This window comes from Macaca thibetana, chromosome 11 (genome assembly GCF_024542745.1).
Source record: "Macaca thibetana thibetana isolate TM-01 chromosome 11, ASM2454274v1, whole genome shotgun sequence".
Classification (NCBI taxonomy): Eukaryota; Metazoa; Chordata; class Mammalia; order Primates; family Cercopithecidae; genus Macaca; species Macaca thibetana.
In genome coordinates, this window is record NC_065588.1 from 9781318 (window position 1) to 9925496 (window position 144179).

Below are 144179 nucleotides of genomic sequence, written 5' to 3' on the forward strand. Positions count from 1 at the left end.
TTAGTTTGTGGTGAGTTGTGGAGAGAGGGAAGTAAGGTTAGATCTCAGATTTGTAATGAGGCCCCTGGACTGTAAGCTTCACAAATGTTTCTGTTTGTTTGTTTGTTTTTCCATCCCACTTAGGTGGGAGAGGATGGCTAGAGTGGTCTGAATTGGATATTTCTCTTCTCCCATGTGGAAGGCTAGAGCCGACTAGAGTTGTATAATGCTTCTTCTAGGTCAGTTAGACTCTTAATAATGCCCCAGCAATTTAGGTCCTGGTTTACTATTTTCTTCTGAGGGCAGTTTCTTTCTTTTTAAGAAGAACACAGTGTACAATAAGAAAAAACAAGAAGAAGAAGAAGAACGCAGTGCTCTGGCATGTTTTAAAACTATTCCTTTCTTTCTCCACCTATTGGAAGCATGAGAGGGTTTTTCTCTAGTATTTTCTGTGAGAACCTGCTCAAGTTCCTGGAGGTAAATCTCACAAAATTGTAGGATCCTCATATGACTGGGTCCTGCTGGAGTTTTTAACTCTTAAAGTTGCCTGCACTGGGCCTCCAGCACCTCATCAATTATAGTCTGGCTTTTCCTCTCCCAACTCTGGCTCTCATGATAGTTTCTCTTCCTGAATCCCTGTATTTTCCTGTCTGCCTCTTCAAACCGGGATGCAGCCATTTGCTGTTTCTTCACTGCTCTTGCATATCCTAGAAGAGTTGTTGATTTGTCAGTCTGTTCAACTTGTTCTTGTATTTAATCTGAAGTGGCAACTTCCCAGCTCCTTATAGGCAGAACTGGAGACTGCAAGTTTTTTCTCATTATGGTTTTGACTTAAATTTTCCAGATATTAGTGAAGTTGAGCAACTTTTTATATTCTTGTTGGCCACTTACATGTTATCTTTCAAGAAATGTCTATTCAATTTCTTTGCCCATTTTTTAATCAGGCTATTTGATTTTTGCTTATGAGTTATAAGAGTTCTTTGTATATTCTGGATATTAATCTCTTATCAAATTTTAGAAATGAAAATCTTTTCTTCTATTCCACAGATTGCCTTTTCACTCGTTTTTTTAGACGGAGTCTCACTCTGTCACCCAGGTCGGATTGCAATGGTGCTATCTTGGCTCACTGCAACCTCTGCTTCCCGTGTGCAAGCGATTCTCCTGCCTCAGCCTCCCAAGTAGCTGGAATTCCAAGGACATGCCACCACACCTGGCTCATGTTTTGTATCTTTAGTAGAGATGGGGTTTCACCATGTTGGCCAGGCTGGTCTCGAACTCCTGACTTCAGGTGATCCGCCCACCTTGGCCTCCCAATGTGCTGGGATTACAGGCATGAGCCACTGCATCTGGCCTATTTTCACTCTGTTGATTGTGTCCTTTGTTGCACAAAAGTTTTTAAGATTCATGTAGTCTCATTTATCTATTTTTGCTTTTATTGCCTGTGTTTTTAGTATCATACCCAATAAATCATTGTCAAGTCCAGTGTCATGAAGCTTTCCCTATATGTTTTCTTATAGGAATTTTATAAATTTAGGTTTTATGTTTAGGTCATTAATATATTTTGATTTAATGGTGTAAAATAAAGGCCCAACTTCATTCTTTTGCATGTAGAGATCCAGTTTTTTCAATACCAGTTGTTGAAGACACTGTTTTTCCCCACTGAGTGGTCTTGGTATCCTTGTCAAGGATCATTTGACCACATGCATGAAAATTTAATTTATAGGCTGTGTATTCTATTCAATTGGTCTATTTGTCTGTTTTTATGCCAGTACCGCACTACTTTGATTATCATAGATTTGTAATATGTTTTGAAATCAGGAAAAGTCTAATGTCCTCCAACTTGGTTCTTTTTCAAAATTGTTTTGACTATTCAGAGTACTTTGATATACCAAATGAATTTCAGGATTTATTTTTTTATTTCTCCAAAAGATCCCGTAAGGATTTTGATAAGGATTGCATTGACTCTGTAGGTCACTTTGGACATTAGAACAATGTAACAATCTTAAGTTATCTAATCCGTGAACACAGGATATCTTTCATTTATTAGTATCTGCTTTAATTTCATTCAGCAACGTTTTATGGTTTTTGGTGTACAAGCTTCTCATCTCCTTGGTTAGGTTTATTCCTAAGCTTTTTATTGTTTCGAGTGAAATTGTAAATGGGTTTGTTTTCTTAATTTCCTTTTTGGATTGTTCATTATTCATGTGTAGAAATGCAACTGATTTCTGTGTGTTGGTTTTGTACCTTGTAACTTTGCTTAATTCATTTATTAGTTCTAACAGATTTTATTGTGTATGGAATCATTAGAGTTTTCTATGTATACGATTTTGTCCTCTGTAAACAGAGATTATTTACTTCTTTTCCAATATGGATGCCTTTTATTTGTTTTTCTTGCTTAATTGTTCTGGGTATAATTTTCAGTTCTATGTTGAATAGAAGTAGTAAGAGTGGGCATCTTTGCCTTGTTTCTGATACTAGAGAAAAAGCTTTTAGTCTTTTATCCTTGTGTATGATGTTATCTGTGGGCTCTTTATAAATGGTCTTAATTGTGTTCATGGAATGGCCTTCTCTTCCCATTTTATTAAGTGTTTTAACAGGAAAGAGTGTTTAATCTTGTCAAATGATATTTCTCCACTGATTGGGATAATCGTGGTTTTTGTCCTTTATTCTGTTAATGTGTTATATACGTTACATTGTTTTGTTCTTTTCTTTTTTCTCTCTCTTTCTTTCCTTCCTTCCTTCCTTCCTTCCTTTCTCTCTCTCTCTCCTTCCTTTCTTTCTCTTTCTTTCTTTCTTTTTCTTTCTTTCTTTCTTTCTTTTTCTTTCTTTCTTTTCTTTCTTTCTTTCTCTCTCTCTCTCTCTCTCTCTCTCTCTTTCTTTCTTTCTTTCTTTCTTTCTTTTTCTTTCTTTCTTTCTTTCTTTCTTTCTTTCTTTCTTTCTTTCTTTCTTTCTTTCTTTCTTTCCTTCCTTCTTTCGAGACAGGGTCTCACTCTGTCACCCAGGCTGGAGTGGAATGGTGCTATCTTGACTCACTGCAGCCTCAATCTCCTGAGCTCAAGCAATCCTCTCACCTCAGGCTCCCAAGTAACTGGGACTACAAGTATGTGCCACCACACCTGGCTAGTTTTTATATTTTTTTATAGAGGTGAGGTTTTGCTGTGTTGCCCAGGCTGGTCTCGAACTCTTGAGCTCAAGCGATCTACCCACCTCCACCTCACAAAGGGCTGGGATTACAGGCATGAGTCATTGCACCCATAGATGGATTTTCATATGCTAAACTATCCTTGCATTCCTGAGTAAATCCCATTGGTTATCATATATGATTCTCTTAATATACTATTGAATTTGGTTTGCTAGTATTTCGTTGAGGATTTTTGCATTCAAATTCATCAGAGATATTGGTCTGTAGTTTTCTTGTCTTGCAGTGTCTTTGCCTAGCTTTGGTATTAGGGCAATTTTGACCTGATATAAGGAATTTAGAAGCATTCTATCCTCTTGAATTCTATGAAGGAGTTTCAGGGAAACTGGTGTTAATTCTTTTGTAAATGTTTAGTAGAATTCTCCAGTGAAGCCACCTGGGATTTCTTTTTAGGGGGATTTTTGATTACTAATTCAATCTTCATACTAGTTATTGATCTTTTCAGATTTTTTATATCTACATGATTCAGTCTTGCTAGCTTGTATGTTTCTAGGAATTTGTACATTTCTTTTAGGTTATCCAATTTGTTGGCATGCAATTGTTCACAGTATTCTCATGATCTTTTTTTATTTCTGTGGTATCAATTGTAATATCTCTTTTTTCATTTCTGATTTTATTTATTTGCTTCTTCTCTTTTTTTAATCTAGCTAAGGGTTTATCAATTTTGTTGGTTTTTTGTCCATTATTTTTAGTTTTTATTTTGTTTATCACTGCTCTAATCTTTATTATTTCCCTTCTGCTAAATTTGAGTTTAGTTTGTTCTTATTTTTTGGTTTCCTAAGGTGCAAAGTTAGATCATTGATTGAGATATTTCTTCTTTTTTAGCTTACACACTTACAACTATAAAATTTCTTTATCATTGCTTTTGCTGCATCCCACAAGTTTTGGTATGTTGTGTTTTCAGTCTCATTTGTCCCAATGTATTTCCTAATTTCTATTGTGACTTGTTTTGTGACTCCATTGGTCATTTAAGAGTTGTTTAATTTCTAAGTATTTGTAGATTTTTCAGTTTCTCTTGTGTTAGTGATTTCTAGTTCGCTGTATGGTGATTGGAAAAGATACTTTCTATGATTTCAATGTTTTTGAATTTGTTAAGATGTGTTTTGTGACCTAACATGTGATGTATCCTGGAAAATGTTCCATGTGCACTCAAAATGAATGTATACCCTGGTGCTGTTGGTTGGAATGTTCTGTATGTGTCTATTGGGTCCAGTTGGTTTACAGTGTTGTTCAAGTCTTCTATTTCCTTATTAATGCTCTGTCTGGTTCTTCTATCAACTATTAAATGTAACTTATTGAAGTCTTCTACTACAATTGTGTTTCTGTGTTTTTCTCCTTTCAATTCTTTCAAAGCTTGATTTATATATTTAAGAGCTATTAGGTTTTGTGCATAAGTATTCATAATAGTAATATATTCATGGTGAATTGAATGTTTTTCATTATAGGATATCCTTCTTTGTCTCCTGTAAGTTTTTCATTTAAAGTCTCTTTGTTTGATATTATGTAGCCACTCTTGCTCTATTTTGGTTATTATTTGGCCAGAATCTGATTTTTTCCATTTTTTCACTTTTAGCCTATATATGTCCTGATATTAAGACTTACTTTGTAATTTTCTTAATGGCTTTTTGTTAAAAAATAAAACACTTCACAAACTTGCATGTCATCGTTGCTCAAGGGTCACACAAATCTTCTCTGTCTTGTTCCAACTTTAGTTTGTGTACTGCTGAAGCAAGCACTGTCAATTTTTTTTGCGTGTCTTCTGACTTTTTTATCTCTCATTTTCTCTGCCTTCCTTTGTATTACATTGATTTTTTGGAGTGACATACTTTTATTCTTTTTGCATGTTCTTTTTTCCTGTATTCCATAGATATTTTCTTTTTGGTCGCCATGGTAATTATGTAAAGCATCTTAAAGTTATAATAGTCTATTTTAAACTGTTAACAACTTCAATCATATACAAACATTGTACTACATTGCAGCTTTGCCCCCCCAACACTTTATGTTATTAATGTCACAAGTTACATATTTATATACTGTATACCAGTTAACATGCAATTGTACCTATTTGTTGTACAGTTTTATCAGTTAAAATCTATGCACCAAAATTAAGATAATACAGGTTACTCTACTTGCCCATGAATTTACCTTTGATTCTTCTTTTTGATCAAGTCTGCCATTGAACCTCTAATAAGCTTTTCAGTTCAGTTATTGTATTTTTCACTCCATAATTTCTATTTGGTTCTTTGTTATAGTGTTTCGTATATTTGTTAATAACCTCATTGTGTTGATGCACTATTTTTCTTATCTCCTTTGGTGGCATATCTGTCCCCTTGTTTAGTTTATTGAGTGTATTTATGACAATTTAAAAAATTCTTTGTCAAGCAGCTCTTAGATCTGTGTTGCTTTCGTTTTAGGACAGGTTTTATTTTGGTCTTTTGATTGGACCAATCTGTTTCTCTGTTTCTTTGTATGCCTTGTGAGATATAGATATAGGTATCTATATATAGATATCTATATCTGTCTATATCTATATCTATATCTGTATCTATATACACACACACACACATATACATTTTTTCTGGGTTTTGGGCTTTTGGAAAAACAACCACCTCTCTTAGCTTTACCAATCAACTCAGTTTGAGGTTCTGGGACCTTTGAAACCTTTTCTCATGTCTTACTTTTCTTGGTGTTGTCCTATAAAACTGCAACTCTAACATGCTGCTAGCCTTTGCTTTCAGTGCCTTCCACACTCTACTACCCGTCCCACCAGCACTGTGAGTCAGGGGAGACAGAAACCAGTTCCTCAGGCAGCCCTCAGACAAGCCCCAGCATGAGATGCATGGTCCACTTTTTCGTTTCCATCAGGAGAGAGAATCCCTTGTATGGGGTGGTTCCTCCCAGTTGCTTCACAATATAATGCATAAAGGTGGGACATGAATGGGCATGTCAAATGTCACAAATTTTTTCTATCCTTTTTTTGGGGGGGGAATCCTTTCTTGGTTTTATAATGGGCTGGTGCTTCAGCTTCTCTAGTAGTCTCTAGTGTTGCCACAGCAATAAGCCTGTGGGGAAGGCAGTCCCGTAATTTCCTATTCTGCTGTCTTGCTAATGTCATCCCTTCCTTTTTTCATTTTTAAGCCTAAAGTAGATTCTCTTAGCTCATGATTAACATTTGCTCACTTTTGTATCTTTACCTTCTTGCACAAAATTATCCTCTTAATCACTTCTTTTTGTGGTCACCTTCTGGCCTCCATTGTGGCTCTTCATTTTCAACAGTTACATTGTTTTTTTTTAACTGTATTTTCCTGTCCATCCCAATGCCCACTGCTAACCTGGCAAAGTTCAATGTCAAAAATAGGTAATCTAGTCAACAACTTGTCTTTATTGTTCCTTGAGCTGCTCAGTTATTACCTCTACTATTACTACATTATAAATCTTAGGATTACGTATAATCATTAATTCTTTGAATTTTTTAGGTTTCATATTATATTGTGTGTGTATGTGTGTGTGTGTGTTTTGTCAATTCTCTCTCTCTCACTATCTATATTTTCTAGTGATAAGATATTCATAAATTCTGATATGCTTTGCTGTAAAGTGTAATTTGCATAATTACATCATCAAGTGGATTCACTAGCATAAATAGAAAAAAATTATAGATCTGAATTTTCATGAGGGTTTTATATATGTGTGTGTATATATAGAGAGAGATAGAACATATATATTTATAGGCACATTATAATAATATGTAATATATATTACATATGTATATAAAATATATACACACATTAATAATTATATAACAAGGATCTGTTGTGATAGAAGAAAATTGTGCAGGTGATTGGTTGTTGCTCTGCATACTCTGTAACAAGCAAGATGATCCATCAACACGTTTCATGCCATGTATGGACAAGTGAAGACTCTTCTTTGGTTGATATTTCTAGCTAGTTTATACTTTTGCACTTTATAGGCTTTTGCAAGCATCTGTTTGAAGAGAACAGCTTACTGCAAACCAGTTATTTTTGGTACGGCCATTGTGGCTTCCTAGTAGACACAGTTATGATTCAGAACTTGAAGTTATACTTGAGTGCACTAAAACACTATCTTAATCCCCTAATTAGATCAGACTTCTAGTCACTCTATTGACCTTTCTAAGATACTCCCACCCTTTACATTTACTTGATGAATGTTTCTTTAAATGTGGTCCATGAACCACCTGAAATAATTTTTAGCACATTCTCCATTCTAGCTAACTGTACTTTGGGAAGAAAAAGGGGTTTATTGTCGCAAGAATCTGCATTATTAACAAGTTTTCAAGTTATTCTTATATATACTATAGTTTGAGATCTTTATACGCACTAAAGCTTTATATACTAAAGCTCGAGAATAATTCTATAAATATATCGAATTATTCCATGCAGATGACCCAGGATACACTTTCATAATTGTGGCAGACTCTGTGTATCCTAAAAATTTAGATAAGATGTATGGCAGAACCAAATACACTAGTACCAATAAAAAGACTGTTAGTTACCAAATAGTCAGATAGTTAAGAACATTTTAACTGACTCACTAAAGAGTGGATTGTGAAAGTCACACACACATCTCACTTCATAATTATCAGTGAGTTTTAAGAAATAAGTGTGTGCTCTCATGATAGACATATAATGAAAATTTTCTTCGATGGATAAACACTTTCTGTCTTCAGGGTTCAAACCCAGAAGACTGTTTCCATTGTCAAGTAATTTGAGCACCTGGTTTAATTCTGCTCCAATAATAGAAAGTGACTTTTAGGAAATCTCAGAGTTTGCTGTTTTTTTTTTTAACTTGTAATGTGAAAATGTCAGACTTGGAGACACTTAAAGTCTTTTTTAAAAAATTTTATTTATTTATTTATTTATTTATTTATTTATTTATTATACTTCAAGTTCTAGGGTACATGTGCACAACGTGCAGGTTTGTTACCTATGTATACATGTGGCATGTTGGTGTGCTGCACCCATCAACTCGTCACTTACATTAGGTATATCTCCTAATGCTATCCCTCCCTCATCCCCCCACCCCACGACAGGCCCCGGTGTGTGGTGGTCCCCACCCTGTGTCCAAGTGTTCTCATTTTTCAATTCCCACCTATGAGTGAGAACATGCACTATTTGGTTTTCTGCCCTTGCAATAGTTTGCTCAGAATGATGGTTTCCAGCTTCATCCATGTCCCTACTAAGGACATGAACTCATCCTTTTTTATGGCTGCATAGTATTCCATGCTGTATATGTGCCGCATTTTCCAAATCCAGTCTATCACTGATGGACATTTGGGTTGGTTCCAAGTCTTTGCTATTCTGAATAGTGCCACAATAAACATACGTGTGCATGTGACTTTATAGCAGCATGATTTATAATCCTTTGGGTGTATGCCCAGTAATGGGATGGCTGGGTCAAATGGTATTTTTAGTTCTAGATCCTTGAGGAATCACCACACTATCTTCCACAATGGTTGAACTAGTTTACAGTCCCACCAACAGTGTAAAAGCATTCCTATTTCTCCACATTGTCTCTAGCACCTGTTGTTTCCTGACTTTTTAATGATCGCCATTCTAACTGGCGTGACTTGGTATCTCATTGTGGTTTTGATTTGCATTTCTCTGATGGCCTGTGATGATGAGCATTTTTTCATGGGTCTGTTGGCTACATAAGTGTCTTCTTTTGCTAAGTGTCTGTTCATATCCTTTGCCCACTTTTGGATGGGGTTGTTTGATTTTTTCTTGTAAATTTGTTTAAGTTCTTTGTAGATTCTGGATATTAGCCCTTTGTCAGATGGGCTGTAAAAAGTTTCTCCCATTCTGTGGTTTGCCTGTTCACTCTGGTGGTAGTTTCTTTTGCTGTGCAGAAGCTCTTTAGTTTAATGAGATCCCATTTGTCAATTTTGGCTTTTGTTGCCATTGCTTTTGGTGTTTTAGTCATGAAGTCTTTGCCCATGCCTATGTCCTGAATGGTATTGCCTAGATGTTCTTCTAGGGTTTTTATGGTTTTAGGTCTAACATTTATCTAACATTTAAGTCTTTAATTCATCTTGAATTAATTTTTGTATAAGGTGTAAGGAAGAGATCTAGTTTCAGCTTTCTACATACGGCTAGCCAATTTTCCCAGCACCATTTGTTAAATAAGGAATCCTTTCCCCATTTCTTGTTTTTGTCAGGTTTGTCAAAGATCAGATGGTTGTAGATGTGTGATATTATTCCTGAGGGCTTTGTTCTGTTCCATTGGTCTATATCTCTGTTTTGGTACCAGTACCATGCAGTTTTGGTTACTGTAGCCTTATAGTATAGTTTGAAGTCAGGTAGTGTGATGTCTCCTGCTTTGTTCTTTTGTCTTAGGATTGTCTTGGTAATGAGGGTTCTTTTTTGGTTCCATATGAACTTTAGGGTGGTTTTTTCCAATTCTGTGAAGAAAGTCATTGGTAGCTTGATGGGGATGGCATTGAATCTATAAATTACCTTGGGCAGTATGGCCATTTTCATGATATTGATTCTTCCAATCCATGAGCATGGAATGCTCTTCCATTTGTTTGTGTCCTTTTTTATTTCGTTGAGCAGTGGTTTGCATTTCTCCTTGAAGAGGTCCTTCACATCCCTTGTAAGTTGGATTCCTAGGTATTTTATTCTCTTTGAAGCAATTGTGAATGGGAGTTCTCTCATGATTTGGCTCTCTGTTTATCTATTATTGGTGTAGAGGAATGCTTGTGATTTTTGCACATTGATTTTGTATCCTGAGACTTTGCTGCAGTTGCTTATCAGCTTAAAGAGATTTTGGGCTGAGATGATGGGGTTTTCTAAACATACATCTGCAAACCAGTACAATTTGACTTTCTCTTTTCTTAATCGAATACTCTTTATTTCTTTCTCCTGCCTGATTGCCCTGGCCAGAACTTCCAACACTATGTTGAATAGGAGTGGTGAGAGAGGATATCCCTGTCTTGTGCCAGTTTTCAAAGGGAATGCTTCCAGTTATTGATATTGGCTGTGGGTCTGTCATAACCAGCTCTTATTATTTTGAGTTACGGCCCATCAATACCTAGTTTATTGAGAGTTTCTAGCATGAAGGGCTGTTGAATTTTGTGAAAGGCCTTTTCTTCATCTATTGAGATAAACATGTGGTTTTTATCTTTGGTTCTGTTTATATGATGGATTACATTGATTGATTTGCATATGTTGAACCAGGCTTGCATCCCAGGGATGAAGCCCACTTGATCATGGTGAATAAGCTTTTTGATGTGCTGCTGGATTCCATTTGCCAGTATTTTATTGAGGATTTTTACATTGATATTCATCAGGTATATTGGTCTAAAATTCTCTTTTTTTGTTGTGTCTCTGCCAGGCTTTGGTATCAGGAAGATGCTGGCCTCCTAAAATGAGTTAGGGAGGATTCCCTCTTTTTCTGTTGATTGGAACAGTTTCAAAAGGAATGGTACCAGCTCCTATTTGTACCTCTGGTAGAAAGTGGCTGTGAATCTGTCTGGTCCTGGAATTTTTTTGGTAGGTAGGCTATTAATTATTGCCTCAATTTCAGAGCCTGTTATTGGTCTATTCAGGGATTCAACTTCTTCTTGATTTAGTCTTGGGAGGGTGTATGTGTTAGGGAATGTAACCATTTCTTCTACATTTTCTAGTTAATTTGTGCAGAGGTATTTATAGCATTCTGTGATGGTAGTTTGTATTTCTGTGGGCTTAGTGGTGATATCCTCTTTATCGTTTTTTATTGTGTCTATTTGATTCTTCTCTCTTTTCTTCTTTATTAGTCTTGCTAGTGGTCTATCTATTTTGTCGATCTTTTCAAAAAACCAGCTCCTTGATTCATTGATTTTTTTGAGGGGTTTTTCGTGTCTCTATCTCCAGTTCTGCTCTGATCTTAACGTTTCTTGTCCTCTGCTAACTTTTTAATGTGTTTGCTCTTGCTTCTCTGGTTCTTTCAATTGTGATGTTAGGGTGTCAATTTTAGATCTTTCCTGCTTTCTCTTGTGGGCATTTAGTGCTATAAAGTTCCCTCTACACACTGCTTTAAATGTGTCCCAGAGATTCTGGTATGTTGTGTCTTTGTTTTCATTGGTTTCCAAGAACATCTTTATTTCTGCCTTCATTTCGTTATGCACCCAGTAGTCACTCAGGAGTAGGTTGTTCAGTTTCCATGTAGTTGAGTGGTTTTGAGTAAGTTTCTTAATCCTGAGTTCTAGCTTAATTGCTCTGTGGTCTGAGAGACAGTTTGTTATGATTTCTGTTCTTTTACATTTGCTGAGGAGTACTTTACTTCCAATCACGTGGTCAATTTTGGAATAAGTGCGATGTGCTGAGCAGAATGTATATTCTGTTGATTTGGGGTGGAGAGTTCTGTAGATGTCTATTAGGTCAGCTTGGTGCAGAGCTGAGTTCAATTCCTGGATATCCCTGTTAACCTTCTGTCTCGTTGGTCTGTCTAATGTTGACAGTGGGGTGTTAAAATCTCCCATTATTATTGTATGGGAGTCTAAGTCTCTTTGCAGGTCTTTAAGCGTTTGCTTTATGAATCTGGGTGCTCCTGTACATATATATATTGGGTACATATATATTTAGGATAGTTAACTCTTCTTGTTGAATTGATCCTTTTCCATTATGTAATGGCCTTCTTTGTCTCTTTTGATCTTTGTTGGTTTAAAGTCTGTTTTATCAGAGACTAGGATTGCAAGCCCTCCTTTTTTTTGTTTTCCATTTCCTTGATATATCTTCCTCCATCCCTTTATTTTGAGCCTATGTGTGTCTCTGCACGTGAGATGGGTCTTCTGAATATAGCACACTGATGGGTCTTGATTCTTTATCCAATTTGCCAGTCTGTGTCTTTTAATTGGAGCATTCAGCCAATTTACATTTAAGGTTAATATTGTTATGTGTGAATTTGATCCTATCATTATGATGTTAGCTGGTTATTTTGCTCGTTAGTTGATGCAGTTTCTTCCTAGCATCAATGGGCTTTACAATTTGGCATGTTTTTGCAGTGGCTGGTACCGCTTGTTCCTTTCCGTGTTTAGTATTTTCTTCAGGAGCTCTTATAAGGCAGGTCTGGTGGTGACAAAACCTCTCAGCATTTGTTTGTCTGTGAAGGATTTTATGTCTCCTTCACTTATGAAGCTTAGTTTGGCCGGATATGAAATTCTGGGTTCATATGAAATTCTTTTCATTAAGAATGTTGAATATTGGCCTCCACTCTCTTCTGGCTTGTAGAGTTTCTGCCAAGAGATCTGCTGTTAGTCTGATGGGCTTCCCTTTGTGGGTAACCCAACCTTTCTTTCTTGTTGCCGTTAACATTTTTTCCTTCATTTCAGCTTTGGTGAATCAGACAGTTACATGTCTTGGAGTTGCTCTTCTCAAGGAATATCTTTGTGGCATTCTCTGTATTTCCTAAATTTGAATGTTGGCCTGCCTTGCTAGGTCAGGGAAGTTCTCCTGGATAGTGTCCTGAAGAGTGTTTTTCAACTTAGTTCCATTCTCCCTGTCACTTTCAGGTACACCAATCAGACATAGATTTGGTCTTTTCACATAGTCCCATATTTCTTGGAGGCTTTGTTCATTTCTCTTTACTCTTTTTTCTCTAAACTTCTCTTCTGGCTTCATTTCATTCATTTGATCTTCAATCACTGTTACCCTTTCTTCCACTTGATCAAATCGGCTACTGAAGCTTGTGCATGCATCGTGTAGTTCTCGTACCATGGTTTTCAGCTCCATCGGGTCATTTAATGTCTTCTTTACACTGTTTATTCTAGTTAGCCATTCGTCTAAACTTTTTTCAAGGTTTTAGCTTCTTTGAGATTGGTTCGAATATCCTCCTTTAGCTCAGAGAAGTTTCTTATTACCAATCGTCTGAAGACTTCTTCTCTCAATTCGTCAAAGTCATTCTCCATCCAGCTTTGTTCCGTTGCTTGTGAGGAGATGCATTCCTTTGGAGGAGAAGAGGCACTCTCATTTTTAGAATTTTCAGCTTTTCTGCTCTGGTTTCTCTCCATCTTTGTGGTTTTATCTACCTTTGGTCTTTGATGATAGTGATGTACAGATGGGGTTTTGGTGTGGATGTCCTTTCTGTTTGTTAGTTTTCCTTCTAACATTCAGGACCCTCAGTTGCAGGTCTATTGCAGTTTGCTCGGGGTCCACTCCAAACCTCACCAGCTGAGGCTGCAGAACAGCAGGCAAATGTTGCTGCCTAATCCTTCCTCTGGAAGCTTTGTCTCATAGGGGCACCCGGCTGTATGAGGTGTCAGTCGGCCGCTAGTGGGAGATGTCTCCCAGTTAGGCCACTTGGGGGTCAGGGACCCACTAGAGGAGGCAGTCTGTTTGTTCTCAGATCTCATGCTCCATGCTGGGAGAATCACTACTCTCTGTCAGACAGGGACATTTAAGTCTGCAGAAGTTTCTGCTGCCTTTTGTTCAGCTATGTCCTGCCCCCAGAGGTGGAGTCTACAGAGGCAGGCAGGCCTCCTTGCTCTGCAGTGGGCTCCACCCAGTTCGAGTTCCTGGCAACTTTGTTTACCTACTCAAGCCTCAGCCATGGCAAATGCCCCTCCCCCAGACTCGCTGCCACCTTGCAGTTTGATCTCAGGCTACTGTGCTAGCAGTCAGCGAGCCTCCGTGGGCATGGGAACCTCTGAGCCAAGTGCAGGATATAATCTCCTGGTGTGCCATTTGCTAAGACCGTTGGAAAAGTGCAGTATTAGGGTGGGAGTGTCCTGATTTTCCAGGTACTGTCTGTCATGGCTTCTCTTGGCTAGGAAAGGGAATTCCCTGACCCCTTGTGATTCCCAGGTGAGGCGATACCCCACCCTGCTCTGTGGACTGCATCTGCTGTCTGACAAGCCCCAGTGAGCTGAACCCAGTGCCTCAGTTGGAAATGCAGAAATCAGCTGTCTTCTGCATCACTCACGCTGGGAGCTCTAGACTGGAGCTGTTCTTATTCGGCCATCTTGGAACCTCCCCGCGACTGTCCTCCCTAATCTTTTAGTATGCAGATGGGTTCTCTACCTGGCCTGTGCCTTGTTGCCTGTTCCTTTACTCTACATATGATGACAAGAAAAGAAGATGGAGCCTCCATGTTGAACATGCCTGGCCCTCAGGTAGCTCTTTTCTATTGTCACAGTGGCTGGCATTCAACTGTACAAGCTTCCAGCTTGCTCATCTATGTCTGCATCTTGATTTCTCAGGCTGCTCTTCATTAGAAAAGATTTTTTTGGCTGCTTTTTGTTAAAATGGAAAATTCTGCCTATGATTCTGTTGTCCTTACTATCTGCCTAAATAATTTCTTTCTGGCCGGGCGCAGTGGCTCAAGCCTGTAATCCCAGCACTTTGGGAGGCTGAGACGGGTGGATCACGAGGTCAGGAGATCAAGACCATCCTGGCTAACACGGTGAAACCCCCTCTCTACTAAAAAATACAAAAAACTAGCCGGGCGAGGTGGCGGGCGCCTGTAGTCCCAGCTAATGTAGTCCCAGCTACTCGGGAAGCTGAGGCAGGAGAATGGCGTGAACCCGGGAGGCGGAGCTTGCAGTGAGCTGAGATCCGGCCACTGCACTCCAGCCTGGGCGACAGAGTGAGACTCCATCTCAATAATAATAATAATAATAATAATAACAATAATAATTTCTTTCTATGTCCTGTATCACTGGCTTTCCTCTACCTACCAAGTTGTTGTTAAAAACTGCTCTCTGAATGCTCTAAGAGACTGATTTGAGTTTTGAATAAAACTCTAGACTCCCACACAGCTGGCTCTGCATGAGTTACTCTTTCTCTATTGCAATTTCCCTGTCTTGATAAATTGGCTCTGTCTAAGCATTGGGCAAGGTGAACCTGTTGGGTGGTTACATTCTCACTGTTGTAATTTTTCAAAGGTGATTTCAGTCATGCCACCATCAGTGTAGGCCTCACCTGGGAGATTGTTAGAAATGTAGAATCCTGGACCCAGTGAATATGAATCTGCAGTTTTAAAAGATCTCCAGGTAATTCACAGATGCATTAAAGTTTTAGAACTACTGCTATAAGTGACATGGCTTCTTGATAAGTTATTTTCTGATTTTCAATCTGAAGTCCCCTGGGCTGCCTACCTGGATGTGTGGATAGGGGTTGAGGAAAGAGATGAACATTGGTGTTTCTCTTCAACAGTTTGAATTTGATGTTTGTTTGCACATTTCAATGTATTTGTATATTTTTAAAAATGGAGAAGTTATTCCCAGAGTGAAATTTTGTATTCACCTGGAAAATCCATTTCAACTATATGAGTTAATTTACCAACAGTTCCCAGAAGAGGGCGCTGCAATGCCTTTCTTTTTTTGTCCGTACCCGTGTGTACTGATGTCAGAAAGTAATTGGTAAAATGTTTAAATCCACCTTATTTCATTGGATGTACCAATACTTGTACTTGCTAAGTAGCTATTCTTTTCTTTACTTTGTAGATGAGTAGAGAGGAAGACTGAACTGTTTCCCAACTCCCAAATTCAGGCTTCTTTCAAAATCTACAGTACCACTGGGGACTGTTACACCAGGACACACAGAGGCGAAGAACTAAAGCAAAATACTGTTTGCTTCACAGTTTTGCCTAAGACTGGGCTTAATTCTTAAAAAGGTAGCTCTGCTCTTAGTTGAGCGGTCTGGCTAAACTCAAGTAGAATAAACCAATGTTTATTGTGTTGCTTTGCTAAGAGCCTTTTAGCTGCTTTCAACACAAAATGTTATCCATATTGCTTAGACTTTGCAAACGTAAATAAAATATTCTGTTATGTGTTTTGCAAGAATTTTGAGGGTGAGTTAATGTCAAGGTACCTCTGAACAATATTTTATACATGTATAGAATGAACAGGACTTCCTTGATGTTCCCCTCAACTTTACTAAACTTTAGACAGATTTCTTCCAGACTTATTGCTCCTTTACTTCTCTTTTCTTAGATTGTTTACTTTAGAAAACTTCCCGCTATAAATTCTTTCTCTTCTTATTTGAGATTTAAATTTTTCTCAAGCCTTTTATCACTTTTGCAACCCAGAAATAGCTTTCTCAAAGACCTGGGAGCCATTTCTTTGAAAAATAATCATCAAGAAAAATAGTTCCCTTATCTTCCCATCTCTGTGGGAGGGTAGTACTCTAACTTCCATATGTGCCAGTTAGCAAATACAGATGGTCTAATCATGTTGACCCACATTCCCCACTAACATTCTCCAGAACTTTTTCACTAGCATACTCCCGCCTTCGCAAACTCTCCTGTCTTTTGTTCAACAGATTTGAATACAGTCTCTCTTTCCTATTGGAACAAGCTTGACACCTATTGCAGCAATTTTGAATAAAGTCTTCTTTGCCTATTTAACTTTGTCCAATGCAATTTTTCTTTGAGAATAGCCTATTGAGATGCAAATACAGTAAGTTATTGTATTAGCTACTTGCATACTACTGGCATTCTTTATGGCTCATTATTAGAATATAATAAGTGTAATTGAGGAATATGGATATTTTCCCTGTACACCTGAAACCACTGAAAAGTAATCCTATAGACAAAGTAGCCCCTGTTCAATGTTTTCCCCTTATATCTTCCTAAAATACATTATTCTACTGTTCTTCCTACTTCAAGGACCACAGTGTCTCATTTGCTGACTTTTCCTGTGTTTTCCTCTAAATGTGAAATTAAGATTTTATTCTTGGCTCACTTCACTTCTCTATTTACACAGGTACAGACATGTAGATTAACAGATCTCATTGTCACTTCCACAGTTACCCTTCTGCAAACCTGTTCCACCTAGCAGTCAGAGTTATCTTCTAAAATATAAAAATGTAAAAGTATCTTTTCTCTGCTTGAAGTCCTTCAATAGCTCTTTATTGCAGTTAGAGAAAAAATGATACTCAAATCCTTCTCACTGTTTTACAAGGTCCAGTACAATCTAGCGTCTTTATATGCCCTCAACCTCAACCTTCACCACTCATCCTTCTTCACTTCTGCCTCCACTGCCATGTTGATCATATTAGATCCACAAGAACTTCTTTCCATTCCTAGCACATGCCAGGTTCTCCTTCCTTAGGCCCTTTGCTCCTGCTGTTCCCAAGGGAAGGAATGCTCATTCCTCAGATCTATTTTGGTTATGACAGCTGAAAGCTTTTCCCCAAAGATCTGGAACAAAACATGGATGGCTACTCTCATCACTCTTATTCAACATAGTACTAGAAGCCCAGCCCAAGCAATTAGACAAGAAGAAAAACATACAAAATAAATCTAAATTTTCTGTATTTCTAAATGTAGAAAGGAGGAAGTCAAATGTTCCTGTTTTCTGAAGACACAATCTTATATATAGAAAACTGGAAAGTCCACCAAAAACTCTCAGAAGGGATATAAGCACTTAGTAAATTTGCAAAATACAAAATTAAGACAGAAAAAATCTGTAATATTTATATACACACACAATATACTAGCTGAAAGCAAAATCAAGAAGGCAATCCCATCTGCAATAGCTACACACACAAAAAATCTAGGAATAAATTTAACCAAGGAAGTGAAAAATCTCTATGTTGTAGGAAAATCCAGGTTCTTGTCACATGACTAAGATAATTTAGGCATGAGGACACATTGTAGGGTGAGTAGGGCAGAGTTTATTGGTTGAAAAAGAAAAAAAAAAGGGAAACAGGGACTCTCAGCAAAGTGACAGTCCTGCTACGAAGTTTCCTGCTTTGCAGATTGACTCCTTTGCTACCACCCAGGAAGAGGAGAGACTAGGCTCCTCCCCCTTGTAAACAGCGCTAACGTCCCAGGGCTCCACCCCATCCTCCCAGTGCACAGGACGGCCAGAGGTTCTCAGGAGACCCTTTTTGAGGTGGCTATCTCATTCCCCACTCTGAAGTATATCTAACTGCCCTTAGAATAAGGATAAGGATAAAGGAAAAGACCAATCTTAACTGCTTCCTGCCGACGGGGGCGCTGTTTTGGGGAAAATGGCAGTCAGATCTCCCTCAAAGGCCTCTCTAAGGGTCCCTGGCAGAAGGTGCCATTGTCTGAGGCTCCAGTTGCATGACTGGAGTTTGATTGCCTGAAGGAGAGAAGAGACAAGCCAGGTTAATAGGAAACATGTATCAAAACGAAACAAGGGGGTGTGTGAAGACAGCTCAAAAATCCTGAGGCCTTTTACCAGTTTGCACAGGGAGACGGAGGGGGTGGGGGACAAAAGCTGAACTGGTAAGGAAACTTACTTTTTTGTGGGCCTGTCATGCTTCTGGGCCCCCTTCCCCTGAGCCCAATCCTAAGCCAACCAATCTAAGGTTTGGGAAATTAACTCTTCCCAGTTTGGAGGATGCATCTGAGGGGAGTGTCCCATAGTATGGAGACACAATTACTTATCATTAAAGAGAGGACAGAAGAGGAAAAAGGAAAAAAGGAAGGTGTTTTTTCAAAGGAGTCCCAGGGATTCAAGAGGCATTTGAAAGGGATACAGACTGAAGATGAATGGCTACTCATCTAGAAAGAGGGGAGTCAGTGCCTCTGATTCCTTTGTCTTCCTAGCAAATAGAGGAAGAGTGAGGTGTTCCTCTTTCTTTCCTCCATCCTTGTATCCCTGAGACTTGGTGACCATGACCAGTGGCCACGGGTGTTAAAGTGACTTTCACCTATGTTAACAGGGGGGCCTAAGAGGTGGGAGTATCCATTCTTACCCATGTATGCTCTATCTCCCCTTCTGTCAGTAGCCTTTGAATTCCCTAGACCTCATTTATGCCATGGATACTAGTCTAGCCTTTATCCACGAAACTGGAAGCTTGGCTTAATCAGCAGGAATCAGCCACACTCACCTGCATTATGCCTTTTAAATTCCGTTATCATCTGTCTCTGGATCCCTCAGACCCAGTTTTCTTTCCTAGGGCTTTGACTCAAAGCTTGGAATTGAGTTTGGGACAAAAATGTGTCTTGGAGTGGGTTGCATGGGTTCCTTATCATAAACCAAATGCTAAGGTGAAGCTGTGGAATTGGGTCTTCTTCCAACAAGGGAGAGAAAGGGATGTCTAGTGACATGCCTAGAAAACTGGTGGCTATAGTTATGCTTCCTAAGATTTGGGTGCATGGTGCTTGGCTTTGATTAGCTCCCTCGGTCTTACTCCCCCACTGCCCCCTCAAAAAATAACTACAACAACAACAAAAAAAAACCCTGGTTGATGAGCAACCTATTTATTCCCATCACCTGGCAGGATTTGCAGGATAATTGCTCAGAACTAGAATACTGATCCAGATTTCTACATGACGCATCCCGTTTGTTCTTTCTGAGCTGCACACAGAGGTCACTGGTTAGTTCACAGGAACAAGCAGGGTTAGTCTGAAAATGTAGGCAAAAACTGAAAAACAACTAATGAGTTTAGAATTTTAAGACAAATTTATGATAAATTTTGAAACATAATTACTCTCTCTCCAGTCCTTGTTTTTGTTAAAAACACAAATCACGATAGGACTGAGTTGTTTCCAAAATAGAATTTAGTCTTACACTTGGCCTGATTATTTGCATGAAGCGCAGCAAAAATAATCATTTCTACATAGGCCTTTTAGATTGGCTTTGATGGAATGCTGTTCCACAAGTAATCTCAAATAAAATATTTTAAAGCCAAACCCAGACATGGATTTGTATCTTCAAGTACCTGTGAGTTGGGTAATCTCTTGCCTTAAGGTTCCAAGATAAACTTGGAGCTCCAGGGCCTGTTAGAAAGTGACATTCTTTACTGATCATAGATTATGAACCTTGTACAGGAACTGCATAGACAAGGCTATGTGAAATCAGTTTCCCCAAGGGCCTTTTTTTTTTTCTTCCTTGAGACAGACTCTTGCTCTTGTTGCCCAGGCTGGAGTCCAATGGCGCAATCTTGGTTCACTGCAACCGCTGCCTCCCGGCTTCAAGCGATTCTCCTGCCTCAGCCTCCTGAGTAGCTAGGATTACAGGCATGCACCACCATGCATGGCAAATTTTGTATTTTTAGTGGAGATGGGGTTTCTCCATGTTTGTCAGGCTGGTCTCGAACTCCTGACCTCAGGTGATCTACCTACCTTGGCCTCCCAGAGTGCTGGGATTACAGGCGTGAGCCATCGCATCTGGCCTTCCCCAGTGGACTTTTATTGGCTCTGCAAGTTGAGCTTGACTCCTTAAAGAGAAGCATACCCATCCAATCAAAGCCTTGGTAAAACAGCCAGTTTTTTCAATTGCATCCTGTTGCAAAAGAAAATGGATTTTTATTTCACTGATGCAAACAAGTATATTGCCATAAGTTAAGAATACTCACAGATAGTTTCCAGATTCTACAGGAACCAGGCAGAGAGAAGCAAACATGGTCCAAATTTTGCTCACAGGCATATACCCTACTCAATTGTTAAAGGCTATGAATAGTTCAAAATATGTTTTCTTGACTCTAAAAAACAAAACAAGGATCAGAAATATCCAAGCAAAAGTGTAAAAGGTTGCTTCATTTTTTTGAGTTCACTCAGTTAACTCTTATTTTGCTTGATATTCATGAACATTTTAGCTCTTCATGAGTTCTGTATATTTTTCCTTTATTCCAATGTCACAATTCCCAAAGGTATCAGAAACCTGTATCTGAGAGCACTTGTAAAAGTTCTATGGCTTATTATAAACCATCTTATGAAAAAGATTAAAACAAGACAACAATTGTCTGTGAATAACAATATGTCCAGGGTAGTTACAGTTAGAAACACAGTTGACAAAGTTTGGTTATCTCTGTGGTTTACAATAACTTAACATAACAACCTTAATTATGATTGATAGCATATACTTTAGACATTAGACTTTTAAAAATTCCATACAATTTTTGAACGTATACTAGTATTATTCACCAAAATATGACCTAAAGAAGATTGACTACCATTCTGGCAATCCCATGTACCTAAACTTGTCACATAATCCTGTTTACCTTTCTTTTCTGAGCACTTCAGGGGCCCTCTGAAGTATCTGAAAAGCCAGGTATCAGGAAAGACAATTTTGAAACTGAAGTTTGATTTTAGAAAGCCTGTTAAATATATTAGAGGCTTAAAATACTTGCTGTTATGAAATAGAATTCTGGATTACCATAAGCTATTTATTTTGCTGAAATAATGACTAAGAATTTTTTTAAAAGAAAAAACCTCGTATAACCCTTTTATACAAATTTTGCTGAAGAGCAGATTAGTGCCTTAAGGATACCTTGCTCTGCTTTTATTTCAATGCTCAATTTACAGAAAAATTACATAATAATTTTTGAAGTTATTCAATATGTTCACACAGATAATTTTTTGCAAGATTAACTTTTACAATCCTTCCACCAGTTGTTTGAACTTTCAGCTTTATCTTATCTGATTTAAAACAAATCTTCAACCCTTGGCAGGAATTTACATTTTTATGATTTCTTATAAACTTTTATTAAAACACATTTCACTGTTCTTACACACCTTGCATGTAAATCTATTTCCAATAGTCTCAATTGCATGCCATAATGGTAACTTTTAGCAATTTTTAACTTTAACGTAAAACCTGGTAAGTTGTTTTGATTATGTGCTAGGTGCAGCCAAGGTTTGACTCCTTCGAGCATAATTAAGGGCGTGTTTAGTTCCATATGTCCCCAGGCCTTACCAATTGTGAAGTCAGCAAATTGAAAAGTTCTCAAAAACCAAAAAAGCAGTTTATGACCTTAAAATATTTAGCCAACCTAGTATCTGACCTGCATAATGTGGTCCACCTATTTACATTCTGATGACATCTGCTTTTTACCAATAATCGTTAAGGCTGTTTTTATTTCTCCAAGATCAAAGTTACATGAACTGAAAGGTACCACAGCTTTTTATCTTCTCTTTTATAAAATATTTGATCCAAGTGCTTGTCTTCCTTTAGACAAAATTAATTAGAACTCTTTTTTTGGTATGAACATCACACACACAACACATATATAATTACACAGACAGGTAAAAGATAATCCAGTCCCCATAAGATCTTTCATTTGCCAATCTCCTAACTGGCTTATTGGCCTCTGGGTGTTTTTAATTTATGGGGTCCATGAGAAAAACAGAGGTCTCGCCCCTCTCATGCACACATTAAAAGTGGCAAAGCAAAATGCAGAAAAAATAATTCAGTTGACCAAGAAAAACCTTTTTCCAGCAAAAAAAGGTCCAAGAAAAGGGAAACCTAAAGGCCTTTTAAATATGACCCTAACTCGGATATCCACTTTTAATTAAGCTGAGCACTCCTTAAGAAAATCCTCTTAACTCCCTTATTATCTGAATTTAGCCACACCAAGTGGCAGTATTTCTGACTTTCAAACTCTGCTAAATGCTCAGAGAAAGGAAAATCCAAGGCAGTTCGTGGAGAGAAATGGAATCAACAAATAGCAAAAGGTCACGCAGATATGAAACCAGACAAGACTCATTCCCTAAGCCAGGATTGAATCCAAGCTACACAGAGGCTACACAAAAACCTTGCCAAGTGGTTACAGGCTTTGCTCCCCAGGATGTTAAACAAGATGGAGGTCCTCAGCAAATTTGCTATGGACCATACAGAAAGATATGCAAAGCAGACCAGATTGGCTACAGCTTAAGATCAACCTCACAAATCATCTCTCACAATTAAAACTCTACAGAGAACCCTCTGCTCAGTCCTGCAGCTGCCCACTGCCCTCCTACTGTCCACCATGGCCCTGCTGCACTCCGTCCGCGTCCTCTCCGGGATCGCCCGCCACCTTCCACCTGGGCCTCGCTGCCGCGGCCTCAGCCAGAGACAGTTCCTGATGGACCCATGTAGAAATGGGACCTCCAGATATCTTTCTGGGAGTCATTGAAGACTTTAAGAGGGACAGCAATAGCAAAAAGATGAATCTGGGAGTTGATGCCTACCGGGATGATAACGGAAAACCTTATGTGCTGCCTAGCGTCCGCAAGGCAAAGGTCCAGATTACCACAAAAAGTTTGGACAGGGAATACCTGCCCACTGGGGGCCTGGCTGAATTTTGCAAGGCATCTGCTGAACTAGCCCTCGTGAGAACAGCGAAGTCTTGAAAAGTGGCCGGTTTGTCACTGGAACTGGAGCCTTAAGGATTGGAGCCAGTTTTCTGCAAAGATTTTTTAAGGTCATCTGAGAGGTCTTTCTGCCCAAACCAAGCTGGGAAAATCACACACCCGTCTTCAGGGACACTGGCATGCAGCTACAAGGTTATCAGTTTTATGACCCCAAGACTTGCGGTTTTGACTTCACAGGTGCTGTGAAGGACCTCTCAAAAATACCAGAGCAACTGTTCTTCTTCTGCATGCCTGCACCCACAATTCCACAGGAGTGGACCCACATCCAGAACAGTGGAAGGAAATGCCAACATTGGTAAAGAAGAGGAATCTCTTTGCGTTCTTTGACATGGCCTACCAAGGCTTTACCGGTGGTGATGGTGATAAGGATGCCTGGACTGTGTGCCACTTCATCAAACAGGGCATTAATGTTTGTCTCTGCTGATCATATGCCAAGAACATGGGCTTATATGGTGAGTGTGTAGGAGCCTTCACTGTGGTATGTGAAGATGAGGTGAAACCAAAAGGGTAGAGTCACAGTTGAAGATCTTGATCCGTCCCATGTATTCCAACCGTCCCCACAATGGGCCCAGATTGCTTCTACCATTCTTAACACCCCTGATTTGTGAAAACAATGGTTGCAAGAAGTGAAAGGCATGGCCGACTACATCATTAGCATGCGGACTCACCTGGTCTCCAACCTCAAGAAGGAGAGTTCCACCCACAACTGGCCACACATCACTGCCCAAATTGGCATGTTTTGTTTCACAGGGCTAAAGCCTGAACAGGTGGAGCAGCTGACCAAAGAGTTCTCCATCTATATGACAAAGGACGGCCGCATCTCTGTGGCAGGGGTCACCTCTGGCAATGTGGGCTACCTTGCTCATACCATTCACCAGGTCACCAAGTAATGTACCTGGTGCAAGGAAACAGAGATAGCCTTTCTATCTTCAGCCTCTGCTATTGGGAGCTTCACACAGAGGATGAGAGAGGTTGGATGGTGGTGAATGGATCATTTCCTTAAACCACAGTGTGTAACACTCAGCGATTGAGTGTTTATCGGAAAAGAACATGTAGTGACACAGGGCAGAGGGATCCGTGGCTGGCATCTGGAACATTGTGGCTCTAAACCAAACTCCCCACTGTCCTTTTATTTCCAACTTTTCTCAAAGAGTTTACATGTACAAGAAAGTCATCACACCAAAATCCTGTCATTTATGCCACTGCAATATTTCAGAAGCTTTAACTGAAGCGTCATACAGTGTCAGGTTCCTCATGAGAAACAGCCACATTAGAGGCTTTGAGAGAAGACCTAGTTCTGTCATGAACACTTGGCCTCATGTCTGTCCTCCCATCATGGAGCAGCCTTGTCAATAGACTGCACTGCGGAAATTACGTTTTATGAAAACCAATGAGTCTGCTGCCACTACAGCAAGGAAAATAATGCAGTTTAAATAAGAATGCTCTTTTCTCCCTTGCCATTGCCGTTCTTTTCCTTATTTACAAAGATTTTTAACTAATGCAGATTTTTATCTCATTCTACTGCTTGAATGACCATCAACCCCATCCTATTGGGATTTTTTTAAGAATAAACATAATTTTCTGCTGATGTCATACCCTCACCTTTCTCAGCAAAGAATAATGGAGAGTAGGTAACTGTACTTTATCTCAGCATCCTCTTGAATGATTGTGTAGTCTTCTCTGGTTGTGATGTTGTCTCTGCCCAGTTGTACCTCCTCTGTTGAATGTGGTTGTGCAGTCACTCGTCTCACCCCCTGAGTCCAGTGGCACGAGGTGGTACCAGGAAAGAGGATATTCTAGGCTTTGTGTGCTGCCAGCTGGGTTCAGGCTTCACCCCCTGGAAACCATGTAGACTTATTGCAGCCTAGAGATTTGTGGAACTTCGAACTTGAGGGAGATGATTTAGGGTGTCTGGCAGAAGAAACTTCTGAGCATTGAAGCAGTCAAGAGGTGACTTGCGTGCTGTTAAAATATTCAGTTTTGAAAGGGAAACAGAGGATAAAGTTTAGAAAATTTTCAGCCTGATGATGTGATGAGAAAAAAAAAAACCAAAAAGACATTTTCTGTTTCTCCATCGTGCAGGAGATAGGTGGAATACCTCCTAGCATTCCATACCACTGTATGATTACTATGGTTAAAAATAATATGTAATATAGTTTCAAAAAGCTAGGAAGAAGATATTAAATGTTTCCAACATAAAGAAATGATAAATGTTTGAGATGATAGATATGCTAATTACCCTAATAGAATTATTGTACATCATATGTATCAAAATATCACTACATACTTTATGAATATGTAGTTACTATTTATCAATTAAGAAACAAAAGGAAAAAGAAGAAAAAATAAAACTGTAACTAATCCCAAGTTTAAGTATGAAATTGGATTTCCTATATTAAATGCCTACACCCACACTGTGAATGAATTTTATTTATATTAATATGTAAGGTTGTAATGTGACAAATGAGCTTATGAGGTTGCATTTATGACAATATTCTATTCACTGAAGAGAAAGAGTACCTCAGGTATTTCTATTTACCATTAAAACTAGAACTGATTTCAAAGATCTATATTCAAGAGAACAGAGAAAGAAATTTTAAGATAATTCCTGCAAGTTGAGGTTATTTGTTTCTAAATCTTACCCAAAATAATGCAAATGATGCCTTGTTTTCAAATTTTATTTTCACAAATCATCAATAACTATTTCCAACAAGTTATCCTGCAAATTTCATAATTATTCGTTATTATTTTACAAGCAGGTAATATGGGAATTTCAGATGTTTATGCACAGTTGGACTGTAGTTGAAAAAATAACATTAAGATAACAAATTTTTAAATGCTGTACAATTTCTCATGACTCATACACACTCATGTCACAAGTGACCCACCACTGAGTCTGATGGTACCACACTTGTCTATTTCCTGTCCAACAAGGTGGATTCCCCAACTTGGTTATTAAGGAAATGTCAAGTTGCTATATGAGTGTTTAAATGCTTACTCTCAATGTCTGTGATATGGTTTGGCTGTATCCCCACCCACATCTCATCTTGAATTCTCACATGCTGTGGGAGGGACCCAGTGAAAGGTAATTGCATCATGGGGGCAGGTCTTTCCTGTGCTATTCTTGTGATAGTAAGTCTCATGAGCTTTGATGTTTACTGTAAGGGGAAATTTTCCTGCACAAGCTCTCTCTGCTTGCTGCCATCATGTAAGACGTGACTTGGGGGCAGGTCTTTCCTGTGCTATTCTTGTGATAGTAAGTCTCATGAAGTTTGATGTTTACTGTAAGGGGAAATTTTCCTGCACAAGCTCTCTCTGCTTGCTGCCATCCATGTAAGACGTGACTTGGGGGCAGGTCTTTCCTGTGCTATTCTTGTGATAGTAAGTCTCATGAGGTTTGATGTTTACTATAAGGGGAAATTTTCCTGCACAAGCTCTCTCTGCTTGCTGCCATCCATGTAAGACGTGACTTGCTCCTCCTTGCCTTCTGCCATGATTGTGAGGCTTCCCCAGCCACATAGAACTGTAAGTCCAATTAAACCCCTTTATTTGTAAATTGCCCAGTCTTGGGTATGTCTTTATCAGCAGCATGAAAACAGACTAATAAAGTCTGTGTTTACCTCACTATTGACTCGTAACACATAGTTCATGAACTGCCACTGATCCATGATACACACTTTGAGTAATACCACTCTAAGGTAAAATAAGAGATAGATGTATTGTAACTGCTATGATTGAGGAGAGAGAGACCCTCTCATATTGTTTTATAGTCAGTACCAGTTTTAAGAAAAAAACAAGAAAGTAAAACCAAAGACAGGCAGCCGGGTGCCAGGCCCAAAACCAGGCCTGGGCCTGCCTGGCCTAAACCCAGTAGTTAAAAATCAACTCATAACTTAGAAACCAATATTATTCATAGATTCCAGGCATTGTATAAAAGAACACTGTGAAACTCCCTGCCCTGTTCTGTTTCTCTCTGACCACCGGTGCATGCAGCCCCTGTCACGTACCCCCTGCTTGCTGAAATCAATCACGACGTTTTCATGTGAAATCTTTAGTGTTGTGAGCCCTCAAAAGGGACAGAAATTGTGCACTTGGTGAGCTCGGATTTTAAGGCCTTAGCTTGCGGATGCTCCCAGCTGAATAAAGCCCTTCCTTCTATAACTCGGTGTCTGAGAGGTTTTGTCTGCGGCTCGTCCTGCTACATGACGATGATGTTAGCAGAGGAACTGGGGATGTTACTATAGGCAGATCTAGAAAATTCAATAAAGGTTTTCTCATTTCAATTTTAAAAACTACATTTTTTACTGGTAGGTCCTTTTATTAACATGTCACCATCTAGCACTTCACATAATATATGACTCTTCACACAAATGTTTGCCATTTGTTTATTTAACTAGGTAATAATGAGGAGGAAAGATATGAGTAAGCATTTCTAACTGCAACAAACTTTTGCAAGTAATCGTTGTATTCAAAAGCCAAATAACTTACATTCTATGTGTGTGTCCTAAAAGAATTCTGGCTGTGTACTTATTTACATAACCTTTATTTATTGTCCTTTATATACAAAGGACAATAATGTGCGAGGTAGAACATTTCCTTTCTTCTGAGGACAGGGGAATTCTGAATGCAATTCCAGAAATTAACAGTCTTGTGCTTATGTATTAACTTTTTTTCATATATAATAGACATGAGCTTACATTTCATTTACTGTGATGATACATATGAGAAACCTAGTCAAATTTAAGGCCCTGCAATCAGATCCTTTGATGTCTGTCTTTTAGAGTTTGAAAAAATAAAGAAAAAAAAATTTAAACCACCATGATGCACTCAAACTCACTCATTTTTCACAGACACTTTTCTTTATAAGGGTTACATTAGGATAGTTATAGCTATATAGTATTATTTTTATTATCTGTATGCATACATAGCAAAATATTTGTTAAACAGCAACAAACTTAGATATTAACATCATATCTCCTTTTCCATACTTCCTCCGAGAGAGTTAAAAGGTGGAAGGACTTATTAAGGCACTACTTCTGAAATGTGATTGAGGCTGTTTCATTATCATGTAAGAAAATTCTAATCTTAATGTATCCTGTGGTGCAGAATACACACACACACACACACACACACACACACACATATATATATATAAACAAATTATAAGTTAAATTGAAGGATGATTATAGGTTTCTATGTTACAGCTAAAAACAATCATAACACTGACAAAAAGTCATCTGCTTTTTAAAAATAATACATGTCATTTTAGAATAGTTTTAGGGTTGTGGAAAAATTGAGTGGCAAGTGTAGAATTCTCATTTATCACTTCTTCCTCCTGCACAATTTCCCTTATTAGTAACATCGCCCATTAGTGTTGTGCCATTTGTCTTGGTGAACAAATATTGATAATTATAAGTAAGTCCATCGTTTAGGGTTCCTTCTTTCTGTTGTACATTCTGTGGGTTTGACAAACGTATGAGATATATCTGAAGCAGCCTCATTATCTGGGGTAAATACCAAGACCTTAGTCTCATGGCTCAAGGAGATCAAGGTCTCGGACACACACAGACAGAGTGAGTTTGGAGCAGGAGTTTAACAGGCAAAAGGAAAGAACAGGTCTCTGTTACAGAGAGGGATCGTAAGCAGATTGCCAAGTTGTAGTAAAAATGTCAGAGATTTTATAAATGGGCTCGTGAGGCGGGCCGGGAGGGAAGCTGGTGAGGAGGGGGCTTGTGAGGAGGGGATGTCTTGTCTTATCTTCCTAGGGCCCCAGGGTTTAGTTGGGAACAGGTGTGTTCTCTGTACAGAGCAGAATTTTTTATCATCTCTTATCTCATTCCGTGAGCACATAGGCCAACTCTCAGTCTGTTTCTTTGTCCTGCTTATCTGGTAGGAAAAGTTTCTGTGTCGATTCCCATACATCTTCTTGTAGCTCTAGGCATCTTGGTGCGCCTAAACAGAAAGGAATGTGCTTATTAAGGCCCACTGTTTTGCTGGGGCCTGTGGTATAAGTGTGAAGCTTGGTGATTACCCAGGAGACTCCCCGCTGTCCACCTCAGTCCTTCTGTGTCCCAGCTGTCTTTTCTGTGTTTTACTGTCTGCTCTTTCAGGTCTCTTGTTATTAGAAAAAAAGTGATTTCTTTGAACTGCATGAGGTTAGAAAGGGAGCTACTTTTGAGCTGCTTTTTGTTAAAAGGAAAGTTTTCTACCGGGGATTTGCCTTACCCTGTCTACCCAAATAATTTGTTTCTGCCTCCTATAACATATCCACCATTTCACATAGGGTAGTTTCACTGCCTAAAAAGCCCCTGTGGCCCACGATGGGAATAGGCCCTGGGTCCAGGCCTCCATTGGGTTCCCCCTAATTCCGGGGACAAGGGGATCCTCAAGACAGGGTAAGGGGTACACCAGACCCGGCCAGGCACTCCTAGCTGAAGGAGGGTCGCGTCCCTGCCAGAGGTGGAAAGAAAGTCCAGGAATCCCCTTCCTGTCTTTCTGGTTTGTCTCTGGGCTTCCTGCTCGGGTCACAAGCGCCACAACAGCGGGCGGCTGCGGTGAAACTGAAGGCGGAGGATCCAGCCGCAAGCAAATCTCCCGCGGGCGCGGGGGAGGTGGGGCCGGTGCTGGGCGCAGCCTCGCTTCCCGCCCACCCGGGGCTGCGGCGGGGACGCTTCTCTGGGGGATGTGCGGAAACTTGAGGTTTGGAGCCCGTTGGACCGGAAAGGGGCTGCGTAGGTGGGTGCAGTGTGGGCGCGAGAGAGCCTAGAAGCCTATGTAGGTGCGAATCCCGCAGCCCCAGTACTCCTCCCTCGGTGCTTCCCCGCCTTTTCTGCAGAGCCCCGCCCTGGAGTGAAGGAGGAGCCTTCTCCTGGAGCTCCGAAAAAAGCGGAAGAAGGCGGCTTCGCTTCGATTTACCCAGTGTGACCCCTCCAGGGCCTTCTCAGATGGGTGAGCATCCTCTCTGACCAGGCCATGAAAAGAAAAATCTGTCCGATGCCTCCCCACACGTCACAGGACTCTGACTTGCCTTTGTCGTCAGAGTTTGCAGAACTTTGGGGGACCTGAGAGGGGAGTGCCCCCTGGATGGGCCACGGCTGTCTGTGGCTTAAGGACTTTTGGAAAGGCGGAGAGAGGGAAACAGGGCGTCCTAGTGGCCTGCTTCAGGGCCACCCACAGGCCCTCCCCCAACCTGTCTCTGATCCGACTTGTTTTTCCAGGCTACGTTGGAAACTTGTGGATGCTGTGACCTCAACAAGACTTGACATTTTATTTGGAAGATAGGCATCTATTTGCAACTGTCCTGAACCCCTATTTTCCTCCCACCTTTCTTGGGGAAACTTGTTTTTTAAGGAGGGGTGCCACTGTTTTTGTAACATGTTGCTCCTAGCTCTTAGCTTTCCTGGTACTGTTGTAACCGTCCAATGGGTTCCCTTTGCTTGCTAGATAGAGCCGATTTATCAAGACAGGGGGATTACAGTGGAGAAAGAGAAATTAACGCAGAGCCGACTGTGCCGGACGGGAGTTTTGTTATTACTCAAATCGGTCTTTTCAAATCTGTCTCCCGGAGCAGTGCATTCCAACATTCTTTAGATGTTACAAATGTACCTTTTGGCTAAGTTACATTCTTGCTAAGTTACGATTCTTATGAACTAAGCCCAAATGTTCCATTCTTACTAACTGAGCCAAATGTTATATTCTAAAGAATGTTTACAGAACTGAAACTAAATATTTATTACCTGGTACAGTTGTGAAACTTGTTTTTTAAAATGCATCCTGTGGTTAAGTTTTACAGATCCTGAAACTGAGTAAAATTTGACCAGTAATAATGCTTTATTTATTTCTTTTTTTTTATACTTTAAGTTCTAGGGTACATGTGCACAACATGCAGGTTTGTTACATATGTATACATGTGCCATGTTGGTGTGCTGCACCCATTAACTTGTCATTTACATTAGGTATATCTCCTAATGCTATCCGTCCCCCTCCCCTTCCCCACAATAGGCCCCAGTGTGTGATGTTCCCCTTCCTGTGTCCAAGTGATCTCATTGTTCAATTCCCACCTATGAGTGAGAACATGAGGTATTTGGTTTTCTGTTCTTGCGATAGTTTGCTGAGAATGATGGTTTCCAGCTTCATTCATGTCCCTACTAAGGACATGAACTCATCCTTTTTTATGGCTGCATAGTATTCCATGGTGTATATGTGCCACATTTTCTTAATCCAGTCTGTCACTGATGGACATTTGGGTTGCTTCCAAGTCTTTGCTATTGTGAATAGTGCCACAATAAACATACGTGTGCATGTGTCTTCATAGCAGCATGATTTATAATCCTTTGGGTATATACCGAGTAATGGGATCACAGGGTCAAATGGTATTTCTAGTGCTAGATGCTTAAGGAATCGCCACACTGTCTTCCACAATGGTTAAACTAGTTTACAGTCCCACCAACAGTGTAAAAGCGTTCCTATTTCCCCACATCTTCTCCAGCACCTATTGTTTCCTGACTTTTTAATGATCACCATTCTAACTGGTGTGAGATGGTATCTCATTGTGGTTTTGATTTGCATTTCTCTGATGGCCAGTGATGATGAGCATTTTTTTCATGTGTCTGTTGGCTGTGTAAATGTCTTATTTTGAGAAGTGTCCGTTCATATCCTTTGCCCACTTTTTGATGGGGTTGTTTTTGTTTCTTTTGTTGTTGTTGTTCTTGTTTTTGTAAATTTGTTTGAGTTCTTTGTAGGTTCTGGATATTAGCCCTTTGTTGGATGAGTAGTTTGCAAAAATTTTCTCCCATTCTGTAGATTGCCTGTTCACTCTAGTGGTAGTTTCTTTTGCTGTGCAGAAGCTCTTTAGTTTAATTAGATCCCATTTGTCAATTTTGACTTTTGTTGCCATTGCTTTTGGTGTTTTAGACATGAAATCCTTGCCCATGCCTATGTCCTGAATGGTATTACCTAGGTTTTCTTCTAGGGTTTTTATGGTTTTAGGTCTAACATTTAAGTCTCTAATCCATCTTGAATTAATTTTCATATAAGAAGTAAGGAAAGGATCCAGTTTCAGCTTTCTACTTATGGCTACCCAATTTTCCCAGCACCATCTATTAAATAGGGAATCCTTTCCCCCATTTCTTCTTTTTGTCAGGTTTGTCAAAGATCAGATGGCTGTATATGTGTGGTATTATTTCTGAGGGCTCTGTTCTGTTCCATTGGTCTATATCTCTGTTTTGGTACCAGTACCATGCTGTTTTGGTTACTGTAGCCTTTTAGTATAGTTTGAAGTCAGGTAGCATGATGCCTCCAGCTTTGTTCTTTTGGCTTTGGATTGTCTTGGCAATACGGGCTCTTTTTTAGTTCCATATGAACTTTAAAGCAGTTATTTCCAATTCTGTGAAGAAAGTCATTGGTAGCTTGATGGGGATGGCATTGAATCTATAAATTACCTTGGACAGTATGGCCATTTTCATGATATTGATTCTTCCTATCCATGAGCATGATGTATTGTTCCATTTGTTTCCATCCTTTTTTATTTCGTTGAGCAGTGGTTTACATTTCTCCTTGAATAGGTCCTTCACATCCCTTGTAAGTTGGATTCCTAGGTATCTGATACTCTTTGAAGCAATTGGGAGTTCATTCATGATTTGGCTCCCTGTTTGTCTGTTATTGGTGTATAGGAATGCTTGTGATTTTTGCACATTGATTTTGTATCCTGAGACTTTGCTGAAGTTTCTTATCAGCTTAAGGAGATTTTGAGCTGAGATGATGGGGTTTTCTAAATATATAATCATGTCATCTGCAAACAGGGACAATTTGACTTCTTCTTTGCCTAACTGAATACCCTTTATTTCTTTCTCTTGCCTGATTGCCCTGGCCAGAACTTCCAACACTATGTTGAATAGGAGTGGTGAGAGAGGGCATCCCTGTCTTTTACCAGTTTTCAAAAGGAATGTTTCCAGGTTTTGCCCTTTCAGTATGATATTGACTGTTGGTTTGTCATAAATAGCTCTCATTATTTTGAGATATGTTCCATCAATACCGAATTTATTGAAAGTTTTTAGCATGAAGGGCTGTTGAATTTTGTGAAAGGCCTTTTCTGCATCTATTGAGATAATCATGTGGTTTTTGTCTTTGGTTCTGTTTATATGCTGGATTACATTTATTGATTTGCATATGTTGAAGCAGCCTTGCATCCCAGGGATGAAGCCCACCTGATCATGGTGGATAAGCTTTTTGATGTGCTGCTGGATTCCATTTGCCAGTATTTTATTGAGGATTTTTGCGTTGATGTTCATCGGGGATATTGGTCTGAAATTCTCTTTTTCTGTTGTGTCTCTGCCAGGCTTTGGTATCAGGATGATGTTGGCTTCATAAAATGAGTTAGGGAGGATTCCCTCCTTTTCTATTGATAGGAGTAGTTTCAGAAGGAATGGTACCAGCTCCTCCTTGTACCTCTGGTAGAATTCAACTGTGAATGTGTCTGGTCCTGGACTTTTTTTGGTTGGTAGGCTATTAATTATTGCCTCAATTTCAGAGCCTGCTATTGGTCTATTCAGGGATTCAACTTCTTCCTGGTTTAGTCTTGGGAGAGGATATGTGTCCAGGAATTTATCTATTTCTTCTAGGTTTTCTAGTTTATTTGTGTAGAGGTATTTATGGTATTCTCTGATGGTTGTTTGTATTTCTGTGGGGTCGGTGATGATATCCCCTTTATCATTTTTTATTGCATCTATTTGATTCTTCTCTCTTTTCTTCTTTATTAGTTTTGCTAGCGGTCTATCAATTTTGTTGATCTTTTCAAAAAAACCAGCTCCTGGATTCATTGATTTTTTTGGAGGGTTTTTTGTGTCTCTATCTCTTTCAGTTCTGCTCTGATCTTAGTTGTTTCTTGCCTTCTGTTAGCTTTTGAATGTGTTTGCTCTTGCTTCTCTAGTTCTTTTAACTGTGATGTTAGAGTGTCAATTTTAGATCTTTCCTACTTTCTCTTGTGGGCTATAAAGTTCCCTCTACACACTGCTTTAAATGTGTCCCAGAGATTCTGGTATGTTGTATCTTTGTTCTCATCAGTTTCAAAGAACATCTTTATTTCTACCTTCATTTCGTGATGTACCCAGTAGTCATTCAGGAGCAGGTTGTTCAGTTTCCATGTAGTTGAGCGGTTTTGATTGAGTTTCTTAGTCCTGATTTCTAGTTTGATTGCACTGTGGTCTGAGAGACAGTTTGCTATAATTTCTGTTCTTTTACATTTGCTGAGGAGTGCTTTATTTCCAACTATGTGGTCAGTTTTGGAATAAGTGTGATGTGATGCTGAGAAGAATGTATATTCTGTTGATTTGGGGTGGAGTGTTCTGTAGATGTCTATTAGGTCCACTTGGTGCAGAGTTGAGTTCAATTCCTGGATATCTTTATTAACTTTCTGTCTTGTTGATCTGTCTAATGTTGACAGTGGGGTGTTAAAGTCTCACATTATTATTGTATGAAAGTCTAAGTCTCTTTGTAAGTCTCTAAGGACTTGCTTTATGAATCTGGGTGCTCCTGTATTGGGTGCATATATATTTAAGATAGTTAGCTCTTCCTGTTGAATTGATCCCTTTACCATTATGTAATGGCCTTCTTTGTCTCTTTTGATCTTTGATGGTTTAAAGTCTGTTTTATCAGAGACTAGGATTGCCACCCCTGCTTTTTTTTTTTTGTTCTCCATTTGCTTGGTAGATCTTCCTCCATCCCTTTATTTTGAGCCTATATGTGTCTCTACATGTGAGGTGGGTCTCCTGAATACAGCAAACTGATGTGTCTTAACTCTTTATCCAATTTGCCAATCTGTGTCTTTTAATGGGACCATTTAGTCCATTTACATTTAAGGTTAATATTATTATGTGTGAACTTGATCCTGTCATTATGATATTAGCTGGTTATTTTGCTCGTTAGTTGATGCAGATTCTTCTTAGCATCGATGGTCTTTACATTTTGGCATGTTTTTGCAATGACTGGTACCATTTGTTCCTTTCCATGTTTAGTGCTTCCTTCAGGATCTCTTGTAGGGCAGGCCTGGTGGTGACAAAATCTCTAAGCATTTGCTTGTCTGTAAAGAATTTTATTTCTCCTTCACTTATGAAACTTAGTTTGGCTGGATATGAAATTCTGGTTTGAAAATTCTTTTCTTTAAGAATGTTGAATATTGGCCCCCACTCTCTTCTGGCTTGTAGAGTTTCTGCTGAGAGATTTGCTGTTAGTCTGATGGGCTTCCCTTTGTGGGTAACCTGACCTTTCTTTCTGGGTACCCTTAACATTTTTTTCCTTCATTTCAACTTTGGTGAATCTGACAATTATGTGTCTTGGAGTTGCTCTTCTCGAGGAGTATCTTTGTGGCGTTCTCTGTATTTCCTGAATTTGAATGTTGGTCTGCCTTGCTAGGTTGGGGAAGTTCTCCTGGATAATATCCTGCAGAGTGTTTTCCAACTTGGTTCCATTCTCCCCATTACTTTCAGGCACACCAATCAGACATAGATTTTGTCTTTTCACATAATCCCTTATTTCTTGGAGGCTTTGTTCATTTCTTTTTACTCTTTTTTCTCTAAACTTCTCTTCTTGCTGCATTTCATTCATTTGATCTTCAATCACTGATACTCTTTCTTCCAGTTGATCGAGTCAGTTACTGAAACTTTTGCATTTGTCACATAGTTTTCGTGTCATGGTTTTCATCTCTATTAGTTCTCTGCATTGGTTATTCTAGTTATCCATTCTTCCATTCTTTTTTCAAGGTTTTTAGTTTCTTTGCACTGGATATGTAGTTCCTCCTTTAGCTCTGAGAAGTTTGATCGACTGAAGCTTTCTTCTCTCAGCTCATCAAAGTCATTATCCATCCAGCTTTGTTCTGTTGCTGGCGATGAGCTGCATTCCTTTGGAGGGGGAGATGCACTCTGATTTTTTGAATTTCCAGCTTTTCTGCACTATTTTTTCCCCATCTTTGTGGTTTTATCTGCCTTTGGTCTTTGATGATGGTGACATACTGATAGCGTTTTGGTGTGGGTGTCCTTTCTGTTTGTTAGTTTTCCTTCTAACAGTCAGGACCCACAGCTGCAGGTCTGTTGGAGTTTGCTTGAGGTCCACTCCAGCCCCTGTTTGCCTGGGTATCAGCAGCAGAGGCTGCAGAAGACAGAATATTGCTGATCAGCAAGTGTTGCTGTCTGATTCTTGCTCTGAAAGCTTCATCTCAGAGGTGTACCTAGCTGTGTGAGGTGTGAGGTGTGAGGTGTCAGTCTGCACCTCAGCTGAAAATGCAGAAATCACCCATCTTCTGTGTCGCTCACACTGAGAGCTGGAGGCTGGAGCTATTCCTATTCGGCCATCCAATAATGCTTTATTTCTTTGTTCTTCTGAGAGATAATTCCTAATGTTGTTTTTCCAACTAGAAGTCTGAAGAGTATTGTGTTCAGTGTGTACTTTAAGAGTGATATGAATCTGCAGGAGTCAGGACACATTATTAGAAAGGTAGAAGAGAAGTAAGTGAGCAAGAGAGGGAAATAGAACAAGATGCATGTGGGAATATTGCTGCAGGACCTTTCCTTATTTCAGCTAAAAATGGGATTCTTTGTCCCACAGCCATGAAAATTCAGGCTCACAGATACTTTAAAGAGTGTATGAAGCAGAGTTTTATTGGGTGAAAAATGGAAAAAAGGGGGGAAACAGTTACTTTGGCAAGGCCAGAGTCCTTCCGCTGGAGTGCTTCCCACCTGGCCGTTTGGATCCCAGGTTCCACACATAAAAAAGAGGGGCCAGACTCAGGCTTCTCCCTGCTGCGAACCTTGTGAACTTCCCAAGGCTCCACCTCAGTGGGCAGGCTAGTTGGAGTTTCTCCAGGGACCCCTTCATGCCTGGCTGTCTCAGTATTAGCAGGAGGAACCAGAGATATAAAAAAGAAGAAGAGAAAGCAGGGACATTTAGAAGATGATTAAGAGAGGCAAATGGGAGATTTGGGGGAAATTTTAAGGGTTGAGTTACACATTACCCTAGTAACAACGAAAAAGAATTATGGAAGTCTTAGTATTCTGAACCTGTAAGACAATTTTGCATTAGTGTAGAACCAGAAAGAATAAAGGCTGATATTTTTATATGAGCCAAAATATCCGAACAATATTTACTGCTTAAGATCATCCAGTCTTACCCATCTTTTCCACTGTCTAGAACTGAAGCTGAAGCTTCCTGTTATTCTTGTAGATGTATATTAAATGAACGAAAGTTGGCAGGGACTTTTAAAGTATTACAATTTATATTCAGTAAAATTCACTCTTTTGGTGTAGATTTCTACAGTAAACATATATATTCATGTAACTGCCGTAAAAGTCAAGATACAGAACCATACCCGCCCACTCCAAATTCCCTCATGTCCCTTTGTAGAATGTCTCTTCCTCTGCCCCTAGCCCTTGGCAACCACTGATCTCTTTTCTGTTCTTACACTTTTGCTTTTCCAGAATGTCACATCAATGAAATCCTGCAGCTGGCAACTGTAGAATCTGACTTCATTCACTTAACAATAATACATTTTCAAGTCATCTGTATTATAGTATGTATCATTTGTCAAAGAAAAACAAGATAGGGAGAAACTTTATTCAAAAGGACTGTTGCAATAGGAATAACACTGATTTCAAAAATATGTTAGTGGGCTGGCGCCGTGGCTCACACCTGTAATCCCAGCAATTTGGGAGGCCGAGGTGGGTGGATCACGAGGTCAGGAGATTGAGACCATTCTGGCTAACATGGTGAAACCCCGTCTCTACTAAACAAAATACAAAAAATTAGCCGGGCATGGTGGTGGGCATCTGTGGTCCCAGGTACTCAGGAGGCTGAGGCAGGAGAATGGCGTGAACCCGGGAGGTGGAAGCTTGCAGTGAACCGAGATCATGTCTCTGCACTCCAGCATGGGCTACAGAGACTCTGTCTCAAACAAAACAAAGCGAAACCAAAAAAAGCCCCCCAAAAAAACAAAAAACAGCAACAACAACAAAAAACTTAGTGGTGTAGGAGAGAGCAAGGGGCAAAGTGTAGGCATTTCAACAGGAAATGGTGCAATGTGGGCAGGTTAAGGCAGGATGTTTTTTGCAAGTCTGTGCTTTGGGGCCTTTAGGCAAACTTGCAGGCAAACACATGTAGGGCTTGTGAGGAGGAGAAAAACCGGACAAAAGTTTGGCCAGCTAACACACAGTAAGAAATTGACAATTGTGAATGTATGATCAAGTTTTTTCTTTTATTAGGGATGAGGAATAGTGGTTCACCTCTTCAGCAGCTGAAGCATATTGGAGCTGTTGCTAGTTTTTTGTGATAATGAATAAAACTGGTGTAAAATATTCCTTTCAGGTTTTTGAGTAAACACAAGTTTTCACTTCCCTTGTCTAAATACCTAGGGATAGGATGGCTAGGGCATGTGGGGAATTTACATTTACCATAACAAACTGCTTAACCGTTTTCCAAAATGCCCATAATATTTTGCATTTCCAGTTATGCTGCATGAAAATTCCAGTTGCATCCTGTCCATTCTCGCACTGCTATAAAGAAAGTACCTGAGACTGAGTAATTTGTAAGAAAGGAGGTTTAATTGGCTCACCATTCCACAGGCTGACCAGGAAGCATGATTCTGGCATCTGCTTAGCTTCTGGGGATGCCTCAGGAAACTTACACTTCATGGCAGAAGGCAAAGGAGGAGTCCATACTTCGCTTGGTCTGAGCAGGAGGAAGAGAGGAAGTGAGGGAGGGCACCACACAGTTTTCAACAACCAGATCTCACGAGGACTCACTCATCGCGACACAGTACCAAGGGGGAAATCTGCCCCTATGACCCAATCACCTCCCACCACACCCCACCTGCAACACTGGAGATTACAATTCAACATAAGATTTGGGTGGGGACACAGATGCAAACCATATCACATCCCTTCCTCACCAGCAGTTGGTTGTTCCTTTTTTTCTTTTGTTTTCTTTGCCACTCTAATAACCATGTAGTAGTCACTCATTGTGGTTTTAATTTGTATCTCTCAAATGGCTGGTTATTTCAAGCATGTTTTTATGCACTTATTGGCTATTCATATACCCTCTTTAATCAAGTATATCTCCAAATCGTTGACCCACTTTTTAATCTAGTTTTCATTTTCTTATTGTTGAGTTTTGAGTTCTTAATATATTCTAGATACAAGTTGCTTTTTAGAAAGCTGTTTTTCTGCCTTTGCTTGTCTTTTTATTCCCTTTTCAGGGTTTTTTTTTTCTAGCAGACAATTTTAATTACGTTAAAGTTCAATTTATCAAGTTTTAAAATATTGATAATGCTTTTGGTGTTGTATCTAAGAAATTTTTGCCTAATTCAAGCTCACAAAAATTTTATTTTCCTCTTTCCTTCTAATAGTTTTAGTGTTTGAGGCTTCATATATGAGTCTAAGATTTATTCTGAGCTCATTTTCTTATAAGGTATTAGGTGTGAGTTGAGTTTCACTATTTTGCATTAAGACACTCAATTTTTCCAGCACTATGAGTTCAGAAAATATTACCCCTTACCTGCCTGATTACTTTCCACTTCTGTCAAATGTCAATTGACCATACATGTTTAGATTTGTTTCTGAAATTTTTTTCTGTTCCATTGATTTATATGTTTGTTCTTTTATCAATATCATACTGTCTTTGTTTCTGTTACTTTGTAAATTATGAAAGCAGGTTCCCTGATTTCCAAATTTGGCCATTTTTTTCCCCTTCAAAATTGTTCAGCTGTTCTAGTTCTTTGATTTTTCTTATAATTTTAAAATTACCCGGCTTATTTCTACAAAAAATTCATACTGCAGTGTTTATCAGGATTGCACTGAATCTCTAAACCTGTTTGGGTATAATTGACATCCAGCAATATTGCATATTCCAGTCTATGAATATCTTATATCTCTCTGTTGATTCAAGTCTTTGATTTCTTTGTCACTTTGGTTTCCAGCTTCCATCATACTGATCCTAAACATATTTTGATAGATTTATTTGATATCTTTTGTGTTATTATAAATGGCAGTTTTTATATTTAAATTTCCACTTCAAAATTATGAATATATGGAAATATAAGTGTTTTTTATATATGAACATAGCTAATCCTGTAGCTTTGCCAAATTCATTTATTCTCATAGCCATTTGGTAGATTCCTTAGAATTTTACATGCAGACAACTATGTTGTCTGCGAATAGCAATGCCTTTATTTCTTTCCAATCTGCATGACATTTATTTCTTTTTTCTTGCCTTTTTGCCCCTAATGGGACATCCAATAAAATGTTAAATTGGATTGGTGAGAGAGATCAGACATCCTTGCCTTGTTCCATGTCACTGGGGGAAAGCATTTATTCTTTCATCCTTAAGTTTGGTGCTAGCTGTAGTTTTTCTGTAGATGCCCTTTATCAGGTTGAAGAAGGTTCTTCAATTTCTGATTTGTTGAGTCTTACTATCGTGGATGAATATTAAGTTTTTCACATCCTCTTGCAGCATTTATTCAGATGCTCGTATGTTGTCCCTTGTCTCATTCTGTCAATATGGTGAATTACATTGATTTATTTTCTGCTTCCCCTGTTGCTTCTAACCAGCTGCTTTACTATGGGGCTATATCTGGATTGTGTATGTTTCTTTTTCATCACAATTTCTACTCTTTTTCCAATAACTGGAAGATTCCCTGGGCATGGGAGGAATTCAGTTTTTAGCTCTAGCCCTCTTTGGGCCATTATTCTAATTTATGAACCAAGCCCTTTTGTGAAAGGAGTTGGCAGTAGGAGAATTGAAGTACATCTGATCTTAGTGTTGATTCTATGATGAAATTTTTCTCCCTAGGATATTCCTGAGATTGAGATTCCGATATTTGTATTTTACAGATAAAACTCTGCAAAGAAAATGTCTAGCACTTATGTCTGCAGTAACTCCTGCCAAGGTTTACTGTTGCTTGTTCATCATTGCAGTCCTCACTACAAGTGTGATTGTACTTTCTATTGTTTTGTCAGGTAAGTTACTTGTTCTCCAAACTGTACAATATTCTTCATATGTTTTTGTTGTCAATAAATATTTATTAAGCTCCATTATGTGCTTGTCACTGTGTGAAATGCTTGAATTACATCAACAAACAAAACACACACAAAAGAATTCCTACTCTTCAGAACTTATATTCCAGCAGAAAAACACAAGTAAAAATAAATAAGGGTGGAGGTACAATGGGTTGCAATAGACTGACAAAACCAAGCTTTCTTGGGAAGATGACATTTCAGCAACCTTTTGAAAGAGGTGGAGGAACCTATTCCAGACAGAGAACAAGTAGACCAAAAGCCTGAAGGAGGACTCTTCCTGGCTTATTTGAGGAAGAGCAAGGAGGCTGCTGTAGGTAAAGCAGAGTGAAGATGGAGAAGAAGAGTGGTACCATGGGGCATCAGGAACAGAGGAACCTTGAGAGTCCGTTAAAGACTTTGGCTTTTACCTTCAGTGCAATAGGGAGACTAGATGAGGGGAGTTGTATGAGAGGAATGTCATGATGTGACTTTCATTGTAGAATAATCATTTGATTGCTATATTGAGACTAGGTAGGGGAGGGTGGTCAGATTCTGGATATTTTGAAAGCTGAGCCAACAGTATTTTATATCAAATTGGATAAAAAGTCTTAGAAAGAGAAATGTCTAAGGTAAGCCTGTCTTTTCTTTTGAGCCTTGGCAAGAATGCATTTGCCATCCATTGATATGAGAAAGGCTATAGGTATAGGAATTCCACTTACGGAACTATTTCCTGACAAGTTCCTCTCAGAATTGTCATTTTTATTAAAAATAAAGTAAGATCTCTACCTGAAATGTTTTCAGGCAAATCATCTGGCCTTAAGAGCTGGTATCTTCTACTGAAGCAGATTGAGAATGCACGAAAGTACAGAGAACTGTATACATAAAATCATCTCGTGTATACAGAGGTAATAGGTCCTCAGCATTGCTTTGTCAAGAGGAAGAAGGGCTAATATGAGGGAGAATATGGAAAAATCATCTGTATGACCTGTGAAAGTACAGTACTATGGAAGTCGATGCTACAGAAATTGATTTCCTTGAAACCGTTAGGGTCAGTGTAAATTTCAGAAAGTCAAGAGTGCAGATATCCAGCTGGAAACCACTGGACTGATGATTGCTGTGCTTAGGATAAGGCACTTTGTGATGAGTTAGGAAAACAGCAATCAGATATGTACACCTCAAAACTGACCTCAGGAAAGTAAGCAGGAACAATAGATAAAAGGGGTGAAAACATTTATTTATTATGTTTCATTGTGATTGTCTCACTTTTAGCAAGAAAGGAAAAGCGAGTGGTAGAGTCACCTAAATACGCTGCTTGGCCAAAAAGCTGGGTTAGATTTAGGAGTAAATGTTTTTATTTTTCTGAAGACATAAGAAATTGGATATTGAATCAAACATTCTGTGTCTCATTAGAAGCCAGCCTTGCTCAGTTTGCAACTATGGAGGAACTGGTAAGACATATTTTTGGATCATGTTTTCTGTCAAATACTTAGCCCCCTGAGGCAGGTCGGCTACATAGGGTTAAAGCTAATATACTAGGAAGAATCCCATTCCAGGGGCATGAGATGTGTTTTTATGTCTAACATTCGTTGAGGGTGTGTTCTCTGCCTGGAACCCTGTGAGACATTTTAGATGTATTTCCTCATGTAATCCTCACGGTGAACCTCTAAGATGAGATGTATTGTTCTCATTCTATTAAGATGTAAGGTAATTATATAATTTGTCATCTAGATTAAGATATATAGGGTATTAAAAGTGATCATTAATACATTGGTGGAATGACAAGCATAAACTGGGAATTTCCCAATGAAACTGGGATATATGCTCACTTTAAATAAAGTAATTTAGGATCAGAGACATTAAATGACTTAAACTGAGAATTGGGAATTAGTCTCACTCCAGAGTTTATGCTGCTTAATTACACCATGCTGCCGGTCAAAAAGAGAAGGGATAGGGAAGAGAGACTCCAGAGTAACATGAAAGAAAGGGATGCACAGTGTTACTTTCTGTTTTATTATAGAATTTCCTGAAAAGATACAAAGCCCCTTCCAACCATTGGATTGGCCTTAGAAGAGAATCATCCCATCACATTTGGAGATGGATGGACAACACGGAATATAATAACACGCATGTTTTGAGACTTCTCATCTTTCTGCTGTGTTTATATATGGTTATGTGTGTGAGTTGTGTTTATGAGATAAGAAATGTAGTATGATGGAAAACTTACTGCAATATGAGGTAAGAAGTCTAAACTCTTTTTATGCTCTTCCATTTATTAGCTGTGTTTTTGGGAAAGCTTTACCTAACTTTGATTTCAGTTGAAATCTTTAACATGACAGTGACATTTGACACAATTTCACGCTTTCATCCACTGATTTAAAACTGCTGAAATCCCTGCTTACAGCTGATGTACAACAAAGGTTCTACAATCATAGGAAGCCACTGAGGAGCTGATATCCACAAGGCTGTTAAGCCCACTCTTCCAGCTGTTGCATCCATTTACAATAGGAAAGCATCCAGGGAACTCATGGGAATCTGTCTCTCCTAAAATCTTATCACCAGAAGGAAACTAGTAACAGTTCCTTGGACTGTGAACATTTCAAAGGGGTATTTTGAATATAATCATTACATTACAGCAGATAAAATGTAGGAACCCAGTCATATCCATTAATCAACGCTAAGCCCTTTCAGGAATTTACTAGTGTTTTTTTTTTTTGTTTGTTTTGTTTGTTTGTTTGTTTGTTTGTTTGTTTGTTTTTAAATTTTCACACATTTATAAAATAATTTGGGAGGAGACTGGAAATCATCTTGATGGAAGACCACCAATGGCAGCAGTTCATTTGGGTGCAGCAGCAAGCATCAGTTAAATACCTATCAACATATCTGGGCTTGGTGTGGATAAATGATAAGCTTGCGATTTTCAAGCAAGGACCTTGAGGACATAAAGGACGCTAAATACAGAAATGGTTTATATTACTATGAAGCAATATTAATGACAGACTTTTGCTTTTCTCTTATCCACATTAAAATATGGAGGGGGTACAGAAGATGATAGGCGAGGAACAAATGCAGGTGTCTCACTTATAAATATGTAATATTTTTGTGTTTGGATTTAGGCTTGCTATCAGAGGAGGTGGAGAATGTGCCTTCCTGAATGACAATGGAGTCAGAATCTTTATAGACAGAAAACGGATTTGTAGCAAGCCAAACAGTTATGTCTGCAGTTGCCAGTTATGTCCCCACTGGGATCCTACCTAGTAGAGCGTTGAGAAGAGGGCCACCATCCTCCAGAATCCAGAATGGTAGATTCATCAGCAGCTTCCACCATGCCCCTAGAAAAACTGCAAGGAACAGACCTGCACATGTATCCCCTAAATCTAAAATAAAAGTTGGAAAAAATGCAACTTTGATGTTAAGATGCACTGATACAAAATTTAAATTTTGGTCTCCTACATTAAAACAATATGAGTCTCTTAAAATATTGATTTGTTCTTAGTAAGATTACAAGAGGCTTTGATTTTTAATTCTGCAATGTTTCCTTAACAGCCATTCTCTGAATTACAGACTAATTCCTATTTCTGCCACATTCCTTCCTCAGAACTGTCCAGTCCTGGTTTGGGGTTTATCTTAAAGGTCTAGAAAGGTAACATTTTACTTCAGCGTAACTTGATTCTGTATTGTTGTTTTTTCTTAATGTGTCAAAATTGTTTTGTTACCAGGACTTCCTATGTTGTTACTAAACAAGTAACAACATATAATTTGATAAATGCAATAATTTGATAAATAATCCTTTGTGAACAAATATGGAAGCATTTACTTTTTCTCTCTACTTGATTCCTGCAAGTAGGAATATTCCCCTGATCAAGGCAACTGGCCTAGAAAACAAAGATTCTGTGTTTTACCAAGATAATTCCCAGTGCTTCATGGTGTCTTTATTAAACTTTGACTGCTTAGGGAAACTGAGCTTTAAAAGGGTTAAGGTTTTTACATCCATGTAACTTTCTGAGGTCTTTAGGTTGTCACTCTGATTAAATGAGTAGTATTCTTGGCAGTGACTTATGATCTGTTGAAGGAAGTATTTTAAGCTTTTTGACATCCTTGGCAGGTTTCTCTAGAATCCAAATCCTAAATTAAGCCTTTTGGCCTAACATTGACTGGGATTTTTCCAGGTGGGCCCCCTAGATATGCCCCCTCAAAAGGCATATCTTTCTTGTAGAGATATTAAATGATTAGGCTTCTTTGGTAAATACTACTGGAAGCATTGTCAAATAAGAAATGATAAGAAATGGTGTTTTACCTTTCTTTAAGCTATGTTTGTGTAAGTTCATCATTTATAGAAATGTGAAATTTTATGAGATTCCTAAAGTACTGACATGCTGAGATACCTGTAATAATTGCAATTTTTTTGTGTTGGATGATTGTATGCCACAGAAATACTTAAATTTCCTTGTTAATTGATAACTTTAATCAGATCTTTACCTATGGCTGTTCTGGGTTTTTGTCATTCACAGTTATTATTTTAATTTCTTCTTTGGAAGCATTCGCAATCAGCTATAGTCCAAAATTGCTAATTAAGATCAAGCAAAACAAAATTAATTACATAAAATTAAGTCATAAGGATGTTTTTATGACTTCAATGTTTTATTTTCCAGAGCGAAGGAAATTTTCTGTCACAAGCTATCAATCATTTGCAATAATTTGATAAAGAATCCTTTGTGAACAAATATGGAAGCATTTACTTTTTCTCTCTACTTGATTCCTGCAAAATTCAGAAACTATTTGTGAATATTTTTATCTTGAGTTATGCAAGTTCAGTAAAAATCCACTCTGTCTTTATAAGCAGGATCCAATGGGGAATATTGGTTATATTGCTAAGGTTTGGCTTGAAATGTCATATTTAAGAATATGCATAGAGGCCAGGGGTGGTGGTTTACACCTGTAATCTCAGCATGTTGGCAGGCTGAGGTGGGTGGATCACTTGAGACTAGGAGTTTGAGATCAGCCTGGTCAAAATGGTGAAACCTCATCTCTACTAAAAACACAAAAATTACCCAGGCATTGTGGCACACACCGGTAGTCCCAGCTACTCGAGAGGCTGAGGCACAAGAATCGCTTGAACCCAGGAAGTGGGGGTTGCAGTGAGTAGAAATCACACCACTGCACTCCAGCCTGGGTGACAGAGTGAGACTGTGTCTCAGGAAAAAAAAAAAAAAAAAGTGCGTAAAATGCCTTGCTTCATGAGTTCCCAGCTTCACAGGGAATGAGTAAAAATTGTCACTTTCTGGCAGGTTCAAAAACCTTGATTATAAGCAAAATCCAAAGGCTACTTTGGTTTTGTTTCCTAGCCTCAAGAGGTTCTAAAATCCAAGATCTGCTACATCATCAACAGGAGAGAAATGTTATGCTTCTAAGGAAAGCAAAGTTGCAACTGTTTTTAGATTTTAACCCTGTACATTGTCTTCAAGTCCTTGTTGTCTGCCTGTAGACTGAACTAGATCCTGGATTCTCCTAAGTTCCTCCAATATTAGATTATAACAGTCCTGATGGAGTCCCCCAACGCTCTTGTCTCGATCCTGACTAGGGATGCTCCAGGGTCATTCAGGTGACTCCCCCTTCTTAAAAATCTGACCAACTAGGGACATTAGATACCAGAATTGGGAACAAAGTAGATCCATGAGATACTATGGTCAGTAATGAGATCTTATTGGTCAGTGAATCTTTTTTTTTTTTTTTTTTTTTTTTTTCAGATGGAGTCTCACTCTGTCTCACCCAGGGTGGAGAGCAGTGGCATGATCTCAGCTCACTACAACCTCCCATCTCCCGAGTTCAAGTGATTCTCCTGCCTCAGCCCCCCAATTAGCTGGGGTTAAAGGCATGTGCCACCACACCTGACTAATTTTTACATTTTTAGTAGAGACTGGATTTTGCCATGTGGGCCAGGCTGGCCTCTGGCCTGGAACTCCTGACCTCAGGTGATCCACCTGCCTTGGCCTCCCAAAGTGTTGAGATTACAGGCGTGAGCCACTGCACCTGGCCTGCTCAGTGACTTCTAATGCTTGCTGCTGTGCCTGGGTAAATACTTCCAGTCATATTTAAATGGGCTTAAAGTTGGCAAAATCTCTGAAAGAGATATCTTCAGAAAGTCTCCTAACGGAACTTAGTGGATAAAGTTTCCGATGTCCAGATATATTCGGCTGGTTTCCCCCTGGTATAGGATTTCTTCTGCGTTCTACCCTACGCGTCTTATGATACCCCTCATATTTTGGCTAAGCATTTGACTCCTCTTTAAAATTGTTCTAACTGGTTTTTAACAGATGTCTCCAAGAGATCCCCACCAGGATCCTGCCCACGCAATCCTTGAGACTTTAAACTCACTCCCCCTGGAAATAGGAACCAACTTAACCCAAGAGACTTTGGTTCAAATGTAACCAGTACTTTCCTGAATGCCTCTCCTAAGTAAATGGCTCTAGCTGCCCTATTGGCCACTGCAGTGCCACTAGGATTCCTACAAGCGATCAGATGGGCCCAGAGCAGGTAGCCAACCACTTCTTTGTTGGATGGAATGCAATGCTGTTTGCCAGCGGGTTTGAGCCAGTCCTTCAAGACGGATTCTGAGTGACTAACTGGACCTAAATTTAAATAGCACCCATTTGCTAACTAGATTTCATACAAATGCTCTGAGTTCCTGGAAAACCCACACTCCTTAACTTTGGGACTTTCGAGACTCACCTAAATCAATCAATCAAAGCTCACCTGTGTCAGCTAATCAGGGATCAGCTGTATTGACTAACAAAAACTAAGGGAGTTTCAAATTTTAACCATTCATTTGTGAAGAAGACATGATTGGGAGCCTGGATATGAACATTTGCATAAAATCTGAGCATTCTCTTTGTTCTCTGGAGCAAATAATGTTAAGTTGTTAACTCTCTATACCTTTCTTTAGAACTGGATGGAAACAACTCCACCTGAAATGCAGCCCTGATACCAGGGAACTCCTATAGCAAAACACTAAACAACTTTATTACTCTAACCAATGTTTATGTCCCTAATCAGCAAGAAGTAGTTAGAATGGTCATCATCCCTTTCCTTCAAGATTATGGAATGGACATAAAAAAGAAGGGGGTTTGTAACTGCACCGGACTAATCTGTTGTCAGAAAGGTGCTCCTGAGCCAGACCCCGAAAGACGGTTCTTGGATCTCCTGCAGGAAGGAATTCAAGGAAAGTCACAGAGTGTGGAGAGAATAGACAGTTGATCGAAAGCTACTAAGTTACAGCGTCGGGCATCCTCCAAAAGCAAGAGGAGGAATGTGCTGTCTTTGTTTTAAACTCTTCTTTTATAGGGGTTTTATCTATGTTAAAGCTAAGCTATGTCTACATGTGGGTAGGCTGTCAGTATGACAAAATTTAGTACTTTGTTGATATAAAGAAACTTACCCTTGTCATCTTAGTGCATAAGTACATCAAAGTATGACTCTAGCTATCTTAAAAGCATGTATCGTTATGTGATATTGGGACATCTGGACATTCTGTTGTCATAGGAGTTTGTCCTTGCAGCATTACTAAATCACTTCCTTAGCTGTAAACATCTTATAACCGTAGGTCATGACTGGCAAGGAACATGCCTTGCTAGTTTTTTGATGGAGCTGATTTTAAAATAGTGTCACTCTGGCTTTCCTATGTTCCTGCTTTCCTAACAAATCTGGTTCAACTTTTTTTTTTTTTTTTTTTGATTCAATATAATGTTTTTTTCCCATGCTACCTCATTTACAGCCTATAGATATGGTTGGTCTATGTGTTTCCTTGTTCAGCTATGATTCTTACTTTTTTCAATCACACATGCTTTACGGGGGCTTCCACTACCATGAGCCATATTTTCTATGTTACCAGCAACATGTTTGGGTTTGTTTTTTGTTTTGTTTTTATTTCAAATTTTACTTTAGATTTAGGAAGTACTTGTGCAGGTTTGTTAACAGGGGTATATTGCATGACCCTGAGCTTACAATACCAACGAGCCCATCACTCAGGTAGTGAGCATAATATCCAATAGGTAGTTTTTCAGAACTTGCCTTATCTTCCCTCTCTCCCTGCTCTAGTAATTCCAAGCCTATTTTTCCCATTTTTATGTCCACGTGTTCCCAGCATTTAGCTCCCACTTATAGGTGAGACTATGTGGCATTTGCTTTTCTGTGCCTGCATTAATTTACTTAGGATGATGGCTTCCAGCTGCATCTTTTGTTGCAAAGGACATGACTTTGTTCTTTTTTATGGCTGTGTAGTATTCCATGGTGTATATGTACCACATTTTCTTTATCCAATTCACTGTTGATAGGTATCTACATTGATTCCACGTCTTGGCTATTGTGAATAGTGCAGCAATAAACGTGCATGGTTCAACTTTTATGGTAACAAAGTTGTGAGTTGTTCTTCAGTCATCATGGACCCTCAGGTCATGTAACCTGAGCATGGGCAGGTGAAACAAGTATGCAACCACAGGGAAACCTAATCTTTCAGACTGAGGTACAGGCACCGAATGAAGAAGTGGACACAGGATGGCAAGATCCAGGATCCAACTGGATAGAACCCTGGCATCACTTCATGGCAGGATGCAGTCAGATCATGCCTCCCAGCATCACCTCATTGCAAGATCCAATCAGATTATTGCTCACTACCCTGTGCTTATAAAACCTGACCCAACTCCCAGTTGGGGCAGGCACTGCTTTGGGAGCTTTGTCCAGTGTTCTCTTGACTTTCTGTAAGTAATAAAATCTCCTTGCTAAATCCTCCCTGGCTGTGGTCATTGGGTTGATAACTGACAAGTGACTGAACCCACCTGCTGTGTGGGTAACATTTAGAACATATTTTCCATGTCTTTATTTTCCTTGACTCTCTGCATTAGTGTCTGTGCACCAGATAAAACAGCTTCCTCTCCAGTCTTCACAGGCAGGTCTCATACAGGAGAACACCTTTGCCAATCAGTCCAGACAGAGGTTCTGGGTGCCACTGAAACCTTCATGGTAGTTGAAACCACAATGTTTGTTCTTAATGGTCCTCAGGCATCTAGAGTACGCCAGGTCCTTTCAGTGCTCTCAGTTACGTGAGATAAAATCCAGTTCCTCAGGTAGCAGCCAGAATAACTGGGGTGCTAGTTATTTGGTCTGTGTCCTTTGCTTTCCAGAGAGAAGCTGGAAGCTGGGCTTGATCACTCTGCACTGAGCCAAAGTGGGGAGCAGGGGGAAGTACCCACATGCTTATTAAAAACTGCTCTGAAAATATTTGAAGTACCAGGGCTGTAACAATTATTATTTTAAAAACAACTGCTGTTTTGTTTTGTGTAGCCCCAGAGGTTTAGCAGATGCTGGGCCCTGTCAGCTCAGCAAAACAGGGAAATTAAAAACCAGTCCCTCTGGTAGTCTCTAGAGAAGTTGTGATACCAGATACGTAGTCCAAACCCTTCACTCCTCAGGGATAGGCTAAGAGATGGGAGTTCCTTCCCGATCATATGGCATTGTATTAGGGCTAGGGATTATGATCAGTGTGTGAAAGTTTTTTCCTACCAGTTTTGATGTGGATAGTTTAACACTCACCTAGGGTGCAGGAGTGGCTAATCAGTTTCTGGATTTCCAGTGATGAGAATTTGCCTGTGTGTTGCTGTCGAATTGATGTGTCCAGGATGATGAAGGAGAGTTTAGGGCCTTCTATTCTGCCGTCTTGTGACTCTGACAGTTTCTTTCAATGTTAAACTATCATACGATCTAGTTACTACATTGGTAGACATTTCTCTCACACAAATGACAACTTATATTTACACGAAAGCCTGTATATAAAATGTTCATAACAGCTTTATTCATAATAGTCAAAACTTGTGAACATATGTCTCACAGTGGGTGAATAATGAAGTAAACTCTGTTACAGGCATACAATGGAATACTACTCAGCAATAAAAAGGAACGGGCTATTGATACATACCACAACTTCCTTGAATCTCAAAGTACTTAGGCTAAGTAAGAAAAACCAATTACTGAAGATCACATTCTGTATGATTGAATTTATGTAACATTCTTGAAATGACAAAATTGTACAGATAGAGAATGAGGGTTATGGATGGGTGAGTGGAGAAGAAGGGGTAGAATGGAGAAAGGGTGGTGTGGATCTCTGTGGTGATGGAAGAGTTTTGTTCCCTCATTGTATCAATGGCATTATCTTAGTTGTGATATTATAGTGTAGTTTTTTAGATGTTACCATTGGGAGAAACTGAGCAAAGAAGATGTGGGATCTTTCTGTAATATTTCTTACAACTGCATGTGAATCTACAACTAGCTCAAAATAAAAAGTTTAATTATAAGATAAAAGCTACATGAAATGAAGCAAAAAATAATTCACCCTTTTCATGCACACAGAGTCAGAGAGTGTGACATAATTTGCAGGATCTAGTGCAGAATACAAATGTAAAACATCTGGTTCAAAAATTATTAATAATTTTGAGACTTTGATGATAAAGCATTAAACCACCTATGGAGCGCTTTAAGCATGATGAACTGTGCTACCACACAGATTGCACATTCACATATCTAGTCCTGCAAATGGAATGAGTTTTGCCCATGATCCATTCACCATTGCCTCTTTGGCTCAGTGAATTTTCTTCTTCAGGAGGGTAATTTTCTCTTCTTTCTCTGCTAAGCTGTTTAACAGTAGTTGCCCTGCCTAATGGGCTTCATCCATTTCTCTCAGATTGTTTTCATGATGCACTAGGATGAAGCACACCCTTTCTCCTAGTCTTGAGGAAACATCGATATTCAGAATATTTAAATCCAGGCACTGACCAATCAGAAGAGTTTCTGGCCAATGTTCCACACTTGAGGGAAATGACATTATCTGAACCCTGAAGAAAAAGGTTGTAGATATTCTCCAGATCAAAGCATCGCCAGGAAGATTTTAGTTGTTGAAGTTCGTAATATTTCCTAAAGCAGGTATGAATTACTAGTAACTTAACAGGTATATTAACTGATGAAGTTTTCATTTCTCAGAACAAACCAGTCAAGGAAGGTGCTATTATACTCCTTTTATTCATAGAGATCTTGAGGCTGACAGAGTTTAATCAATATACTATAATTATTGTGTAATAATAAATTACCATAAACGAGGGGTGCTATGATCTCAATATTTGTGTCTCCCACTCCCAAACTCACACTTTGAAATCCTGACTCTCAAGGTGATGGCATTAGCAGATAAAAGCTTTGGGAGGTGATTAGGTCATGAGGGTAGAACACTGATGAATGGGATTAGTGCCCTTACAAAAGGGACCCACCAAAGTTCCCTTGTTCCTTCCACTATGTGAGGACACATCTAGAAGGTGCCATCAATGAACCAGAAAGTAGGCCCTCACCAGGCACCAAATCTGCCAGCGTTCTGATCTTGGACTTCCAGCCTCCTGAACTGTGAGAAATAAATTTCTGTTGTTTGTAAGTTACCCATTTTATGGTATTTTGTTATAGACCACATGAACTAAAACAAGTGGATTAAAAACAACACAAATTACTATCTTACTGTCTAGAAATGAGAGATTCAAAATGGCTAAAGTCAGGGTGAAACTGATAGGGCTGCGTTTCTTTTGGAGGCTCTAGGGAAGAAGCTGTTTCCTTGCCTTTGTCAGCTTCCAGAGGCCACCTGTATTCCTTAGCTTATGGTCCCTTGCTACAGCTTTAAAGCCAGCAGCACAGCGTCTTCAAATCTCTCTCTGACAGTGACATTCCTGCCTTCCCCTAATAAAGACCCATGTGATTAAATTAGGCCCATCTGGATTATCCTCTGTCTTTAGACCCTTAACCACATCTGCAAAACGTCTTTTGTCATGTAAAATAACATCCTTACCTCAAGGTTTTGGGAATTAGCTTATTAATGTCTTTAGGGGGTCATTATTCTGCTTTCCACAAACATTTAAAATTAACTATCAGGCCACAAAAGTCATAAATGAATTGAGCTTGTTTGCCCCAAAGGCTGTGTTCTTTTTTCTTTTTTTTTTTTTGAGACGGACTCACTGTCGCCCAGGCTGGAGTGCAGTGGCACAATCTCGGCTCACTGCAACCTCCACCTCCTGTGTTCAAGCGATTCTCCTGCCTCAGCCTCCCAAGTAGCTGGGATTACAGGTGCGCACCACCAGGTCCAGCTAGTTTTTGTATCTTTAGTAGAGACAGGGTTTTGCCATGTTGGCCAGGCTGGTCTCCAACTCCTGACCTGAGGTGATCCACCTGCCTCGGCCTCCCAAAGTGCTGGGGTTACAGGCGTGAGCCACCACGCCCTGCCAGTTGTGTTCTTTTACATCATAATACACTGCCTTTTATATCCCTCACTTATTCAATATCATTACCATCCATCATGCTGTCACAAACACAGAAACCCAAGAAAAGTGGGATACAGGTCATTGAGAATAAATAATTTTTATGAACTTTTGTTCTTTCTTGTAACTTTTTATCAGTCGGCTATTCTAATGAAGCAAAATCTGATAATATATTGCTTTTATACTACTCAGTTGAGACATTCACATCTATTGAGGAGCAATGGGTACTTTGAAGGGGGTTTTTTCTTTCCTTTCATATCCGGTCAATTAGTCATCAATTTCCGCCTTCTAATATAGATACCACTAAAAAATTATATTTTGAAAAAAGAAATTTATTTTCTAAATGAAATTAAAATTACTCTGTATGTGTACTTCTTTTCCTCACACTGGAATTCTCTAGGGACCGTGTAAATGCACATCACTGTATCTTATGTTGGTATCAGTTATTTAACACAAGGTTGCATAAGAAAGTAAGCACGATGCTATGGCTTAGAAGTCATGAGATTCACATAGTTCAATATAAAGCTTCTGTGATAACTGGAGAGTTATTTTGACACATTTCTCCTTTCATAATTTATGCACCAGCCATCTCAGATTTCAGGTGTTTTCCCAACTCTGTGATATATTCTCTTCGCTCTGGGCCTAACTAAAGAAACGAGAAGACTTCCTTCAACTGGAAGACTTCTTCCTCTACCTCAAATGCCTCACTTTATTTTTTAAGTTAATTAATTAATTAATTAATTTTTTCTTTCTTTGAGATGGAGTCTTGCTGTGTCGCCCAGGCTGGAGTGCAGTGGCACGATCTCAGTTCACTGCAGGCTCCGCTTCCTGGTTTCACGCCATTCTCCTGCCTCAGCCTCCTGAGTAGCTGGGACTACAGGCACCCACCACGGCACCCAGCTAATTTTTTGTATTTTAGTAGAGACTGGGTTTCACCGTGTCAGCCAGGATGTATTTATTTATTTATTTGAGACAGAGTCTCACTCTGTTGCCCAGGTGGTGCAACCTTGGCTCACTGCAACCTCAGCCTCTAGGGTTCAAGCAATTCTCCTGCCTCAACCTCCCAAGTAGCTGGGATTACAGGTGCAAGCCACCATGCCCAGGTAATTTTTGTATTTTTAGTAAAGATAGGATTTCACCATGTTGGTCAGGCTGATCTTGAACTCCTGACCTCAGGTGATCCACCCACCTTGGCCTCCCAAAGTGCTGAGATTACAGGTGTGAGCCACCATGCCCGGCCTAAATGCCTCACTTTATTTAACTAACTCCAGCTCATTTGATTGGTACTTTCTTGGGAAAACTTCTTCTGGGTTAAGTGCCCTCATTAACTGCTCTCCTAATAAATTATTCTACTGCCATTCACATCTTGTTACAATAAGTCATGCATACCTACTTATTTTTCAGTTCCCTTAAAGGAAGGGACATTACACTCAAAGTCCACCTGGCATGCTGGCTGAAGGGCATGAAGTTTGAAAATATTTGTTAAATGATTATGGACATCTTTAGGACTTCATGAACTTACTTTCAGTTTAGTTTCTACAAAAGGAGAAACTTACAGCAATGTAGAAACAAGAGATTGATATGAATAAATTATGTGACTAACTCACAGATAATATGTCATTTGATATTTGACCTTTAAAGGAGTTTTCATATCAGATCTTTCGGTTATGGGTTCTATAGCTTACTGTGAACTTAGACATATTAGTTAGTCCCTCACCCAAGATCATCTGAAAAATAAAGGTAATATCAGCCTCATTAGTTAGTTATGCCAATTAAATAAGAACACATGTTTAAACCTCATATTAATGTGTATGGAGCATAGTAAGTAGTAATAAGCTGGAGTTTTATGTTGTCATGCCAGGCTAATAACAGTAAAAGTAATAGTAGTTTCACTGGAAGGTTCAAGATTAGTGTAGAAATTCCAAGATGATGTGAAATTTATCAGGGTTTACCTTCTGTCCCCTTTAAGCTAACAATGAAATCATAAAACGACGTGAAAGGGAAAAGCCTGCCAGTTCATATCCACTTCTGTGTATGATCATATAACTGGAGAGACGTCAAACTCATGCTGAGAACAACTAGAAGGCTAGAGTTGAAGAAAAAGGATTTCATTAAGATTATTAGAGAGTGTTCAAGGCAACTGGAGGGGGAACAAAGATTCTGGAAAGGGGCCACGGGGAAGTGAGTCAGCATTCCAGGAGTCACCCTTCTCTTAGGGGCATCTTGGCAGTGGGTCAGATGCTGAGATTCTGGGGAGAAGGCAGTGGATACCAGGCATTTTTTGCAGGGACAGAAAAATCTCTTCCTAAAGCACTTGAAGGGCCAAAATCCCAAAGAGGAGAGAGGGCCAAAGAAATGAGAAAAATTTTTCTCTCAAGCAATTTTCAAATTGTTAAATTTCACAGGTTAGGAAGAACAGTGTGAAAAACAGACTTCAACTTTTGGCAATCACATGTTGTTTAGGAGACAAAACCAAATTCAACTTCCAACAAAGAGAAGCAGCTTTGATCAAAAGCAGGTTCTCAGATGGAATTACTAGAAGGCTTTATCATAGGTCCTAGGAAAAACTAGAAAGGATGAAATACTAAAGAAAAAGATAGATGGAATCTTACAGAAACTGGGACTCAGCCCTAACTCAACTTCGTTTCTATTCGATTAAGGCAATAGCTGTCCAATCTGGAACTTATTTCTCACAGGTAAGGGGGGGACTACTGTATAGAATTCAAAAAACAGGTAAAATCAATTTATGTTGTCAGAGTTAAGACAGAGATTATATTTGGGGTAACGAGCGTTGCAGGACGTGAGTAGGGCACATAGGATGTTGGTATTGTTTTATGTGGTTTTAAGATATACTTCATTTAGGTACTTGTTACATGTTATATTTGTAATGAATGTGTTTAGTTGTACGCTTATGATTTGTGCACATTACTAAAAACTATATTTTAGTAAAAAGTGCCCTTACCAGCATTTATATACAAGAAATCAATACATCTGACAAGAAGCTCCTGCTGCTAAAGAGCCTCTGTGCTCCTGGATTATTCCACAGGGAGCACAGAAGCTGCACACCGTTCAGGCCCATTTTTGAAACGTTGTTGTAGCAGCCATAGCAGCAACTTCCCAAAATATCTTGCAGAAATTGAAAACAAGATATTTTTTGAATGAACATAAACTCTTGGGAATGAATTTTAATTTGAGTTGTAGGCCGGGCGCGGTGGCTCAAGCCTGTAATCCCAGCACTTTGGGAGGCCGAGACGGGTGGATCACGAGGTCAGGAGATTGAGACCATCCTGGCTAACACGGTGAAACCCCGTGTCTACTAAGAAATACAAAAAACTAGCCGGGCGAGGTGGCGGGCGCCTGTAGTCCCAGCTACTCGGGAGGCTGAGGCCGGAGAATGGTGTGAACCCGGGAGGCGGAGCTTGCAGTGAGCTGAGATCCGGCCACTGCACTCCAGCCCGGGCAACAAAGCAAGACTCCGTCTCAAAAAAAAAAAAAAAAAAAAAAGAAATTGCTGTTGTCTTTACTCACCTAACATTCATTTCCTCTGAGAGTCAACTCCTTCCTTTCAATACATTCTTATTTTCTATCATGATATTGCTTTGTACCACATAAAATACAATTATACTTTTTTAACAGTCAAAAAATTTTAAGTTATCAAGCATTAGTTTCTTTTGTAACCAAAATACTGTTGGAGAAGTAGCTTCAACTTTTTTTCTTTTAAATTCTTACAAACACCAGTTTATTCTGTTGTGATGAGCTGATTTTTGAAATAATTTGTGTTTCATTTGTTCCTCTAGCTACATTTAATTTAAAGGCTTGAAATTCTGAGTTACTGGGGCAGTTACACACTGACATATTTTAGTAGTTGGGCTTTTCTTGGTTTCGTTTTGTTTCGAATCATTCTTGGGGTTGAAAACAGACTGTGGTTTAGATCACTCATGGTAACTGGAAGCAAAATGCATGACAGTAACAATGTGGAGAAAGACATTGCACCATCCGAATTGCCTGCAAATCCAGGTAAAAAGCTGGGATGTAGAGTAAACGTGAGGACTGGAATGGGAAGGTAGCGGTAGTGATGGGCTCACACAGGTAAGGTACTGATCCAGTAAGAAGTTTTCAAGGATAAGAGATGGAATGTGGGAGTCTATAAATTGGCTTATAATTCATGTGAAATATGCATATATTTATATTCACAGTTGTAACAACTAAGGAGAGGGAACAATGAAACATGTAAGACAATGAGATAAGGTTAAGTTTATGATTGAAAATAAAAATAGTGAATTTCACTTAAAAAAAACTACAAACTCTAAAGTGTTACTCAGATACAAGATACTATCATTATTACATAGGTAGAAAACCTACCATGGAAGCTCATAAGAGAGAAAAGGTAGAAAATAGTCTGTAAAGGACATTTACAAATCAACAAAGTAAACAAAGGTTGAAGTAAAAACTTAGGGCATTCTAATGTAATTATGTTAGATTGGATGCACTGGAACTATATATAGAGAGAGCTTTATATGATGATTTATATGATGACTTAGTAAGTGAAAAGCTTTATATGATGATTTAGTAAGTGGAAAAAAAAAGTCTTTTGCCACAGTTAGAGAAAATCAAGGTTTTATAACTTAGGACTTAAAAGTTTGGAGTTTTTTTCCTCCCATCTTAAAAGGTAAAGGTAATCAATTTAAAGAAAAGGTAATTCAGAGGGGGAAAAAGCTGAACGCTAAATGTTGTTAAATGACTTAATTTGTTTCTTCACTCATTGGGTATTTTGAGCATTTTATACCAACTGCTTTGAAGTATTTGTCAGATAGTTCCAACATCTCTGTCATTTCCCTCCTTGGCTTGTACTGTCTTTCCCCACTGAAGTTTACATTTTCATGGTTCTTCATATGCTGTGTAATATTGGACTGTAATTTGAACTTTTGAATAAATATTTAGTTAGACTGGATCTTATTTAAATTTTGGAGAATATTGATACTATTGTTTTAGCAAGCAATCACACTGGTGGGATGAAGACAATCTGTGGGATCTGGTTCCAATGTCAGTTCCATTCTGAAAGCCTTTGTAGAGCTTTTCAGGTATATGCCTCAACCCGGGGTGAAACTGGCAACTGCGCAATGCTCTATTCATTAGCTCGGGTCTTAACATCTTTAGTATGCCAATTAGAAACACATCTAGGCATGCATAAGTTGAGGGGCAGGTGAATCCAGGAGTTTATAAATAATGTTCATGGATCTCTTTCTAACGTTTCTCCCTCTTCACCATCTGACCAGTATTTTCAGGTTCCCAGGGGCTTCTCCTTTCCATCCTCCATGAAACGCGGGGCTCCTTTTATTCTGATGAACCATACACTTCTGCAGTCATTTCTGCATCTTTAAACTCATGTGGCAGAAGGACAGCGAGAAAGAAGAAAAAAAAGCAAGAGGTTTGGCCCCACTCTCATGGAGCCACAACTCTACTGAATGGAGAGGACTGACTTTTCTTTTCTTTTTATTTCTGAGACGGAGTCTCGCTCTGTCTCCCAGGCTGGAGTGCAGTGGCCGGATCTCAGCTCACTGCAAGCTCCGCCTCCCGGGTTCACGCCACTCTCCTGCCTCAGCCTCCCGAGTAGCTGGGACTACAGGCGCCCGCCACCTCCCCTGGCTAATCTTTTGTATTTTTAGTAGAGACGGGGTTTCATCGTGTTAGCCAGGATGGTCTCCATCTCCTGACCTCGTGATCCGCCTGTCTCGGCCTCCCAAAGTGCTGGGATTACAGGCGTGGGCCACCGCGCCTGGCTGAGGATTGATCTTTCTCAAGGTTTTGGCTATTGCATGTTGCTGTAGTTTCCACTACCATCATCAGATTGCCTGAGGTTTGAGGCACATGGCAGTGTAGACAAGAGAGAGGGAGAAAAAATAAATGTGGTGTTTTCAAACTCTATTTGAGGTAGGAGTTTGCTTTTTTGTTCCTCAAACCATACCTCTAGTGCTTCTCCTGGAGCCCTCTATTTTTATGCTGACAGATGCTCAATTCCATGTTTCTGGCTGTATTAAGTTCAGGGCAGTGATGTTAGAGGAGGGAAATTTAAATTCACCACTGGTTTGATGGCTCTTTAAATTTGGATATTCTTGTAAGATCTGCTGCTAGTATATCCTTTTTCCTTTTGCTCTTTTTTTGGTTTAAAGACCATATTTTTAGAGCCATTTTGGGATCACAGCAAAATTGTGAGAAAGATAGTTTTTTTGTTGTTGTTTGTTTTGCATTTTCTCCTTGTTGCCACACATACATAGACTCTGTCTTAGCCTGTTTTGTGCTGCTATTACAGAATACCCAAGACTGGGTAATTTATAATGAACAAAATCTATTGGCTCATAGTTCTGGAGGCTGGAAAGTTCAAGACTGAGAGACACATCTGGTGAGGGCCTTTTTGCTCCATCATCCCATGGCAGAATTTGGAAGGGCAAGAGAGCACATGCATAAGAAAGAGAGAGAGCAAGAGGCACCAAACTTGCTTTGATAACAAATCCACTTTCATGATAGTAAACCCACTCCCATTATAAGGACATCATGACCTGATTCCCTCCCTGGCTCTTCAAGTACTCCAATCAGTGGTAGGTTCAGTCTTTTTACATAGTCCTGTAGTTCTTGGAGGTTTTGTTCATTCCTTTTCATTCTTTTTTCTCTAGTCTTGTCTGTCTGCCTTATTTCAGCAAGATAGTCTTTAAGCTCTGGTATTTTCTCTTCTGCTTGGTCAATTTGGCTATTGATACTTGTGTTTGCATCATGATGTTCTCGTGCTGTGTTTTTCAGCTCCATCAGGTCATTTATGCTCTCGCTAAACTGGTTATTCTGGTTAACAGCTCCTGTAATCTTTTATCATGCTTCTTAGCTTCTTTGCATTGGGTTAGAACATAATGCTGTAGCTCGGAGAAATTCATTATTACCTACTTTCTGAAGCCTACCTCTGTCAGTTCATCCATCTCAGCTTCAGCCTCGTTCTATGCCCTCGCTGGAGAAGTGTCGCGATCATTTGGAAGAGAAGAGGCATTCTGGCTTTTGGAATTTTCAGGGTTTTTGCATTGTTTTTTTCCTCATCTTTGTGGATTTATCCACCTTTGATCTTTGAGGCTGATGACCTTTGAATGGGGTTTTTGTGGAGTCTTTTTTGTTGATGTTGTCTTTGTTACTTTCTGTTGGTTTGTTTATCTTCTAACAGTCAGCCTTTCTGCTGCAGATCTGCTGCAGTTTACTGGGGAGCCACTCCAGACCCCGTTCACCTGGGTATCACCAGTGGAGGCTGCAGAACAGCAGATCGCTGCCTGCTTCTTCCTTCGGAAGTTTCGCCCCTGAGGGACACTGGCCTGATGCCAGCCGGAACGCTTCTGTATGAGGTGTCTGGTGACCCTTGTTGGGAAGTCTCACCCAGTCAGGAGGCACAGGATCAAGGACCCGCTTATGTAGAGAGTCTGATGTTCCCTTAGCAGAGCTGGTGTGCTGTACTGGGGGAATCCCACTCACCCGGTTCATCTGGTCTCTTCAGAGCCAGCAGGAAAGATTAAGTCTGCTGAATCTGAAACTGCCTCTCCCCTCAGGTACTCTGACTCAGGGAGACGAGAGTTCTGTCTGTAAGCCCCTGACTGGAGCTGCTGGAATGCTTGCAGGAATGGCCCGCCTGGTGAGGAGGGATGGCTCAGGGTCCCACCTAAAGAGGCAGTCTGGCCACAACCTGCCACAGCACTTTGCTGCACTGTGGGAAATTTGGCCCAGTCCAAACCTCTCAGGCTCCTTTGCACTGTCAGGGGCAAACCGCCAACTACTGGTGGTCACCCCTCCCGGCAGGAACTTGGTCATTCCAGGCACACTCCAGACTACTCTGCTGGCAGCGGGGATCTCAAGTCAGTGGGTCTTAGCTTGCAGGGATCCACAGGAGTAGAACCCATTGATTGAGACTGCTGGGCTCTCCTCCTTGGCTTCAGCCCCCTTTCCATGGGACTGGATGGTTCTCCTGCCTCCCTGGAGTTCCACGAACCACTGGAGCATGTAAAAACTCCCGCAGCTCAGGGCCTGCCTAAACAGCCACCAATGGGAGTGGCTGTCATTGGTTTGCCCAAGTTTGTGCTTGAGACCCAGGGCCCTGGTGGTGTAGGCTCATGAGGGAATCTTCTGATCTGCAGATTGCAAAAATCTGTGGGAGAAACATAGTACCCCTGGTGGGTAGGACAGACCCTCCCCACTTCCCTTACCTCAGGGAGGCAGGTCTCCCCGCCCTGGGCAACTCCTGGGTGAAGTCACACCCCACCTGCTTTCTCCTTGCTTTCTGTGGGTTGCACCAGCTGCCCAATGAGATGAACTTGGTACCTCAGATGGAGATGCAGAATTCACCTGCCTTCCACATTCATCTCACTGGGAGCTTCAGACCAGAGCTATTTCTATTTGGCCATTTTGGCCCCTCCCGTCAAGTATGTTTTCTTTTGTAAGAAACTGCCAAAGTGGCTGTAGCATTTAGCTTTCTTACCAGTAATGCATGAGACTTCCGGTTGCTCCACATCCTTGCCAGCATTTGATATTGTTAGTGTTTTAATGTAACGCTTAAGTAATATGTAATGATATCTCATTGTTTTAACTTGCAATTCTCAAAGGACATATGATATTAATAATTTGTCTTCTCATTATTTTGATTATGTCTTTTGCAGATCAAAAGTTTTTAGTTTTAATGAAGTCCAGTTTATCAGTTCTTTCTTTCATGGATTGTGCCTTTGGTATGATATCTAAAAAGTCATCACCATACCCAAAGTTATCTAGGCTTTCTCTTATGTTATCTTCTATGAGTTTTACAGTTTTGTGTTTTACATTTAGGGCTATGATACATTTTGATTTATTTTTGGGAAAGAGGCAAAATCTGGGCCTAGATTCATTTATTTATATGTGGGTGTCTAGTTGTTCAGCATCATTTGTTGAAAAGACTATCTTTTCTTAATTGTATTGCTTTTGCTCTTTTATCAAAGATCAGTTGACTATATTTATCTGGGTCTATTTATTTTTAGTCTACTTCTCTGCTTTCTATCCTTTTTCATTAATATATTTGTCTTTTTTTTTTTTTTAAGAGTCAGAGTCTTGCTCTGTCGCCCAGGCTGGAGTGCAGTAGCGCGACCTCGGCTCACTGCAAGCTAAGCTCTGCCTCCTGGGTTCACACCATTCTCCTGCCTCAGCCTCCCAAGTAGGTGGGACTACAGATGCCCACCACTACCCCCAGCTAATTTTTGTATTTTTAGTAGAGACGAGGTTTCACCATGTTAGCCAGGATGGTCTCAATCTCCTGACCTCGTGATCTGCCTGCCTCGGCCTCCCAAAGTGCTGGGATTACAGGAGTGAACCACCACGCCCGGCCTTATTTGTCTATTCTTTAACAAATACCACATTGTCTTGATTACTGTAGCTTCAGAGTAAATCATGAAGTCAGGTAGTATCAGTTGTTTAACTTTGTTCATCTCCTTCAATAATGTGTTTGCTTTTCTGGGTCTTTTGCTTATCTATACAAACTTTAGAATCAGTTTGTTGATATTTGCACAATAACTTGCTGAGATTATTACTATCATTGCATTTAACCTGTAGATTAAGCTGGGAAGAATTGATATCTTGGCAATGTTGAGTCTTTCTCTCCATGAACACAAAATACTTCTCCATTTATTTAGTTCTACTTTGATTTCATTCATCAGTTTGTAGTTTTCCACATATAGATTTTGTACATATTTTGTTAGATTTATACCTAAGTATTTTATTTCTTGAATGCTAATGTGTATGGCACTGTGTTCTCAAATAAAAGTCTGTTTGTTTGTTTCTGGCATAGAGAAAAGTGATTGACTTTTGTAGATTAGCCATGCATTCTACAACCTTACATATCAATAACCTTGCATATCAGTTCCCAGAATTTTCAATTCTTCAGGATTTTCTACATGGATGATTATGTCATCTGCAGAGAAATACAGTTTTATTTCTTACTTTCTCATCTATGTACCTTTTATTTCCTTTATTTCCTTTTCTTGTCTTACTGTGTTATCTAGCACTTCCAGAACAATGTCGTAAAGCATTGGTGAGAGGGACATCTTTGCCTTGTTCTCGATCTTAATGGGAAAAATTCAGGTTTCTCACCATACTTGAGGATGTTAGGTGTAGATTATTGTAGATATTCTTTATTAAGGTGAAGAAGTTCTTCCCTATTTCTAGTTTACTGAGAGTTTTTGTCACAAGTCCATGTTGAATTTTGTTTACTGAGAGTTTTTATCACAAATGGCTATTGAATTTTGTTAAATTTTTTTGTATATATTGATATAATCAAGTGAATTTTTTAGCTTGTTAATGTTATGGATAACAATTGATTTTTGAATGCTGAACTTGCCTTAAATAGCTGAAATAAATTTCACTTCATCACAGTGTATAATTCTTTTTATACATCATTGGATTGGATTTGCTAAAGTTTTGTTGAGGTTTTGCATCTATGTTCATGGGGTATAGTGGCCCATAGTTTTCTTTTCCTGTAATGTCTTAATCTGATTTTCCTATTAGGATAAAGCTGGCCTCATAGAATGAGTTAAGAAGTAGTCTCTCTGCTCTGACTTGTAAAACAAATTATAGAGAATTGGTATAATTTTTTCCTTAAATGTTTGGTTGAATTCACCAGCAAGTCCATCTTGACATGGTGCTTTCTGTTTTGGAAGGTCTTCTGTATATAACTTCTGTAATAAATGTAAACATATTTAGGTCATCTATTTCTCCATGTATGAGTTTAGAGAAATTATGTCTCTCAAGTGACTGATCCTCTGTGTGGACATAGAACTGTCCATTTTAGCATCCATGGGATCTGTAGTAATAGCTACTTATTTATTTCTGATACGGGTAATTTGTGTCCTTCCTCTTTTCTTCTTAATCACCCTGGCTAGAGCCTTATGCATTATTTTTAATCTTTCAAAACCTAGTTTTGGTTGTGATAACTTTTTCTATTAATGTCCCATTTTTTATTTTTGCTCTAATTATTTCTTTTCTTCTGTTTACTTTGTACCTGATTTGCTCTTTTATTTCTAGTTTCCTAAGGTATAAACTTAGCTAATTAATTTTAGATCTTTATTTTTTTCTAATAGATGCATTCAATGCTATCAATTTCTCTTTAAACAATGCTTTTACTGTATCCCACAAATTTTGTTAAGCTGTATTTTCATTTTCATTTAGTTGAAATATTTTAAAATTTCTATTGTGATTTCTTCCTTGACCCATATGTTGTTTAGAAACATATTGTTTAATCACCACATGTTTGTGGAGATGAGTGGGATTTAAAACTTTTCTTTGTTATTGACTCTAATTTATTTACATTGTGGTCTGTATGATTTCTATTTTGTTAAATTTGCTAGGGTATGTTTTACAGCCCAGAAGGTGGTCTATTATGGTGACTATTCCATGTAATCTTGAGAGTGTATATTCTGCTGTTGTTGCACAAAGTAGTCTATAGATGTCAATTATATTCAGTTGATTGATGGTGTTGCTGAGTTCACCTAAGTTCTACTGATTTTCTCCCTGCCGGATCTGTGCATTTCTTTCTTTCTTTTTATTTTTTCTATTTTGTTGTTTTTGAGACAGAGTCTCGCTCTGTCACCCAGGCTGGAGTGCAGTAGTGCAGTCTCATCTCATTTCAACCACTGCTTCCCGGGTTCAAGCAATGCTCCCCCCTCAGTCTCCTGAGTAACTGGGAATACCAGCACATACCACCACACTTGGCTCATTTTTGTCTTTTTGTAGAGACAGAGTTTTACCACATTGCCCAGGTTGGTCTTGAACTCCTGAGATCAAATAATCCAGTCTTTTTGGCATCCCAAGGTGCTGAGATTACAGGCATGAGCCACTGTACCCTGCTGGATCTGTGCATTTCCAATAGAGTGTTGTTGAAATCACCAACTAGGAAAATGAATTCATTGATTTCTCCTTGCAGTTCTATTAATTTTTGCCTCATGTAGTTAAATACTCTCTTGTTAGGTGCATGCACATTTAGGTTTGTTATGTGGAAACATAACATAGTTTCTTGGAAAACTAATTCTTATACCATTATGCAATAATTTTCATCATTCCTGATAAATTTCCTTGCTTTGAGGTTTGTTCTGTTTGAAATTTGTATAGCTTCTCCTGCTTTCTTTTGTTTGTACCAGTATGATATATATACATATATATATATTTACAATCCATTTACTTTTAGTTTTTATATATAAAGTGCATTTCCTGCAGATATCATGTAGTTTAATCTCTGATTTTTAACTGGTGCATTTAGATCATTGATATTAAACTGATTATTAACATAGGTGGATTAAATATCTACCATATTTCTTTCTGTTTTCTATTTTTTGCCTTTGTTCTTTGTTTCTATTTCGTTTTTCACTCTCTTCAGAGACAGAGTCTCATTCTGTTCATTAGGCTGGAGAGTGATGGTGTAATTATAGCTCCCTGTACCCTTGAAATCCTAGGCCCAAGTGATTCTCCCACCTAAGCCCTGAGTACCTGGTATTACAGGCATATGCCACAAAGCCTGGCTAATTTTTATTTAATTTTTGTAGAGAGAGAGTCTTGCTACGTCTCCCAGTCTGGTCTTGAACTTCTGGCCTCAAATGATCCTCCTGCCTCAGTGTCCGAAAGGGTTGGGATTATAAGTGTAAGCTACCACACCCAGCCTTGTCTTCCATTTTTTTCCCTGTATGTTTAGTTTTTAACTTAGCATTTATAAAGTTCTATTTTTTTCTCATTCTTGGTATATCAATTATACTTTAAAAAATGTGATTTTAGGCCAGGCGTGGTGGCTCAAGCCTGTAATCCCAGCCCTTTGGGAGGCCGAGACGAGCAGATCACGAGGTCAGAAGATCGAGGCCATCCTGGCTAACACGGTGAAACCCTGTCTCTACTAAAAAATACAAAAAACTAGCCAGGCGAGGTGGCGGGCACCTGTAGTCCCAGCTACTCGGGAGGCTGAGGCAGGAGAATGGCGTGAACCTGGGAGGCAGAGCTTGCAGTGAGCTGAGATCCAGCCACTGCACTCCAGCCCGGGTGACAGAGCGAGACTCCGTCTCAAAAAAAAAAAAAAAATGTGATTTTAGTGGTTACCCTAGTGTTTGCAATATACACTCACAACTAACATAAGTTTGCTTTCAAATAATACTATACCATTTCACAGGTACTGTGAGTATCTTCTAATAAAAAAATCCTAATTCCCTGCTTTTATCCCATGGGTCATTTCTGTTATTTATTTTATTTACATATAAGAATACATAAGCATATAAATCTATATATATAAGCACACATATTTAATATATTGGTACTATTATTATTTTGAACAAATTGTCATTTGTTAGATCAATTAAGAATAAGAAAAATAAATAGTTTTATTTTACCTTCACTTATTTTTTATATACTTCCTTTTTCATATAATTTATGTTTCTAACCTGTATAATTCTCTTTCCATTTAAAATAATTGCATTTACCTTTTTTGTTTTTTGATATAAGATAGGTCTACTGGCAACAAGTTATCTCAATGTTTGTCTAAAATAGTATTTGCTTGTCATTCATTTTGAAGAATTTTTTAGGCTAAAGAATTCTAAGTTAATAAGGTTTTTTTCTCTTAATACTTTAAATATTTGTTTCCACTGTCTTCTTACTTGCATGGTTTTTGAGGAGAATGTAAAAGTCATTTTTATCTTTGTTTCTCTACATGTAGAATTTATTTTCCTCTGGATTCTCTTATGATTTCTTAAATATTTTATAAAGGGGGTACAGGGGCATATGTGAACTCTATATTTTTCATTCAGTATTTCTGTCAACTTAAACTGCTAAAAACTAAAATCTGTTGATTAAGACAAATATCTTGGGAAACATCAGTGTAAAGCTTGCTAATGTCTCTAGTGTTGCGGGGAATGTTAGAGAAAAATACGCCTATTTAGCTAAGGACAAATCTAGATAAATTAACTAGAAGTGTGAATTGTATACAAGAGATTGTGTCGGAACAGGGTTCCAATAATAAACTTTATAAGAGGTTTTAGATAACCTAAGACATTTTGAAATATAACACAGATACAGGAAATTATACAATACAAATATGTAGCTTGATTAATTATTGTAAGATAAACACCTTTGTTGACTCCTGATATGGCCTAGCTGTGTCTTCACCCAAATCTCATCTTGAATTGTAGTTCTCATAATCCCCACTTGTCATGGGAGGGACCCAATGGGAGATAACTGAATCATGGAGGTGGTTACCCTTCATGCTGTTCTCGTGATAGTGAGTGAGTTTTCATGAGATCTGATGGTTTTATAAGGGGCTTTTACCCCTTTGTTAGGCACTTCTCTCTCCTGCTGCCACGTGAAGAAAAACATGTTTGCTTCTTCTTCCATCATTATTGTAAGTTTCCTGAGGCCTCCCCAGCCATGCAGAACTGTGAGTCAATTAAACTTTCCTTTTAAATTATCCAGTCTCGGGCAGTTCTTCATAGCAGTGAGGATGGACTAATACAACTACTAACATTGTCTGAGAAAGATCCTTGTTATGTGGCTCAGAGACCTTCTATGTATTCTGAACTACTCACTCTCCTATCCTTCCAAGAATAACACTAATTTGACCTCTACCATAATCACTTTATCATTTCAGTTTTGCCTTTTTTCCTCCAAAACAATGCCTTTTAAGTCTATTTTAATCAATAGATCTCCTCTTAATATCATTTAAAAATATTTCTTTACATTTTTAGACAGGAATCAGAATAACTTGCTATGTTGAATTTCCAACGATTTGGATGTTGATTTCATTCCTGTGGTTTAGTTGACATGAATCTCTCCAATTGAAAGGGTAACCTGAATATGGTAGCTGGAAAGTTAAAATCAATTCTTTTAACTTTTGAAAATGATTACACTGTAGAGATAGAATAGTAAGTTCATAAGATGACAGGTCATTTGCATCCTCTAGTGAAAAGGGAAGGAATTAAATAAAAATAACATTTTGATGGTTAATGTTTCTGGCAGTATTATGTATGTATTTAATTGCTAAAATGTTTTTCAATAATTTTTTCCAGGTTATCGGCATTCAAAAGAGCATTCTGGTAAAGCTACCTTAATTTGGCCTTTATTTTTCTTAATCATGTTTCTGACAATCATAGTGTGTGGAATGGTTGTTGCTTTAAGTGGTAAGTGAACTGTAATCTTCATTCATCTAGAGAGAATTATACTTGTAAAAAGAAGAGAAAGAATCTAAATAATTTTACTATTCTTTACAGCTTTTAATATATTGTCTCACTAATTGAGTTAAACTCCAATAGCTTTTTAAGTGGCATCAAAAATTTTAATTATGTAAATAGGGTTCACACTATTCCAAGTTTAGTGAAATGATCAGAATCTTCAGAAGGTAGAAGACAGACCACTATTCCTTAAGAATACTGATGCAAAAATTTTAAAAAATAGTAAACTGAAAAATAGTCCCTTATCCAATCTAGGGACATAGTTAATTTTACCTCCACAACAGCCTTGTTTCATGAAAAATAGCAAAACAGATGGTTTAAAGTATACAAAACTACTAAGTGGCTATAACATCACAGGCAGCCTGGTCTTTCTTCCTAGCTGTTTGAGCATGTTCTGGCCCTTGTTTTTTTTAGCATATGTAGCCCATCTCCCTAGAAAACAAACTCCTTTTAGTGATTGTACCCTAAAAGCAATTTAGCTATAAAAATTATCTTGTACCTCAAAACATGCTTGCATTGCATCTAATATAAACCAAGCTGAGACATAGAAAACTACAAAAACACTTTCCCCAAACCTCATGCCACTCTACGTATCAACCTAAAATCTACCCCCATTATTGGATTCTGAAGTAATTTCAGAGAGACCCTTCAAATACTGCTTACATAACTTAGAGTCAGCAATACTTGGAACACTCCATGTTCTAGATAATTCCTATTCATTTGCGAATCTTTTGCTTATTATCTTTTGCCATTTTGAAACCACAGATACATTATAACACTTTATACATTTATGAAGCAAAAATAATTTTTTTATTTCAGAGACTTAAGTCAACTAATTATAACTATTTAAGAAAGAAAAAATTGGAAGGAGACAATTTTTGTGGTCTGTAGATACCTCAATATTAATCAAGGGAATGTATTCTAAAATATAATTTAAATTTATAGCCTATTTTTTTTACAGTAAGCATATGAAATTGACACTTATGATTGTTTTCCTTTATTATCCATTATGTGTTTCTCTTCCTTTCAGCTAGCACTTTGACTGGAAATGATTTCTTGTGTGGAGCCAATAGCTGGAGCCATCTTTTAATCTGGTCATTTTCTTTCTTTCTTTTTTTAAATGTGTTATTATTTATTACTTTGTATCATTTTTATGTTTTATTTAACATTTAGATTGTTAGTTAACTATTCAGATATGGTATTTCCCCATTTAGATCAAGGTTTTTTTTTTTTTTTTTTTTTTTTTGAGACGGAGTCTCGCTGTGTCGCCCAAGCTGGAGTGCAGTGGCCGGATCTCAGCTCACTGCAAGCTCCGCCGCCCAAGTTTACGCCATTCTCCTGCCTCAGCCTCCCGAGTAGCTGGGACTACAGGCGCCTGCCACCTCGCCCGGCTAGTTTTTTGTATTTTTTAGTAGAGACGGGGTTTCACCGTGTTAGCCAGGATGGTCTTGATCTCCTGACCTCCTGATCCGGCCGTCTCGGCCTCCCAAAGTGCTGGGATTACAGGCTTGAGCCACCGCGCCCGGCCTAGATCAAGTTATTAAGATTGGCTTTAGTTATAAAAATTCCTAATAGAGCTTTGCAGTTATAGCTCTGGTCCCTGACTTTTTTTTTTTTTTTTTAATTATACCTTAAGTTCTGGGATAAATGTGTAGAACCTGCAGGTTTGTTACATAGGTATACACGTGCCATGGTGGTTTGATGCACCCATAAGCCTGTCATCTATATTAGGTATTTCTCCTAATGCTATCCTTCCTGTTCCCCCCAACCCTCAACAGCCCCAGTGTGTGATGTTCCCCTCCCTGCATCCATGTGTTCTCATTGTTCACCTCCCACATGTGAGTGAGAACCTGCAGTGTTTGGTTTTCTGTTCCTGTGTTAGTTTGATGAGAATGATGGTTTCCAGTTTCATTAGTCTCCCTGCAAAGAATATGAACTCATTCTTCTTTATGGCTGCATAGTATTCCATGGTATATATGTGCTATATTTTCTTCATCCAGTCTATCACTGATCAGCATTTGGATTGGTTCCAAGTCTTTGCTATTGTGAATAGTGCTGCAGTAAACATACATGAGCATGTGTCTTTATAGTAGAATAATTTATAATCTTTTGACTATATGCTCAGTAATGGGATTGCTGGGTCAAATGGTATTTCTGGTTCTAGATCCTTGCGGAATCGCCATGCTGTCTTCCACAATGGTTGAGCTAATTTACACTCCCATCAACAGTGTAAAAGCATTGCTATTTCTCTGCATCCTCTTCAGCATCTGTTGTTTCCTGACTTTTAAATGATTGTCATTGTAACTGGCCTAAGATGGTATCTCATTGTGGTTTTGATTTGAATTTCTTTAATGATCAGTAATGATGAGCTTTTTATCATGTATTTGTTGGCCACATATATATATTCTTTTGTGAAGTCTCTGTTCATATGTTTTGCCCATTTTTTGATGGAGATTTTGTTTTTTTCTTGTAAATTTAAGTTCCTTGTAGATTCTAGATATTAGCCCTTTGTCAAATGGATAGATTACAAAATTTTTTGATAATTTTTTTTTTGTTGTTTGTTTGTTTGTTTGCTGTGCAGAAGCTCTTTAGTTAAATTAGATCGCATTTGTCAATTTTGGCTTTTGTTGCCATTGCTTTTGGTGTTTTAGACATGAAGTCCTTGCCCATGCCTATGTCCTGAATGGTGTTGCCTAGGTTTTCTTCTAGGGGTTTTATGGTGTTAGGTCTAACATTTAAGTCTTTAATCCATCTTGAATTAATTTTTGTAAAAGGTATAAGGAAGGGATCCAGTTTCAGCTTTCTACATATGGCTAGCCAGTTTTCCCAGCACCATTTATTAAATAGGGAATCCTTTCCCCATGGCTTGTTTTTGTCAGGTTTGTCAAAGATCAGATGGTTGTAGATGTGTGGTGTTATTTCTGAGGCCTCTATTATGTTCCATTGGTCAATATATCTGTTTTGGTACCAGTACCATGCTGTTTTGATTACTGTAGCCTTGTAGTATAGTTTGAAGTCAGGTAGCATGATGCCTCCAGCTTTGTTTTTTTGCTTAGGATTGTCTTAGTATACAGGCTCTTTTTGGGTTCCATATGAAATTTAAAGTAGTTTTTTTTTTTTTTTTTTTTTAATTCTGTGAAGAAAGTCGATGATAGCTTGATGGGAATAGCAATGAATCTATAGATTACTTTGGGCTGTATGACCATTTTAATAATATTGATTCTTCCTATCCATGAGCACGGAATGATTTTCCATTTGTTTGTGTCATCTCTTATTTCCTTGAGCAGTGGTTTGTAGTTCTCCTTGAAGAGGTCCTTCACATCTCTTGTAAGTTGTATTCTTAAGTATTTTATTCTTTTAGTAGTGATTGTGAATGAAAGTTCACTCATGATTTGGCTCTTTGTTTGTCTGTTATTGGGGTATAGCAATGCTTGTGATTTTTGCACATTGATTTTGTATCCTGAGAATTTGCTGAAGTTGCTTATCAGCTTAAGAAGTTTTGGGGATGAGGCGATGGGGTTTTCTAAATATGCAATTATGTCATCTACAAACAGAGACAATTTGACTTCCTTTCTTCCTATTGAATACATTTTATCTCTTTCTTTTACCTGATTGCCCTGACCAGAACTTCCAATACTATGTTGAATAGGAGTGGTGAGAGAGGGCATTCTTGCCTTGTGCCAGTTTACAAAGGGAATGCTTCCAGCTTTTGGCCACTCAGTATGATATTCGCTATGAGTTTGTCATAAATAGCTCTTATTATTTTTAGATATGGTCTATCAATACCTAGTCTATTGAGTGTGTTTTGCATGAAGGGATGTTGAATTTTATAAAAGGCCTTTTCTGTATCTATTAAGATAATCATGTGGTTTTTGTCATTTGTTCTGTTTATGTAATGGATTACTTTATTAATTTACATATATTGAACTAGCCTTTCATCCCAGGGATGAAGCTGACTTGATTGTGGTGGATAAGCTTTTTGACATGCTGCTGGATTCAGTTGGCCAGTATTTTATTGAGGATTTTTGCATTGATATTCATCAGGAATATTGGTCTAAAATTATCTTTTTTTTGTTGTATCTCTGCTAGGTTTTGGTATCAGGATGATGCTGGTCTCATATAATGAGTTAGGGAGAATTTTCTCTTTTTCTATTGTTTGGAATAATTTCAGAAGGAATGGTACCAGCTCCTGTTCACACCTCTGGTAGAATTTGGCTCTGAATCTGTCTGGACCTGGGCTTTTTTTGGTTGGGTAGGCTATTAATTACTGCCTCAATTTTGGAACATGTTATTGGTCTATTCAGGAATTCAATTTCTTCCTTGTTTAGTCTTGGGAGGGCGTATGTGTCCAGGAATTTATCCATTTCTTCTTTGCCTGGGTATTGCTAGCAAAAGCTGCAGAAAAGCAAAGATTGCTACCTGCTCCTTCCTTTGGAAGCTTCATCCCAGAGGGGCACCCACCAGATGCCAGCTGAACTCTCCTGTATGAGGTGCCTATCAACCCCTGGTAGGAGGTATCTCCCAGTCAGGAGGCATGGGGGTCAGGGACCCACTTGAGAAGGGAGTCTTTCCCTTAGAAAAGCTCGAGCTCTGTGCTGGGAGATCCATGGCTCTTTTCAGAGGTGGCTGGCAGGAACATTTAAGTCTGCTGAAGCCACAACCACAGCCACCCTTTCCCCCAGGTGCTCTGTCCCAGGGAGATAAGAGTTTTATCTATAAGCCCCTGACTGGGGCTGCTGCCTTTCTTTCAGAGACGTCTTGCCCAGAGAGAAGGAATCTAAAGAGGCAGTCTGGCTGCAGTAGCTTTGCTGCACTGTGGTGGGCTCTGCCCAGTCCAAACTTCCCCGTGGGCTTTGTTTACACTGTGAGGAGAAAACTGCCTACTCAAGCCTCAGTAATGGCGGATGCTCCTCCCCTCACCAAACTTGAGCATCCGGGGTCCACTTCAGACTGCTGTGCTGGCAGCAAGAATTTCCAGTCAGCGGACCTTAGCTTGCTGGGCTCTGTGGGGGTTGGACCCACTGAGCAAGACCACTTGGCTCCCTGGCTTCAGCCCCTTTTCCAGTAGAGTGAATGGTTCTGTCTCAGTGGGTTCCAGGCACCGGTGGGGCATTGAAAAAAAACTCCTGCAGCTAGCTTAGTGACTGCCCAAACAGCCGCCCAGTTTTGTGCTTGAAAACCAGGGTTCTCGTGGTGTAGGCACTCTAGGGAATCTCCTGGTCTGTGGGTTGCAAAAAACCATGGGAAAAATATAGCATCTGGGCCAGATAGCACCTTCCCTCACAGCACAGTCCCTCATGGCTTCTCTTGGCTAGGGGAGGGAGCTCCCCCACCCCTTGTGCTTCCTGGGTGAAGCAACGCCCCATCCTGCTTCTGCTTGCCCTCCGTGGGCTGTACGCACTGTGTAACCAGTCCCAGTGAGATGATCCAGGTACCTCAGTTGGAAATACAAAAATCACCTGCCTTCTGTATCAGTCTCACTGGGAGCTACAGACCAGAGCTGTTCCTAATCAACCATCTTGCCCTCTCTGGTCTGGTCATTTTCTTTAAACTGGTTGATACAGGAGCAGTGATAGCACAACAAAGATGCACAGATTTGGGGAAAGTCATCCTGCCTTATGGTCTGGTTCAAGGAATTACATTGTAATAGTTATAATTTGGTACCTAGTTTGTGATACCAAACCAGGTACAATACATGTTTGCCTGGTGTTATGATTTGACATTCAGATTACACAAGTTATTATTCATAACCAAGCATGATTTCTCATCTCATAAGAGCCAAATCCAAGGATAGTGATGCCAATTGGTAGTAATGATTCTATGAATACCCAGCATTCTGGTCTATCATAGACACTTTCAGAACTGTTGAGTTGAAGCGAGAAGGGAATCATATAACAGAAGATGAACAGTCAGCTACTAGGTCCTCAGTGACAACTATCTGGAGAAACATTCATTGCTTTAGATCCCACGTGAAGAGAGCATTTCTCCTGATTATATAAGAAGTGGGTCAGAAAAGCCTGTCCATGAGGTATTGCTGCCTTCAAACTGTAGAAAACCTCACTAAATCTCCTTAGTGGAAGGAAGCTCACTGTACAACAACTTATTTCATATTTATGATAGTATTTAGACATATACGAGGCCTTTTCACATCAAGAAACCTTATTCACATGAGGTGTCTATGTCCTGCCCTTCATTTTACTAAGTCATCTAGAGCAGCAGTCCCCAACCTTTTTGGCACAAGGGACCAGTTTTGTGAAAGACAACGTTTTCATAGACTGGGCTCAAAGAATGGTTTGGGGATAATTTAAGTGCATTTCTTTTATTGTGCCCTTTATTTCCATTATTATTACATTGTGTAATAATATATAGTAAAATAATTATACAACTCAACATAATGTAGAATCAGTGGGAGCCCTGAGCTTGTTTTTCTGAAAGTAGATGCTACCATCTGTGAGTGATGGGAGACAGTAACAGATCATCAGGCATTAGATTCTCACCAGGAGCCCACAACCTAGATTCCTCACATGAGCAGTTCCCAATAGGGTTTTCACTCCTATGAGAATCCAGTGCCACTGCTGATCTGACAGGAGGAGGAGCTCAGGAGGTAATGAGTGATGGGGAGTGGCTGTAAATACAGATGAAGCTTCACTCATTCATTCACTGCTTACCTCCTACTGTACGGCCTGCTTCCTGACTTACCATGGACCAGTACTGATCCATGGCCTAGGGGTTGGGGACCCCTGATCTAGAGCACGTGGAGAACTATCTGTTCTCCAAAGCTGATCAAATGCTATCATTAATGTATCTAATATTTTAAGAAAGGTTGACACTGTTGAGAGCCAAATAGATACATGGCCCAGAGCAAGGTTAAGTAATTCCTTTTTCAGCTCACCCCCTGCTGAAGGCATGAGTTTGCATCTCAGTTTTGCCATTTGCTATGTAATGTATACAATTATATTTAGCATCATATTTCTCATTTGAAAAATGAAAATAATACATTTAATACTTAATGAGAGTGTCAGAGAGTATATTAGCACTTGGTAATTTATACAATACGATATAAAAGTATAAATTTTTATTTTATTTTATTTTTAAAATTTTATTTATTTTTATTTTATTTTCAGCAATAAGAGCTAACTGCCATCAAAAGCCATCAGTATGTCTTCAAGCTGCATGCCCAGAAAGCTGGATTGGTTTTCAAAGAAAGTGTTTCTATTTTTCTGATGACACCAAGAACTGGACATCAAGTCAGAGGTTTTGTGACTCACAAGATGCTGCTCTTGCTCAGGTTGAAAGCTTCCAGGAACTGGTAAGAAAATAGTTCTGGTCAGAATCAAAGATTCAGGCCTACAAAGATATTTTTTCCTGTGAAATTATCTAAGAGGTAGGTTTAGACATCTGCCTTATATTGATTTTTTTTTTTTTTTTTTTTTTTTTTTGGGTATAAGAAAAGAGTAACCTAGCATGTATTACATTTTACAGTGAACCATCTAAAATTACCTTAACACTCCTGGCAGGAACAGGCCCAGAAGGCAAGCAAGCCAGAGGCTTCTTTGACTGTGCAAATAAGGATTAGAAAAGTACTGGTAAAAACACCATTTTAAATGTGTAAGAAGTTAGCAACATTGTTTCAAAATAAATCAAACAAGGCCAGGAGCAGCAACACATGCCTGGAACCCCAGGACTTTGGGAGGCCAAGGTGGGTGGATCACTTGAGGTCAGGAGTTCGAGACCAGCCTGGCCAACATAGTGAAACCCCATCTCAACTAAAAAATACAAAAATTAGCTGGGCATGGTGGCACACGCCTTCCAGCTACTCAGGAGGCTAAGGCAGGAGAATTGCTTGAACCTGGGAGGTGGAGGCTGCATTTAGCCAAGATCATGCTACTGTACTCTAGTCTAGGCGACAGAGTGAGACTCTGTCTCAAAAAAATAATAAAGTAAAAACAGTAAGTCAAGCAAGAATGATGTCAGAGAGGATGGTAGACTAAAAAGCTACAGAAATCTGTTCCTCCACTAAGAAAACTATTAAACTGTCAAAAACTGTCTGAAGTAGCTATTTTGGAATTCTTGAGTCTAGTTAAACACTGGAAGCATCAAGGGAAGAGTTTGATAAAAAGGATGACAAATTTTGGTTAATGCCAGTGAATTTCCGCGTTTCTACTCAATAATAACTATTTTCCACACCCCATTATTGCAGGGAGCCATGGGAACTGCTGCCCATGTTCCTGTAATGAATTCCTGCTGCCAGGGTGGACAATAAGAATCTTTTTCTCCAAATATCAGGGTTATTGCTGATTTCTGCCTTTGAATGCTGAGGGGCAGACACAGAAGTAGGCTATCATTGCGTCAATCCTCATCAGCTGAAGTGGCTTCCAAAGGATTTAAATAAATAGTATGTGTTTTTCCTCGATTTGGGAAGCAGGCATTTAAGACAATTTTTGTTAAATAACTGGCTGACTGCAGAGATAACAGAACAGAGATTTCAATGACCATGCATAACAGTGAATAAAAATAGTTGGGAAAAATCATGACCAAATGACTCTGAACCACAACAACCAAGATTCGACAATCCCTGAAAAGCAAAAGAATTAAGTTACCAGAGTTACCACAACATAGTACTCATAATGTCCACTTCTAAAAAAAAAAAACCACACACACACAAGACATACAAAGTAAAGTATGATTCATTCACAGGAAAAAAAAGTAATCTGACAGAAACTATCCCTGAAGAGGCCCAGATATTAAAAATATGGGTCAAGAATGTTAAATCAGCAGTCTTAGGTATAACCAATGAGCTAAAGGAAACTAGACAAAAAGCTAAAGGAAACCCAAAACATAATAAATGAACAAAATTAGAATATCGATATAAAGGTAGAAATTGTAAAAAAGAACCAAGCAAAAATTCCAGAGCTGAAAAGTACAATGACTGAAATTTTAAAATAATTTTAAAAATTCACTGAAGAAGTTCAACAGCAGATTTGAGAAGTAAGAGATCAGAAAACTTGAAACTAAGACAACTGAAACAATTCAGACCAAGAAAAACAAAGAAAAAGAATGAAGACAAATAAACAGATTCTAAGAAACCTGTAGGACATGAGCAAACATACCAAGATACGCACTGTAGAAATCCAAGAAAGAGAAGAGAAAGAGAAGCAGAAAAATACACTTAAAGAAATAATGAACAACACTTTCCAAAATCTGGGGAAATACATAAATATATACATCCAAGAGGCTCAATGAACTCCAAAAGGGTAAACTTAGAGAGATCTACATTGAGACAAATTATAGTCAAGTTGACAAAATCCAAAGAGAGAATTTGAAAGCAGCAAGAATGAAACAACTCATCATTTACATAAGACCCTGAATAAAATTAATAGCTAATTTTCTCTGAGAAACCATGGAGATCAGAAGGCAGTGGAATGGCATATTTATTTATTTATTTATTTATTTTTATTTTTTATTTATTTTTTTTTTTGAGACAGAGTCTCGCTGTGTCTCCCAGGCTGGAGTGCAGTGGCGTGATCTCGGCTCACTGCAAGCTCCGCCTCCCGGGTTCACGCCATTCTCCCGCCTCAGCCTCCCAAGTAGCTGAGACTACAGGCGCCCACCACCACGCCCGGCTAGTTTTTTTTTTTTTGTATTTTTAGTAGAGACGGGGTTTCACCATGTTAGCCAGGATAGTCTCGATCTCCTGACCTCGTGATCCACCCTCCTCAGCCTCCCAAAGTGCTGGGATTACAGGCTTGAGCCACCGCGCCCGGCCAGAATGGCATATTTAAATGTCTGAAAGAAAAAATAAAACTGCCAACCATGCATTCTATATATAGCAAAGCTGTCCTTCAAGAATGAAGGAAAAAATAACACATTTTCAGATAACCAATAATTAAGGGATTTTATTACCAGTAGACATGTGCTACAAAAAATACTAAAGGAAACCTTTGAGGCTGAACTGAAAGGACACTAGAAAGCAATTCAGAACCCCCAAAATAAAGAATATTCATAAAGGTAACAATAGAGGTAAATATAAAACCCAGAATTACTGTATATGTCATATAATTTATAACTTCTCCTATTTATAGCTTTCTATATTTCTATTTATATATAATTTCGTAGGCAAATGAATAAAAATTATAAATCTATGAGAGTGGTCATATAATGTATAAAGATGCAATCTGTGACAATCTTATGAAGCAGGAGGGATGAAGACATATAGGATCAAAATGTTTGCATAGTTATTGAAGCTATGTTGATATTATGAAATTATATTGTTACAAGTTCAAGATGCTAATTATAATTCTCAAGGTAACCACTAATAAAATTACTAAAAATATACAGAAAAGAAAAAAAAAGGAAAACAATACACTATAAAAAATCAATTAACTACAAAAAATGTCAGTAACAGACAACTTGAGAAATAAAGACGTATAAGATATGGAGAAAACACATGATTAAATGCCAAAAGTAAACCTTGTTTCAGTAATCACATTAAATAAAAAAGGATGAACCCATCCTATTAAAGGGCCGAGACTGACAAGTTGGCTAAAAACCAAAATAAATTAAAAAGAAAAACAAGACTCATCTATATGCTGTCTACAAGAGAGTTGCCTTAGATACAGGGACACAAAGAAGTTGAAAGTAAAAGGACTTAAAAAGATATTCCATACAAGCAGTAGTAACCAAAATAGTGTTGAGTGGCAATATTTTTGTCAGACAAAATAAACTAAGGTAAAAAATTTTACAAGAGACAAAGAAGGGCATTATGCATTGATAAAAATTTTGACATAGCAAAGTAATTATCAGTCATAAAATATATGTACTTACTAACACAGCCCCAAAATATATGAAGCGATAATTGCTATAATTTAAGGGAGAAACAAACGGTTCTATGAAAAGTTGGAGAATGAAATATTCCACTTTCAATATGAGATTAAACAACTAGATAGAATATCAATAAGGAAATTGAAAATTTGAACAACACTATAAACCAATTATCCCTAATGGGCATATACAGAATAACCTACCCAGCAAGAGCAGAATACTCATTCTTCTCAAGTGCACATGGAACATTCTTCAAAATAGACCATATGTTAGACCACAAAACCTAAAAAAATTAATACATTTGAAAAGTTTGAAGTCATAAAAAGAATCTTTTGCAGTTACAATGGAATGAAGTTAGAAATCGATAACTAGAAAAACCGGAAAAGTCACACATATGTAGAAATTTTAAAACCCACTCTTAAACAGCCAGTGGTCAAAGAAGAAATCACAAGGGACTCTAGAAAATACCTTGAGACAAATGAAGTAAAAATACAAATAGCACATTGATGGTATACAGCAAACATAGTTCTAAGAGGGAAATTTATAGCTGTGAACAGATAACTAAAAAGGAAGAAAGGTCTCAAATCGATAGCCTAACTGTACACTCTAAGGAACTAAAAAAAGTAAAGCAAAAATAAAAGTCATCTTTATGATTTGGAAGAGTAAAAGATTTACCTAAGAAGTCCCTAAATTTACTACTAATAAACGAAATTGTTTATATATTTAATTGCATTAAAATTCAGAACTTGTAATCATAAAAAGGACAGTACATGCTGACAAGCAAACACAGCAAAGGAAACCAGCCTACACTGCTGCTGTGAGGATAATTTGGTACACTTACATTAGTTTGGGGTCATTTCCTTCTTTCTTTTTGAGACAGAATCTCACTCTATTGCCCAGGCTGCAGTGCAGTGGTATGATCTTGACTCACCACAACTTTTGTCTCCCAGGTTCAAATGATTCTCACACCTCAGCCTCCCAGATAGCTGGGATTATAGGTGTGTGTCATCATGCCCAGCTAATTTTTGTATTTTTTTAATAGAGAGGGGGCTTCACCATGTTGGCCAAGGCTAGTCTCAAACTCTTGGCCTCAGGTGATCCGCCCACCTCGGCCTCCTAAAGTACTGGGATTGCAGGAGCCTGGCCTAGTGTCATTTCTTAAAGTTGACAAAAAGCATATCCTGGGGCCTAAAAATTCTATTCTAGGACAAGTGACAAGAATGTCATAGCAGCATACATTCCAAACTTGATAAAACCCTGTTGTCAACCAATAGTATAATAGATAAATTGGGGAAGAGTCATACAAAGGAGTACTATACAGAAACAAAAGTAACCAAATTATCAACAATTTGTCTCAGTTTTAAATTATCTTCTTTTGATATGTATAATATAGCATACCTATTCTGTGTGTGTTACTAAACAATACAAAATAAAAACGAAGAAAATTATGAGTAGTTAAGAATATAGCATAGCAGCAACATTTCTGGGAGAGGATGGGTTATGTTAGATTAATGACTATCATCTCTGTGTTTTCTGAAAGAATTTCCTGTTGAGATATAAAGGCCCCTCGGATCACTGGATTGGGCTGAGCAGAGAGCAAGGCCAGCCATGGAAATGGATAAATGGTACTGAATGGACAAGACAGTAAGTTCTGAAAAATCTGGCAGTAATATTTGTATTTGAATTTACTTTGCATTAAATCTAAAGTATTCTCTGGTTACATGCTTTAAAATTTCTCATTTTAAGATTAATCATAAAAGAAGATGGTGCCAACTTGTATGTTGCAAAGGTTTCACAAAGGTTTCACAAGTTCCATGAATCCAACACCTGTCATGGTGAGGTAGACTGACTGTGAACTTGGCTCCAGGCTTCTCTATGTCATTTTCAAACACTTTCATTTCGAGCAAACCCTACAGTATCTTTAAGTCTGTTCCTGACCTCCACAACAAAATTAAATTGTACTTGTCCTCCTGATTTCACAGGGTTGATGTGAGGAACAGAGGTTTTGATGTATCAGAGAAAGATTATGAGTGACAGCAATTATACCTATTATTTAAAATAAGATGATAGTTTTAAAATTTGTAAATGGGTAAAGTTTGGCACTAGAAAATTTAATCTCAGTTGTGTATTTATAGGATCTTTAGATTACTAAAAATATTTGAGATAATGCTGGAAAAATTGGATTCACACAATTTCACTCAACGTTTGTCTGAGAGATGAGACAGTTTTGAAAAACTACTTTCTTATAATACATTCATCAATATTGGAAATATAACTTTATTTAATAAGAAGAGCCCCAGACTTGACATTGGCAGGTTTGAAATGAGTATTTTTCTCATTAGCTTTTGACCTTGGATAGGATGGTAAGTTTTAGAAATCAGAGAACACGTACATTTATACATTGCTGTATCTACACTGCCCAGTACATTGTGACTGCTTTATGAATATCTAGAATTAACTTTTATTTCCTATTTTACAATATGGAAGTAGTAAATTTTCTCTACCTAATTCTCAAAAATTTTTTTTGTTTGTTTGTATTTTTGAGAGACAGGGTTTCACTCTGTTACCCAGGGTGGAATGCAGTAGTGCCATCATAGCTCACTGCAGCCTTGACTTCCCTGGCTCAAGTGAGCCTCTCACCTCAGCCTCTTGAGTAGCTGGGACTACATGTGTGTGCCACCTTGCTTGGCTTTTTTTTTTTTTTCCAGAGATGGGGTCTCACTATGTTGCCTGGGATGATCTTGAACTCCTGAGCTCAAGCAATCCTCCCATCTCGGCCTCCCAAAATGTTGGAATTACTGGTGTGAGCCACCATGCCTGGCCTCTCAAAATATTTTATGGATCAAATATATTGTTAACTAACCAGTTGTTGGAAACTGCTCATCACTTAAAGAAATGTGAAATATTATATGATTAAGGTCTAGCGTGTTTCAACAGTTAGCAAATCATATCATAGATGATAGTGATTCCAATGAGCAAAGAGGAGAAATTTATAATCCAAATGCTGACCTAAAATATCTGTGCCAAGTCATCTAAACTCAGCTAAATAGCACTGCAGTTCCAGTACTAAAACAGGGAAGTCAGAGGAATAAAATCAAGCATGGTTTTTAGATATAGCTGCTGAGTCTTCAGTTATTTAAGGAAGCAAAATGTTGGGAAACGGTGTAAAAGAAAACAGGTATCAGACTTCTCCCATTAGCCAGCTAAGGCTTTGGATGTACTGGAAAGAATATTACACTTACAGACATGAAATAGGTTTGATTCAGGACTTTGCACTATTCCAGTAGTTGATTTATAACATCTCCTGCTAAGCAAAGCCCACTGACTAATTAGTCACCGCGACACAAGGAAAAACAACATTATTTTTAGAGGTTGAATTAATGTTAGTTTTCTCACTTTCTCATCTTTTTTCTCTCTGCTTTTGAAGACATGTTCAGTGACACACTGATTCTGCTTCTTCTCTTGCAGGTTTCCTATCCTGGGAGCAGGAGAGTATGCCTATTTGAATGACAAAGGTGCCAGTAGTGCCAGGTACTACACAGAGAGGAAGTGGATTTGTTCTAAACCAGATACATATGTCCAGATGGTACAGCAAAGCCCCAACTAATCTTTAGAAGCCCATTGGAACTGATAACCCCATTTTCCCATTTTAGAATGAGCAACGAATTTATTTTTTTAAATTGTATTTATTTTTTGTTGTTGTTGAGATGGAGTCTCACTCTGTCACCCAGGCTGGAATCCAATGTCACTATTTCGGCTCACTGCAAGCTCTGTCTCCTGAGTTCACGCCATTCTCCTGCCTCAGCCTCCTGAGTACCTGGGACTACAGGTGCCCACCATCATGCCTTGCTAATTTTTTGTATTTTTAGTAGAGACAGGTTTCACCGTCTTAGCCAGGATGGTCTTGATCTCTTGACCTTGTGATCCACTGCCTCGGACTCCCAAAGTGCTGGGATTACAGGCGTGAGCCACTGCACCTGGCAAGAATTTATTTCTTATACTAACAGGTATATGAAAATGTACTCAATGTCACTAATAACTGGGAAAATACAAATAAAAATCATAAAATATTATGGAATAAAATGTGATGTTCTGATACATGTGTGCACTATGGAATGATTAAATCAAACTAATTAACATTTCATCATCTCACATACTTATCATATTCTCTGGTGAGAACATTTGAGATTTATTCTCTTGGCAATTTGGAAAGATCCAATACGCTATTATTAACTATAGTCACTATGCTGTGCAATAAATCTCAAAAGCTTGTTCCTCTTAACTGAAACCTACTACCCTGTGACATGTGGGGAACATCTCTCTGTTCCCCACCCCCAGTCCCTAATGGTTGAATACGCAATGGGGAAAAAATAGTTTTTTCAATGAATGGTGGTGGGAAAATTGTATATGCACATGCAGAAGAATAAAATTGGACCCCTATCTCATACCATATGTAAAAACCAACTGAAAACCGATTAAAGACTTAAAACTGTAAAACTACTAAAAGAAAACACGGGGGAAAGCTTCAAAACGTTGATCTGGGCAATAATTTTTGGATTTGTGCAGCAACAGTGAAAATCAACAAATGAAATTGCATAAAATAAAAAAAGTTTCTGCACAGCAAAGGAAACAATTAATGAAGTAAAGAGACAACTTACAGATTGGGAGAAGATATTTCCAAACTATTGTTGGGGCTAGAAACGGATACCCTAAAATACAGTGATTTGACAGGTGGAACCAAAGAAGCCTCAAGGTGTCTGTGACCTCCTCCTCAACCCCTGTTTCTTAATCCTCTGTTTTCCCAGAGCACAGAAGGAAGCTGTTCTCTGAAGTTCCTTTATCTGCTTCAAGTTCAGACTCACCAAATAAGAAAACAGCTACTTCTGGTGCCTTCCATGGGTTTTCATTAACTGAAGTCACATTGCAGGAAAAAGAATGAAGTCTCTTAACACACCTGGATAGATTTTTCTCACAAACCATTGTCTTCTCTGCAAGCCCAATAGACTTTGTCCCAGGCCATTCGTGTGATCTTCACCCCATTAAGTTCTCCCCAAATTATTTACTATTCTCCTAAAATCATCCACACCTCTCCATCTCCCTTTCCTCTAAGAACAAGGGTATTTCACCATCTATACCCTATTGCTTGGTGGGGTGATGACTTTGTGATTCTCTCCATGCATTTTTACAGATTTGTTTGCCATTTATCCTATTAATCTACCTCTGTCAATTGATGTTTAGCAAAACTTCAGAGGGGGAGAAGTTTTACTTTGGGTCCTAACTGTATATTCAACAAGGGGTTAATATTCAAACTATATAAGGAACTCGAACAACTCAAAGCAAGAAAATAAATAAACCTGATTTAAAAATGGGCAAAGCACCCAAATAGACCTTTCTCAAAATAGGAAATACAAATGGCCTAATGCTACAGAAAAAAAAAAATGAACCTCAATATCACTAATCATTTAGAGAAATGGAAATTAAAACCACAATTAGATAGCACCTCATACCTTTTAGAATGTTTGCATTCTCACCCATTCTGTTCTGAGGGAAAAATTATGTTTCATATTATCTTTTCAAATGCAAGAATCTGTTCATTCGGTTTCTCTTTTAAATCTTTCTCCAATGTAATTGCTTTGTTTGCAATTCAGTGTTTCCATATTAAGATGTCTAGGTGAAGACTAGGGATTAGGTAACTCCAGATGATACAGTAACTGGTGATCTGAAACCCCAGGTGGTTACTATCTTTGAGGTTCAAGGCCGTTGGTTGCCTAGATTTACACATTACTGTTCTCAGCAGAGCAGCTTAATAATGACCTTAACATTCAGAGTGGGAACAAATTCAGGCCTGAGATATTTCTCTGCAATGATTGGCAGCCCTTAGAGAAATTCCCATGCCTTCAGCTTTGCCTTTAATGCAGAATTTTGAAAAATTTAAAAAGCTATATCTGGATTAATTTGGTTTGGTGGAAAGATCCCAGGGATGCTTTCCATGGGTAGTGTTCCCAGATTTAGCAAACAAAAATAGAGTATAACTAGGGTTATATTTAAATTTCAGATAAACTGCAAATCATCTTCTATGTAGTATATTCCATATTATATTTGGGACATACTGACAAAAGTTCTTTGCTTGGGAAAACTTTAGTCAGCCTTCTAAATCTTTGGCTAGTCCCATGTGTGGATTTCCTTATAAAATTCAGTTTTAGCAAATGAACTATCACTCTGGATATCTGATCAGGTTCCTCATCCACCATCCTCCAGGTGATGCCTGTTCACCCTGACCTGTCTCCTGCAAGAATCCTGTTGGGTTACTTTAGCCAGAGTCCCCCTTATGCCTGATGTTCCTGTTAGCAATTTTCCATCCACTGACTCCCACACTGGTCCTTGGCTATAAACTTCCACTTAACCATGTTGTATTTTGAGTTGGCCCAATATCTCTCCCTCACTGCAAAACCTCATTGCAGTGGTCCCTTTACCTATCCCGATGGTCCTAAATAAAGCCTTGCTAACAGTGCTTTAATAAGTATCATTGAATATTTTTTAAAAATAATATACTACAGAAAACCTTTTATCTGAAATTCATTTTTTTCTTTTTTTTTTTTTTTTTTTTGAGTTGGAGTCTTGCTCTGTCACCCAGGCTGGAGTGCAGTGGCACGATCTGGGCTTGCTGCAGCCACCGTGTGCTGGCTTCAAGCGACTCTTCTGCCTCAGCCTCCCGAGTAGCTGGGCCTACAAGCGTGTGCCACCACACCCAGCTAATTAATTTCTTTTTTTTTTTTTTTTTTTTGTATTTTTAGTAAGGATGGGTTTCACCATGTTGGTCAGGATGGTTTTGATCTCCTGACCTCATGATCTGCCCACTTTGGGCTCCTAAAGTGCTGGGATTACAGGTGTGAGCCACCATGCCCGACCTGAAATTTAAATTTAAGTACACGACCTGTATTTTGTCTGGCAATGCTACCTGAAAACTGGTTTTACTCCCCTCATTCCTGGTCACCAACACTCAGGCCCTCATTTTGTCTCTTTTTGTTTAAATTTCGGAAACTGGGAGAAAAAAAACTCCAATAGACATCATTCCAGCCTTTAGTATCAGTAGGTGGCGCTGTGGAATACTGCCGTATTGCTGCTGGGCCTCCTATCAGGCTGGATCAGGAAAGCCATGTAAGCTTGGGGTAAATCCTTCAGCTCTTTTCCCTAGAGCACCAAATTATGTGATGCACAAAGCCTAGTACATATTAAGTACTAAGCACATTAAAACATTTGTTTTCCCTTTTTTATATGATTATCATTTAATTTTAAACAAATATAATTTGTTACATCTAAATATAATGTATTATATATTATATAAAATAATACACAGTGCATAACAATTGTATATTTATAAACTCTAATCCCAAATCTGCGAATTTGTTCTATATTCTGGAAGTATATAACCTAGGAGTGTTCTATAAGTACTTCTCCCTTTTCATTGGAATACACAATTTAATCAGCTGTAAAAAAAAAAAGTCTTTTTTTTCTCATCAATAAGTGAATTTTACTCAGGATTATCTCCAGCTGCTTAGCTGCAGCTGAATAAATTCCACAAGACTACAGTTCACTGTCAGTTGCACAATACCAGGAATGGGGGAAGAGTTGGAATTTGAGCCCAGATGCTGGCAGCACCTGGGTCTAGGGTCAAACAGGGGCACCCCGAAGGCTGTGACCTTTCTGTCATATTTGGCTTAAAAACCAAGCAATGGCAATAAAGCATTATTTGTGTTGCTTCATATTTTCTAATTCTTAAAATCCATTTTCTCTAATATATATCCCAAATAGAGAAACAGCTTTGCCCAAGCATTGGCTAGTATTTTTCAAGACTTGAAAACAAACAACAACAAACAAAGCAAAAATATTCACAGATACAAGCAGATACAAGAGGCTCCTAATTCTCTCTTCAGCATTAACATACCAAGGTCATAGTTCGGAAATTACTACCCAGAACGTTTTATTATTACATAATAACCACTTTTTAAAATTAACATAGAGTGATGAAAAAGGGTTTGCTTTAAAACAACTATTTCAGTAAGACTGCTTCATATAAAATATTGGGCAAGACATTCTAATTTTTTTATAATTTTTAAGAGTGCATTTCAAACAGTGCTATGGTATTACTGGATGCTTGGGATGAGGTTGGAGCCAACATTTCTCATTGCTGATTTCTATACCACTAAATATTTCCCTCAGTTGGCAAGTTATTGGCATATTTTGTGACTTTTAATTATTCTTAATGGAAAGACACTTCTGTATACACTGGAAATCTCAGAAAATTTCTTTTTTCCTTAAGCTTAATTAAAATGTTTGCTTTTCAGTAAAATTTGAAGCTTGAGTAATGTTCATGCCTGCTTTTCATTGAAGTAGAATGAAAAGGTTGTACAATAAAATATTATTTTCATGAAATTACTTCTAGTATAATTCTGAGTAAATACTCTGAAAGGCAGCGAACTGTAAATATATTACAGCTATCTCTCATTCTTCAGGGTGGGTCTCAATTATGCGAAAGATGATTGGCTTTCTGTTTTACATAACAGTCAGTTTGAAAACACTTTAAAACTGTCAAGTGAAGTGTGATGGCTAATTTTACATGTCATCTTGACGGAGATAAGGTATACTCAGCAGGGAAAGCATTATCTCTGGATGTGTCTATGAGGGCTTTTCTGGAAGAGATTGGTGTTGGAATCACTAAGCTGTGTAAAGATGATCTACCTTCACCAATGTTGGCAGGCATCATCCAATTCATGCAGTCCCTGCCCAAACAGAGCAAAAAGTCAGGAAGGGTAAATTCATTCTCTTCTAAACCTAGGGCATTCATTTCTTCCTACTCTCAGACATTGGAGTTCCCCAGTTTCCCAGACCTTTGGCCTTACACTGAGAATTCTGCTTTGTTTGACTTAGGCATATTTTAATAATACTTCACGTGTTAGTCATGAAGACATTCCCTGGTTCTAAGGCTTTGGACTCAGACTGGATTACAACACTGGCTTTCCTCGTTCTCTAGCTTGCAGAAGAGAATACTAGGAAGCTTGTACTTCCTACACAAATAAGAAGAGGAAACAAACTCTCTGGTTTATAAACTATGTAACCAACCACAATTCACAAAGATTGCATAATTTCCTTGGCAGGAGGCCAAGATCTAAAGCCCAATATGATTGTGCTCCTCTTATCAGTTTTCTGTAAACACAAGAGTATAGAACTAAAATAGAGCTTTGTTAAAATAACGTTGATTCATTTGTACGAAATATCAGATCACAGAAAAAAACATGTTTTTATAAAATATGAGCTCTGTCACATTGGCTTATGGGAAAATTAGGCTGTTTTTTCCAAATAACAGAAAGCCGCACGCAGCAAGCTGCCAGTGCTCCTGCAACACTTCTAACCAGAAAGCCTTATCTGACTTTTATGAAGTTCAGTATAATGCCCAAACTGCATATTTCAAACTCCTGCCATCAGATTCACCTGAGAAGACAAAAGATACATTGCCTCTGAACCTACAGTCCCAGAGCGCCCGACGTGAACTTGCTTACATCCAAGGCGGAGCAGCTTCTTATGTAGTGAATTCCCAAAGCATTGCTGAAATTATGAACAGTGCCCTGCTTCATACTGACAAGTGAAACCAAGGAATAAAACAAGAAACCATAAAGACAGGTAGAGATCCACACATTACAGTAAATCCCCCTTCCAACACTGTTTCTGATAGGGAAGTTAATGGTGAAACGACCCCTGCTGGCTGAGAACTGCAAATTCAGCAGGGCATATTTGAGAAGCTCTAAATGGACACAAACAGTTTCTGAAATGCCTTTTCAGTCCCAAAGTTGATTCCAAGCTTCAGGCTGAGGTCCCAAAAAGGAAAACCAGGTCTGAGGGATCCAAGGACAGGCAACAGACACAGCATAAATGGGCAGAACTAATTTCTGCCAATTGAAACCTCCACCCCATGGAAGGAGGCCATGCTTCGTGGCATAAACAGGCCCAGGGAACTCAAAGTTTGCCAACAGCAGGGAGAAAAGTAGACGTAGGTGAGGGCAGCTAATTCCTAGTCTCCAGATTTTCTCTACTTCATAGGTACCTACTGCATTGGCACCTATGTCACTTGCCAAGGTCACTGGGGCTTAGGGACAAGAGGTGGAAAGTGAAGGGGGACACTCACTTTCTCTCTCCATTACACCCTGAGTATTCGCTGAAAGAAGACAATGATGGACTCCTCTATTCCCTGTCTTTCAGAATGGGCAACCAGTTCTCTTCACCACCTCCAACTTATACTCCTCTGGAGTGTATCCTGCAGTTGGGACTGTTCTGACCCTCATAATCTGGAGGAAAAACACCTCATAGCCCTATGCACAAAGGTTTGGCCAAATTGTGATTTACAGGAAGGACTGAGTTGGCCTCAGGAAGGAATCATTCATTTCAATACCACTTGGCAGTTGGAAGTTTTCTGCAGACATGAGGACAGATGCTCTGAGGCCACATATATGCAGGCTTTCTCTACCTTGCAAGGCAATCCAGACCTTTGCTAAGGATAGATCCAGCCCTCGTGTTTGCCATCTCAGGGAAGGCTGCAAGGGGCAAGCCTAGAGAATTAAAGATAGGAGTCCCAGAGGCACCTCCAACAGAGGAGCCAGCTCCCTTTAGCCCTGCTCTTCCAGGTCCACCCCAACCTCCCTATCCAGCTTCAGCCTCTCACTTGCCCCCTCCTAGAAATCCTCACCCTAAACAAGCCCCAGTCTCACTCCTGCCCCTCCAACAGATGCCCAGTGAATTTGAGCCCAGTAAGGTCAAGGTCTCCTTCTTCCTACAAATTAAGGAGGATATTGACAAGTTTTCAGATGATCCTTATAGATACATAGAGGCTCTCCAGAATCTCACCCTAATATTTGAACTCCCTTGAAAAGACGATATGTTACTTTTGAATCAGACCCTGATGGACACTGAGAAACAATCCACTCTGCAAGCAGCAGAGAGATTTAGGAATGAGCTTTGTATCCCATATAGCATCAGGGAAGGGGATGAATATTATCCAACTGGAAGAGAAGCAGTACCGGTGAATGACCCTAAATGGCATCCCGATGATGAGATGGAAGACTGGAGGAGGACACACTTTCAGGTATGCATAATGGAAGGCTAGTATAAATTTATTACTCAGGCAGCGCCTGATATCAGGAGGAAGTTGCAGAAATGAGCCCTGGGACCAGATAGTACATTAGAGAACCTCCTGAAAGTGGCTACCTCGGTCTTGAATAATAGAGACAGGGAGGCCCAGGAAGGAGAGAGCAAATACACAAAAGAAGCAAAAGCTTTAAAGGCCACGATGCAACCCGACAAACCCTAGAATTCCCAGGATACACCTGTTAGTTGCTAAAGATGTGGCAAGAGCAGTTACCTCTCTTCTAAAGTTTATTTGCCCCTGTACAAGGTTTCCTTTCTTTCAACAGTGTGAAACAGCTTGGGGTACAATGTTATTGTTAGTATATTTTTCTTCTTATCTCTGTAATATTTGGCACTAAATTCTTTCCTTTAATAATATACATGTTTAACCCTTGCATACTTAACCTTATAAAACTTGTGTTTTCTCTCATGCCCAGAAGTCATCAAACTTCATATGTTCAGGCAACCAGAGCATCAGATGATGGTTCTGCTTTACTAGGAATCCCTAGGTAGACCTCTCGGAAGCCTCTGACAGCCATTTACCCCAAAACAATGCCCCCTGTCAGCAGGAAGCAGCTAAGACCAGTCACTGTCCATATTCTAATGGCAGTTAGATACACCTCTTCAGAGAGGGGAAATAATATGGGAGTGCTAGGAAAGAGAGAACGTGGTCCCTTTAAATGATATGGAAGAGGGGAAGAGAAGTGCTGGGAAGAGGAGGGTGTGGACCCTGGCTAGGGCTCCACACCCCTGGACCTAATTGAGGACAGGCATTTCCTGCCCAAATGTTGCAATTCCCAAGACCACCCTGACCTGTCATGCCCCTATCTTGTGCCTATAAAAACCTGAGACCCTAGCAAGGCAGACACAGAAGCAACTGGACATTGAGAGGAGCACATCAGCGCAGGAACACACAGGCGGAGGTACACATAGGTAGCTGGACATTGATAGAAGCACATCAGCGGAGGAACACATAGGTAGCTGGACATTGATAGAAGCACATCAGCGGAGGAACACACAGGCGGAGGAACACATAGGTAGCTGGACATTGAGAGGAACACACTGGCAGGCACCAGCATGCTGGTAGGCCACTGACTGACAGAACAATGCAGAGTGTGGCTGGGGTAGCTGGAGGAGAGCCTGGGCCGCTAAGCAGCCTGACTCCAGGGGAAAACCATCTCCCTTCTACCTCTCCCATCTGCTGGGAGCTATTTCCACTCAATAAAACCTTGCACTCATTCTCCAAGCCCACATGTGATCTGATTCTTCTGGTATACCAAGACAAGAACCTCAGGATACAGAAAGCCCACTGTCCTTGTGATAAGGCAGGCGTCTAATTGAGTTGACTAACACAAGGCACCTAGAGCAGCTAAACGAAAAGAACAAAACTAGAAGAGAACACTGTAACACATGACTACTGGGGCTTCAGCTGCAAACATTCACCCCTAGACGGTTCTGTGGGATTGGCGCCCCACAGCCTGCCCGCCTGTAAGCTCCCCTAGAGGTTTGAGCAGTGGGGCACTGAAGAAGCCAGCCACACCCCTATCTCACACCCTGTAAGGGGATAAGGGAACTTTTCCCTTTTCACATTCAAGCCAGAACTGTTATGAGAAACAATGGGTAATTTCCTGGCTTAATCTGGGTTCTAGAAAAGGTTGGTGTTCTGTTTCTACCTTCAGAATTGCGTTGGCTACTTAATCTAAAAGCTTTGGTCAAACGAGATGATTGTGGAGTTAACTGCTCTTCATTAAAGCTACTTAGAGCTTTTCCACTTCATATAAGAAACCCACCTATTGGGTATTATACTCAATTATACCTGGATAACAAAGTAATGTGTACATCAAACTCCTATGACATGCAATTTACCCATGTAGCCAACCTGCACATGTACCCTTGGAACCTAAAATAAAAGTTGGGAAAAAAATGTTTAAACCACACATTTTATGTGATGATAATGTTAATTAATTACAGATGTTTGATAACTTAAGCATCAAATGCCTAATTATATATTTTTTCTTCTTAAAAGTAATATGAAAACATCAAAGATCTGGAAACTGGAAAATAGAAGACAAATGTAAAATTTGATCAAAACATAAGTACTATGGCTATTTCTTGACATTCATATACATATTTTATATAGGCTTTAATTACCTAGCTAAAACAAATTAATAATGTTGATTTTAATTTTTTTGTTAGTGACTATTTTCTTGAAATGAGGAGAAAATGATTTCCCTTTGGTATCAACATTGAGACCATAAGCAAGAAATTATAATTAGGAATTTGAAGGGCTTTCTTCAGTCAAACAATTAGGATATAGCCTCAAGCAAACTCAAACTTTTTTTCTATAAAAAAGTTAAAGGTAATTTATTTGATCGTTATGAAAGAGAAAAATAAATGAACAGAAAAGGAGGGTAGCCTGGTGAGAAAGTAAGAATAAATATAAAATTTGACTGGTGGTCAATGAATATTTTCTAGGGAAAAAGGAATCTCGACCAAGGAATTACATCATCACAATTTCATTTGTAAGTCTTTTCATACATGGAAACTGAGGGATTTGTACATTGAGGCAGAGCAAGATTGTCTCAGTTCTTTTTTATTTTGGTTGATGACAGGAAGAGAATTTACAGCAAAGGAGAATCTGTACTTTTGTTTTTTATGATGGTATTTCAGTGTGAATCAATACAGTTACATTCGATGTGTTTCTGAGTCTTATTTTTTAGTTTGCATAAGTTAGAATCCCTGAGCAAAAAACAACACTTCTATATCTTCACATGGATGAGCCAGATTCTTGCTGTGGGTATCTGTAACCCATAGCCCCTGGGTTTTTGGGTACACACAGTGAAAAAGTAGCCCTTTGTAACTGTTGCTCCTTGAATTCTTACTGTTTTAAAAAAGTTCCAGGAAGAAACTGAGCCCAAGAGATTGGATCCAGAGATATCTGAGTTGGAGACAAACTGTAGCTAACTCATTGTTACCGCAATAAAAGCCATCCCAGGGAGGGGCTTACTTGCTATTTTCTATACATGCAATGTATATGGAAGCATGATCAGTGACTGCACTTGTGCTCCCTTTACTCCATCTCTGCATACAATGACTCAGCTCATCAGCCCAATAAAAGCCTGGTTTTCGCTTTTGTTCGCGGTGGCACTGCTTTGGGAACTATTACCGATGCACTCCTTATTTGCGGCAAGTAATGAAATCCTTAGGTTAAATCTTTCTTGGTTTTGGTCCTTGGACTCTCTGTCACTTGCCAAGCCACTGAACCAACATGTTGTGTAGGTAACATATCCTGTTCAGTTGAAATCAATCATCCCTTAACGTGAGAAGCAAACACCACTCCTGACGTCTAGGAAACAGCACAGTACTAACAGCTAGCCTTTGATGTTACTAGGTTCTGATGTGGCAGTCACAGTTAGACCTTGGGGTTTTCCTGCTGAATATGAGGAATATCACAGAGCACAACGTCAGCCAAGGTCATTCTGTGACAGTAATAAAGTGATGCAAAGAACACTTCTCAAAAACAAAAACAAAACAAAAATCAAGACCATCTTATAATTGTATCTAACCACAACAAAACAGTCATGAAACCCACAAAAATGCCGAATGCCATCTCCTGTCTCATGATCTCTATCCCTGCTAACATGACTGATGCTGCTTTTTTTTTTTTACAAATTACAGCCATAGTCTCACTTTATTTTTAATTGCCTTAAGATGCATTGAGTTAAATATGGTTAACTGTTCAAAAACCAATTAGTTGAATTTCTTATATTCATCTGGAGGAAATCTGTTATTTTTATTCTACATCAGCACTGTCCAATCAACTATCTGAAGTGATGAAAATGTTCTATATCAGTGCACCCAAAACCGTAGCCATTAGCTACATGTGGCTATTGAACAATTTAAATGTGGCTAGATTTTTGGTTGTATTTAATTGTAATGAATTTAAATTTATATAGCCACTTGTGATTGATTGGCACAGACATTGCTGGACTGAACAAAGAAGGATAAATGTGTCAATAAAGACAAAGACAAAAGAGTATATTTGGACGAAAGGGTCAGTAGTCTCCTTGCTTCTGAGCCTCTAGAGCCCTTCATATTTATTGAGTGAAGGAGATAGGGAGAAGGAGGTGGTTGTCAGTCAGCTGCTTGACTTAGTACAGGCCTGCATGACTGCATTCTTTGAACAGTAGTCGCCAGATGTTCCAGCAGATAACCTCAAGGAGCACGGCGCCAGGGAGTGACTGCCTTGAGCACCGTGGAGTGACTGACCTCAGCATACCTTCTGGCAGCAGGAGCAGAAGTGAGTTTCCCCACGTTCTGCATTCCTGATCAACAGTTTGCTATTTGATCATACAGCCTCCAGTGGAATGCTGAGTCTGTCATGACACTTAGGTTTTTGGCTCCCTACAATTGATGGCTACTATATGGGGCCAAGTAACTCTGTAGGTCTGGTTTGGATCTAGTCATTACAGCACTTAGAGAACAATTGTTTCATGATAAAATTCCTTATCAGGATTGGGGTGGCAAAAGCAATACAAACTTCAAAATGAGCTCTTGATTACTGCTTGTGAAAAGTTGGTACATTTATAGATTATAGACATTAATCAGATATTTGTTTGCTATGATTACACAAATTAGCACCTACTCACAGCATAAGTCAAGGATTGATTTCAAAAGACCTGATGCTTTGGAAATCAGTTAGAAGAAATCGTGTTGGGGATGCAGTAAATTAGTAAAAAATTAGATACCATGTCTATAAAGTGCCCAGCAGGCTGGCAGATACTTGGTAGACACTCAAATCTGCAAATCTATCTATAAATAAACAGTAGCTTCAAAAAGCAAGCAAGCAAACAGACAAACAAACAAAAACAAAACTAAAACAAAAAACAAAAAATCTGTGCTTCTACTCACCCCTAGGACCAAACTAGAAGCCCAGAGTTTGGTTGGTCTATTTGGATTTTGGAGAACACAGGCTCTACAGCTGGCCTGCTCCTTTCCATAAGACTACCTGAAAGAAAGCAGTGTACAAGTGGGAACCTAAACAAAGGCGGGTCTTATCTAAATTGCCAAAACAGGTAGCTTTCTCAATGCCTGTGGACCTTTATCATCTCAACTCAAATAGGATTTTAGAAGTGTCTGTCACTCCCACGAATGCAGACCGGAGCTTATGGCAACAGCTCCTAAGTGCCTCCCAGTGGTTACCTTGGGGATTTCGGACCAGAAAATTTCTGAATGGGGCCACCTGGCACACACCATTTGGGAGACAATCATTAGCTGCTATTGGGTATTAACTGAGACTGACTTAATGACTAAAGGACATAAAGTAATCATGAAATCTGAGATAGCTGTAATGTCTTGGGCGATGTCAGAGAAAGGGTCTAACAAGGAAGGCAGTGCTCAGAAGGGCTTGACAATAAAATGGAAATGTACACAGGAGCATGCAAGCAGGGGGAACGCAAGGAGGCACCCCCCATATTCATGAACAGGTGGCCTCCTTTCCCCCAGGACTGACTTTGGAAGCATCTGAGTTGCTGCTGAAACCTATTGCCATGTAGACATGTGCCCTATGAGCAACTCTTAGTCAACTAATAAAGATCTGCTTGGGTTAGGCATGGCAGCTCCAATGTGAATGGATGGTTTCCTGTTGGAAACTTACCACACATTAAGGCCAATGGATGGAAAGACTCTGAAGAACATTAAGAATGAATCGCCCTAATGTGCTGAATTTCATGCTGTTTTTCTAGCAGTAAAGAAGTGAACAATAATAAAACTCCTATGTTTAGATTTTTACTAACTCATAGGCGGTAGCCAGTGGTCTGGCCCTATAGTCAGGTAGGTGGGTGATGGGAAACTGGACCCTTAAAGCATGTTCATAAGGGATGCCACCCTATGGAAATGACTCTGGGAATTTAGGAGTGCATGAAAGTGGGACATGTCAATGTCCATCATAACAACACTCATTCAGGTGCGGAAGGTGATTGGAAGCATCAAGTAGATCTTTTGGTGTGCAGCCTTGAGGTGGCCACTTATATCTATAAAATGATTGGAAATGGTGAAGGGACTGTAGCAATTTAGAGATGGGCCAGATCTGGACATTCGTATTGCACTCTCTAAGGCAGAAAATGCCAACAAGAATTGCTCTGCTTGCCAACATGGGAGATAGAGACTTCCGGTGGCTGTAGAGAAGATTCCAGGATGTGTGTGTATGTGTGGGGAGTCTCCAATATCGCTGGACCAATGCCAGTAGCCCCAAGGAGCTCTAAATAATTTCCAACTGGAATAGATACTCTGGACTGAGCTTTCATACCAAAATATTAAGCTTGCTCGCTCTTTCTTTTTCTTTCTTCCTCTTCCTCTTCCTTTCCTTTCCTTTCCTTTCCTTTCCTTTCCTTTCCTTTCCTTTCCTTTCCTTTCCTTTCCTTTCCTTTCCTTCCCTTCCCTTCCCTCCCCTCCCCTCCCCTCCCCTCCCCTCCCCTCCCCTCCCCTCCCTTCCCTTCCCTTCCCTAACAGAGTGTCGCTCTGTCACCAGGCTGGAGTGCAGTGGCACGATCTTGGCTCACTGCATCCTCTGCTTCCCGGCTTCAAGCAATTCTCCTGCGTCAGCCTCCTGTGAGTAGCTGAGATTACAGGTGCGCACCACCACGTTCTGCTAATTTTTGTATTTTTAGTAGAGATGGGGTTTCACCATGTTGGCCAGGATGGTCTCGATTTCTTGACCTCATGATCCACCTGCCTCAGCCTCCCAAAGTGCTGGGATTACAGGCATGAGCCATCGGGCCCAGCCCCAGGTATTAAGCTTTCATAGTAGATGTAACTGGTAGATGCAAGTGCTTGAAATACTATTAAATGATTGCAACAAAATATACTGTACCAATTTGAGCTGTTCAGTTACACTTTTTCAGACCACCGGACACATTTTACAGCTTGTAGTATTCAACGGTGGGCAAAGACATACCATGTCAAATGGACACAACATGTTGCATATCATCCTCAGGTAATAGTTTATTAGAGAATTGAAATGAGTAGTAAGAACATTTGTTAAGATCAGGGGAGATAAAGGCATGAAGCTCTGGCCTTCACGCCTTCATGATTGCATGCTGTCACTCAACATGAGGGGGTCTAGGAGAGAGACCCCACTGGATAGATTCCTCTGTCTTTCTGAATGATTTCTGGAAGAAACAGTGGAGGAAGGTGCTGGTTTAACTGTGTAATTCTTCCCAACATAATCTCAACTCTCTGTTTGTCTACCTAATACAGTGGTTCCAGAAACAGAAATGCAAACTGCAGATTCCTGAAGCAGAAATTATTCCTAAGCAGAAACTGTAACTATAACCTTATTATTATTATTACTTTTTTTTTTTTTTTTTTTGAGACAGAGTCTCGCTCTGTCAGCCCGGCTGGAGTGCAGTGGCATGATTATAGCTAACTGTAACCTCTAACTCCTGGGTTCAAATGGTCTGTCTGCCTCAGTCTCTAGAGTAGCTGGCACTGCAGGAGCGCACCACCATGCTCCGCTAATTTTTAATTTTTATTTTGTAGAGACGGGGTTTTGCCATGTTCCCCAGGCTGGTCTTGAACTCCTGGGCTCGAGCCTCACCTCCCACCTGGGTCTCCCGCAGCGCTGAGATTACCGGCGTGAGCCACCGCGCCCGGCTGAACGCTTTTGTTTAATGGCGCCATCTTCTGGAAAGAGCCTGCACTGTTTGGCTTTGTTACCCGACAGACACAACAGGTGCAAGGACAGGCTTGGCAAGTCCCTAGAAGTATCTGGAAAATTTCCAGGGATTTGGCCCAGAGGTAAAACCATTGTTAACCGCATTGTGAGGGGACCGAGGAGGAGGAAGTTCTGGTCCTCTGGGCTTCTCCTTTCTTTGTTACCCGGCACCTGCCTCCCCTTACCCTTATAGGGAAATTTTATTCTCTGGAAATTCTCGGGCTCCTGTGGTCAATGTGTCCAGTCTAGCAGTTTATTTTGCAGTTCAAGGCCCTGTGTTAGACCTTCTCCCTTGTCTGCTGCCATCTGGTCTTACTTAGCCATAGAAATGTAACCGTCTCCGTCTAAAAAGGAAATTCTCTAGCCCAGGCTGCTTAGCTTTGGATTTGGAGTGAGTATGGATCTTTTCCCCAGTGCTTGCACTTTCCTATCCATACCGGATTTTCCTAAAGAGCCCTTGGGAGGTCTCTAACATTTTAGGCTGTCCCAGCTGCCTTTCTAGTAGCGGCAGGTGGTGCTCTTTTGACATTTTCTTGTCCCGAGACTTACAGAATCCTGAGACGTCAACCACGCAAGATCCAACTATCTCAAAGAGGATGGATGGGGTCTTCCTTCTAGGCCATTATCTTACTGTGGATACTTTACCCTGGAATTCTTGAGTGACCCTATAGGGGCCACCATCCAGCCCACTCTGACCACAGAGCTCCTGGCCTGCTGAATTTGGCTAAAGGGCCTGCTTAACTTCATGTTCCCCTCTCCTGAGTCCTCTATCTTTGCTCCTGGGTGCAACCAGCAGGGTGACGGGTCATTTAACCCTTTGGGTCATTTAACCCTTCTTACGGCCAAAATGTCCAGCCTTTCAGAGTGATAATAACCCTGGGCCAACACATGCATACAAACATTGGCTTCCCAGTGCCCTAGGTTCTGTCTCCTCTGCAAAGGGAGGCTCAGTTAGCCCTCGTAATACTCAATTAGACTTGATGGATACAGATTTTGGCACGGAAGGAGGTTCTAGAGAAGCAGAGTCTTCAAGATGAACATTCTGAATTGATTGTCAGGTTTCTGGAATTAGTTCTCTAATCTGTTAGATTTGATTGCATGAGTGACTCCGTTTCCAGTGTAAAGACGGCACTGGTGCTCTATGGTGTATGTGGCAGTAGAGTTAGGTAAAACATCACCACCGAATCCTCCCAGTCAAATGCCTATAAAACACAAGGTTCTGGGTGATTATGTATTTTATGCCTTAGAACATTTTAGTGAAACTGAGGAGTACAGTGAGATGAGCTACTTGTTGCTAACTGCACTGGAAAAACTGGGGGAAGGAAACAATGACCTTAGGACTTTGAATTCCCAGCTCAAGCTCTGTTCAAATAGTCTGAAAACTTTGATGTCTTCCCTGAAGGAAATCTTTATTTTCCATAGCCGCAGGGCTTAGATCTCTGAAAAACAAAACCCAACCAACCCCAAAACAACAAAAATCAAAACCAAACAAAACAAACCATATTCTTATTTTGCAAGGGCATAAATTGTAATGATCCCATTACAATATAAATGGAGTACCTAACCTTGCAGGATTTCTTCTGTTAAAGTGGTAGCATTTATGGAAAAAAAGGGATCCCGAAAATTAGAATGGGAATGTATGGAAATAGCCAAACCAAGCTAGAGACATCAAAACTCTAAATTCCGCTGAGTCGTTTTTGCCAGTAGAGGTCGCCCTTCCACCATTGCCCGTAGAAATTAACAGGCAATTTCCTCCCTTGACAGAAGAATCTGTAATGCCCTTCCTTGGATAGAACAATTCTAGGTCTAGCTAACAGAAGTCTAATTCGAATCACCAGCACAGAGTCACAACTCCAGAATCAATTTCCAGACTTGAATCAGTTTCCAGACCCAGAACCCCTTCAATTAAGTGAGGACGGCTAAGTCTGCAGAGGAAGGATTCTGTTAAGCTGGCTAAATGTATACAACTCAATCTTTCACTGACTCTTCCTCAAAGAGACATGTGACCACGCACCTGGGTGACTCCTAAGTCTGTCAGTCACAGACTGGGTGATTGTGCATTGGAATAAAAGAAAATAATCAGACTTTGAGGGGGTTACTGGACACTGGCTCAGAATTAACACTAATAGCAGAAGACCGAAAACATCACTGCCTTCCACAAGTGAGAGTAGGAATCTGGCAGATTCCCCACATTAACTGAATGACCTGTGATGTTAGAGTGATTATGATAGAACAGACCAAGTGGAAGCCACTAGAACTGTTTCTACTAAGGAAAATAAATCAAAGCAATACCACATTTTTGGAAAGACTACTGAGATTAGTACCACCATCAAATATTTAAAGTAGGGGTGGTAATTACTAATAAATCCTCATGCCACTCACCTATTTGGACTGTGCAAAAAAGAGATGGATTTTGGAGAATGACGGTGGACCATTGTAAATTTCACCTGGTAGTGACTCCAGTTGCAGCCGCTGTTCCAGATATAGTTTCAGTCTTTGAGCAAATTAACCCTACTGGATAAGCATCTCCTGATCTGGCAAATACGTTTTTCTTAATATCTGTTAGCAGAGACCACCAGAAGCAGTGTGCTTTCACTGGAAAAGTCCAGCAATACACCTTCACTGTCCTACCTCAGGCACAGATCAACGCTCTACTCATATGTCATAATTTACTCCACAGGGAGTTTGATCATTTTTCATTTCCACGAGACATCACACTGGTCTATTATATTGATGATACTGGACCCGGTGATTGGACCTCGTGATTAAGAATTAGTGACTACTCTATTGACGAGACATTTGCAAGCCAGGGAGTGGGAAATTAATCTGACAAAATTTCAGGGAACTTACTTCTCAGTAAAAAATTTGAGGGTCTAATTGTGTGAGGAATGTCAAGATATCCATTCTATGGCGAAGGACAAATTATTGCATCTGGCCCCACCTACAACCAAAACAGAGGCCCAATGTCTAGTGGGCCTCTTGGGTTCTAGAGGCAAGATACGCTCTATGTCAGCACCAAATATGTGGCCCCATTTTTCCCGTAGCCAGTTTTCAAAGTTCTAGGAATCAAGGGGTGAAAACATCAGTGGCCCACACACTTTTATCTCTAGTGATCCACTAGAAAAAATGTTCTTTTCGTTCCTATGACCTTGTGCTCTGCTGGTCTAGTGGTCTGAGTTCCAAAGAGGATAATTCTTCCACCATGGTCACAATAATAGTTCCTTTGAACAAGAAGTGAAGACTGCCACTTGGCCACTTTGGGTTGCTCATGCCTTTGAATCAACAGGCCAAGAAAGGAGTTACTGTACTGACTGGTATGGGTGATACAGATTATAAGGGAAAACTGGACTTCTAATATACATTGGAAGTGAGGAAGAGTGTGTCTAGAATACAGGAGTTCCCTTGGGGGCATCTTTTAATATTTAATACTACCATGTTCTGTAATTAAGGTCATTGGAAAATTACAATTCAATTCAGGATGGTCCAGACCCTTCAGGAGTGAATGTTTGTGTTACTCCATTAGGCAAAGAAGCACAGCTAGCTGAGATGCTTGCTGAGGGCAAAGGAAATACGGAATGCATATTGATGGAAGGTATTAATAAGTACCAACTATGATTAGGTAACTGTTGCAGAAATGAGGACTATAATTGTTGTATTTCTTTCTTATTTTGCTATGCATATATTATTTATATGTAAAGTCTATACAAAATATATTTTTGTGTGTATATATACAAAGAATATATACATATATAAAAATATATGTATATGTATATATGTATATTCAAGTAATATACATATATATTATTTACCTGTTGATATATGGTATATAGAGAGAGCACAAATTTTTTTGTTTTCCTCTCTTTCTTATCCTTTTATCATTTAAGATAAGATGTATTAATAACAGTGAACTTCACATGTATACCTGCCATCTGCCAGATTCCTACTCTCACTAGTGGAATACAGTGAAATTTTCAGTCACCCAGATACATGGCCATATGTCTCTTTGAAGAAGGGTGGATGAAAGATTTAGCTATTTAATGTTACATCTCAATATTTCAGTTACATGATTACCAAGAAGAGTGAATGTTACACAAAGACTTTGCATCCTTTTTTTGAGGAAAGGTTTTGCATATTCTTAGTTGCATGCAAGATAGTTGTGTCATTTTAGGTAGAATTATGCCTTTGTTATCATCTTTATTTGGAGATTAAGTATGGTTTAAGGAGATTATATATTAGTATCAGATTGACAACATGTGGACTGTGATGATTTGTTTTACATGTGGACTTGGCTAGGTTTCAGTATAGTCATTCAATCACACACCAGTCTAGATGTTGCTGTGAAGGTATTTTGTAGATATAGTTAACAGCTACAAATAAGTTTACTGTATGTAAAGATCATTCCTAATAATGTAGGCGGATCTTATCCAATCAGTTGAAAGTCCTGAGGTTTTCTGGGGAAGGAGAAATTCCACCGTAGACTGAAGCATCAACTCCTATCAGAGTTTCCAATCTGTCCTTCCTATGGCATGCCCTGTGATTTGGGATTTGCCTAGGCAGCCCTCACAATTGTGTAAATCAATTCCTTGCAATCATCATTCAATCAATCACTCAATCAATCACTCAATCAATCAAACAATCTCTCTTCCTTTCTCTAGCTCTCGTTCACAAATTTTTGGTTTTTTACTCCTCTACCTTCAGCATCCACTCTCCCAGCTGACACTCCAGAGGTCCAGTTACCATCTCCATCATCTCAGCTCCACTGCTGAGCTCTCTCCAGTTCTGGCCTTTATTCCATCTTCTTGTTCTGACCTCTCTTTGGAGGACTTTCATCATTGGTTCCGATCTTGGCTCTGATTCTCCCTTATCATCTTAGTTTTTCTCATTTTCTCATGACGTCACATTGGGTCCTGTTCCTGCAGCACTCCTTACTGACATCATTGGCCTCCTCTCTGCCATCAGAGGCCCCTCTGACATTGGCCTGCACATTTTCACTACTTTTTTCCCTCCTGCCCACAAATTGCCTTGTATCTTCTGCCTTCAAAGACTTTCTGGCCCCTGGGTTCCACTCATCCATCATGTGTTCTTAGCTCACCTTCACAGTTGACTTGCTTATCTTGGTTACCTGGGCCTTCTCTGCCATGAGTCCTTGCTCCCCACATCTCCTTTCTGGCTCATTCTCACCACTGTGGTTCTGCCTCCCCAGCCCTTTGCATGACTGTATTTTATGTTCTTGTGGGACTGTCTTCTGCCCTCACAACTTGCCTTTTCCATGCTTTTCCTGGAGCAGGCAGGCCCAGGATCCTGTTCCTATATCTGTGTCTCACTCTGTCTCGGGACACCTTCTCTCATGATATTGTCTTCTCGCCAAACTTGGTCATCTTCATTTATCCCACTGATTCATATTTCTTTTATCTGCTATCACCAGTCACTCTTCCTCATCCTCCTTAGACTTCACTGTGTCTCTGACTAACACTAACTCTGACTCAGACAGGGCATGGCAACTTGATGAACACTGTCCCAGAGAGTTTACCTCCAGATGATTCTATTTATTGGTCTTGAATTTCCCAATAACCTGGAAATTGACTGTCTATTTCAGCCATCTCCTGGTGGCTGGTGGCTGCCAAGAACTTGTCCCATCCCTCTTGCTCAAACTGGGATATCAAGCAGAGCTTTCTTCTCTTCATCAGAGGCCTCTTCCTGAGAAGACCCCAGAGGCAGACATATGGATGCCTGTAGCCTCTATCTCCTCAGCACTGAAGTCTAGGAACTTCTATATGCATATGTCAACAAAGATTGGATTTCTAGATTTGAGAGGAGAAAGAAAATAATGAGATATCATTCCCAAAACATTTGAGGCAAAACCACTGAATGGATTATTATGGGACCATCCTAGAATCACTTGCTAGACTCCATCTTGGAATCACATGAGAAGTAAACCACAACTCCCATGTCCTTGTGTGAGCTGGATGCAAACCAGAGCACTGACACATCTCTAGCAGGGTCTGAATCCTAAGAACTTGGTGAACCATTAGCAGCATGAACGATGTCAAGTATTGTTGTGTCCATCCCTCTACCCGGCGAGTCCTGGATGATTATTATTCCTGGAAGTATTTCTGTGTTTTAAAATAGCTTAGTTTGAAAATTAGTGAAACAAAACTGGGCGCGGTGGCTCACGCCTGTAATCCTAGCACTTTGGGAGGCGGAGGCGGGCGGATCACGAGGTCAGGAGATTGAGACCATCCTGGCTAACACGGTGAAACCCCGTCTCTACTAAACATGCAAAAACTTAGCCAGGCGTGGTGGCACTCATGTAATGATGATGGGCGTAACGAGCAGAAACCCCGTAGCAGATCCAGATAATTATGTCAAAGAGACCACCTGTTGCATATATTCTAAGACAAGTTTTCCCCCAGTGCTAATGTTTTGGAATTGGAAACGTCTTATCAATGACTTGCAGTAGTTTAATGGGCAACTTTATTTTTGCTTTCTAATTGATATTAATCTTACACCTTATAATTGAAAGGACCTTAGATGCAATAAAATAAGTAAACATTTATCTTGCTTAAGCTTGTTTTGCTTCTCAGTCACCTACAGCTGAATTCACTTAGCATATTAAGTGCTATAGCTATTTGCTGGAAAATAGTAATTAGGCATACAAGTGAGATAATAGCTTTCCTGCATGAATTACCTTTGTACTATGTTTAAAACAACCAGTTGACTATATTTGCCTGGGTCTATTTTGAGCCTATCTTTCCAGTTTCACTCATGTATATATCTCTACTTTGACAGTTCTACCTGATCTTAACGAACTTAGCTTTATAGTAAGACCTGAAATTGAATAGTGTAAGTCTTCCATTCTGCTTGCTTTGGGTTTAGCTTGCTCTTCTTTTTCTGTTTTTTGTTTTTTTTTTTTCCTTTAAGTAGATGCTTGGATTATAAATTCTACATTATCTCCTTTTCAAATATAAGCATTCAATATTATACATTTCCCTCTAAACTCTGCTTAAGCTAAAATCCATTAGTTTTGATACTTTATGTTGTTATTTTTATTTTTTTATTTTTATTTTATTTATTATTTTTGAGACGGAGTCTCACTCTGTCGCCCAGGCTGGAGTGCAGTGGTGCGATCTCCGTTCACTGCAAGCTCTGCTGTCTCCCGCATTCATGCCATTCTCCTGCCTCAGCCTCCCGAGAAGCTGGGACTACAGGCACCCGCCACCACGCCTGGCTAATTTTTTTGCATTTTTAATAGAAACGGGGTTTCACCGTGTTTGCCAGGATGGTCTCGATCTCCTGACCTCGTGATTCGCCCGCCTCAGCCTCCCAAAGTGCTGGGATTACAGGCATGAGCCACCGCGCCCGGCCTATATTGTTATTTTTATACAACTCAGAATACATTTTTAAAATTTCCCCTGATTCTTCCTCTTTGGCCTATACATTATTTAAAAGTCTGTTGCTTAATTTCTAAATATTTAGGCACTTTCTTTCTTTTATTAATTTCTAGTTTATTATGATTTGAGATATACATTTTATATATCTATATTTTCCATATTTGTAAATATCAGATTTTTATGTCCCCAGATATGATCCACATGAACATTTCATGTGCACTTGAAAAGAATGTATAATCCCTGTTGTTGTACAGAGTTTCCAATAATGTCAATTAAATCCAGTTGGTTGAGAGTGTTGTTTAGTTCTTCTGTTTCCTTACTATTTTTTCTTTTTGTCTATTAGTTTAATTAGTTACTTAAAGAGGGGTTTACGTCTCCAGCTACAATTGTGAATTTGTCCATTTTCCCTTTCAGTTCTGCAGTCTTTACCTTGGTGCATGCACATTTATAATTGACCCTTGTTATGGGCCGTGGGGCCCAGAGAGTGGAATATTATGGGCTGGATTGTTCTACTCCAAAATTCATATTTTGAAGTCCTAAACCCTCAGTATCTCAGAATGTGACTGTATTTGGAGACACAACCTTTAAAGATGTCATTTACTTACAGTGAGGCCATTGGGGTGGGCCCTAATCCAATCTGACAACGTCCTTACAAGAAGAAATTTACATAGAGAGACATCAGAGATGTACAGACATTGAAAAGATGCCATTTGAAGGTACAGCAAAAAGGTGATCATCTGAAAACCAAGGAGAGATGTCTCAGAAGAAACCAAACCTGCCAACAATCTCGATCTTGGACTTCTAGGCTTTAGCTGTGAAAAATAAGTTTCTGTTGCTTCAGCTACCTAGTCTGTGATACTTTATTGAAACAGCCCTAGCATATTAATACAACTCCTTTATCATTATGTAATGCCCCTCTTTATTCTCAGGAGTGTCTTGGGCATTTTTGTATGTGTGTCTTTTCATATACCTCTTACTTGTTTGTTGAAAGTTGTACATCTTCATCTCGTCTAGGACAGTGGGAATTGAATTAAAATGCTTTTGTACTTGGAAGTGAGCACACAGGTCCTTCTCCTAGGTCTTTAATGTGGGGTTTGAGTTAATCATTAAGAGTTGGAGCCAGGTGCAGTGGCTCAAGCCTGTAATATAGCAACTGTTCATGACGCTGCCGTGGGAGGAACCCTTGAGTCCAGGAGTTTGAGAACAGCCTAGGCGGGGCATGGTGGCTCACGCTTGTAATCCCAGTACTTTGGGAGGCCGAGGTGGGCAGATCACAAGGTCAGGAGATTGAGACCATCCTGGCTAACACGGTGAAACCCCAACTCTACTAAAAATACAAAAAATTAGCCGGGCGTGCTGGCAGGTGTCTGTAGTCCCAGCGAATCGGGAGGCTGAGGCAGGAGAACGGCGTGAACCGGGGAGGCAGAGCTTGCAATGAGCTGAGATCGCGCCACTGCACTACGGCCTGGGTGACAGAGCAAGACTCTGTCTCAAAAAAGAAAAAAAAAAAAAAAAAAAAGGAGCAAAAAAGAGAACAGCCTGGGCAACATAACTAGATGCCCATCTCTAAATAAATAAATAAGCAGAATGTGGTGGTGCATGGCCTTCTGGAGGCTGGGAGAGTGGATCCCTTAAGCCCAGGAGTTCAAGTGGGCTATAATCACATGACTGCAGTCAGCCTGGGTGAGACACAGTGAGATCCCGTCTCTAAAAATACAACCAAACTAAAAAGAGTTGGTTTGGGTTTGTGATTTGTTCTTGCTGTGATTATCCTCATTGTTTCACACACTTTAAATTCCTGTAATGATAGCTGGTGTTTAATCTGGAGATTTGTTTGCCAGAAAAATATCTTCTTCATCCTGGGCATTTTACTTTCCATTTGCGCAGTGCCTTGGAGAAGATTACTTGGCACATTCTGATTTCTCTTCTTTTTCTCTTCCAGCAGCATTCTCTTTCACTCCTTTTCTGAAAATGCTGTCTTGGTAGTACAAGGCAGTGAGTGGAAGGGAAGATTGCTGTTCTCACTGGAATTCAGTCTTATGCACTGAGTGAGTGCCTGTAATGTTAGTACCTGGCCTGCTCAGGTCTCTGCCCCTACCCTGGATATAGTCGTTGGTCCAGTGTGTATTCCTGCCCCTCTTACAAGAGTAGATTTTGTGTTTTGGCTCTTTCTCCCACCTGCAATGCTGTTCCCCCAGTTCCCTAAGCGCAGAGATGTTTGTTGCCCTTCTCCCCAGCACACACAGTAGGTCTTTTATTTTATTGTGTAGATAGCAGACAGGGGAGAAGGTGCTCTGTGGAATTTCATGCCATCTCTGTATTTTTTTTTTTTTTTTTTTAGATGGAGTTTCACTCTTGTTGCCCAGGCTGGAGTGCAATGGCTGAGATCTTGGCTCACTGCCACCTCCGCCTCCCGGGTTCAAGCAATTCTCCTGCCTCAGCCTCCCGAGTAGCTGGGATTACAGGCATGCACCACCACGCCAGGCTAATTTTGTATTTTTTAGTAGAGACGGGGTTTCTCCATGTCAGTCAGTCTGGTCTCGAACTCCCAACCTCAGGTTATCTGACCACCTCGGCCCCCCAAGTGCTGAGATTACAGGTATGAGCCACCTTGTCCAGCCGCCACCTCTGTATTATCACTGTTTTCTCTCTCCAGGTCTGCATCACAATGGATACGAAGAATTTCTGCTTCTTTCTCATCATTTCTGTGAGAGTCTGGTGGAGTTTGTAGAGAAATAGCCTGGGCGAGGTGGTGGGATTCTCTAATCTCTGCAGACCCCAGGAGCTTCACACTGTTCTGCCACCCTACACTTAGCCCTAATCCATCTTTCAATTATACTGGCTGAATTCTTACTGGAATCTGGTGTTGGATTTCTCTATCCTAAATAAGTGAGATGTGTCTCCTCTCTCTCGCATGTGCCTATCACCATAGATTTTGGCCAGTTGGTTGTTCTACAAAGTTCATTCTTCAATGGATTTGAAAAATACTGAGAAGTTAATTTGGCTATTTTCCATTATACAAGGGGTAGCAGCATTTCTCTGAGATATCTGCAGCATGGAAGTGAAAGCCATACATCTCCCTTACTTCTTTTTATGCCTCTTTCCCTGCCTCTCTGCCCTCCTTCTCCTTTTTCCTTCATACTTCTTATTTTATTTGCCACATGATGACACTTGGATACCCTGGATGGACTAATAATCCTTTTTTTTTTTTTTTTTTTTTTTTTGCCATTTTAACTTTAACTTACTTGAGAACTTGAGAATAATTGCTAGAAAATGATTTTATATTTCTTGGAGTAAATGTTCTTGTAACCTTTTATCTGTTTTTCACTTTTTTGGGGGGGAAGGTGTTTAGAAAGGGACATGCTTATGCATAAATCATACACTAATTCCTTTTAGATTCTTTTTTTTTTTTTGAGACGGAGTCTTGCTCTGTCGTCCAGGCTGGGGTGCAGTGGCCGGATCTCAGCTCACTGCAAGCTCCGCCTCCCGGGTTCCCGCCATTCTCCTGCCTCAGCCTCCTGAGTAGCTGGGACTACAGGCGCCCGCCACCTCGCCCGGCTAGTTTTTTGTATTTTTTAGTAGAGATGGGGTTTCACCGTGTTAGCCAGGATGGTCTCGATCTCCTGACCTCGTGATCCACCCGTCTCGGCCTCCCAAAGTGCTGGGATTATAGGCTTGAGCCACCGCGCCCGGCCTCCTTTTAGATTCTTGTTTATTCTTGAAAGGGAACAGTTGGGTCTGACTCATATATTTACTTAGGAATGATGTGAAGAGGTAAAGCTTAAACTGGAGAAGGTAAGTTTCTGTTAAAATGTGTTGTCTTAGACCACCATTCTCCTAAATCTGGTTTATTGTTTGCTGAGAGACATGTTTTTCTACATTTTCACATTTTTCCTTTTGATTGTGAGCAGGAGATATATAAGATTCTTTTTTTTTTTTTTTTTTTGAGACGGAGTCTCGCTCTGTTGCCCAAACTGGAGTGCAATGGCCGGATCTCGGCTCACTGCAAGCTCCGCCTCCCGGGTTCACGCCATTCTCCTGCCTCAGCCTCCGGAGTGGCTGGGACTACAGACGCCGCCACCTCGCCCGGCTGGTTTTTTGTATTTTTAGTAGAGACGGGGTTTCACTGTGGTCTCGATCTCCTGACCTTGTGATCCGCCTGCCTCAGCCTCCCAAAGTGCTGGGATTACAGGCGTGAGCCAGATATATGAGATTCTTAGTGAAGTCATTCATTGTGCAATGGCTCCATGCTATTATTTATTGTTGATTCCTTCGAGAACACTCTTTTTAGATGCTTTTTAGTTACTCCCTGCTTCCTCTTTCTTGCTCTTTAAAATTGAGCTCTAGAAGAACGAAGGTCTCTTATCAATTGCTAATTCCATTCTTGATTTGGCTCATAGTTTGCTGCGCCTGACAGAGTCTTGCAGTTTGACATTTGGGGTAATGCTAGTTTCACTGAAGATATTAATAGGTTACTTCTCTTTTAGTTTTTCTTGGTGTGGATTTCTGTGAAACTCAGGAGGGACTTTTTCCCTCAGATGTCTCAACAGCTGCCCTTTTCTAAGTTCTGTCAGATGACCGATGTTCAACCAGGTTTGTAAAGCACTGCTAGCTATCGGGTTTGCAGAAACTGAGCTGTTGGCGTAGCTTGTGATTCTAACATACCGAGTCCCATGCTGAGAACTCTTATTTAAGATTGCAATTTAACATACACGTTGACCTTATCACTGAGAAGGTTTAGAGCAGTGTCCAACCTCCATTCAGCAAAACTTCAATTTAAATTAAGGCAGAGTTAGCTAAATGTTAGCTATCCTCTGGAAATACTAAATCTAAGTAAGAGATACTGTTCTGCCTTCCCTTTCTCACAGCATCATCCTTAATTTCAGCTGCCATGATATCTGGCTGTAGCCTTTATGAGCGTTGCAATAAACATGGGTGCTAAAAGCATATATTCAATCTCTTAAATTTTAAAATGAATCTGCTAAGAAGCGAGGGTCCTTTGGAGACAAGAACTTAGGTATAAAATATAAGATGAATGTCCACTCCTCCTAGCCAAGGGAAAAAAAAAAAAAAAACCTCGAAGGTAATCATGTAATTCAACAATTCATTCAACTAATATTTTCATAGTTAATAGAACATGAAGTTGAAACTTTTTTCACATACTTTCGCCAAGTTTGTAGCACAAAAAATTCACTGCCAATGTGGGGGATGCTGTCATCTCTCAATGTCAAATCTCACCATAGCAGTAATGTCTTGAATCACCATGAGATATGAATTTTTCGTGGCATAGTCATTTTGACTTTCGTTCCAAGATTTCTTAGTTTCAGCAATCCAGTGACATTTTCCCTTATGCACCTTTCCAGTCTTTGGCAGGACATGATTTAAGGACAGTAGCAAAGTTGAAAGAAACTGGGAGAAAGAAAGATAAGCAATTAAAAGAAATGTAAAACTGTATCCTAATGATGTATACTAATTGCAGGGTCTCAAATTTGGTTATATTATGTGCTAAGCTTTCTTTGAAAAAAGTATGTGCTTTGTTCCAAGGTACATTTGAAAAAAAATTAAAAGAATTGAAGTCATGTGTATATTCATTAATTCATTCACTCATCCATCCTTTTTCCCTTTAATTTATTCTTTTAAAAATATATCATGTTTTGGCCAGGCACGGTGCCTGTAATCCCAGCACTCTGGGAGGCCAAAGCAGGCAGATCACAAGGTCAGGAGATCGAGACCATCCTGGCTAACGCGGTGAAACCCCGTCTCTACTAAAAATACAAAAAGTCAGCCGGGCATGGTGGTGAGTGCCTGTAGTCCCAGCTACTCAGGAGGCTTGAGGTAGGAGAAGGGTGTGAACCCAGGAGATGGAGCTTGCAGTGAGCCGAGATTGCACCACTGCACTCCAGCCTGGGTGACAGAGCGAGACTCCCTCTCAAAAATATATATATGTATGTATTTTTTAAAAATACACATATATATAATGTTTTCTATAAGCTAGGAAATGCACCAGACACTAGGATAAAACAATGAACATCCAAGCTTCAAGGAACTAAAACTTTAAAGGAAAAATCGAAATTAAAAATTTTAATTAGTTGTCCACTAGCACATCAGAAATGTTGGGAGTTTATATCACACTAGAATAGTTACTCACAGGCAAAATTTGTGCTATAGATGGTCCCCCACAATCAAATAGATTCATCTCTACTATCACACAAAAGGATCTTGACATCTAAAAATGTGCTCTTAACAGCTAGTTCTAATTTATAATATTTCCCAGCAAATTTAGATGATGATACAGGGTATTCTAGATATACCAATAATTTAGTATTCCTGTAAATAAATATTCTTTACACAGACAGACACACACACACACACATACACACATACACGACCTGAAGTCATTGAAAGTAAACAAAGCCAGACAGATCCTGGAGGGGGGATGACACTTCAAAGAAGGTATGGCAGGGCAAAAGTTTATCATTTTTACAATTGTTAGCCTTAGGCCAATTTTAGTCCCATGTAGAGTGCGTAAAACGTCATTAATAAACCTGCAGCCTTTCTAACCTGAATAACCGGAGAACAGAGTTAGAAGAAACCGCAGATGCTGAAAATGAAGAATCAATTCCATAAAATCAAAAACATAAAGGGGGTGCTCTAACTTGTGTGTATACTTTTTCCCCCAAATCTCTGACTGATGCAAGCACAAGCCAGGTTACAGTAAGAACAAGAGAACTGGACTGAGATTTGACCTGCTGCCCCAAAGATAGAGATTTAAATTTAAGTCCAACTACACCAGTTGCTTGCTAAGGAAGGAAAATTGGCCAGGTGCAATGGCTCATGTCTGTAATCCTAACACTTTGGGAGGCTGAGGCAAGCAGATTGCTTGAGGCATTTTGAGACCAATCTGGCCAACACTGCAAAATCCCTTCTCTACAAAAGACACAAAAAAGTAGCCAGTCACGGTGGCATGTGCCTGTAACCCCAGCTACTCGGAAGGCTGAGGCAAGATACTTGCTTGAGTCTGGGAGGCAAAGGTTGCAGTGAGCCCAGATCATGTCACTGTACCCCAACCCTGGTGACAGAGCAACTCCATTAAAAAAAAACCAAAAAAACAAAAAAACAAAAAAAACAAGAAAGAAAGGAAAGTCAACACTTTCACTTTTTTTGGAGAAATATATGAGAAAACAGAGACTTCTCAATATAATTTTTACAGTGTACAGTATATAATCTCAAATGCCTTACATGAAAAACCAGAAAAATATGACCAATTCTAAAGGAAAAGGACAATCAGTGCAGCCCAATATAAGGATGATGCAGAAATTAGAAGTACCAGGCAAATATTTTTAAGCAGCTATTGTAACTGTGCTTAATGACATAATAGAAAATACGCTTGCAAATAATGAAAAAATAGGATACCTCAGCAAAGAAGGACAGTAGGAAAAAAGAGCCAAATGAAATTTAGGATGAGAAATATAGTAAAATATTTTACATAAAAACCGTCTCTGGATATACTTAAAAGCAAGATTTAACAGGAAAACAAGTTATCGAACTTGAAACTGTCCAATATGAAGAAAAATGTTGGAAAATTTTTAGAACCTCAAGGACTTGTGGAATAATGTTAAAACATATGACATCCATAGAATTGAAGTCCCAAAACTCAAGAGAAGAGAAAGAAGAAGGCAAAACAGGTTGAAGATATAATTAATTTTTTTTTCCAAATTGCTTAAATCTATAAATTTACACATTCAAGAACTTCAGCAAAGCCTAAGCAGGGTAAATATTAAGAAATGTATATGTATGAATAAGACAGTCAAACTCCTTAAAAGACAAAAATAAAAATCTTGAAGACAGTTTTTGCACATTACCTGCAGGAAAACAATTATGCAAAAATCCTTCATCATCCTCATTATAAACTATAGGGGCTAGAATACAGTAAAAAATATCTTTAAATTGTCAAAGGAAAAAGTAACTGTCAACGAAGTATTCTATATCCAGTGAAAAATCTTCCAAAAATTGTGGGAAATTTAAGGCATTTTCAGAAAATGCAAAGAACCCCTTGACAGCAGATAATCACTATAGCTAATGTTAAAAGAAGTTTTCAGGCTGATGGGCAATGTTTCTAAATGAAAACTTGAATATTCAAGGAAGAACATAAAAAATGGCAGACATCTGGATAAGCATAAAAGTATAAGATATACAACATATCTTCAAAAGACATTTGGTCTTGCTTACAAATTAAGTTCATACCGTTGCCCAGCTTACAAAGTTCTTTCTCAGACTGATGTAATGTACCTAAATCAAACCCTTTCTGAATAAGTGTATAATTATGGTGAAAGGTAGAGCAACTATGTAGCTGAAAAATTTTAGGACATATTTAACGAAAACTATAAAAACTACATTTTCACTTCTCTGATAGACTAGATAGCTGGAAGCAGTGTTTCTCAAATATTTTTATATCATAGAATATAAAAAATGATTTCTAAAGTAGAACAAGATAGCTAAATAATAGTTTATTTATAGTCTGTCAAATAGCAACTTTGTTTTGTATAGTTCAGGAACTTTAAGGCATACAAACGTGTTAGGGCATGCAAAGAAACAACTTTAGGAGAAGCAACACTGTTGTTTCTTTGAAGATGTTTTCCCTACGGGACAATTATAACCTGAAATAATTAGGTTAAACATATTGCTTTCCTTGTAAGAAATGAGGAAATCGCTAATGGAAGGCACTTAGCTAGAAGCAGAATGGGGAGCAGCATTTGGTAAATGAGTTCAGAGGGCAAGGTGGCCCTTCACAGTAATAATCTATATATTGGTGCTGGGATTCTAAGAACAAGCTCTTGGTTACTGAAAGGTGATGGAAGAAATCAATGAGATTTTCATCAGTCTGAAACCTTAAAAAGGGCCTCAAGACATCCAAATCATTAGCTACACTCTGCCCTCTTAAAGGTGAAAATGCAATTAATCTCTGGAAGAAATCATCCTTAATTTTTCCTTATGAATCCCATTATTGAGGTCAACCAATTTTAAAAAATCATCAAACACTTCAGGAAACAAGCCAACATATCAATAGGAAATCCAAAGAATGAATTTGGTCACCAAGGACTTTAGATATTTGAATAATCCTATGTATTATGAAAAATAATGTTTAAATCATTTTAAGAAATAAAAGAAATAAAAACTGATCACATAACAAAAAAAATCAAAAGTCAGTAAGTTTGAAAATACATCCCTAGAATCAAAAACTCTTATCATTGAAATTAAAAACTCAGTGAATGAGAGCAGATTAGGCACAGGAAAAGGGATAATTAGTGAATTTAAAGATATATCTGAAAATATTGCTAAGAATTCAGCACAAATTGACAGGGACAAAGGTGAAGTTAGGTGAAATGGAGGATAGAAAGCAGAGACCCACTGCACATCTAATTTGAGTCCCAGAAAGAAAACAAAGAGAAAGTAGAGAAAGAATTTGGAATGATGGTTGAATACATCAACTATGTTTTACTTTAGATATTTTAAGTCTATTTTGCTATTTTAAGATCAAACACATTTAGATTTGATGTACTTTCCTAATCAGTTGAAAGTAGAACCTTAGGAGAGGTACCTCATCCATCTATAACAATAGAATAAGGGTAAGAAAACAGATTTGGAAGCATTTAAAGCCAGAGCTTTATTTATTATCTCCCTGTGTCACAGATATAAGGACTACAAGAAAGTGCTTTTGCTTTGGGGATAATGTCTCACAAAGTTAAGAAAAATATTAACTTATGTTGTATGACATAGTCTTTAGATTGTGATTGAGGGGGCTTGGGAGCATCAAAATCCAATTTAAAGTCTTAATGAATCCTCAGAATTTGATTCTAGGTTATAATTTGGACATGATGAATAAGTTATTCTAATATAATTGTTGTGAAAAGATATATAATGTTTCAATACAGAATTAAAATGTAAATTAAAATATTAAAATCAAATAATCTAAGAAAATATAAAGGCCATCTAATGACTTTTAAAATATGCAAATACATTCATATGAGAGAGCAAAAGAAAGACTAACAAAATTACCATTTAAAATTCTAAATATGTAATAACACTAAAAAATTGAAAAACCATCTGCAATGACCATGAATTTTAAGCGAAAGAAATTTTAACCCTAACCTGTACTTGCACATACCCCAATAAAAAACAAAATAAAATACAGTTATTTCAATGAAATACTTTTAAATTCATTTAAAACTTATGGTATAAGCTCATTTGTCTCATTTTGCCTTGTCCTTTTACATATTCATATTTTTATCATAATTGTAATGAGTCCATCAAAAGCAATGATCTAAACCATCGGTCTATTGTGATAGAGAAGTTTCTCTTCTATTCAGATATTGTCAAAGAAAATCAGGGCTACTGTTCATGCTTGGTTACTCAGGAATTTGGCAATACAAAATAACATTACCTATTGAGGTGATTGTTCCATATTTGTTTTCTCCAGTTCAGTTTTTCTCTCTGGGCTCATTATACAATTTAGTATTGGATAATGAATAGTATGTCACGCAGTGTTGAACTAGGCAACTAATGAAAGAAGAAACATGTTTTTCCAATTAGATGCAAAGCCCAGAACCTTTAGTTTGTAGTTATTCCATGAAGTCCAATAATACGGAAATTCCATATCAAAAGTTAAATGATTAAAAATTTAAGAGAAAGGCGGGGCGCAGTGGCTCACGGCTGTAATCCCAGCACTTTGGGAGGCCGAGGCGGGTGGATCACGAGGTCAGGAGATCGAGACCATCCTGGCAAACACGGTGAAACCCCGTCTCTACTAAAAATACAAAAAATTAGCTGGGCTTGGTGGTGGGCACCTGTGGTCCCAGCTACTCGGGAGGCTGAGACAGGAGAATGGTGTGAACCCGCCAAGTGGAGCTTGCAGTGAGCGGAGATCCTGCCACTGCACTCCAGCCTTGGGGACAGAGCAAGACTCCGTCTCAAAAAAAAAAAAAAAAAAAAAAACAAGAGAAAAACATAACTACTTTTTCCAAGATTTAGAGTCTCCTTTGCACTCTTATTAACCTTAGCAATGTTAACTTTAAAAGAATTGGAAAAATATGACCAGAAGAATAAGCACCTGAATTTTTTCCTGGAACTGTCATAATTACTTTAATAAGCACAAAATGTTCAGCTCTGAATATGACTCATATTTAGATCGTTTGTGTTTAGTGAGTTCTTGGTGATTATATCAGGTGTCACCTGGTTGATGTTTTGTATGTTTTGGCTTTGGCTAATGATTTGTTCCTTTGAGATTCTGCATATAAATGCTGCATGTATGAGATAGAGTTAGCCCAGAGTAGTTTTTTTCTGCAATGAAGAAAATATTTGTCTTTCTGCTGGCCATTTAACTGAAATTATCTTTGATAATTTATAGTCTCACAGCAATGTATATTAGGTTATTAGTATTGACCATCTAAAACCACATAAACATATCTGAAAGTAATAAAAGTAAATATTTAATAGTGCTTGCCATTTGCCAGGCATTAACACAAGATACCATATTCACAATATATTTAATTCATTTAATGTATTAAATATATAATCTCTAATTCTTATGTTGATACAGAGTACTTTTAATCCTTCAACATATATACGTCATAATATAGTGTATCCAATGCAAGAATTTTATTAGTGATGCAGCTGGGGTTTGAAAACAGGTCCTGGGTCTCTAGAATATCCATGAACAATGTTGCATTCTAGAGAAACTTTTTAAGAAGATGCTTTGTCTTTGAAATCTATGAGTAACATCAATTTTAGTAGCAAAAAAATCTGTTTTGCTAAAAAACTATTTTAGTAACGTAATATTTTAAAACTATTTAGTAAGGTAATTCTATTACCTTAACATAATGAAAAGGAGTAGGGATTTTTAATGCTAATTATTTTTGCTCCCCCTACCCCCATTTTATAGCCCTAATTAGTCTATTGGCTAGTTACATTAAAGTAGTTAAACCACTTATCTCTCTGGGCTTCAGACTGCCCATCTAAACTAGACTTTGCTGATTTCTGGAGTCCCTTCTAGTTCTAAAGTTCTACAACTCTGCTTATTTACCTGTAATAGATAATGCCGTTCATAACTTACTAACATAATTCTCTAAGATTCAGTCACATAGACGCTGCATTGACCCTTTCTAGGGTTTAGTTTAATCTGGAAGTCTGAATTACTTGGAATGTGTATCATCTGTATATTATCTCTGTTCTGTAGATATTTGTAAAGAACTTTTCCCCAAGCATTTATTCAACAAAACATTAAAATAATTGCCGTATGAATAATTGGGCTATATTTGGCTATGTCCAAAGTACATTAGTATAAATTTATAATGCTCAATTGAATTGATTTATTGTAGAAAAATTTCTCACCTGTTGCCACAAGATTGATGATGCTTAGGAGTAGTTAATATAAATAAGCATACAGAAATACAAGTCATAATTTAATTTGCTTTCTTCTGAACATGCTTTCAGAGACATCTGTGTATATCCCAATATCAGACTGCACTAGGAAATTCACTGCATGATCTTGATCATAAAATAAACAACTAATCTTGGCATCACTTCTCTTTTATCATTGAGATGAATTTATTATATTTTATCACATGGTGAAATTCTATAGAAAATCTCTAATTTTAGTTGTGTATGAAATTTTACACTTTTTGTGAAGTCGTATCATATTTTTAGGAACCATTTAAATAGGAAACACAGTTACAACAAGTTATGAGAAAAATAATACCTTGAGATGAACAAATAATATTAGTAATTACTTACCCAAAATATTCAGTACGATTACTGTTACCAGAAGGATAATATTATTGCACATCCAACGTCAAGGACAATTCCATGGTGGTGAGAATCTACAAAATTGCATAGATTTCCCTAGTAAACCCAGCAGGTAGTTCCTTAGATGGTAAGAGATAGGAGAGGACCAAATAAACTTTCTCACCTATCATGTTCCTGAGTTACTTTCCTTTGAAATATGTAGACCCAGCTTCTTCTTCTTCTTTTTTTTTTTTTTTTCAACACAAAGCACACATATGCGTGTGTTCTCTGGTTTGAATAAATATGATTTTTTCCTTGTGGATTCACTGTATACATTCCCCAGTATTGATCTTACTTATGATCACTGTCTGTGTCTCTGCCTTTTTTTTTTTTTTTTTTTTTTTTTCAGACGGAGGAGTCTGCAGGATCTCCGCTCACTGCAAGCTCCCCCTCCCGAGTTCAGCCATCCTCCTGCTTCAGCCTCTGGAGTAGCCGGGACTACAGGCGCCCACCACCAGGTCCGGCTAATTTTTTTGTATTTTTAGTAGAGATAGGGTTTCACCGTGTTAGCCAGGATGGTCTCAATCTCCTGACCTCGTGATCTGTCCACCTCGGACTCCCAAAGTGCTGGGATTATAGGTGTGAGCCACTGTGCCTGGCCTCTCTGGGTTTTTGAAAACAGGTCCTGGGTCTCTAGAATATCCATGAACAATGTTGCATTCTAGAGAAACTTTTTAAGAAGATGTTTTGTCTGTGGAAACATCAGACTGTGGAACTCTCAAGATTCTCTAATAAGCTTATTGACAACCCCACTAATTTGAGTTGATCTTTTCTGTTTCTCCGCTTACATAATGTATCCATTTCCTGTGATAGATCATTGTAATTCCACAAAATCATACATTTAAACATAAAAGAAATGTTAGCGATTATTTTAACACAATACCCATGTGTTAAAATGGATATATTCAAGTTCACAGTCACACAGTTACTTGAGAGCAGAGCTGATATCTAACCTCAGGTCTCTTGACTACCAGACTAGTGCTGCCTTCGGTATCCACACTTCTCATTGCATTTGAAGTACTCAAAAGATAATAAATAAACCAAATAAAAGAAGTTGTACATTTAACTTTAAGCTGAAAGTTTAAAACAACAGTCTCTGGTACATACAATTTACAGTACATTGTTTCCACTAGATACGTGACATAAACACACAATACACTGAGAAAGTACTGAAAAGTACTGAAAATAGCTGATATTGAAATATAATCATATCAAGACTGATTAAGTGGAATGTTTATTTGGTAGATTATTATTGAGTGCATTGTTTCATGTTCTAGTTATTATTGTTATTAATTAAAACATCTTTAATAAGAATTTATTAATTTTCAAAACATCAAAAGAAGTCCACATATTTTCACTCATCAGACAAAACAGTCAAAATTGTAGGAGTCAAGTCACTCACAGAAAGAATGTGGTGATATCACTCTACGTTTCCTTTTTTTTTTTTCCTTTCTTTTCTTTTTTTTTTTTTCCTTTCTTTCCTTTTTTTTTGACAGGCTTTTGTTCTGTTGCCCAGGCTAGAGTGCAGTGGCATGATCATGGCTCACTGCAGCCTCCACATCCCAGGTTCAAGCAATCTTACTGCCTCAGCCTCCTGAGTAGCTGTGACTACAGGCACGTGTCACCGTGTTCATTTTTAAAATTTTGGGTAGGCATGAGGTCTCTCTGTGTTGCCCAGGCTGGTCTCAATCTCATGGGCTCAAGCGATCCTCCTGCCTCGGCATCCCAAAGTGTTGGGATTACAGGCGTGAGCCATTGTGCCTGGCCACTACACATGTTACTAATATGAAGAACTGAAATTATGGACCCCTCAATTTAGGAGAATAAAATTGTAGATTTCATAAAAAGACTAACATAAAAGATATTGATCACTCTTTTAGGCCTCCAAAGTAAGATTTAAGCCAAGCATAAATTTCTGGGATATTCTTAGTTCAAGCACAACCTCTCACTGATGTCCTGCTAAGCTTCCTGGTGACATTCCCTTATGCTTTGTATCTTGGAGAACCAATGAACATTCATCGTCTAATGAGATTCATTTATTTATTCAACCATTTATAAATTATTTTACTTATCAAGCATCTGTTAATTTCCTGCTCTATATTTGGTACTGTGTGAGGTGCTAGAAACACAAAGATTCATAGATTAGGTAGAAAGATTCAGCATTTTCAGCCTCTGAAATGGCAAGAAATATGATAACCTTTAGGAGCAAAGAAAAGGCCAGTAGCCACAGCAAAATCAGAGAAAGTTAGGAAGTTAGAAGACATCAGGAACGATTGTGTAGGACTCTGTATGTAAGATAACAAAAATCTAATCTACCCAACAACTCTTTCCCTCGATGATGATGTGACACGTGAGAACAAAAGTTGCATTTATCTAACACCACACATACACAGCACAAGAACAATATGATATGTGACTTCTGGTCATAAGCATGACTATAGGTAGGTAATTTCATCTTCATATAGTTCGTTTTCTCATTTTTAACATTATAAGATTGAACTAGATCACATTAAAAGATGTCGTCCCCAAATCCCTAAACTGGGAAGAAGAACAAGGTTTTATTTATAAAAGTTCAAACCATAAACAGAAAGGCAATTAAACCCTGGAATGCAGAATCAAAACTATTGGTTTTCTTGCTTAAACTGAGTAAAATAACCTCTAGAAAAAAGAAACTAATTGCAGGATATTTTTGAAGCACAGGGGAATGAGACTGCAGTTGTAGTCCATGTTATTTTTCAAATTATGTTTCACTATTTCATAGGAAATGAAAGCACCTAAGCTGGAAGAAAAGAAAGTAAGTTAGCCTCTGCTGGGCAAAATAGAGAGGTAAGGTTTAAAACAAGAAACAAGATGCTTTTATGACCAGAAAAGGGCACACACTGGATTCATTTGATAAATATAAACTTTTGAAAATATAAAGAAGAAATACATTCCTTGGAAATACGGACAAACAAAATATCAGATTCATTCCACAAGGGCAAATGCAAAGGAGGAACCTTAAATTATTTAAAACACCTATATAAACTCTATGATACAAAAATTCTTACCCTAGAGCAGAGAATGGAACTGTAACATGACAAAGAAATTTCCTTAATACTTCAGGGAATAGAAAAGACACTGGCTATGGAAATCTATAATTTTTGAGGGGGTTTTGTGATGAAGGCACCATGTTAAGTTGAGGCATATGCTTATCTCCTCTGGTTCCAGAAATATTCAATTACCTAGTCATTAATTCTAGCCTTTATAAAATTAAATCTAACATTTCATGTTTTCTTAAGTTAGTTTAACATTTTTATCCTATTGATATTGTAAAAGAATAAATAACAATGTGAGTAAATTGCCACAGGTATTTTTCCCAGTGGAGATGAATTTATCGTATTATGTTAAAAGGACAGATTTGATTGAGAGTGAGCAAAGCTGTAGAGCAGAAAGGGGTGATCCCGCTAGAAGTTGCTGTGTGAATATAAACATTCATCACAAGAAATCAAGAAATAGAAAGGCTGCGAAAACAGAGGCAAAGTTCTACATATTAAAATCAAAGTTACAATTTATTTTATGAACCAGACATTTTGCTTCATTAAAAACATTCACTCTTATTCTTAACATTCAATGAATTTTGCTTTGAATCTAGTCTCCTATTTTCAGTTTGGCAAATAGAGACACAGGATAGAAATAAAGGAGATTACTAGTAAAATTTTAATTCTAAAAGGCACCCTAAATCCAGCTTACCAGATCTCTGAAGTGGAGACGGGAGTTCTAATGGGGAAGTCCTGACAGTTTTGATGTCAGCATAGACTACATCTCCAGCCAGCGCATAGACCAAAAAGAGACAGAAGCCCACAAATGATGTCCCACTGAAGGAACAGTCATATTTCTGCAAAGAAACTTCTGGTAAGTTAAGTAAATTGAGATGACAGATTTCCTTCTGCTCCCCAAGTGGGTGGTGGACTTCCTCCATGAATAAATGACAAAACCAATGTGTTCAGTCTTACTAATCAGGGTAGCAGATTTCCTGAATACTTGTATGACATGAAAGAAATTACTAACCATAGAGTAGGTTCTTGTTTTTCAGTTAGTTTTCTGCCTAAACTTGAAATGCTTTTAACTTTTATTAATACCACAGAAGATAGCTCATCGTTTTCTTCTATAGGCCACTTCCTCTTTTAGTTCAGGCCTATATTCTCTGGCAGAAACTCTGAGTATCCAGCATCTTCTCCAAAGTAGGATAGCTGTTTGGGAAACAGAACAAGAAAAAGAAGAGATTTTATTATGAAAGTCACAGAAAGCGGCACTAGGTCTTTTATCCTCCTCTCGAAATGCATTGTATATCTAGATAGTACCTTAAATATTCTGAAAGCTATTTGCTTTCCTGTATGCTTTATAATATTAACATTAAACTGAGGTAAAACATGAATTATGCAGAGGACTTCTGAACTAAAAAATATATATTTAAGAAACAGAAATAACTCTGTTAAAATAATTCAAGATAATGGCATAAAAGAAAAAAAAACTAATTTTAAAATGAGGTGTTCAGAAATTTACCATTGAATACAACACAGCAAACATAGATTTTATCTCCTATTTCTTCTAAAATTCCACCAAAATTGTATTAAGTGAATAAAAATTTGTAAGTCTAAAACAATAACACAGAAAGGCTCAGGGTTCTATTAGTTGATGAAAAATTTCAATGAATTCCTGGAAAATGGAGAGTAGATGGAGATGTGATCATTGATGAAGAAGTAAAATGAGAGAAAAATGCAGCCAAAACCATACAGAGGGAAATAATGGAGGAGAGCCTAGCCACCTGTGAAACCGTCATAGGACATAGAACTCAGAAATGTCAGATATGAAAAATGGCAGGATCCAGTAGCTTATGACCAGTAGATTAACTGGAAATCTGCATATGGAAAAACTGGTTTACTCCATACCCACTCAAGTGCTTTCTACAGAATTAATCTAAACTGCAATCACCTCATCCCTACCCCTCATCCAAGAAATTTAACTTAGGTTAATTAAATAACTAGAGAACAGATCCTGGCTTTGTGGCATTTAGGGATTCCTCAGTATAAAGACCAGCTTCTGACCCTGGATGAGGCTTGAGCACTGACCTCTCTCTCTTAAGACTGCCATGACACTGCCATGACACTCTCCCTTTTCTGGGCTGTTTTAACTGTTTGTATGTGACTAGACAATACCTACTACATTTTGATCTCCATTTTATACATGAAAAACTGACTTTTAGAGGTTTTATTATCTGCAGGTGGTTGCATAACCAGTACTTTTTTTTTTTTGAGGTGGGGTCTCGTTCTGTTGCCCAGGCTGGAGTGCAGGGGCGTGATCTCAGCTCACTGCAAGCTCCGCCTCCCGGGTTCACTCCATTCTCCTGCCTCAGCCTCCCGAGTAGCTGGGACTACAGGTGCCCGCCACCACGCCTGGCTAATATTTTGTATTTTTAGTAGAGCCTGGATTTCACCATCGTTTCGATCTCCTGATCTCGTGATCTGCCCGCCTCTGCCTCCCAAAGGTATAACTAGTACATTTTAAGAGTGATAACTGAGTTCTAAATCCATGCCGTAGTTCAGTTATGCAGTCTAGATTTTGAGGGTAAGACTCACATTTTATTATTTTTATTTTCATCGCTTAGTTTTGTGTGAAACATAACAGTCACTCAGTAATTATATGTTGAATTACCAAATCAGTTATGCTATGCTGAATGTTATAATTAGGCTATAAGAGTTTTCCAGAATGAGAATAATCATTTTTCACTAAAAAGTAGACTTTTATTCATATGAAAAATATGACTGATGGGCCATGGCTCATGCCTGTAATCCCAGCACTTTGGGAGGCCAAGACGGGCGGATCATGAAGTCAGGAGCTCAAGACCAGCCTGGCCAACATAGTGAAATCCCGTCTCTGCTAAAAATATAAAAAATTAGTCGGGTGTGGTGGCACAGGCCTGTAATCCCAGCTACTCGGGAGGCTGAGGCAGAAGAATGGCTTGAACTCAGGAGGCAGAGGTTGCAGTGAGCTTAGATGGAGCCATTGCACTCCAGCCCTGGAGACAGTGCAAGACTCCGTCACCAAAAAAAAAAAAAAAAAAAAGAAAGAAAGAAAAAGAAATAAGACTGATGATCTAGTTGTATAAAAGTAAAAAAAATTACTAGCATGTAGAGTGTTAAAAAATTAGGATAAGTATGTCAGTTTCTGCCATAAAAACGCAGCTAGGATTCATCAGATCAATTTTGGGAATACTGCAAACTGAGTAATAATAATTTTTTCAGTCCATAAATACAGAATCTCTCCTTTATTTAGATATTCCTTAATCTATTTCAAAGATGGTTTGCATTGTACACAGAATGACTCTTACACTTCTGTTATTAAACTTATTCTTTATTTTCTTATTTTTGATGTTATTGTAAACAAAGATTTTTCTAAATTTCATTTTCGGATTTTTCATTGCTAGTCTGTAAAAGCACTATTAATATTTTATATTGATCTGTATCCTGTAATCTTGCTGAACTTATTTATTACCTCTAATTTTTATTGTTGTTGTGAATGTTTTAGGATGACATGATATGCAAGATCATGTTATCTGTAAATAAAGACTGTTTCACTTCTTCCTTTCCTATTTGAGTCTGTTTTCTCTTTTTCTTGTTTTATTGCCTTGGTAAGAAACTCCAGCATAATGTTGAATAGAAGAGGTGAAAGCAGATCCACTCCATCATTTTCACCAATATCATCCCCAGGTTGGGTTATCAAGGACTGGCTTTTCAGTATCAGGGCAACGAGTCCTTGTTATGTACAGTGTGAAGACTTAGTCAATGAATTTAAAATCACTAAAGTTTATATTTACACAGTTCTCTTATTTTAGACGGAGTCTCCCTCTGTCGCCCAGGCTGGAGTGCAGGGGCATGGTCTTGGCTCACTGCAAGCCCCGCCTCCCGGGTTCACGCCATTCTCCTGCCTCCGCCTCCCAAGTAGCTGGGACTACAGGCGTCCGCCACCATGCCGGGCTAATTTTTTGTATTTTTAGTAGAGACAGGGTTTCACCGTGTTAGCCAGGGTGGTTTCGATCTCCTGACCTCGTGATCCGCCTGCCTCGGCCTCCCAAAGTGCTGGGATTACAGGCGTGAGCCACCGTGCCTGGCCTATACATAGGATAACCTTTTAAACAAAGGTTATCCTATTATATTTTCTCACTGTGTTAGAAGTGCTTAAATTAAAATTTAAATGTATATTGATGGACCACAAGTCATATCCAAGTCTGACACAATAATTTATCCAAGACAGACACATAAGAGATCCTGGAGGTGAATAATAAAGACAGTAAGTGCATAGAAGTATATTTCTCTTAATGGAGAGGCTTCATGTTTATTTATGTGTATGTTTTCAGTAGTGGTTTGTGTAGTTAAATTTTTGGAAAGGAAGGTTTTTTTATATTTAGTTTGAAAAGAAGAATGTGCTTACATAGCCAATACCTAAATGCAATTATAAAAGTGTTTTAACATCTTTGCATGCTTGTTTCTTCATTTGTGTCACTTCATGGTATTTTTAAAAAATTTCCACAGTTACTTGTTATAGTTCATATTTTCTGCTTCTTGGCATGTTGGATAATTCCTGATTAGATGCTGGATATTATGGTTTATGTTTACAGATGCCTTGACGTTGTGGTTTTTGTATAAAGCATGTTATATTGGTAGTCTTCATGTAAAGACTATCAGGCAGTTAACTTACCTTACATGGAGATACGTTTCATAATTTCGAAACCTGTTTTTAATTTTTGCTAGGTTATGAGCTAATCTTACCTCCTCTTCAGGGACAGTTTATTTCTGCTACCAAGGTCTGATCTCTCTGAAAGACCCTGGTGATCACTGATGACAGCACAAGAAGAGATTAAGTGTTAATAGCATTAAAATGTCAAAGATGCAGAACAGACAGTACAGTGTACTAAATAATGACATTTTGGGGGAGGCTAAGAAAAAGGAACTTTTGCAGTTACAAAAAGAGGAAATATGTTCTAAAATAAAGAGCAAACTATTAGCTTAAAAGAAATCAGTAACTTCAAATACAGATTAAAAAATTTGAGGTTTACACAAAAGTGGAGGTACCAGTATTCTCTAGCTAGTAAATGATGTCAAAGGTAACTCAGAGTCATTTAGTTGTAAGCACACGAATTTGCTTAAGAGAGTTTTGTTAACAAAGACAAGATGCATGAGAGAGAGCAAAAGAGAGAGAATAGTTTTCAGTAATTTGGCTGGAAAGAGTTGTATTGTTCTTATGTACCCGAAGTATAGTTGGACTGAATACAAAAGTTGAGATCTGTTATCAGATTTCCTCTGAATTTTAGTTGCACTTTCTGCCAGATGACATAATTATTAAAAAACACAATACAATTTTGATTTCTGATCCTGTGTCTGAGGCTCAATTTTTCTATCTGGAGACTTTCAGGATCTTGTATTTATTCCTAGAATTCTTAAATTCTGCAGTGATGTGTCTTTTAAGTCTGTTTTTATTCTTTCCATTGGGCATTCAATGTGAAGCTTTAAACAGGAAACTCACACCCTTAGCTTCTGAGACTTCTTTTTTATACTTATTTCCTATTTTTCCTCATATCTTTATTCTAATGTCTTTTTTCTAGCATTCCTGTTAGTGAAACCCTAGTGCTCTTGGGCTGATATTCTACTATCATTATACTTTTTCTTTTACCTCTTCCTTTTTAGTGTTTATCGTCTAGGAAATTTCTCAAGTTTTTCCTCCACCCATTTTATAGAATTTGTTTTTCTAATTTATTTTCTTATAATTTTGATTTTCAAGGATTATTTCTTGTTGTCAAATGATCTTTTTTATAGTTTACTTTTTGTTTAAGTGATATAGTATTTTCTTTCCCCACTCCTGAGATTATGAATTATAAGAATATTTTCAATCTTTCTTTTATATTTACCATCAATTCTAATTTGAACTTCATCTTATGTGTACTTGTTTTTGTTTTGATCTCTACTTTTTTTTTTTTTTTTTTTAGATGGAGTCCTGCTCTGTTGCCCAGGCTGGAGTGCAGTGGCACGATCTCTGCAACCTCCGCCTCCCAGGTTCAAGTCAAGTGATTCTCCTGCCTCAGTCTCCCAAGTAGCTGGGATTACAGGCATGTGCCACCACACCCAGCTAATTTCTTTATATGTTTAGTGGAGACAGAGTTTCACCATGTTGGCCAGACTGGTCTCGAACTCCTGGCCTCAAGTGATCTGCCTGCCTCAGCCTCCCAAAGTGCTGGGATTCAGGCATGAGCCATCGGGCCCAGCCTGATCTCTACTTTTATTGGAGACTTTTCTAAATATCTAGTAGTCCTTAGGTGTCTAACAGTATGCAAGACTGAGGTATTAAATAAGCAAAGGGAATTTCTATGTCTGGGATCAGTGGACATCACTGGATGTTCAGGCAGAAGTTATTTATTTCTTCTTAATCTCAATGTTTGTAGGTCTTTATTATTAAGCAGGTCAGTTTTTTCAAAGAAAAATTCTCCAATTTTCTTCTTGGGTGCCTTAAGTCTGATTGTCAAGGATATTGAGGTCAATTAGGAGATGGGTCAAAGCATCTCTCTGCTATTCAGAATTTCAATTAATTCCTCTGTCTTTAATAAAGCACTTTCCTCTCTTAGCCTTGCCTAGAAACTCCCACCCTGAATTCAGCCTCCTTTTGGTTCAGTAATGACAGGCAATACACTTCCAATCTTCAGTAGACATACAGGGTTGCAGTTTGGTTGTTCAAGGTGTTCCTTGTATATATTTTCTACTAATTCTCCAGTTTTTCCCCATATTGAGCCCATACTATATTAGTTTTCTATTGCTAAATAACAAATTACCTTAAGCTTTGTGGTTTAAAACAATGCACATTGGTTATCTCATAATTTCTGTATGCCAGGAGTCTAGGCATGGCTTGGGTAGGTGCTGTGCTTCCGACACTCACAAGGCTGCAGTGAAGGTGTTGGCTGTGGCTCTCATCTCATCCGAGGCTCGTCTGGGGAAGGATCTGCTTCTAGGTTCACATGGTTGCTGGCAGCATTCCCTTCCTTGTGGGCCATCAACTGAGGGCCTGAGTTTCTTGGTGGCTGCCAGCCAGAGGTAGCCCTCAGTTTCTTGCTGTAAGGACTTTCCCAACATGGCACCTTGCTTTCTCAAAGCCAGCCATGGAGAGAGTCCCCTCTGGCAGACAGTTATTATAATCTCAGGTACATAACATTACATTCATGTAATCATGCATATACCATTACCTTCTGTATTTTATTGCTTAGAGGCAAATTACAAGTGCTATCCACACTCAAGGAGAAGAGATCACACCAGGGCTTGAAGACCAGAACACAGGGATGATGGGAGCCACCACAGAGTCTGTGGTGCACAGGGTCTCTGATGCTTTAGCATCCAGGGACCTATGCCTAAGTTACTCAACATATTCCAAACCTTGTAGACATTTCTCATCTATGCCTAGTTGCTCCCAATCATTTTTATTCTATTGAATGTTTTTATTAATATCGTTTTTACAGAGATTTGAGAGAAAGCAGAAACAAATACATCTGTTGAATGTTACCTGAAAGTACCCTATTGAATTTTTAGGTAGACTTTGTAAGTTTGAAAATTAAAACAAAAAACTTCACATCTATGAGAAAAAAAATCAGATATATTACTTTCAACACTTTATTTAATTTTCTTAATGAGCAACCTAATTTAGAATATTAATCAATTAGTTTTCTTTTCTTTTCTTTTTTTTTTGAGACGGAGTCTCGCTCTGTCGCCCAGGCTGGAGTGCAGTGGCCGGATCTCAGCTCACTGCAAGCTCCGCCTCCCGGATTTACGCCATTCTCCTGCCTCAGCCTCCGGAGTAGCTGGGACTACGGGCACCCGCCACCACGCCCGGCTAGTTTTTTGTATTTTTTTAGTAGAGACGGGGTTTCACCTCGTTAGCCAGGATAGTCTCGATCTCCTGACCTCGTGATCCACCCGTCTCGGCCTCCCAAAGTGCTGGGATTACAGGCTTGAGCCACCGCTCCTAGCCAATCAATTAGTTTTCAAGCCCACTTCATATATATATATATATATGCCAAAAAGTTTCCATCTCAGAGAAACATTGGGTTGGATTTGTATTCATAGATTAATTTTTATGAAATTTCATACAAAATTTATAAGATTTATATTGAATTTGTATTAATTTATGTGAAAATATTCATATGAAAGTAATTCATACTAATAAATATAGTTTGATGATTTGATTAGCTAAAAGTTAACATTGACTAAGAACATTGTGTGTTTCAGGTATTAGTTCATTTAAGTCTTCTGGTATCACAACCATAGGAGCTAGGTACCTTTATTATCCCTAATCGCTGATGAGGAAAACAAGGTAATTCACTCAAAGTCACACAGAAGGATAGGAGTTGAGCAGAAATTTGAAACCAGATTACTTGACACCAAAGCCTATCAACTCAATAGTTAAACTATATTGCTTTCCCTGGAACTGGAAGTCGAGATTAAAAATGGTGTCCTCCCTTCAGGGAGCTGATTTTCTAGTATGTCAATAAGTAAGTAATTTACTGTCAATTTATATACAAAACAAAAATGCCCCAACAGAGCACGCAAGAGGTTTTACTGCAGCCCACAGGCGCATCAGAGAGGAAGTGCCACTTGAAATAAGATGTTACATTGAAATAAATAAACATTTAGTTTTACTAAGAAACAGAGATGATGAATCAGTGGTCTAACCACACTGAAATGGGCGGTGAAGAAGCATTTTCAGGTTTTGCAGCAATTTGTGTTAGGCTGTTTTCTCTTTGTCATTCCAGGGTTTAAAAAAACTTCATACAAATGGAATCACACAATCTTGTGATCATTTATGTTTGGCTTCTTTGCTTAACAGTAGGTTTCTGATATTTGTGTTTTTGCATATATAACGAGTGTAGTGCTTCTTGTATGGATGCTGCAACATTTATCTATTTTATAGTTGATGGATATCTGATTCCAATTCAGGGCTATTATGAATAAAACTGCTACGAATATTTATTCCTTTCTTTGGGTGCCCATACATGTTTGTTTCTCTTAACGAGTGAGCGGAATTCCTGGTTCACAGAGTATGCTGATGCACAGCTTTAGTAGAGACTACCAAATAAAGATGGTTATCAATTTGAACTTCCGCCAGAAGTTTATGAGCATGTCAGTTGATCTAAATTCTCACCAACCTCTGGTATTGTCAGATTTTACTTTTTTAATTTCTTTAAAAATTTTAGATATTCTAGTTGGTGTGTACTGACTCCTTTAAGTTTACTCATTTCTCTGATGACGAATTTGAGTGTTTTGATAAGGCTTTTTTTTTTTTTGCCATTTTGGTGTCCTTTTTCTGTGAAATTACTTCTGTAGTCTTTTTCTCACTTAAACATTTGTTGTCACCTGTTTTTTCAAATTGATTCATGAGTTTGAAAACTCTCACTCTCCCAGTCTTGGCCGAGAGACTTTGCGTGCACGTAGGAGCACATCCTGGATCCTCAGCAGGCAGGCAGCTCGCTGTGCTGTTCCTTCACTTCCTGCACAGGCTGAGCTTCAAGGTCAGCGAGAGGTGAGAGCTTAGGTTCTTCTCAGGTAACTCCTGAACCTGTATACAGCCCTGTACATTCACACTGCCCTGTGCTTGTGTACGACCTTCAAGATTCCAATAAATATGTTGGAGATTTTGAAGCCTACTATAGACATCTCATCTCCAGTTTTTTGTTTTTTTTTTTAAGTTTTCATCAGTTCTTTGTCTCAGTTTTTATTATATTGCTGCCTTGGGAAGTTAAACAATTATCCCTGGTGTTTTTGACAAACACCCTCAGAAATTATGGAAAGAGTAGATGAATTTAAATAGTCCGGAGGTGAGTAGGCAAGTTTCAGCAGCAGTGCAAGCTGGAAGAAAAGGAGGCGTTCTGCCAGTAGGGGGCCAGTGTGATTGAAGTTGCCATAAACTTGAACAGAAATGAAACCAGGCATTCAGCTTTAAGTACATATATAATTTGAGACAGAGTCTCTCTCTGTCGCCCAGGCTGGAGTGCAGTGGCAGGATCTCGGCTCACTGCAACCTCCCCCTGCCACGTTGAAGTGATTCTCTTGCCTCAGCCTCCTGAGCATCTGGGATTACAAGCACCCGCCACCACGCCCGGCTAATTTTTGTATTTTTAGCAGAGAGGAGGTTTCACCATGTTGGCCAGGTTGGTCTCAAACTCCTGATCTCAGGTGATCCACTCAAACTCCTGATCTCAGGTGATCCACTTGGCCTCCCGAAGTGCTGGGATTACAGGCATGAGCCACCATTCCCGTCCAACGTCCTATATTTTTATGTGTCAAAATATGTCATGTTTTTCCAAACTGCCAGATTGCCTGGGTATGAAGCCTAGATCTGAAATTTAAAGCCTTCTGGTAAAGCAATTATTTGTGACTTGGTTTTGTTACATATTAAATGAGATATTAGATCTAAGTCACAGGGCTGTTTTGGAGATTACATGAATTATATATAAAACATTTAGCGTCTAGCATATAGAAACACTATAGAGATGTTGGTTATAATTATTGTCATATTTTAATCATCCTTATTGTAATTACCACCATCTGGTACACATTTTCATTACTTTTATTATTTTGGTGCTTTGGATAATACAAGGAGCAAGAGTGCTAAAACTTAGCAAGTAGTGTGGGTTGAAGACCACATCATATAGAACCAGCTATAAACCAACAGGATGTGACCAGTGGAGCAGACCAGAGCAACAGTTAAGAGAGAGGATTAATAAGCAACAAACAAGTTTTTAAGTACTCTCTGAGAATTCTTAGGATTATTCAGAAAAATATATTTTTAAAGGCAGAATGAGACTTCAAGTTATTTTATTTGGCTATTACGAAAAATATGGATAATCCATTGCTAGGCAATACCAACCCTCTTTCCACTGAGGACAATTTGAAAGGCTGGACAAAATGTTTCAAATTGCTATTTTAATTTAATTTAATTTAATTTAATTTTTTAGACAGCATCTCACTCTGTTACCCAGGCTCAAGTACAGTGGTGCAGTCGCAGCTCACTGCAGCCTCAAACTCCTGGGCTCAAGCAATCCTCCCACCTAGGCCTCCCAAAGTGCTGGGATTACAGGCACAAGCCACTGCACTCAGCCTCAAACCATCATAAAGGCATCAATGAAATTATATGCTATTGAAAAATAAAGCAATACAAATCCAAGAGAAAACTGAAACCCAGAAATAAGAGCTGCTTTTCCAACAGAAAATCTTACAGATAGAAAATTTAAAAATTTTAAAAGATACTATTTTTTTATATTGCTGCAGTAACAAATTACCACGAATTTAGCAGCTTAAAACAACACATGATTGTCTTGCAGTTTATATGGCTCAGAAGTCCAGGCACAGTACTACTCAGTTGGTTTTCTGTTTAGGGTCCTATAAGGCCAAATTCAAGGACCCGTTTTTTTTTCCTGGAAGCTCTGGGGGGAAAAATCTGCTTTTAAGCTTGAAATAGTTTGGATGTTTGTCCTCTCCAAATCTCATGTTGAAATGTAACGCCAGTGCTGGAAAGGAGACTGGTGGGATGTCTTTGGGTCATGAGGAAGATCCCTCATGGATGGCATAGTGCTATCCTCTTGGTAATAAATGAGATCTCGCTGTGAGTTCAGGCAAGATCTGGTAAGAGCGTGTGGCACTTTGCCCCCAGCTCTCTTCACATGGTGGCTCCCCATTACCTTCTGCCATGATTGTAAGGTTCCTGAGGCCTCACCAGGAGCAAATGCTGGAGTCATGATTGTGTGGCCTGCAGAACCATGAGCCAATTAAACCTCTTTCCTTTATGAATTACCCTTCCTCAAGTCTTCCTTCCTTCCTCCCTTTTCTTCCTTCCTTCCTTCCTTCCTTCCTTCCTTCCTTCCTTCCTTCCTTCCTTCCTCCCTCCCTCCCTCCCTCCCTCCCTCCCTCTTTCCTTCCTTCCTTCTCTTCCTTCTTTTTCTTTCTTTCTTCTTTTTTGACAGCATCCTCAGTCTGTTGCCCTGGCTCTAGTGCAGTGGCAATCCCAGCCCAATGCAGCCTCTACCTCCCAGGCTCAGGTGGTCCTTCCACCTCAAACTCCTAAGTATCTGGGATGATAGGCGCATGCACCATGCCCAGCTAATTTTTGTATTTTTAGTAGAGACTGGGTTTTATCATGCTGTCCAGCTGGTCTCGAACTCCTGAGCTTAAGGGATCCACCCACCTCGGCCTCCCAAAGTCCTAGGATAACAGGCGTGATCCACTGCACCTGGACAGGGAATTCTTTATAACAATGCAAAAAGAGTGTAATACAAAGGTTATTCAGGTTGTTGGCAAAACCAGTTTATTCGACTATAGTGCTCAAGTTTCCTTTTCTTCTTGGCTGAGGACTGAGAGCCTCCCTTCTTAAGGTCAACAGTCATTGTATTATTGATTTGTTGTCTAGATACATGATAGGTAGGTAGGTAGATAGATAGATAGATAGATGATGGGGGTGGGGAGAAACAGATTCCTTTATCAATTACACGTGTTAGAATGTCTTGCACTCTGTGACGACTTGTCCTTCTGTCCATGATATCTTTTGAAAACTAGAAGTCCGTAATTTTAAGTTTACAATGTGCACATTTTTGTTTGTTTCAAGTTATTGAAAAGTATATGTAAAATAAGGAGAAAATAAGGTGAGCTTCAGGTCTCAGAACCTAGAAATTTGGAAGTAAGTCAACTTGTGGTAACATAGTTCTTTAGCATATACGAAGCACTTTTACATGCATTATTTTAATTACATTTTATACTTGGCAATAAAAATATTGAGAAATATGGATGGGGTGCAGTATTATCAAGGGTTAGGATTCACTTTTCTAGATTAAGTTATTTCCTTTATAACTAGAAAAAATATAAAAAGTAGTGTTGAGAGAGTGGTGACTACCGTATCTTTCCACTACAGAAATCAAGAATCATCATCCACACACACACAAGCCACTTGAGTGTAAAAATTTTGAAAAATTTTATTGTTAATTGACAAATTATAATTGTATATATTTGTGGGGTATAATGTAATGTTATTTGTACACAGTGTGGAATGATTAAATCAAGCTAATTACCATATCCCTATAATTATGTGAAACGTGCAGCTGACGTATTCCCCTTTCCAAAGGAAGAAATTGAAATTATGTTGAAAAAGCAATGCAAAACGCGGATAACTGATGGTTTTATTTTACATATATTTATGTAACTATTCAACATGAATGTAGCCTACAGAGCCTACAGAGTTAAAATTTTGATGATTAGCTAAAGGTTTGAATATGGGAGTATATCTTTAATATGCTTCCATCGCACCCTACATTTTTCCTATTATAACCTTCATCACACCGTATTAATTCATCTTCTTGCTTGTTTTCCAAACAGACCGTGAATTCCACAAAGTCAGTTGCCATGCGGAATTTGCTCAGTATTTTAACTCTGGTGTCCATCATAGCAGCAGGTGCTTGCCAAATGAAATTTTAAAAAGGTTTTCCGAAAACAAACACAAATAAGATATATTACGTAGAAATAGACATGTCTTGTAGAAACGTTGCTTTATGCCAATACTGGAAATGTGAAGACATTGTGTTTCTAGTTATAATAATCATCATGAGTGTTTAATACATGCCTACGGTGTACTAGGGAGCCAGATAATGTTTTAAGTTTGTTTTCATGTACTAAGTAATTTAATATCTAGCTAATTTTAGCTGAATTTTGAACGAGTTCTGATAAAATAGCTAGTCAGTCCGCGCGTGGCAGAGATGAAACTAGGGCGGTCTGGCCCCCAGTGCCTTGGCTCTGAACAGCGCCATGCGCTACATATTTTGTTCTATACTTAAAACAGAAGTGCAGTAATCTCCTACAACCACTAGACGGCACTGCAACTTTTGTAACGGGGACAGAGCCTGGGGCAAGAGGGGTTCTTGAGACAAACTCAGTTTTTATATTTGTAATTGCTCACTAGCAAGCAGAGTCATACTTTAAATAATAAAATTATTCCTTTTAAGAATTCTATTTTTTAAATCTATTTAAAGAAAGCAGTGGTCCTTAAGAATAAAATGACTTCAAATTATGTGTAAAAAAATAACTCTCAGTTATCCGTGTTTTATCCATTGCTTTTTCAACATAATTTCAACTTCTTCCTCTGGAGAGGGAAGCACGTTAGCTGGTCATTTCACATAATTATAGGGATTCAATAAAATTATTTTTAAAAATGATAAAATTCATTGAATTTTTAGGTGATACAGTCAGTATTCAATGAGTTAAAAACTATCATACTAATATAGAAATAATATTTTTAAGCTTGCTCAGTTTTCATAATTTGATTAGATTTTATGCACATAAAAATATGTTATAACTAAAATATTAATCACAAGACATTGTTTTCTAAGATGACTGGGGAGTAGATTGTTCTTAACGATAGACTATTAGAGCTAGGAAGCTGCTTGTTTCATTTTTTTCCCACAGCTGTGGGAAGTCAGGAGCGCAGAGGTCGTTATTTTTCACTAAGCAGTGTCTGAAATCCACATTTCCGTTTGCCATCTGTCAATAGTTTAGAGATACCATACACATCACACATTTCCAACAGGCAGAGAAGAATATTGCAAATTACATTTATAAAACAATTTTGAAGGTAATCGAATGTATTAGGCTATTCTTGCATTGCTATGAATATATCTGAGACAAGGTAATTTATAAAGAAAAAAGGCTTAATTGGCTTACGGTTCTGCAGTTTTTACAAGCATAACACTGACACTGCTCAGCTTCTGTGGAAGCTTAGGGGTGCTCTTATGGTAGAAGGTGAAGTGGAGTGGGAGCAGGCATGTCACATGGAGAAAGCAGGAAAGAGAGGGAGACAAAGAGAGAGAGAGAGTGCTGCACACTTTTAAAAGACCGGATCTCCTGAGAACTCACTCACTGTTGCAAGGAGACCACCAAGAGGATGATGCTAAACCATTCATGAGAAATTCGCTCTCATGATGTCATCGCCTCCCACCAGGCCCCACCCTAACAAAGGGGATTACCATACAACATGAGATTTGGGCAGGGACACACATCCAAGCTACATCATCAAGTTTTTTGCTGATTGAAATATCCCATGAAGATTATGCCTCATTTCTATGTATTGAATTATTTTACGTAAATAACTAAAGTGTATATAGCACTTCAGAATTGAACAGGATACTTTCAGAGCATTGACTATGATGAGTAATTATTACTGAGCATCTTCTATACACAGAAAAATGAATATGCATACATACACCCTTTAGCATATAAGTATATGAAAACAATTTGATATGTATAAGCTGTTGTAAAACTAAGAGTTTTACCCTAGATGGGATTTTTTTCTAAGTTATAGTACTCTGTTTTCTTCTTTCTCATACAGTATATACTTTTAAATGTATTTTGAAGGAATGAACTTTCTTGGAAACCATTGTGTTTATTCTACTTTTATTTCACATACATGAAAACAGCTTATAATTGTACTGAACACAAAATACAAACAAATACATTTTATTGCACATAAAAATATTTTAAAAGAAGTATTGAAGTATTGCACATAATAGAATTGATTAGGAAAGTCACAAACCTATTATAAGACTAGTATTATTCTAGGTTTGAACATTACAGAATATTTCCTGATAGAGATTTGCCACATCACATATTGCACATTTTCCAACACTTTTCTAGGTTTTACAAATATTCCTCATACTCTTTGCTTATGTCTTTTCTCTGTAAAACAATGTATAAAAGATTATAAAGGTAAAGAAATATGTACCATCGAAAAGGACCAGTCTATGGCTGAGGAAGTAAAAAAATAAATACATGATCATCCCATTCTTTTTGGGGAAAAATAACAAAGTAAATTGGCAAATTTCTCTAAAAAGAGAGAAATATCACAAATCTTAGTTTCATAAGCATTTGTCCATTTATAAATGCTCCCTGAGTTTAAGGGATTCAATGACTAAATACGTATGTTACCAGCCATAATTCCTTTGTTTACATTCAGTATCTAGTACCAACATCTAACTCCTTCCAATAGTGCAAAGGCATGAAGCGCTCTCACTGTTGGTAGTCATTCAGCAATAAATAGTAAGTCCATGCCTAGTTATTTCATTATTTCTGGATTCAAAATAATATAAAGTGCATCCAAAGGTTTCATAGTCATTCTTCTCATTCTTGGGCATGGTTATCAGTCAACCTGTTATGCTTCCAGCTCATGGCAACAAGAGCCCACAAGGAAGATTTTTCCTGGAATTTCTTCCTTTTTTCCATAGTTCTGTTTGGAAGAAAATTCCCAAGATACTACAAAAATTTTTTTTTTTCCCACAAAGTCTGCATGGAAAACTTCAGACCACAGAGCAGCATCCATTGACACAGATTTCCTTGAGTTCCATTCTACAATAGTCAATAAGTGAATATGTTTCCTTATGATTTGTAAGGTTTGTTACATATCCAGTATAAATTCTTCTCACATTCCATGCTGCTGACTTCCGTGTTTTTCAGAAAAGCGCACTTCTCAGACCCTGTCAAGTTGAACCTGTCAAACAATAAAGAAACTTACAATTATTTTCAGCTCATTGTTTTCATTCAGTTACATGAGAATGAACTCAAGATGGTGACCTCTGCTTCTTTTAAATTCTCAGCAGGATACATAAGTCAAATAATCATAGACTAATTTGTAGAGACAATGGACAAGAATTGAAAACAAAAGTATGTGGAAAAAAAATATGGAGGTAAGAGGAAAGCACGCCATTCATTTGGTTGGCATGGCACCAGAGAAGTGATTCTTGGTCATTTTTGAGTTCATAGATTTTTCAATAAATAATTTCACAAAATTATATGCATCCAACAGCCAGGCATACTAGTGCATACAGCTTTAGGGGGTTTATGGTTCCTGAAGCCCATCTGTGGATATGGAACCATAGGACAAATATTAGGAATCTCTTTTCTGGAGACCTGAATTTTAATCTCGATACTTTATCAGTATTATGATCAACAACAAACTTATAAAATGATCTTCAAACATTAAATGTATTTTAACTAAAAGTAATGAAAATAGAGTATCTAATTCTGGGGCAAATTTTCTTTCAGGTCTATAGAAATTCATAATTAGGCATTGAAACTATTCTTTATTCTGTGGAGATGAAAACTGAGAAATAGTAAGAGGGATTTATTTTCCAACAACTATCTCATTAGTAAAGACTAAATGTGACATTGAAAGTGGGGTTTGTTGCATCATCATAATTATCATTAGAATATATCCAAATGAACCAGATCTATTCCTCACATTAGAGTTTGCTGAGAAAAATTACTATAAGCATTTATTTTATGTATTATAAGTGTGGATAAAGAAAAAAGAATAATAATAAAGGCTGTCATTAAAGAATTTGAGTATACGCATTCAGAAGAGATTGTTAGAGCTCTTCAAGAGCTCAGCCTTCGTATCTAAAGTGCTTTGAAAGGAGAAAAGGAAAATGATTTTCCTGAGATGCTCGCCAGAGGCTTCTGGAGACTTACCAGTTGTTAAATTCTTTGCCATTTGACCACTTCCATGGGTGACCAGGCTCCTTTTTCAGTCCAACCCAGTGTTCATCTCCACCTGCGTATCGTTTTAGAAAGTTCTTAAAGAAAGCACAAGGGAGTTGTTACATTAAACACCCTTCTAGGGAAGTAGATAGTAAATCCTGTTTCTCAAAAGCTGCAACTTGAGGCATGACAGCTCATCTGACCATTGACTCATTCTATATAGGATCAGCATATTTGGATTTCTGGTCTTTGAAGCTAAGCAATCAAGTCAAATTTAAAAGACTAAAGTGAGTAAATCTCATTTTGACCTCAGGCTGATCATATGGTTCTCTGGGGTGATATTTTCCTACATCTGAAATAGGTACAATATTGTTTTTTTCTTCCACTCAGAAACAGAAGGAAACCACTGATTAGCCATATTAATTAAAATAGTAATATTTTATCATTTTTTTCATTCTTACCATGTCCTTAACAGAATCAATGACAGCGAGAGTAGCACCATGTTCAGAACAAGCACTTTGGGCTGAAGTCCAGCTCCTCTTCACAGTAGAAATAAAGTAGCATTTCCTCTGGTAGCTAACCCAGTCATCAGAGCATGAAGAAACATGGCTATCTGATGGCATTGAGAATGTGTATTGGCCTGGACAATTGTACTGGCCCACTGTGAACAGAAAAATGCTTTGTTTTAGTAACAAAAGAAATGAAATACCCATAGCATGCAAAACTAGCCTTAGGATGCTATGTCGTGCTAGGTGGTGATAAAGTAAAGGATAAAAGCTAAAAAGGAGAATTCTGAAAAGGGTATGAAGAAAGAAAGTTCTCAGGACCATATCTGATTTTCCATTGAGCCTAATCGTCATTGGATGGAGGTATGAGGATGAGGGGATGTACCTTTGGCCATAATGTCAGAAAATGACAGAAATATAGAAAAATTCTGAAAATTTGGACTAGATATTTCTTTGGACTAGAAAGGGTAAAGTACATTATATATTTCAAATAAGGTTTTGAATCTGAATGCAGAGGTGGAAGAATTTGAAGATGCAGTATTTATAACACTAGGTTGGAAAGATGAAGAGAGTAACTTTTAGGGAACCAATTCAAAATACAGAAAGACATATGGCTGAGAATATCTCAAAAAATGGTAAACATTCCCATTTGTAAAAGACACAAATATATCTCGGTATAGCTGGAGGTATTGAATACCGAATCACTACTGACTCTCTGGGAACTTTTAAATATAATCTTAATTATTCAGAACTACCATTCTGTGTCCTTTGAGATAAAACACAAAAGACTGACCATTTCCTGATGAATCTATGACTTTAGATACGATTTTTTCCATAATCAATGAATGTGAAGTTCACATTTTTTTTCCAGCTAAATAGCTATTTATTCAGAATTCAAATCAGCTCCCTTCATTCTAGATGTAAACGTCTTTTCAAATGCAATTTTATTCTACAGTAATATATAAATCATAGATACTTTAATACTTATAAAAGTATTACATTAATTATTTGAGGATTGTGGAATTATGTCTAGTATTGAGTAGGAAATTGGCCATATATGGTACATGGGATGATTCTAAATTAGCTACAATTTCTGATTAAGTAGACTAAACTAATATTGATTTCAGCTGGGCATGAATGCTTACAGCTGGGAGGCTTTGAAAGAACTGATGAAGAGCAGACCCACCTGATAAGGCAATGAGAGCTATGATTAAAATGGTGATGAAGACCACATTCATTACAGCACACAGGACAGGAACTTGGAAGGATCCTTCACGATGTGTTGAGAAACGGGGGCTGGTGGCGTCATCTGGAAGGGAGAAAGTTGAGGGTGAGTTCAGGCAGACTATAGAAGGAATATGCGATATTGTTTTCAGGCATTTAAATTTAATATTTCCTATCTCCTGACATGAAATTTCCCCATCTCTTTATAGAAATTTTTCAAAAGATGTTAAAATAATAGAGGAAATGTAACAGTATTATAGACCAAATATTCAGTGAAAGTTTTTTCATTTACCCTCTGTACAGTGGTGAAACAAAGTAAAAGCCTTTTTTTCCCCAACAAGTAGTGTTTCAGTGGAAGGATTTAGAATAGGAATATGATGTTAATGATAATTGATAGTTACAAAAAACTCTAGGAGGATATCTGTTCTATAGTCTAAGTAAATAACTGAGGAAAGAGAAAAGAGAATTTTGTGATTTAGATTTTGGATTTTAATTTTGCAGGATGAGCTGTTAAGATTCTTAACATGTGGCCCCACAAGGAGTATACAGGTCCGTGTTATGTTCTCAAACACTGAAATGTAAAATGGCTGCTTGAGTAACTGACAATGCAAAACAGTTTCAAAATAAAAAACATTCGATTTTTCAATATGGATGATTTTCATAACTTAAAAAAGTTTACATAAGACATATCCTGAAACACATGTATTTTTATCCTTCAAACATTTATCTAAAGGTAAACTGGACCAAGAGATGTTGCCTTTTTTCATAGCAATTTACTGGGTACTGGTGTCAACATCAACTTTTGCTTTATCTGGAAGCTCTTTTTCCCATCACAGATCTGCACTCAGATTTTGCAAGAGAAGTCTTTACTTCGCTGCCATCTAGCTCGATTTTCTCAACTTCTCAAAGTAAATTTTCCTTTTATCACCTGTGTAGAACCATCATCGGAAGCCACCATTGCTACCCAAGGTACCAAGTTCGGAGCTCTGTCTGGTTTCACTTCACGTTATGTGAGTCAGTTGTGCTGCTTGAACTCAGTATTGCAACAGCTCTGTCTCCTCAGTGAGCACTAACACACCCCAATAACCTATGGGCTCCAGGGTCTCACTCAGACCATTGGCTCAACTGGGGAGTAAGCTTTGAGATGACTCTCAGATGATACTTTACTCCCATTAATGAGGGCTATTGTTACCCACAGTTTGACTTATCTCCTAGGTGACAAAACATTTCCCCCAACACTTTTTCTTTGGTTTCAGGTCCCGCACATTAATGGAGAAGTTGAAAATAAACCCAATTTGCTACTTATTGAATCACCCAAAGATGACGTTCAGTGCTTCTTCCTACTAATGAAGCACCTACTAGGGCAGCCTAAATTAGACATTCAAAAGAAAGTTGAAATGGTATCAGGAAAAGTTAAGAATTTCTGCATTAGGTCCTTATTTCAGCTATGCTCTCTATTTTATTGAGTAGTAATTATTATTATTATTTCTTTTTGGCAGCGCAACTGTGCCATAAGTAACGGCTCACCTGATTACCTGAAAATTTGCTTGCTTTGCATTTGTTATCCACACTAAATTTTATGTTCTTAAACACAGGATGGATTTATGAGAGGTAACTGATGTTTTTCGGAAGTAAGCTAATATAGTAGACATATGCTTAGAAAATAATGCCTTTCTACAAGATCGTTTTAGTTCTGCTGTCTCTCACATATCCCTTTGTTACTAGATAGCTCTTGCTGACAAGTAAAGACTAATTCCTAAGTGCTAATGCTTTAGGGTACCTCATTAACCAAGGAGAAAGGAATAAATGGAAAAACTCAAATAAATTTTACAGAAATAAGGTATAAAAAATAGGCAAAATCCCAGTAACAGGAAGTAAACTAGATAGGTGGACAGAATAGACAAATAGAAGAGAGGAAAATTTCTAGGATGATTATATTTTGATGAGAAACAAAGGAAAGGAAGAAAAAGTCTAAGTTACATAGACTTTGAAGCCAGACATTGGAAAGGTTAACTAGAAGGATGAAATGGAGGAAAAAAGTCTGATAAAGCATACCAAAGCAGAAGATTGCATTTTCAGGAATTCTTTTGTGACTTTTTTTTTTTAGTAAATTACACATGGACACTGTAAATTTTCATCTGCTCGTATAGCTATTCTCTCAAAGATGGCAAACTTGCCCGTTTCCAGCAACGACATGATGCTGTCATGAGAACACAGGATAAGGCACGCTGAGAGCAGACAAAGATGCAAAGGAAGGCAAACAATGGAATTGCTTATGTGGAAAATAGAATTTTTCATAAAGGGAGACAGCACTTCCTGGAGAATGTACACATGGATATGAAAAAAAAAATGATGGAGAATAACTGGCCTACAGCAGAAAGTTTTCTATTTAAATCTAAATACTGAGATGATATAAACTAAAGCAAAGAGAAAGATCTTTAAAGATCTTCTGAAATTAATTTTTGCAGCTTTCTCTTATCTCAGATATTCTATCTTCTTATAGATAAAGAGGGATTTACCTCTTCCCTGAAGAAGAACCTGTCTTCTCTAAAAGACAAAGCCTCACTTTCTTCCCTAACAACCATTAGATATCACATATATAGAGATTAGCAGTATATTTTCTCTACGATTATATATCATATATAGAGATTATATATCACATGTAGAGATTATATATCATATACACATCATATATAGAGTATATCTTCTATAACTACTATTATATGTCATACACGGAGATACTAGACAGTAAATATGCAATCAGATCTGACTTACTTTCTTGTCCACTCTCCGGATGCAAAGAGCTGTTCTCTGTTACGTAACAATGATCAGAGCTCATCTTTATTCTCGAGATTCCCTAGTTAATCTGAGGTCAAGTCGATCTACAGTGAAAGTCTTTCCTGGAGCTCTTGTTCAGTCTCTGAGGCTCGGAGGCATTGGAGGGAGTTTATACTCCCTGTTGAAGTCTCCACCCCCTTCCTCTTACCGCCTACTTGCTTGACTACATTGTTTCTCTTTAATTTATGCTCCAGTGGACCAGACAATGTATAGTGTGTTGTTGTGGTGAAGTATGGGTTTTCCCTG

The 144179-nt window shown here is 38.7% G+C and overlaps 3 protein-coding genes, 1 non-coding gene and 2 pseudogenes across 6 annotated transcripts; 3 read left to right on the top strand and 3 right to left on the bottom strand.

The window, feature by feature from the left end:
• Window positions 1-4807: 4807 nt before the first annotated feature.
• LOC126931853 (U6 spliceosomal RNA) lies at window positions 4808-4914 on the bottom strand. Its single transcript, XR_007717967.1, has one exon. It is a non-coding gene; the product is annotated as a U6 spliceosomal RNA (small nuclear RNA).
• A 17943-nt stretch (window positions 4915-22857) lies between these two features.
• On the top strand, window positions 22858-24132 carry LOC126930015 (aspartate aminotransferase, mitochondrial-like; annotated as a pseudogene).
• A 5620-nt stretch (window positions 24133-29752) lies between these two features.
• LOC126930016 (C-type lectin domain family 2 member H-like) lies at window positions 29753-49681 on the top strand. The gene is made up of 4 exons (XM_050746598.1): window positions 29753-29977; window positions 30078-30190; window positions 41113-41238; window positions 43295-49681. The coding sequence occupies exons 1-4, from the start codon at window positions 29925-29927 to the stop codon at window positions 43342-43344; spliced, it is 342 nt and encodes a 113-aa protein (XP_050602555.1). The 5' UTR covers window positions 29753-29924; the 3' UTR covers window positions 43345-49681.
• A 7848-nt stretch (window positions 49682-57529) lies between these two features.
• CLEC2D (C-type lectin domain family 2 member D) lies at window positions 57530-85634 on the top strand. Of its 3 annotated transcripts, none has more exons than XM_050746600.1 (5): window positions 57530-57626; window positions 68684-68710; window positions 75970-76154; window positions 81207-81310; window positions 83135-85634. In XM_050746600.1, exons 1-5 carry the CDS (start codon window positions 57548-57550, stop codon window positions 83271-83273), a joined length of 534 nt encoding a protein of 177 aa, XP_050602557.1. In that variant the 5' UTR covers window positions 57530-57547; the 3' UTR covers window positions 83274-85634. The 3 variants fall into 3 exon arrangements, with proteins under 3 accessions (XP_050602557.1, XP_050602556.1, XP_050602558.1); XM_050746599.1 differs by having other exon boundaries at window positions 68684-68794; window positions 83135-85633; XM_050746601.1 differs by lacking the exon at window positions 68684-68710.
• Window positions 85635-103442: 17808 nt separating this feature from the next.
• On the bottom strand, window positions 103443-122836 carry LOC126930111 (C-type lectin-like domain family 1; annotated as a pseudogene).
• Window positions 122837-137269: 14433 nt separating this feature from the next.
• Window positions 137270-144050, bottom strand: CD69 (CD69 molecule). The gene is made up of 5 exons (XM_050746820.1): window positions 143871-144050; window positions 141058-141180; window positions 139827-140026; window positions 139357-139460; window positions 137270-138376 (listed from the first exon to the last, which is right to left on the bottom strand). Exons 1-5 carry the CDS (start codon window positions 143932-143934, stop codon window positions 138265-138267), a joined length of 603 nt encoding a protein of 200 aa, XP_050602777.1. The 5' UTR covers window positions 143935-144050; the 3' UTR covers window positions 137270-138264.
• Window positions 144051-144179: the final 129 nt, after the last annotated feature.

What these genes read in the sequence shown, in the direction of transcription:
- LOC126930016 (XM_050746598.1), top strand. Translation starts at nt 29,925, where the DNA reads ATGTGCGGAAACTTGAGGTTTGGAGCCCGTTGGACCGGAAAGGGGCTG. An exon ending in TCCAGGGCCTTCTCAGATGG is followed by an intron (nt 30,191 to 41,112) that starts GTGAGCATCCTC and finishes TGTATTTTACAG; the next exon opens with ATAAAACTCTGCAAAGAAAA. An exon ending in ACTTTCTATTGTTTTGTCAG is followed by an intron (nt 41,239 to 43,294) that starts GTAAGTTACTTG and finishes GTTTTATTATAG; the next exon opens with AATTTCCTGAAAAGATACAA.
- CLEC2D (XM_050746599.1), top strand. Translation starts at nt 57,548, where the DNA reads ATGGTAACTGGAAGCAAAATGCATGACAGTAACAATGTGGAGAAAGAC. An exon ending in CGAATTGCCTGCAAATCCAG is followed by an intron (nt 57,627 to 68,683) that starts GTAAAAAGCTGG and finishes AATTTTTTCCAG; the next exon opens with GTTATCGGCATTCAAAAGAG. An exon ending in TTGAAAGCTTCCAGGAACTG is followed by an intron (nt 76,155 to 81,206) that starts GTAAGAAAATAG and finishes GTTTTCTGAAAG; the next exon opens with AATTTCCTGTTGAGATATAA.
- CD69 (XM_050746820.1), bottom strand. Translation starts at nt 143,934, where the DNA reads ATGAGCTCTGATCATTGTTACGTAACAGAGAACAGCTCTTTGCATCCG. An exon ending in AGCTCTCATTGCCTTATCAG is followed by an intron (nt 140,027 to 141,057) that starts GTGGGTCTGCTC and finishes TTCTGTTCACAG; the next exon opens with TGGGCCAGTACAATTGTCCA. An exon ending in GGCAAAGAATTTAACAACTG is followed by an intron (nt 138,377 to 139,356) that starts GTAAGTCTCCAG and finishes ATTGTTTGACAG; the next exon opens with GTTCAACTTGACAGGGTCTG.